This window comes from Bos javanicus, chromosome 19 (genome assembly GCF_032452875.1).
Source record: "Bos javanicus breed banteng chromosome 19, ARS-OSU_banteng_1.0, whole genome shotgun sequence".
Classification (NCBI taxonomy): Eukaryota; Metazoa; Chordata; class Mammalia; order Artiodactyla; family Bovidae; genus Bos; species Bos javanicus.
In genome coordinates this window covers 52561415-52666570 of record NC_083886.1, presented here as the reverse complement: position 1 = coordinate 52666570, position 105156 = coordinate 52561415, and the positions used below count along the sequence as shown (strand labels likewise).

At 54.6% G+C, this 105156-nt stretch overlaps 9 protein-coding genes and 1 pseudogene across 14 annotated transcripts in view; 6 read left to right on the top strand and 4 right to left on the bottom strand.

Annotated features, from left to right (window-relative positions):
• The first annotated feature begins 5298 nt into the window (after nucleotides 1-5298).
• Nucleotides 5299-10084, top strand: TSPAN10 (tetraspanin 10). Its single transcript, XM_061392573.1, has 3 exons — nucleotides 5299-5499; nucleotides 6644-7236; nucleotides 9116-10084. The coding sequence occupies exons 1-3, from the start codon at nucleotides 5464-5466 to the stop codon at nucleotides 9573-9575; spliced, it is 1089 nt and encodes a 362-aa protein (XP_061248557.1). The 5' UTR covers nucleotides 5299-5463; the 3' UTR covers nucleotides 9576-10084.
• A 680-nt stretch (nucleotides 10085-10764) lies between these two features.
• PDE6G (phosphodiesterase 6G) lies at nucleotides 10765-14150 on the bottom strand. The gene is made up of 4 exons (XM_061392582.1): nucleotides 13970-14150; nucleotides 12290-12533; nucleotides 11794-11834; nucleotides 10765-11355 (listed from the first exon to the last, which is right to left on the bottom strand). The coding sequence occupies exons 2-4, from the start codon at nucleotides 12433-12435 to the stop codon at nucleotides 11279-11281; spliced, it is 264 nt and encodes an 87-aa protein (XP_061248566.1). The 5' UTR covers nucleotides 12436-12533; nucleotides 13970-14150; the 3' UTR covers nucleotides 10765-11278.
• Nucleotides 14151-15631: 1481 nt separating this feature from the next.
• On the bottom strand, nucleotides 15632-17131 carry OXLD1 (oxidoreductase like domain containing 1). 2 transcript variants are annotated; one of them, XM_061392581.1, is made up of 2 exons: nucleotides 17044-17131; nucleotides 15632-16192 (listed from the first exon to the last, which is right to left on the bottom strand). In XM_061392581.1, exons 1-2 carry the CDS (start codon nucleotides 17056-17058, stop codon nucleotides 15791-15793), a joined length of 417 nt encoding a protein of 138 aa, XP_061248565.1. In that variant the 5' UTR covers nucleotides 17059-17131; the 3' UTR covers nucleotides 15632-15790. The 2 variants fall into 2 exon arrangements, with proteins under 2 accessions (XP_061248565.1, XP_061248563.1); XM_061392579.1 differs by having other exon boundaries at nucleotides 16999-17085.
• Nucleotides 17132-17243: 112 nt separating this feature from the next.
• On the top strand, nucleotides 17244-21891 carry CCDC137 (coiled-coil domain containing 137). The gene is made up of 6 exons (XM_061392574.1): nucleotides 17244-17380; nucleotides 17761-17894; nucleotides 19331-19553; nucleotides 20975-21057; nucleotides 21178-21257; nucleotides 21505-21891. Exons 1-6 carry the CDS (start codon nucleotides 17244-17246, stop codon nucleotides 21724-21726), a joined length of 879 nt encoding a protein of 292 aa, XP_061248558.1. The 3' UTR covers nucleotides 21727-21891.
• Nucleotides 21892-28071: 6180 nt separating this feature from the next.
• ARL16 (ADP ribosylation factor like GTPase 16) lies at nucleotides 28072-34258 on the bottom strand. Its single transcript, XM_061392578.1, has 5 exons — nucleotides 34015-34258; nucleotides 33788-33846; nucleotides 33223-33336; nucleotides 32529-32644; nucleotides 28072-32369 (listed from the first exon to the last, which is right to left on the bottom strand). The coding sequence occupies exons 1-5, from the start codon at nucleotides 34145-34147 to the stop codon at nucleotides 32198-32200; spliced, it is 594 nt and encodes a 197-aa protein (XP_061248562.1). The 5' UTR covers nucleotides 34148-34258; the 3' UTR covers nucleotides 28072-32197.
• Nucleotides 34259-34288: 30 nt separating this feature from the next.
• On the top strand, nucleotides 34289-47494 carry HGS (hepatocyte growth factor-regulated tyrosine kinase substrate). Of its 3 annotated transcripts, none has more exons than XM_061392570.1 (22): nucleotides 34289-34421; nucleotides 35942-36026; nucleotides 36355-36430; nucleotides 36806-36898; nucleotides 38472-38595; nucleotides 39695-39747; nucleotides 40152-40220; nucleotides 40861-40985; nucleotides 41937-42015; nucleotides 42082-42180; nucleotides 42267-42362; nucleotides 42974-43012; nucleotides 43090-43230; nucleotides 43325-43384; nucleotides 43856-44063; nucleotides 44467-44639; nucleotides 44716-44856; nucleotides 44939-45116; nucleotides 45782-45915; nucleotides 45991-46110; nucleotides 46290-46379; nucleotides 46807-47494. In XM_061392570.1, the coding sequence occupies exons 1-22, from the start codon at nucleotides 34385-34387 to the stop codon at nucleotides 46915-46917; spliced, it is 2331 nt and encodes a 776-aa protein (XP_061248554.1). In that variant the 5' UTR covers nucleotides 34289-34384; the 3' UTR covers nucleotides 46918-47494. The 3 variants fall into 3 exon arrangements, with proteins under 3 accessions (XP_061248554.1, XP_061248553.1, XP_061248555.1); XM_061392569.1 differs by having other exon boundaries at nucleotides 43853-44063; XM_061392571.1 differs by lacking the exons at nucleotides 34289-34421; nucleotides 35942-36026; nucleotides 36355-36430; nucleotides 36806-36898 and adding an exon at nucleotides 37512-37859 and having other exon boundaries at nucleotides 43853-44063.
• Nucleotides 47495-48792: 1298 nt separating this feature from the next.
• Nucleotides 48793-53297, top strand: MRPL12 (mitochondrial ribosomal protein L12). Its single transcript, XM_061392577.1, has 5 exons — nucleotides 48793-49064; nucleotides 49676-49862; nucleotides 50036-50119; nucleotides 52467-52601; nucleotides 52699-53297. The coding sequence occupies exons 1-5, from the start codon at nucleotides 48991-48993 to the stop codon at nucleotides 52813-52815; spliced, it is 597 nt and encodes a 198-aa protein (XP_061248561.1). The 5' UTR covers nucleotides 48793-48990; the 3' UTR covers nucleotides 52816-53297.
• Nucleotides 53298-55687: 2390 nt separating this feature from the next.
• SLC25A10 (solute carrier family 25 member 10) lies at nucleotides 55688-63277 on the top strand. 2 transcript variants are annotated; one of them, XM_061392575.1, is made up of 11 exons: nucleotides 55688-56461; nucleotides 58381-58500; nucleotides 59034-59148; nucleotides 59228-59276; nucleotides 59523-59564; nucleotides 60395-60438; nucleotides 60556-60626; nucleotides 60869-60961; nucleotides 61238-61315; nucleotides 61850-61906; nucleotides 61992-63277. In XM_061392575.1, exons 1-11 carry the CDS (start codon nucleotides 56369-56371, stop codon nucleotides 62091-62093), a joined length of 864 nt encoding a protein of 287 aa, XP_061248559.1. In that variant the 5' UTR covers nucleotides 55688-56368; the 3' UTR covers nucleotides 62094-63277. The 2 variants fall into 2 exon arrangements, with proteins under 2 accessions (XP_061248559.1, XP_061248560.1); XM_061392576.1 differs by lacking the exon at nucleotides 55688-56461 and adding an exon at nucleotides 57647-58287.
• A 15927-nt stretch (nucleotides 63278-79204) lies between these two features.
• Nucleotides 79205-80735, bottom strand: LOC133232753 (large ribosomal subunit protein uL1-like; annotated as a pseudogene).
• Nucleotides 80736-98071: 17336 nt separating this feature from the next.
• The window catches only part of GCGR (glucagon receptor), an 8531-nt gene continuing 1446 nt past the window's right edge, over nucleotides 98072-105156 (top strand). Inside the window, exons 1-10 of one of the 2 annotated variants that reach the window (XM_061392562.1) lie at nucleotides 98072-98228; nucleotides 102289-102477; nucleotides 102581-102683; nucleotides 103444-103551; nucleotides 103634-103755; nucleotides 103852-103958; nucleotides 104042-104198; nucleotides 104298-104457; nucleotides 104541-104601; nucleotides 104902-104971. In XM_061392562.1, coding sequence (XP_061248546.1) covers nucleotides 102418-102477; nucleotides 102581-102683; nucleotides 103444-103551; nucleotides 103634-103755; nucleotides 103852-103958; nucleotides 104042-104198; nucleotides 104298-104457; nucleotides 104541-104601; nucleotides 104902-104971 — 948 coding nt within the window. In that variant the 5' untranslated portion in view covers nucleotides 98072-98228; nucleotides 102289-102417. The remainder of the gene's footprint in view (nucleotides 98229-102288; nucleotides 102478-102580; nucleotides 102684-103443; nucleotides 103552-103633; nucleotides 103756-103851; nucleotides 103959-104041; nucleotides 104199-104297; nucleotides 104458-104540; nucleotides 104602-104901; nucleotides 104972-105156) is intronic. The other variant, XM_061392563.1, reaches the window with a different exon arrangement.

The following is a 105156-nucleotide window of genomic DNA, read 5'->3' as shown; positions in this document are numbered from 1 at the left end:
GACAAACGTTGACGGAAGAGTTGATAGGGTTGCTCCTATCAAGGGGGAAGGTGTGTAGTTTTTATCCTGCTGACACACATCCTGCTTTCTCACCCTGTCCTGCTCTTCTTGTACAGGACGGCCTCTTTTTTGCTTCTCATACAGTATGCTTCTCATACTGACTGTATCCCTCACCCAGAAGGACAAAACTGCGTCCTGGTGGTGACGTCTCCTGGTGTGGTCACGTCCAAGCATTGACAGACATGCTGTTCTCCTCTACACCGCTTGCCTTTTAATCTCCGTTGTGTGACTGTGAAGGTATTACATTAACGTTTTAAAGTTGTATTAGTAGTTATATTTCTGGGGCTGCCATGACAAAATACCACAGACTGAGTGGCTTAAACTTATTTTCTCACAGTTCTGGAGGCCGGAAGTCGGAGATCAGGCTTGGTGTCTTCTGCGGCCGCTCTCCTTGGCTTGCAGATGGCCGTCTTTGTCCTGTGTCTTCCCTCTGTGCAAGTGCATCCCTGGTGTCTCTCTGTGTCCCAGTTTCCTTTTCTTATAAGGACATTAGAGGACGGCCCGCCTTAATGGCCTGATTTTAAGTTAACTACCTCTTTAAAGGCCTTACCTTCAAAGTCTCATTCTAAGGCCCTGGGTTTGGACTTCAACATAGAAATTTGGAGGGGGACACAGTTCAGCCCATAAAAGTGGGAGTAACTACACTTTCATCCAAAGGCTACCCAATATCAGAACATGGCTGAGATGGAGCCAGAGAGGTGACAGCCATCTTCCTGAGATCCTGCTCTGAAGCCTGATGCAGCAACTGATGAGGCCGGACGTGTCCTCTTTGAGGAAGAGACGAGCCACAGTCTGGCTACACTGGGCCTGACCTCCAGCTCCCGTCCTATCCCTGACCTTCTGCCCGTAGCACAGCAGCCTGAGTGGTCCTTTTGTCAAATTGGATGCAACTTACTCAACAACCTTACTCCTCATCTCACTCAGAGAAAAATTTGAAGACAGTCATCCTTATTCAGACTTTCCAGGCTTGTTCCCACCTAAGGTACTACATGTGCCCGAAACGCTCTTCCTGCACGTCAGCCTGGCGTGTGCCGAGGGCACTGCCCAGACCCCCACTCAAGACCAAAGCTGCTGGCAGCACTGGCTGAGCTCCCCTTTTGGGACTTAGCTTACTCCAGATCACAGTCCCTTCCCCCAGGCAGCTCATGCCCAATAACAGCAATGGTTAGCAAGGCCCACCCCCATGTCTCAGTCTGGTACAATTCTGCAGGCCATCCCAGCTGCGAGGATCCCTGAGGCCTTTACTGGGATTGTCTGATTGCTCACCTTCTCCCTCCACCTGTGCCATGCTGCTTACATTGCAGGTCTGGATCCTGAGACACTCCCGGGTGACCTTCCTAAAGTCATCCTCACAGGGGCCTTGCCCCAAGAAAATCTATGGGGCTCATTCCCTCTCTTCCTTCAGCTTCTCAGTCCTCTTGTTCTTTTCTTTTCTTTTTTTAAAATTTTTAAAATATTTATTTATTTATTTGGCTGTACTGAGTCTTAGTTGCAGTACCAGGGATATTAGATCCTGGCATGCCAGGATCTTTAGTTGCAGCATGTAAACTCTTTACTTGTGACATGTGAAATCTAGTTCCCTGACCAGAGATCGGACCTGGGCCCCCTGCATTGGGAGCACAGAGTCTTAGCCTCTTGACCTCCAGGGAAGTCCCTCTTTTCTTTTTTTAAATTGAGATGACATTCACAGAACATACAGTTAACCATTCTAAAGGGGAAAACTCACTGTCTTTTAGTGCATTCCTGATGTTGAACAATCACCTTCTCTATCTAGTCCTAAAGCTTTCATCAACCCCTGAAGGAAACCTCACACTCATTCAGCCGTGGCTGCCGTTTCCCCCTTCCCCAACCACTGGCAACCACTAACCTACCTTCTGTCCCTATGGCTTTACCTATTCTACAAGTGGAATCACATAATATGTGGGCTTTTGTGTCTGACCTCTTTCACTGAGCATCATGCTTTCAAGGTTCATCCATATTGTAGCCTGTGTTAGAGCTTCTTTCTATTTTATGGCTGAGTATGGTAGGCTTCCTGGTGGCTCAGTGGTAAAGACTCTGCCTGCAGTGCAGGAGCTGCAGGAGATACTGGTTTGATCACTGTGTTGGGGAGATCTCCTGGAGGAGGGCTTGGCAACCCACTCCAGTATTCTTGCTGGAGAATCCTATGGACAGAGGAGCCTGGTGAGCTATAGTTCATAAGGTCACAAAGAGTCAGACATGACTGAAGCAACTAAACACATATGCACACATATTCCATGGCATGTATGGAGCACATTTTGTTTGTCCATTCTTCATCAATGGACGCCTGCGTTGTATCCATCTTTTGGCTGCTATGATCCTGTATATCTATGTATTTGTTTGAGTCCCTGTTTTCAATACTTTTGGGTGTATACCTAGGAACCAGAGCCTTACAGTGAGGCCTTCCTGATCACCTCATACAAGACATCACCACTATTTCCTTTCCTTGCTTCATGACACTTGTGACCATATAAAACAGCACATATTTGCTTGTTTCTCCACATACTGTCTGACTTCCCCTGTACTTGAATGTAAGCGCCTAATGATGGGGGATCGTCAACTTTCATCACTCTATACTGCAGGGCTCTGCACCAGTCCCTGACAGAGAATAAACTCTGTGTCAGTCATTTGTGCTCACAATACTGCTATGTAATGAACCCTCCCAAAATTCAGTGGCTTAACACTCAGCTGGCCCTCTGCCCGAGTTTAGGCTGGGCTCAAAGGAGTAGTCATTATGGGAGCAGCTAGTGAGGAACCTGAAGCAAAAACACAGATGGGAGCTTCCCTGGTGGCTCAGTGGTAAAGAATCCGCCTGCCAATGCAGGAGACATGGGTTTGATCTCTGGCCTGGGAAGATCCCCTATGCCGAGGAGCAACTAAGCCCGTGTGCCACAACTATTGAGCCTGTGCTCTGGAGCCTGAGAGCCACAACTACTGAGCCCACGTGCCACAACTTCTGTGCTCTAGAGCCTGGGAGCCACAGCTTCTGAAGCCCATGTGTCCTAGACCCCGTGCTCCTGTGCAACAAGAGAAAGTGAAAGTCGCTCAGTCCTGCCCGACTCTTTGTGACTCCATGGACTATACAATCCATGGAATTCTCCAAACCAGGATACTGGAGTGGGTAGCCTTTCCCTTCTCCAGGGGATCTTCCCAACCCAGGGATTGAACCCAGTTCTCCTGCATTGCAGGTGAATTCTTTACCAGCTGAGCCACCAGGGAAGCCCAAGAATACTAGAGTGGGTATTCTCCAAACCAGGATACTGGAGTGGGTAGCCTATCCCTTCTCCAGGAGATCTTCCTGATCCAGGAATCGAACCGGGGTCTCCTGCATTGCAGGTGGATTCTTTACCAACTGAGCCACCAGGGAAGCCTGTGCAACAAGAGAAGCCACTGCAAAGAGAAGCCTGCATACCACAACTAGACAGTAGCCCTTGCTTGCTGCAACTAGAGTAAAGCCCACACAGCAACAAACACCCAGAGCAACCAAGTATAAATAAAGTGTGTGTGTATATATATATATATATATATAAGGACAAGATAAAGCAAATAAAAAATAAAAAGTGCTCCCTGGGCCATACTAGTCTGGAATTGGACACCAGGAAGAGATTTCAGGGGATGGCATAGGTCAGGGACCATCAGTGCCAGGCTGATCAGGGCCCAGCAAGCAGCCCATGTGTCTGGATTGTGAAGTGGTAAGTGAGGAAGGAAAAGAGATGGGCTAAAACATCAAACAGAAGAAGCTGAGAAAAGGAGTGGGGAGGACGATGGAGACAGGACAGGGCACACAAACCCCCCAGAGACCACCCTTTCTCCTGCCATGCAAACGTGTTTGCAGAGGGGCTCCTGGCAGCCTCTGTTTTCCACGGTCTCAGGGCTCTAGCAGCCAATAGCAGCATCCACACACATCATAGTCTCATGCAGTCCATAAGCTGGACTCAGGAGGTGTGGAGGTTCATGCCCAGGGTCTTGCAGAGTTGGTGAGGGTAGGGTCCTGCTCTGAGCCAGTCTTCCCACTGCATCCAAGCAAGGCAGGCAGGGCGAGAAGGCAGATGATGCAGGCTCAGGGAGCCTGGAGCACACCTCTGTCTGTTCTCTGCTGCATGGTCAGGGTCCTTTCAAGCTCTAGGGCCCAATAGTGACCTTGACAAAGTCCTGCTGCTGAGAAACTCAGAGGGTGAGGGATCCCGGGTTCCTTAAAACCAAGAAGGATGTAATTTACCCAGTGACATGTGAAAATAAAAAGGCACTTCAAATATACATACATACATTTGTATACTAATGGGCTTCCCTGGTGACTCAAACGGTAAAAAATCTGCCTGGATGCAGGAGACTGGGCTTTAATCCCTGGGTCGGGAGGATCTCCTGGAGAAGGGAAAGGCTCTGCATTCCAGTAGTCTTGTCTGGAGAATTCCATGAACAAAGAAGCCTGCCGGGCTACAGTCCATGGGGCCACAAAGAGTCAGATACAACTGAAGCAACTAGGCACACACACAACACACGTAATTATATGTATATATTTATATATGTGGAGAAGGCAATGGCACCTCACTCCAGTCCTCTTGCCTGGGAAGGCCCATGGATGGAGGAGCCTGGTGGGCTGCAGTCCATGGGGTCGCAAAGAGTCGGACATGACTGAGCGACTTCACTTTCACTTGTCACTTTCATGCATTGGAGAAGGAGATGGCAACCCACTCCAGTGTTCTTGCCTGGAGAATCCCAGGGACGGGGTAGCCTCGTGGGCTGCCGTCTGTGGGGTCGCACAGAGTCAGACACGACTGAAGCGACTTAGCAGCAGCAGCAGCAGCATTTACATATGTATGTATATAATTATGTTGGTCAGTCGCTAAGTTGTGCCCGACCCTTTGCAACCCCATGAATTGCAGCACACCAGGCTTCCCTGTCCTTCACTATCTCCTGGAGTTTTCTCAAACTCATATTCATTATATATATATATATATAATTTCTTTCTTTCAGTGAATAAGTCAGAGGATAAACTGGCATTTAGCTGTGGGCTGGTCTCCCAGGCTATTACTGGGGCCCAGGATCTGATCCTCCAGCTGAGCTGAGGGGCAGCACTGAATCTGCCAGGCTGTCCACACCGGGACCCTCTGGCGATGACCACGAGGCCAGCCCCCTGACAGCTCCCACGTCATGCCTGCACAGAGCAAGGCCAAGAATCTGGGCTCAAGAAGAAGAATTCTCTGCATCTCAACAAGCAGAGGCTGTGTTAAGCCCTAAAATATGACTCCTCACATGATCTGGTCGTGACCACGGCATCCCGGTGGGGCTCACAGCTCACAGAGCAGCCAAGGCCACAGGCAACACCAGGCCTGGTGTCCCAGCCAGAGAAGCCAGCAGGGTTCAGTACACCTGTCCTGGGGAAGGATGGAGAAGGGGGAAAGGAGCCCCCTGCTGTCCCAGGTAAGCAATGACTGCCAGGGTTGGGGGTGTTCTCTCTCCGAACCCACCCAGAGCCCCAATGTGTACTGGGGAGGCAGGATGCCCTGCTGCCAAGATTGGGGTGGGGCTTTACTAATCAGGTGCCTTAACCACCCCCAGCACCCTGTTCCGACCCTGAAAGGTGACCCAGCGTTGCCCTTGTGTTTAACATGGTGTGGGGTGCATCCACACCCCAAGGATAGCACACACCCAGGGACCATCACCCATCGGGCCACCCCCACATTTTCCCTGCCCCCACCCACCTGTGACCCAGCCCCCATCGGCCTTCTCATCTCCCTGTTGCCCCCTGTCTAAGGCTGCCATCCACTCAGCCCCGAATGGCCCCTAGACAGGAGATCTGGCAGGTCTCCCTGTGGATCTGGGTGATGGGAGGGTGGGCTCTGGCTCGGTGCAGAAGGGGCTGAAGGCCAACGTCATCGGCAGCTTGTCCTTTTGCTCTTACTGACGTGAGGTCTGGGGGATGCTGATCAATAACCCTTCTTTCCTCTGCTCTGATGCGATCAGACAGGTGGGGAGTAAAGGGCTCATTTCTTCCTGGGAAACTGGGGACTCTGCCCAGGCCTGGGGTCTTAGCTTCCTCATTCTTCCCGTAACCAGACTTCAAGGGCCTGCTGCCCCTTCCCCTACAGAGAGGGGGCAGAAGCCCTCCCACACCTGCCTGCCAGTGGAGGGGTTGGGGAACAGGCAAAACTGAGGTGGAGACTGTCCGTCAAGGGACGAAGTTCCATCGATGAAACTGGCAGCTTCTCCCAACCTCATGATCAGTGATTCAGGCATCTGTTGGGGAACTGGGAGGAGGATGGGACCCCCAACCTTCAGCACCCCGTTATTCTTTACCTGGGTAAGGTCAGGGCCCCCAAACTTGGCTTAGTGTCCTCCTGGAGGGCAAGGTGGAGTCTTTGGGAGGCCCTGCATCCCACAGAGCCCTGGTCTCCTGGCCACACCCATGTCCCTGGGCTTCTAGGGTCTCTGAACGCCCCCTTCCACCTCCGCTGTCCAGCTTCCTCCCCCTGAAGGGTCTAACCCTGCTCCCAGCTGAGTGTCACAGGGTCTGAGTGAAGGGGGTCGCACCGGTGAGACCTCCCTGTTCCTTCTTCCTCTGCAGGAGGCTGGAGGTCAGGAATCACCCCTCGCCGGGAGCAGCCCCCTCACTTCCAGTCGCCCAGGACTAGCTCCCTGGGAGGACCCGGCCTGGAGGGCAGGCTTTGGGGGGTTCCTGGCCTGCTTGCTCCCCTCAGAAAGCAGCTGCCTCAAGTGCCTACTCTTCTTGTCCAACTTCCTCTTCTCCCTGCTCAGCCTGCTGGCCCTGGCCATTGGGCTCTGGGGCCTGGCTGTCAAGGGGTCTCTGGGGAGTAGTTGGGGGTCCCCCCTGCCCGCAGACCCCATGCTGGGACTGGTGCTGGGCGGGCTGGCGGTCAGCGTGGTGAGCCTGGCGGGCTGCCTGGGTGCCCTCTGCGAGAACACCTTTCTGCTGCGCTGCTTCTCCGGGGGTGTCCTTGCCTTCCTGGTGCTGGAGGCCGTGGTGGGGGCCCTGGTGGTGGCCCTCTGGGGTCAGTTACAGGATGGCCTGGAGCACGTCCTGCGCCTGGCCATCACCCACTACCAAGACAACCCAGACCTGTGCTTCCTCATCGACCAAGTCCAGCTGGGGCTGCAGTGCTGTGGGGCGGCCTCCTACCAGGACTGGCAGCGGAACCTGTGAGTCCTGGAGCCCATGAGGGAGGAGGGCTGGAGAGGGGGTGGGCCGCACTCATATGCCCATACTCACTTGTACACACACTCACCTGTACAGGCTCCTCACCCATATACTCACATGTGTGCACACGCTCATGCAGGCACATTTGCACATGTACATGCTCGGGCCCAGCCAGGGCCACGTGATCACGCAGGGATGTTAACAGAGAAACTCAGCTGGCAGACGTAGAAAATCATTTTTGGAGATTGTTGTTTTGTTTTTTTCCAGTAAGGACATCATACAAGACATCTCAGTGTCAATTGAAAATATCTTTTAGGTTAATCTAGCTTCCCTTAGAGAAGGAAATGGCAACCCACTCCAGTATTCTTGCCTGGAGAATCCCATGGATAGAGGAGCCTGGCAAGCTATAGTCCATGGGATCGCAAGAGTCGAACACGACTTAGTGACTAAACCACCACCAGCTTCCCTTGTGGCTCAGCTGGTAAAGAATCCGCCTGCAATGTGGAAGACCTGGGTTCAATCCCTGGGCTGGGAAGATCCCTTGGAGAAGACAAAGGCTACTTCAGTATTCTGGCCTGGAGATTTCCATGGACTGTGTAGTCCACGGGGTCGCAAAGAGTTGGACATGACTGAGCAATTTTCACTTTCACTTTAGGTTAATCCAGGACATCCCTCTAGACTATGACCCCACGGTTCTCCCTCTACCATGTGTGTATGTATGTGTACATGTGTGTGTGTTTAGAGTCACATGGAGACTCTTGAAAACCAGCCACTTGTACCCGAGACTCCCTGAGATGTGCTGAGCCCTTCCTTCCGATTACCAGGCACCCTACAAGCACTCGCAAGGCTTGTTCTCACTGGGTGGCCATGTGTGACTTTGGGTTGGTGGCAGCCCTTTCTGATGTTGTTATGTTCACCCAGCCTACCGGTTTCCAAGCCCCGGCCTTAGTGAAGCCCACTCTTCGAGGAGATGAGACTGTGCCTGTATGGGGCGGGGGGCAGTGAGGGATGAGCCTGCAGCTCACAGGGCCCTGGACGCTTTGACTAGATGCCTAATCAAAGCCAGGGGCACCTGAGGGCTGCCTGAAGCAGGTGATAAGAGCAACACTCCCCCCAGGCCCTGTGAGCTCCTCCCAAGCCTCCTGTCCCTTGTTGCTGTCCAGTGTGGCCCCTCACACCCCCACCACAACCCACTGATCCCTACATAAGCCTCTGCCAGTCCTCAACCCACCTTCTCCGGCTCCAACCCTGCTGCTCAGACCAACTCAGCAGCATCTGTGGGGCGAAGCCGTCTTCCTTCCAGCCCCCATCAAACGCTGGCCTCCCTCCAACTGTCGTGTGTGGTGTGTGCCTTCTAGCCAAGAAGCTTGTGCAGAGGCCTGCCTGGTGTGGGATGAGTTATAGAGAACTGGATATTGTGTGTGTGTGCACACGCGCATGCACAGGTGTGCATGTGTGTGCCTCTATACATGCATGCCAGTGTGGATTCATGCTGTATGTGTGTGTGCACTCATGCCTCTGTACTTGCATGCATACACGCGTGCATGCCTACGTGCCTATGCATGTGTGTGGCCATGGAAATTTGGAGGTGGGTAGGAGACATTCTGGGAAGCTCAGTGGTAAAGAATCTGCCTGCCAGTGCAGGAGACACGAGTTCAGTCCCTGGGTAGGGAAGATCCCCTGGAGAAAGAAATGGCTACCCACTCCAGTATTCTTGCCTGGAGAATCCCATGGACAGAGGAGCCTGGAGGACTACAGTCCATGGGATTGCAAAAAAGTCGAGCACAACTTTAGCGACTAAGCAACCGCAAAGAGACAGTTCACACTGGGGTCCCAGACCAGGGGACCTGCCCTCCAGACTGACACTGTATGCCCTTCCAGGTACTTTAACTGCAGCTCCCCTGGGGTCCAGGCCTGCAGCCTTCCTGCCTCCTGCTGCGTTGACCCCTGGGAAGGCGGAGCCTCTGTCAATGACCAGTGCGGCTTCGGGGCCCTGGGCCTGGACGAGGACGCGGCCCAGAGGGTGGTGCATCTGGAGGGCTGTGGCCCCCCGCTCCTCCAGTGGCTGCGCAGTAACATCCGGACTGTGGGCTGCTATGCCATCGTGGTGGTGCTGGTCCAGGGGGTGGAGCTCCTGCTGGCCATCCAGCTGGTGAGGGCCCTGACTGTCCACAAGGGGGCAGAAGGGAGTGGGGGCCTGTCCGGAGGAACCCCAGACCCAGTGTCCCACCCTCTGCTAAACTGGTCCTGGTCTGACCAGCTGGGGGGACAAAAGACCCCAAAAAGATGCGGTCTGGGGCCGCAGGCCTCCCCTCCCCTCCCAGGGCATATGTCAGAGTAACCTGCCTGGGTGCTTAGGGACACACGGCTTGAACCCTCAGGCCACCTCCACCTACTGACTTCCAGCTTCCTAGGGTTCCCTTTCCCTCACACTGCCTGCTTGCTTGCAAACGCTGCTGTTCCAAGTGTAAGCTGACCTTGACGATGGCCTGGCCAGCATCTGCCTCCCACGAAGGGTGCCAGGCAAAGCCACCTGGCCGGCAGGGAGAGCGGGGGGCGAGAACTGGATGAAATCCTGCTGCCAAGCCCCCAGCTCTGAATTTCACCTTGACTCTCACTTCCAATTTTCACCTCTGACCTCCGCTCCCAACTGCCTCCAAGTCCCACCTCCAAGCCCAGCCTTCGAAGCCCCATGTCTTCACCGTAGCCTGGCACCTGCACTCCTCTGGGGCCGTCTCCCCCTTTCCTGTCCGTTGAGGCTCAGGCCTCTCCCTCCAGAGTCTTTTTTTTTGGCACAGTGTAAGTTTTATTGCGATGTATCACTCATACAGTAAATTGCACCAACCTTAAGTGGGCAACGTGAGGCTTCTTACTCGCCTACACACCTGTGCACCCCCTACCACTCCCAGGTCTAGCTCCAGCTCCAGCAGAGTTCTTTGTCCCCTACCCAAGGTCACCCCCGTTGGACCCTTGTTACCTTCAGTTCGCATGGCTTTTTCTGACCTTCACATAGACAGGATCATGGGGCCCCCTTCTTGAGAGTCACTGTCCAGTCACTGCTGTATGAACAGAGCCCCACATCCGTGTGGACATGCACCTGGGCAGTTTCCAGAAGGTGACTGCTAGTAGGGACAGTTTTGTGCAGGTCTATGTGTATATATGACAACGTGCCCCGCTGTGGGGTCAGGAGTGGAGTTGCAGAGTTGCTGGTGGGCATCTGTCTGGCTTTAGTGGACACTAAGGGTGGGCAGGGGAGCCCAGTTTCCCTGCACCTGTCTCCTCACCTGTGGGGAGCAAACAGGCCTTCTCTCCCCTTGACCCAAGCTCCCGTCCCTGCAGTACATGAGGCTGCCCGCCTTGCCCCGATCCAGCCTTCAGGAGCCTTCTCAGCACCCAACGTGTTTCCTCCCCTCAGCCTGGCCGAGGCCCCCCCCCCCATCCCTGCCACCTGCGCCTGTGCCATCCACTCCTACTGAACAGACCCTATCCTCGGGCCCTGTCCCCACTGACAGCACACCCCAGACAAGTGGTGGGGAGCACGGCTAACTTTATTTGAAACAGGACAGCGAGCATGGGCCACGTTGGAAAGGACAAGCTTCCTACTGGTGTGACTGGTCCAGGGGGTTCTCATTGTCTGACGCCTGCAGGACTCCTGGCATCCACCTGCTGGCCCAACGGCTTCAACTGGGAAAGGCTAGTGAGGGGAGCCCGTTCTCACCCCCAGACAGTCAGGCCAGGAGGCGGGGTGTGGCAGACACCACTGGGAGGCCTGCCCTAGCTTTCCAGCCTGGGGAGGAGAGGGTCTGTGGACCAGTGTTTCTGGAAGTTAAGCAGAGCCTGGCTGCCCCGAGAGGGTGTCCTGAAGGGAACTGGTGGGCTCCTGGTAACTAGCATTCAGGAGGCTCCAGGCTGCCGCCCTGTGAGGGTCTCCAGACACAATCCAGACACTCTGGACCTCCCGGGGCACAGCTCTCCTCACAGGAATCTTGAGCAGGGGGTCAGGGTGGGCAGCGGAGTAGAGGGGCCGAGGGCGGGGGTCCAGGGCTAGATGATGCCGTACTGGGCCAGCTCGTGCAGCTCCAGGTGGTTGAAGGCCTCCCACGGGCAGATGACGGTGATGTCTGCAGGACAAGGGGGCAGCAGGTTGAGGGTCCCATGGCCCCCAGTGCCGCCACGCCCTCCGGGCCCTGTTGTCCACACCCCAGTGGTGAGAGTACAAGGTCCTTGAGCGTAGAGCCCTCCTCTCAGGACACACTACCTCTGGGGGGTATTGAATGGGTGCCTTGCCCAGGAAGAGAGTGGGTACAGCAGGCCTGGAGGAGGTGGGGTGCAAGGTGGGCCTTGCTGCTGGTGAGGGGGGGTTGGGGTGGGGACAGCAAGAGCTTTGTTCCTCCCAGCCCCTCCAAGCACCCACTGAGTAGGAACGACCCCACTCAGGTGGTGTCTGAAGCTTGCAGTCGGGAAAGGGAATGAATCACAGCTAGGGGGAGGTGCCCTCTGCCTGGGGTGGGGGGCTGGGCGAGCGGGGGGACCTAGGTGGACACTTGTGGTTGTCATACCTGTTCCCAGGCCTTCCATTCCAGGGATGTCATCACCAAACCTGCAAGGACAGAGCAGTCAGGGCCGGTGGCCAGGAAGAGGAGGGAGGGGGGCGTGTGTGGGCTTGAGTGCAGGTTCCTGGGAACGTGGTGTGTCTGAGTGTGTCCTAGGTGTGTACAGGTAGGGCTGCGTGTGTGGAGATGCACATCAGTAAGTGGGGTGCTGGTTGAGTGTCTGGGTGACAGTGTGGGTGGGTGTGCTTTCCAGACCTTTCAGCAATAACAGCTAAAAAGGACCCCCCTACCCGTCCCCAGGGAATGGGGACCCTGAGACAGGCCGGCTCAGGCCCCCGAGAACTGCCCCACCCACTTAAGAGGATGGGATCGCCTTCCACCAGAAAAGGGTGGCTGAGGCCCCACCCAGCCCCCCACCCGCAGTGCAGCCCCCCTCCCTCCTGTACAGCTGGTGGGCCCTCCACCCCCCTCTCAGAGCCACCCCTCCCACAGCTCTGCTTACCCTTGGACACCTTTCTTGGGGGGCTTGCTCTTGAACTGCCTGGTTTGCCGCTGCTTAAATTTCGGGGGCCCTTTCCTGGGAGTGACGGGTCCCCCCATCACCCTGGTGGCCGACCGGATCTCGGCCTTGGGTGGCTCCAGGTTCATGGCCAGGTTGGCAGAGATCCCGCAGCGACCTTCAGCTTCTGGACTCCCTCACGCTCTGGGCCCTCCTGCTTCCGACCCTCCTCGCAGGTCTCAACTCCCTGGAGTAGAGGAAATCCTGCAATATGAGACCCACTGGTCCCCAGTAGGACTTGGACGGCAGTCCCCTGCCCTGGGGAGCCTCTGCCAACTGCACCTGGGGCCCAAATGAGGACCAGGAACGGGGTGAGAGTGCTGGGTGGTCCCCAGGGGCACCCTCCTGATGGCTTCCTCCTTCTGCATTCCCCATCCCAATCTCTGGGGTGGAACACTCAGCCTCATTTATGGGGGCATGTTGGGCACCCAATGGTGCCTAAAAGTAGCCTGAGAAATGGGAGGGCAGGGGAGGGGCCTGTGTCACATTGAAACCCCCAACTGTGTAGCTGTGTAGCCTTGGTTCTAGCAGCATCTTCCCTCTGCTGGTAAACACAACCCCTCCACCCGCCACCACTCGCTAGGTGCCAGCAGCACCTGCTGGTGTCCTTAAACCCACTGCATGGAGTGGCCTCCCTTCCTCCTCTCCCCCAGAGCTTCCCCCTGGATGCCCTAAGCCCTGGTGACCTTGGCCAGGGGAAGCTCACCTTCCTTTAAGCCTATTAGCACCAGAGGGAGACTCTAATCTCTCAGGAAACACTGTGAGCCCAGAAGGTTCTGGGGCTAAGTACATGACACAGCCAGGAGCCGTAGCTACCCTGGCACTGGATGCCCCAGGCACCACCTCTTGTGGCCCCTTTTCTTGTCCCCCATTTGTGGGCTGCAATGCCTGACTTCTGTCTGTGGCCACTGCCTGCCGCCTGCTAGAGTTTAAGGGCTGAGACTAGTTGGGAGGCAAGGACAGCTGGTTCTATCAAGACCAGTGAGGAAGGCCTGGCCATGAGTACCAGGGCACCTAGGGTTGGATGGGCCCCGCTGTGGACCTCCCCTCCCTAAGTTTTGGCCTCTGTGCTGGCACCAGCATCAGCCTGAGAGGAACCGGGGATCAGGGGCTGGATCTACACTGGGGCCAAGGTGGACAGCAGCAGGTCTGGTGGCCCTGACGGCTCAAACCCCACAACACCCGCTCCTCACGGCCCAGGCGCTGTAGGCCCAGCCAGACCCTTTCGTCAGTCCCAGGCCATGGGCCTGGTGTGGGCAGTTCTGAGACCTGATGGAGCTCCAACTATCAGATGCTATCCCATGGAAACCACTGCCTGAGCTGCCCTGGCTCTAGCCTGGCCTGTGGCTTGTGCCCACTTAGGTTGGTTGAGGGTGTGTGGCCTGAGGTTCCGAGACCAGTGCTAGCCTGGGGGACAGCCTGCACCACCATCTGACACGGGGAGCAGAGGACGTGATAGGCTGGGCATCCTCTCTGAACAGGGCAGTGGCTGGCCTCCCAGAGACCCAGACCTCAGGACGGTGGTGAAAAGCCCACCAGCTCCCCACTCTCTAGGCAGATACCCACTAACACCCTTGGGTAAGTGGCCACCAGGAAAGGCAACCTGGGAAGGTTGCTACTCACCAGGTTCTGGGGCAGCAGGTCTCAGGGGACCGTGGGTGTGAGTGGCAGGCCTCCCTCAGCAGGGTGCCGGCTGGGCATTTATCCTGCAGCTGGGTAAGCTGATTAGGACTGTGCCTGACACCTCACTAATGAGATTGTGGGGCTGGGTAGCACTACCGAGGATTCCCCGAGATGGGGGAAGGGGCTCAGGTGCGGTCAAGGTAAGGACAAGCTGGGGACAGGGTCAGGACAAGCAAGGGATGTATGATCATGAACAACCAGCCTCTCCTGAAGCTGCTCGTTTTTAAAAAAATATTTATTTGCTACGCTGGGTCCTAGTTGTGGCATGCGAGATCTGTAGTTGCAGCATGGGAACTCTTAGTTGTGGCATGTGGGATCTAGTTCCCAGATCCGGGGTTGAACCCAGGCCCCCTGCATTGGAAGTACGGAGTTTTAACCCCTGGGCCACCAGGAAGTCCCTGAAGCTGCTCATTTTTGAAGCAAAGATGACACGGCACTGGCTGCCATCTCAGGCCTCTCTCCGCTTTCAGTCCTGACTGCCGAGGAACCCCTTTCTGGCCCCCAAAGCCAGGTAGCCTGGTCCTGATTCACTTTGGTGGGCTCGCCTCTTATCCCTCCTCTTGCTGTGTGTTCTAAGGAACTCCTTCCACCCAAGGGCCTTTGTACCTGCTATTCCCACCACGTGGTACATTTTCTACATCTCTCACCTTCCCCTAGCTTCCTCCTCCTGGGACTTCACAAAGATCAACCCCAGGTTCATATACACATAGAAAATCTTTCTTTTTTTTTTCATAAATATGTTTTATTGAGAAACATACAGTAACTTCTTCCTACATCTCTGAGATTAACTACCTCTATGTTGTAGACCCCTTCAGGGGCCTCAGGCCCACTAAGGTCTGTTGTGCTTTTGTCTCCCAGGAAATCTCTTCCTGGGCCGTTTTCAAATCTGTAGGACATGACTGAAGTAGATGCTCTCTGACATAAAGTGTAACAAACCTGTATTGCTACTATCATGTTTCTCTGAAAAAACCAAAGCTGATTCTGGATGACATCATTAGCTGGCCAAGACAGCTGGCACGACTGAGTGTATCCTCAGGCATTATTAGCACGGCAGCATGTCTTAGGGCTGTGTCGTTTCATTCTTTTGTCCACAGATCTGCCTTCGTGGAAAATGCTGGCTTTACATTGAAGGCCTCTACCTGGGAAGGCCTGTTTTATCAGCTCAACTCCTTCGTGAAGTTGGATGAAGTCGGATCACAACCCTAGCTTTTCTTTTAAATGAGGAGATAAAATAGGCATAAATTCGTTTAACCCTGTCCGTCCAGGCCACTGGTATCAGAGCTTGGAAGTCTGCAGTTGGATGGATGGGATGCTTCCCAGGCCATCTGTGGGCATCTGTGCCCACCAGTGCTTTGCTAATGGCCACCTCACAGGACCAGATGGTCCTCCCTCTGCCGCACCACTGACAGTGACCAGAGCTGACCTGTGAGTGAGACTTCTGGGATGCTGGGACATGGAAGGGGGCCCCTGGGGTCATTGTCACTTGAATAGTCAAGGAAACAGGTTTATTTTCACCTTCACAGATTGGTGAAGGCTGTAGGTGCCCTGTGGACATATGATAATATGACATAAGCCTACAGATGATGACACAAAAGCCTGCTGTCTAACCACCGCAGAGAACATATTTATTCTCAGGCAAAGTCAATAAACAGCTCTTCCTACTCCTGCCGACACCAGCCGCACGAACGGGCCGTGGATAAAGGTGGCGGTGCGGGATCCTGAGGAGGAGTATGTCGGGGTGAGGGTGTCTGGCCAGGTGGCTCAGCCTCCACTCCTAATGCGGAGCTGGATCTCCATCCGGAGGAAGGCCTTGAGGTTCTCATCAGTCACATGCTCCTCCAGGGCAGCCAGGGCCCGCTCCCCGCCGTCCTGATAGTGCTGCAGCAGCGCATCTGCGTATTCCACCCACACACAGTTGGGGCAGCCACTCATGCAGCAGTTGGTGGGTGGCTGGAGCTCAGGTGGTGGTGGGTACAGGGGTCCTGAAGGGCCCCCACCCTGTAGGGAGGACTTGGGCTGCCCGGTGCCCGCTGCACCTGCTTGGGACCCCACTTCCACATGGTTCTTTCCAAACTCTCTGTGGGCTTCACGGACTTGGATCCTGCGAAGAAGGCTGCCGCCTCCAGGAAGCTTTTGGCACCAGTCCCAGCTGGACAGTGGCCCCTAAGGATGCAGATAAGCACATGAGTCTCTAGGAAGCTGGTAAGGCCCAGCCTGCCTCCTGCTCTGGGCAAACTTTGGCTTCCTGTCACTGGCAGGGGACTCCATGTCTTTCTCAGCTTCCTTAATTCCTGCATGACCTTAGACAAGTTACTTCTTCTTTAGACTCAGTTTCCCGTTTGTAAAAGGGACCTGACGCTTGGGATGAGGATGACCCATAAGTTCATGAGAGAGGCTGGGTTCAAGGCCTGGCACTAGGCAGGCACTCCAGCAGATGGTGAGTGGAGAGACTGTACCTCCAGCTAAGATGCCTTTGCCTGGTGGTCAGGACTGTGGCGGGGGTGGAGGCTTGTGAGCTCCAGGCCAAACAGCCACCTCTCCCTCTCCAACCAGTACTCCCACATTTCCCTCCCGTGACCATCCTGACTAATCGCATCACCCCTTCATCCCTCTTCCTTCTGTCACAGGAGAAGCCCAAGTCATTCCCAAGGTCCAGGGCGCAGCCTTCTCCCCACCTGGAGCCCCCACCCAGGCCCCTTGCTCTGTCTCCAGGGCACTGAACACGGGCCCAAACTTTATTTCTCTAACTTCTCCAGCGAGGAGCATCAGCTCCTATTCACTGAGGTTTCCCCAAAGGCCTTGCACACAGCAGCTGTTCAACAGGTACTGGACGGGGGGAACGAGAGCAGAACCCGCCGGCACTACCCCGAGGTCTGATCAGCGGCCGGAAAAGCGGGGCTCCTCCGCCCCCATGGGGCCCAGCCTCCCGAACACATCCCGTCCCCGTCTCCGTCCCCGCTTGTACTTGCCCCGCCGAGGGTAGCGGCAACCACCGCCCGGCCTCCCCCAGTTACCCTTCTCAGCAGCATTGCCCGCGGCCTGGCTCACTGCGCACGCGCTGCAGGCGGCCGTGAAAGGCGGCCGTCCTGGCCAATCCCGACCCGTCAGGGAACTGTACAGCGCCGATGGGAGCAGGAAGCGGAAGTGGGGGGCGTAGGGCGGGACCGCGCGGGAGTGCGGAAATGGCTGTTCTTTGAACCCCGTGCTTGCAGAGATGGCTGGACTCCGGCGCGGAGCGGCGGCGGTGGCCCCGGCGGGAACGGCGGGGTTTGGGAGACCAGGGCGACCGCAGGGCCGGAGGCAGCAAGAGTTGGGGAAGCAGCGCGCGGCGCCACGGCCGGGACCGCGCAGGTGGGTACGGATCTCACCGCCCTGAAGACACCTCGGCGCCCCTCCGCATGCCGGGCACAGCTCGCTGCCGGGTCCGGGCGGTGGGCGTCCCGGAGGATCAGCTGGGTCGGCAGAGGCGTGACGGAGTCTCCGGTGTGGCCCATGTCACCTTCCGGGCGCCGTCTTGTCATCCTGGACGAAGTCAGGTCCTCCCACGCAGGGAAACCGGTCCAGGGACAGTCTCCGGGCGGGCTAGGACGAGGTCGTGCTCCCTTGACCGGCACGCCCGAAAGCGGCCCGGTTAGCCTGCGAAGTTTCTTTCTCCAGGCTGAGCTTCGGTTTCTCTGATTCTGTTTATGCTCCACTTGAGACCTGTCTCACCCCCGTGTTCTCCTTCACAGCAAAGAAAAGAAGAAAGTGAATTGCAAGCCCAAGAACCAGGATGAACAGGAAATTCCTTTCAGGCTGCGAGAGATTATGAGGAGCCGGCAAGAGATGAAAAATCCTATCAGTAACAAGAAGAGGAAGAAAGAGGGTAACTGCAGGCCTATGCTGGGTGGCCAAAAAGCCTTGTGTGTTTGAATCCACTTAATTTCACAAATAAAAAGAAATCTGCCAGGCTTGGGCAGTTCAGACGGTGCAGGAGCATGTGGAAGGCTGACTGAAGGCTGGTGTCACCAGGGTCAGAGCGGTGGGTGGCAGCAGGTGACAAGGTGGTTTCAGGTGAGGCTCCAAAAGGAGTCCCTGGGGCCTCATGGGTTAAGATGGAAGTGTTGATTTCCACCACTGCCCCCCAAGAGTAGTGGAGATACATCAGAGGGGACAGTCAGTTCAGATTTACTTGAAGAGAAAGGTTGCTATGTAAGGATTGAGGGAGTGAGAGGACACTGCAGGCCAGCCTTACTATGATGATGGTTCCTTGGACCAGAGTGCAGAAGTCATGGTGGAGAGAAGTGGATGGTTTCCAGAGGTTATGGAGGGAATTGATCAGACCCTCTGGGAAGTTCATTTCCACACACCCCCGCCCCACCCCTTTCCCCAAGGCCAGGTGGGGTGCCCACCTGTCAGCCTCTCCCTGAATGCTGGGGGAATTGGGTCCAGAGTGTTTGTGTTTCGTGTACATGTATAGGTGTATGTGTTCCTAAACATGACACTGACTTTGCAGCAATGCTGTTTTGTCATTTCTTTGTAAACCTTAGTCTTTTTATTGGGGGTTAGATGGCTGCCAAATCAATAGTGAAGTAAAGAATTGAGGAAGCAGAGGGGTAGAGGAGGTCACTGACCCAGATGGATGATGGCACATTCTGAACCATGCCCTATAGAGTCAGCACTTTTGGGGGGTTAAATTATTTTAAAAAACATAAACTTATGTATATGGTGAAATCAGTTCTGAAAGGTATGAGGTGAGGTGTCTTTGAATCCTGTTCCCTCCCCCTAAAAGAAACCACTATTCATCTTCTTTTTGCCTTCCCAGGGGAAATGTTAGGCCTATTTTAGTTATTCACATGTTAGTCATACGTATTTCACATTTCACATATTAGTAAAAGCTATACTTTCATTCTGTATATTGTTTGGTGTCCTGGGTTTTCCCTTCCAGTGGATTTTGTAGATCTTTCCATGCCCTTTCCCATAGCTCCACGAAGCTCTCCTCAGCAGTTGTGCAGTGACACGTTTGGATGAACATAAGGGGATTCATTCAGCTGGTCACCTAGTGACGGACACTTAAGGTCTCGTCACTTTTTTCAGCTGAGCTGCAGAGGACATCTTTGATGTGTGCCAGTGAGCTGTGGGGATGCCACCCAAGGGTGCCCCCAGCTGGCATCTTAGAGATTGTTTAGTTCCCATGTGAGTCTGCTCTTCCCTTTCTGCAGCCTGGGGAGGGGAGATGGACATGGTGACCAGCCCAGCACCACCCAGTCCACCCCCGCTGCCTTCATCACTCTCCCCTCTGAGGTCTCCCTTTGTCCTCAGCCCAGGCGGCCTTCAGTAAGACATTGGAGAAGGAAGCAAAGGGAGTGGAACCAGACATTGCCATACCCAAGTTCAAGCAGAGGAAGTGGGAGTCCGACAGGGCCTATGTCCGGCGTATGGAACAGGAGGCGCAGCATGTGCTGTTCCTCAGCAAGAACCAGGCCAACCGGCAGCCCGAGGTGCAGGCGGCTCCCAAGAAGGAGAAGTCAGAGCGGAAGAAAGCGTGAGTGGGAGCTGGAGGGGCTGGGAGGCAAGGCTGTGGGGTTCCTCGAATGTCTTCTACATTGACAGCATCTTGTTGCCAAGGGGCACCCTCCCCACCCCATGATTCAGAGCAAGCAGGACCTGGTGTCAGTCTCTGTTTTTCTCTGCACCTCAGCCTTTTGACCTAGGAGGCTCTGAACCCACAGAACTCTGAAAGCCTAGCGTTCAGAGTTTGTCTGTGCCTCTCTGTGGAAAGCATCAAGGGATCCAGGAGCCAAGCGAGGGCTAGCTGTCCCCTCCAGCCCAGTCATTGTAGGGAAGTAGAAAAAAGGTGAGACTCCTTCCCAGGAGTGCTTGCAAGCCACCAGGGGGACTGTTCCTGCCCCACAGAAGTTAGTTTCCAGGATTGACCTTTCCAGCCCCAAAAAGATTTGAGAGCCTGTAGCTGTGTCATTTGGACAAGTTCTGTGGCCTCTCAGACTCAGCTTCCTGGTGAAGATACTGGCACCAGGAGGAAGCCCACCACCAGCTGCCCATCCCTACTCTCAGCCCTAGAGGTCTAGGACACAAGCTATATGCTACCTTCTTGAGCCTGTGGGTGGGGGCTGGGGCAGTGGTTTTAGCAAACAAATGCTTTTTGAGATGTGTTTCTGCCTCTACTGAAACTTTCGTCGTGAACCAAGCCAGGCCTTCATCAGAAATTTCTCTGAAAGCAGGGACTGCCTGGGTAGCCCAGTGCTGCCACTGCGAGGGGCATGAGTTCCATCCCTGCTTGGGGGAACTGAGATCCTGCATGCCATGTGGCTTGGACTTAATTTAAAAAGAAAGAAAAAAATTTGCCTAAAGCTGTAAAAGTTTGATTGTTTTCAGCTTTGTGGAGTTTCTCCATGTCCACTTATAGTACACGTACTCCTCATATTAGCCAATGAAAATAACATCACACAAAACCTGTCCCAGGTACCAGTAAAAGCCACAGTGATCTCCAGCACTCATTGGACGCTGATTCCAGTAACAGTAAGGAGCCACGTCACACATGCTACTGTGCAGGGCCCTTGAGACCCAGCAGCACAGTTGACACTTGGGGCAGGTGATTCTCTGGGGTGGGGGCTGTTCCATGCCCCATAGGACAGTGAGTGGCATACCTGGCCTCCACCCATGAGGTGCCAAGAGCACCCCACACACACACACATTGTAACAGCCCAGGACATCTCTAGACATTGTCACATGGCTCCAGGGCTACTGATGCTGAGGACCCTTGACCTAGAGCTTTGGGAGGGTCTGCTGGGTTCAGGAGCGCTCTCTGTAGGTCGTGGGGTTTGGAGGCAGCCCCCTGGGGTCTGCCGTGGAGCATCCCCCGTGAGCAGGGGTGACCTCTGCCTCTTCCCGAGTCCAGTCAACCGAGGGTTTAGGAGTAAGAGCAGCACTGTGCTCTCTTCCCAGGTTCCAGAAGCGGCGACTGGACAAGGCCCGGCAGAGGAGGGAGGAGAAGGCAGCAGAGAGGCTAGAGCAGGAGCTGCTCCAAGGTAGCTTTTCCAGAAGCAGTTGTGTTGGGGTCAGTGGGTGGGCTAACAGTGGCTCTGGGTGCCAGGGCTGCAGGGCTTGTGTGGGCACCAGGCTTCAGCTGTGCTCCTCTGCCCCTGCAGACACGGTGAAGTTCGGTGAGGTCGTGCTGCAGCCCCCAGAGCTGACTGCCAAGCCCAGGATGAGTGTGAGTAGGGACCAGGTAAGCAGGAGTTCGGGGAGTTGCCCTTTTTGCTCCTTGATGCTGCTGGGTCCAGGGCATACAGGAGAGCACCATGTTCTCACGGACTGACTTTTGGACTTTTGAACTGACCTAGACCCTTCCTGGCGTGCTGCGATTCATGGGGTTGCAAAGAGTTGGACACAACTGAGCGACTGAACTGAGACCCTTCCTTAACCTCCCCTCCTTCCTGAACCTGTGCCTCAGCCTCCCTCTCTCTGTTCTTCAGCCTGGCAAGAAATCACTGATGCTGAAGAAGCTTTTAAGCCCCGGCAGTGTGTCCCAGCCTTTGACCACCTCGCTGGCCAGACAGAGGATCGTGGCGGAGGAGAGGGAGCGGGCCGTGAACGCCTACAGGGCGCTAAAGAGACTGCAGCAGCAGCGGCAGGAGACTCAGTCGCCACAGCCACCCCACCTCCCTCCCGGGAAGAAGCCAGAGATGCAGCTGTGATGACGAGGGACCAGAGCTGCTGCACCTCGGCTGGAGCTGGACAAGCAGATGGCCTACAGTTGAGCGTCCTTTCCTAGGACATATCCTGGGACTCAGGTGGGGGAGTGGGCTCCTGTGTTTTTTTCTCCCTAGAAACTGCTCTTTCAGGAGTGACCATCCACTGGACCCATGTCTCGCACAGAGCATCGTCTGTCTCCTGAGCCCCCATAGATGGAGCCACCATCTGGGTGAGATGCAGTCAGCGTCATTCCCTTAAGCCTAGCGTCACATGCAGCTTTGTTCTGAACACACAGGTCCAGGCTGAGACACAACCCAGGGCCACTTTAGGGAGGGCCAATCCCGTAATCCTGTCCCTAAATGCCAGTGAGTTGTAGATACTGCTGACTCGATAAGCGAGGCTCTACCGGATTCGACAGAGCCACATGGCTGGAGCCAAAGCCAGACAGCAGGCTGGTGTGGGGCAGGGGCGGGGGGTCAGCATCTAGGCCACCTAGACCACTGTCATCATGGTCCCCACAGGGCAGGCGGAGCCACCCCAGCTTATGTTGGGGTGCGAAGACTAAGCCACCCACACCGTGGATGGGGAGGCTGAGTCCTTATATCATTAGGGTCTCTGGGGAGGACACGGCAGGGCTCTCCAGCAGGTCAGGAGTGGCTAGACAGCAAGGACAGGGGCCCAGCTCAGGGCTCTCGCGATCAGAGCAGCCATGTGAGTTCCTGCTAAGGGCAGGGCCTGGCAAGGTCTGAACCTCCCACGGGCGCCAAAGGAGAGAGGACCTGGGTTTAATCCTCCTGCTCAGGTGTGGGATATAAATGAGAGCATGGGGATGTGGCTTACAGGCTGCTAGCAGTCGAACATGGAGGGACAGGGTCAGGGCGCTTATCGCCCTGTTGGAGGTTGACAGCTGCTGGGCTGCCTTGCTCTCTACAGCTCAGGCTCCTCTAGCCAGCAAAGGTGGCCTGGGCACCTCAGCCAGTGCTAGGCCTCAGCGCTTGCCAGGGTGGCCCGAGAGAATGAGTGTGGAGTGGTATGGGGTCTGTTTTGCTCTTCCCCAAGTTTGTATTTTATGCAGTGAAGTTTATTTTTGAATTAAAAGATTGAAGTTCTGGAAGCTGTACCTGGAATCAGGGTGTCACTCTCTGGGGTGTGTTTCTGCATGGTGGGTGGCCCCAGCCCTTGCATGGGGCGGCCAGGTGCTGGCTGGCTGCAGTAGCCAGGACTCAACCCCCATCACATGGCAGTTGGGGCGGGCAGCGCATCTCTCATTCAGTGCTGGCATCCTTCTTACAATTGGGTTCTGAGACAGGCAGGGCAGTGAGAGCAAGGGATGAGGTGGAGCCGCTAAGAAACACCGGTGTTTCCTGGACGCACTGTAAGTATGGATTGAACGTGGGAATGAGGAAACAGGTCATGGTGAAGGAAGTTTGCCCTTGGTCACATGAAATGTGGAAATTATATTTCCTTAGACCCTTGTTGGAGTGCCTCTAAAAACTGGTCAAGTCGCCTCAGCTGGCTTTACCATCAGAGATGTCACCAGGCCCAACCTAACCCATCAGTGATGGTGACCAGGCTGGGGTCATCCCTCTGAGATGGGCCCCCAAGCTGGGCATCACCCCTCAGGAATGGACCCAGATTCAGGTCACCTTTAGAGATAGAACCCAGGTAGGATCAGCCATCAGGACATCCAGCCTGCGTTAAGGGTGTTGACTCTTGGCATGAAATAAGATCTTTGGCGAAAATGAGTTTATTGGAATCAGAATTTCAATTCAGAACAAGCAAACTGTGTGGCAAGATGGAGAAGACAAAGGGAAGGTGAGCTTTTACTAGGTTTTAGGAGGAATTGATGCTTTTGAACTGAAGTGTCGGAGAAGACTCTTGAGTCCCTTGGACTGCAAGGAGGTCAAACCAGTCAATCATAGAGGAAATCAGTCCTGACTGTTCATTGGAAGGACTGATGCTGAAGCTGAAGCTCCAATACTTTGGCCACCTGATTTGAAGAACTGATTCATTTGGAAAAGACACTGATGCTGGGAAAGATTGAAGGCAGGAGAAGGGGACGATAGGGGAGGAGATGGTTGGATGGCCTCACCGACTCGATGGACATGAGTTTGAGGAAGCTCGGCAAGTTGGTGATGGACAGGGAAGCCTGACGTGCTGAAGTCTGTGGGGTCGCAGAGAGTCAGACACGACTGAGCGACTGAACTGAAGTGAGGAGGAAATTAGGAGGGATCTGGTTTTCCATTGGCTGCAGTGAGTAGCTTGTTTCTGAATCAGAGGAAATCTTTCTGCTGGGCCTGTGAGCTGTGGTGCTGAGGGATGCATGCATGAGAGAGCCTTCCCTTCAGAGCTTCCCGACTCCATTCTGATTGAGCTTTCCTTTGCTCATTTCCACATTTCCTCCTCCCTTTTAATCCGGTCTTTGCTTGAGAGCATCACTGATCAGTTTTAGTGGAATTGTATTTTGTCCCTCAATGCCAGGACCTTGCCTGGACATCGTGTCCCACATCAGAGAGAAAGTGCATAGTGATTGACACTGAGTGAGGCCACGTTTGAGTAACAAGGAAAGTAGAAGGAGAAACTCTCAGCCACTTTCCCTGTTAAAATCATATCTTGTAAAGAAAGTACAAGCATCAGTAGTCATCTCAAGGCACTGAGTCAACATCATTGTATTTAGTGTGCATTTCTGCAGGGGGTTGACCAGAAACATGTACGAAGTTTTAAAATAGGGAATTCCTGGTGGTTCAGTGGTTAGTACTTTGCACTTTCCCTGCCAAGAGCCCAAGTTCAATCCCTGGTTGGGGAACTAAGATCATGCAAGCTATGCAGCATGGGAAAAAAAAAAAAAAAACCAGAAACAAAAAACCAAAAGTATGCAAAGCAGAATGCAAAAGTAATACCTGACAACTAGCTTGTATGATGGTTCTAAACCATGACCCTAGACCTGAAGGTAGCTGAAAAATCAAAGGGCCAAGGAGAGTCAGGTGAAATTCGTGCTTGTTCCCTCATCTTGTGTAATTGAGTTTCTACTTCTCCAGAGGTGTTTATCCAAGTAGCAGTAGGTGTATTTGCTATTGGACAAATGCCTCCTTATTCACTAAGTACGAGATCAAAGTCTCTGTGGCTGTCTAAAGTTACTTTAGTGGATGAATCAAGTGCTCATTGTTGGGCCGCACAATTTCTGGTTATGTGCCCATTGGCACGTACTCTGACCTAAGGAGGTTTTGATGAGAACTGGCCAAATGACACAGACTTGTATAGACAGCACTTGACCAATAAAGTGGGTTCCTCCGTCGCTATGAAGTTCAAAAAGTGTTCCTTTCCAATGGTATCTGAGCCACCGAGGAGGCAGTGGCCTGGCTGGGTGGAAAAGCTTCAGTCCAATGAAAAAACATGCAAATCATTGTTGCTGTTTGGTCATTAAGTCATGTCCAACTCTTTGCAACCTCATGGGCTATAGCGCACCAGGCTCCTCTGTCTGTGGGATTTCCTGGGCAAGAATACTAGAATGGGTTGCCATTTCCTTCTCCAGAGGATCTTCCCCACCAAGGGATGGAACCTGCGTCTCCAGCATAGGCAGGGTCCTTTACCACTGAGTCACCAGGGAAGCCCTGCCAATACCAAGAATTATACCCATGAGATGGTGGGCAGCTCTGTGAAACCCACTTGCCAAACCTCAAATGGTCTGTCAGGCAATTTGGAGTGTCTGGGAGGGAGCCGCGTGGACACTTTTTCTGGATTGCATTTTCAGAATGTGACACCAACCCTGGATCCAATATCTTCCCACATAATGCTGCATAAGTGCCTGGCAGTGTCTGCTGAGAATTCATTCCTCGGGAAAGCAACACTGAAGCCTGCACACTGGTGTTCAGCTTCTTAAGGCCCAGCACTGTAGAGCGTGTCCACCTGCCCCTCACTTTATCACCACCAGTCTGGTGTAAGGGCACGATCTGTTCACTCCTGTTGGAAGAGCACTAAGTGTTGTGGGTTCAGTATCTTTTTTTCTTGATTTGCTGAGGTTTATTGGAGACCTCCACAATTGGGAATCGAGCTCTGAGGCAGGGACTGTTCAGTAGTACTGGGGTTGAGCACTGAGAATGTAGCTCCAGTATAGAAAATTCATTCCCAGTCTGGAGAGTTGTTTCTCTGAACCAATTAAGAGGGAGACTTGGAAAAACTGATTTCCTGGAGTCCCATCACTGAGAAGTGGGAGGACACTAGAAAGATGGATTGGGTGACTGAAGATGTCCAGAGCGCTTTGGTTTCTCGAAGTCTTTCTTTCAATGTCCTGGCTTCTTAAAATAATGATGAAGGCTGGGAGGACTTTGCTTAGGGGACTCTTAGCTGTTGAACTGAAATATTAAGGATTTTAATGTTTTTCTTTCTTAGTAGACTCATCTAGGGTGCAGGCTAATCGGTTTGCCAAGTTAACTATGTCTTCAGAGGACAGTTTCCCATTCTATTCTAGTTCTCTTAACCAAGAAAGTCCTGGTTTGGCCTGTTAATGAACAGAGTTGAAGGATAGGGAGACCAGCATTCATCTGAAAAACAATTTGGAATCGACTTGTGATGGTGTGATTTATGTATAATACACATTTAGTCTTCATCCTCATTTCTGGCACAGAGCTCCTAAAACCCTTGGAATTTTCTGATTAGAGCAACAAAGATGTCTCTTGTTAGGTGAATGAGTTGGGTTTTGGACCCCACCTAAACATCGGGGCTGGCTACCAAGAGAACCAACGTGATTAGAGGGTTAGAACTTCTCAGTGTCCATTACCTCCAACTGTCCAAACTCCAGGGAGGGGAGAGGGCCTGGAAGTTGAATTAATGATTCAATCAATTATAAAACACAAAGGGCAGAATTTAGCGAACTTTCAGGTTGGTAAACATGGCAACGTGGGGAGTGTTCACTGGAGGGCGCATGGGAACTCTGCCCTTTCCCCATACCTTGTTCTAGGGCTCTTTTTCATCTGGCTGAGTCATGTTCTTTTATAACCAGTGATCTGGTAAGTAAACTGTCTCTGAGTTCTGTGAGCCACTCTAGCATATTAGTTGAACCTGAGGAGGGCGGTCTTGGGAATCCGATTTATAGCCTAGCTGTCAGTCAAGAGCAGAGGTAGCAACCTGGGCTTGCAATTGGCTTCTGAGGGCAGTTGTTCAGTCTTGCACCTCATAAAAACAGAAGGCATATAACTGCCGTTCGGGACATGCTAAATGGAAACCAGTAAGGGTGGCTGAAAAAGACCCTGATGCTGGGAAAGATTGAAGGTGGGAGAAGGGGACGACAGTGGATGAGATGGTTGGATGGCATCACTGACTCAATGGACATGAGTTTGAGTAAACTCTGAGAGTTGGTGATGGACAGGGAGGCCTGGTGTGCTGCAGTCCATGGGGTCACAGAGTCGGACGTGACTGAGTGAACTGAAGGGTGGCTGAACCCAGTGTGGGGTAGAAGGTTGGGTGCCATGGTGGCCCTGTGTGGAGGGCAAGAGCCTGTGAGCACCCCCCTAGCGGCAGCTGCTGGGACTTTGGATGGGAGAACTTCTGCTCGAGGAGGGTTTACCACCTTGCCACCTGACAATAACTGAAGCTGCCCCAGTGACTGAAGGATATAAAATGATCTTAAGCTCCAATAGCTGTGATGTCTCGGACAATGTCAGAGAAACACTTCAATGCCGGTGGCAGCGCCCAGAAGGTTTCCATATAGACATGGAAGTGGAAATGGCTTACACCAGACCAAGCTGCCTGCAGAAAGCAAGGAGGTGCAGGAAGCCTTTTCATCCGGGCAGACCCTGGAACCATGAGGAGGTGCTGGACTCTACTTGGGAGTCACTTGGACAGTGCCCTACAAACTGCTCTCGACTGGCCAACAAAGAGCTGTTCACTTTGTAAATGGCAGTTCCAAGTTGAATAGACAGCATTTTGTTTGGAAAGCTTCTACGTAAAGACCAACAAATGGAGACTGATTGAAATAGGTTAAAAAGGACCAGCTTGTTGGGGCTAAATTACATGCATTTTTCCTAGCAGTGATGAAGCACTGAGCTGTAGAAGCCCCTATGTTTGAGTTTTTACTGACTGGGGTAGTGGCCAATGGCCTGGCCATAGGGTCAGGCAGGAGGGCAGTGGCCTCTTTAAGGATGTCCATTTGGGGCACAGTCCCATGGAAATCGATGATGACCATTTGAGGGGTGTGTTGAGTAGGACATGTCAGTGCCTATCAGAAGAACCCCTTTCCAGGTTTGGAAGGTGACTGGAACAAAGATACCCCATGTGCTCCCGTGAGATAACTACCTGGGTCCATGACATCTGTGGACATGGGCGCTGCAGCAACACTGAGATAGGCTGAATGTAGATAAACAGGCAGCCCTCGTTTTATTATGCTTCACAGATAACTTTTTTTTAACAAATTGAAGGTTTGTGGTAACTGTATCAAGCAAGTCTATAGGTGTCATTTTTCCAAAAGCATTTGCTCACTTCATGTCTGTCACATTTTGGCAATATTCACAGTATTTCACACTTACGGGCTGGGGAACTAAAATATTTGTGTGGCTGACTTTATTATACTTGCTTTATTGTGGTGGCCTAGAACTGGAATACTCAGCATCACAGAGGTGCCTGGAGACCTCTTGCACCCTCTGAGGTCCAAAATGCCAGTAACAATTGTCCTGTCTGCCAACATGAGACACTGAGACCATGGATCTTCATGTGCCAGGTGCACTGGTGGGCAGGCCCTGAGCACAGGGTCACGTCAGACTGGTGCCAGAAACCCAGGGCTACAAGGGGTTCTGACGTGAAGAGATGCCAACTCTGGACGGTGCTGTGCCGCCCTGGTGGTAGATGCAAATGCTCAGAATACTATGAAAGAATCACAACAGAGGATTTTGCACCAGTTTGGGTAGCTGACCATCACTTCATCAGACCAAGGAACTCACTGTGATGTCTACCGATGGGCAGATATTATTCTAGATGATTCTGTGAAGGTGTTTTTTAGATGAGATTAACATCAGTAGACTTTATGCATAAAGCAGATTACCTTCCATAATACAGGTGGACTTCAGTTAAGACCTTAATAACAGAAGAGACTGACCTCACCCGCACAAAGAAGGCTTTGCCAGCCCATGGCCTTCAGACTATAAACATCCCATCAACCTGCTTCACCAGCCCGCTGCCCAGTCCTGCCGATTGTGGACTTGCCAGCCTCCACAACGACATGAGCTCGTTCCTGAAAATAAATGTCATTCTCTCTTTCTCCTGGTCTCTCTGTTTGTATTAATAGATACACATAGGTGCTGGATCACAGCCCCCACCCCCAGCTATACCATCCAAAATATTTCCAGAGTATCCACTGGTGGCCAGACTGTCCCAGTTAAGAACCACTGTGTATATAAATCTTTTCTGTTTCTTGCTGCTAGTTTGTGGTCTGCTTCATCTATGTCTTATACATTTCTTGACAGTTTACTCCTGAATATTAAAAACTATCACTTTGTGAATGAAAGTCACGATTCATTAAATTGTCTAACTTTACTGATATTTAAAAAATATTTTATTTTACTCATTTTTAACAGGTGGGCAACTGAATTATCTTAAACATATTGTTATATACTTATATTTCATACGAGTATGATGTATACAAAAAATATTTGGGGATGGCACTAGTGTTCCAGGCCTGCTCTTAGCGTGGGGGCCAGGAGGAGGCAGTCTTTGCTATGGTCCTTGGCTGACACCTGGGGGACTCTTGCCCACTTGCCCACCCACCCTCCCAGCCAGTCTAGGAATAAGGACACCTGAGGGCAGCATCAGCACTTTTGAGAACTCAGTACTGACTTCAGGGAGCCCTGTGGCATCCTCAGGCTCTGGGGGTCCAGGGTCCATTGCGTCGACGAGCTCTGTAGGTGACTCTGGGAAAGCAGAGTGGGGAGAACACAGAATGGACGGGCTCCTCCGATGGCCAACCTTGGGAGGTGTGTTGGGGCCTAGTGGGACCGCAGCATTCAGAAGCTCACCCTGCAATCTGGGCGAGTGGGGAGTGTGCACAGGTGGCATAGTCTCCAGGGAGAACGACCAGCCCCTCACCAGATTCTCAGGTTCCAGACAGCAGAACAGCTCAGAACCTTGCTCCATCCCAGATGGGAAGATGGGTTCTGGGCAGCCAGCGTGCCTTCCTGGGTCACAGTCACAGAATGGTCCCCACCAGGGCTCCAAACTTCTGCCGCGCCCATGTTCAGGTGTTACAAACACTGCAAAGCACTCTCCTACGGCCTTAGACTGGGCTCCCTCCAAAAACCAGCTATTCTCTCCAGGTTTCGGGAAGGCTGTCTTTTAAGATTCTTCAGGATGGCTTGCCCAACCCCAGGGCCCCTTCACAGAGCGTGTTTACTCCATCTGAGAGCTGTTTCTCAGAACAACTGGGGAAACAGAAGCAGGCTGAGGATGTAGGTCAACTTGAAGCCCAGACCCCTCAGCCCACTCTCCTGGAGTGTGTACTGAGCCCCCTGCCTGGCCCCTCTGGGCCTGGACATCTGGCCCTGGGATCAGAGTGGGTGAGGCCAAAGCACAACCACAGGGGTGGCCCAGGCAGGCCAGTGTGAACTGTTCTGGCCCTAGGGAAACCTCAGGGTGTTGGGGCCCTGGGTCCCACAAGGCTAAAGGGGGCCATGCAGGCCTTCCAAAGGCCCTTGGAGCCCAGTGAGCTAGACCACCAGCTGAGACAGAGGAAGGTATTGTAGGAAACTCACAACCACACTCAGAAGCAGAGGATTTCTTACCAGACTGCAGCAGGTTTAATAGCAGCCCCAAAGGTATGCCCAAGTTGTAACCCCCAGAACCTACAAAGAGGACCTGATTTGGAAAAATAATCTTTGTACATGTGATTGTGGGTTTTGAGTTGAACTCAATCTGGATTAAGGTGGGCCCTTGTTTGTGCTCAGCTGCTCAGTTATGTCGACTCTTTGCGACCCCATGGGCTGTAGCCTGCCAGGCTCCTCTGTCCATAGACTTTTCCAGGCAACAATACTGGAGTGGGTTGCCATTTCCTACTCCAGGGGATTGTCCTGACCCAGGGATCAAACCTGTGTCTCTTGCAATTCCTGCATTGGCAGTCTGATTCTTTGTCACTGTCACGTCCTCATAAGAAGAAAAGATCATGTGAAGACAGAGGCAGAGAATGTCCCTGGTGGTACAGTGGGTAAGACTCTGCCTGCCTATGTGGGGAACATGGATTCAATCCCTGGTCTGGGAAGATGCCACGTGCCGTGGAGCAACCAAGCCTGAGTGCAACAACTACGCCCTAGAAGCCTGTACCCTAGACCCCGGGCTAGTCACTCAGTCGTGTCCAACTCTTTGGACCCGATGGACTGTAGCTCCCAGGCTCCTCTGTCCATGGAATTCTCCAGGCAAGAATACTGGAGTGGGTTGCCATTCCCTTCTCCAGGGGATCTTCCCAATTCAGGGATTGAACCCGAGTCTCCTGCATTACAGGCGATTCTTTACCGTCTAAGCCACGAGGGAAGCCCGCAACAAGAGAACCCACTGCAACAAGCCCATGCGCTACTCTTAGCCCCAGCTCTCTGCAACTAGAGAAAGCCCTCAAGCAGCAACAAAGACCCAGCACAACCAAAAAAATAAATAATAAAAACCAAAAAAAGACAAGAGTCAGGGATTCAAGTCCTGCAAGCCACAAGCCAAGGACACCATGCAGCAACCACAGCAAGGAATGGATTCTCCCTTGGAGTCTGCAAAAGGATCACCCCTGCTGATACCTCAATTTCAGACTTCTGGCTTCCAGTCCTATGACTGTTAAGTTTATGTTGCTACAAGCCACCATTTATGGTGGTTCATTACAGGGGCCCTAGGACACAAATGCACCAGCAATAGATGTAGGTGTTTCCTGCAAGCTCTCTTAGCTGAGAACACAGCAGGCCATGGGGGAACTGTGGCCTGAGGGCCTGGCCATGAGCTCACCAGCACCTCCCATACCCCATCAGAGCCTCTCTCTACCCTGGCCTACCTGTGGGATCCCTGACCACTGAGGCACCTCTGAGTAGTAAATGTTAACTGTTTCTAACCCAAAGCCTGGTTTTCCCTACCACACTGACTCATGTACCTGACGCTGTCTGTGGGGTATCCCACCGTTAGGGTACCAGAAACTTTACAGGTTTGAGCTTTTATCACAGTTGAGAGAGCAGATCTCCTGGGGAGAGGGGAACAATTCCCCTAAAACCATCCCAGGATGGTACGGGACACAAGCCACCTGGCAGGCCTGTCTTCCTCTCCCAACCCTGGAGCCAGAGGGCAGACATCAGGAGTTTCTGTAACCTGGGTGACTCAGTTTATCCATCACTGCAACTCAGCACAGAACCCCGTCTTCCAGGGCTTAGCCTGCTTTTATAAAAGCAACAGATGGCTGATGGCCAAGCAGTACCGCCTCTGCCTTGTTGCCACAGAGCAGGCCGGCCATGCTTCTCCACCCTGCAGTCAACCATTGGTTCTGTGGGTGTCCTGGAGCCAGCGCAGCACGTCTGACAAGCCAGTGCCTTTCCAGGCACTGATTTCTAAGGTGGTGATATTCTGCTTGGCGCAAGCCATGAGGTCCGGGAGCCTGATTAACGACTTCATCTCTTCTATGGTCATGTAACAGGGCAGGTCGCTGGAGTGAAAGCAGCACACATCAGAGTGGGCTGCCAGAAGCCCACCCTAGCCATCACTGGGCCCTCCCACCCCCCAGTGGGCCACCTTCCTGGTTACCCTCTACAGGAGCTCCGCCCGGGGGCACACCTGCACTCCCGCTCACCTCACAGACACGTACATTTTATTGAAGAGAATCAGAACTGATGCTTTTGCGAGTTCTTCTGCCGACAGGAGACCCAGGAGCTGCACACAGGATGCCGAGAGCTGGGTGGGGTTAGAGGCATCCACCATGAACTGGAAAGAAGTGAATGGAGATTAGGGCCCCCCTGGGATGAAATACCATCCTTGCCAAATCTCTATTCACATCACAAGCCTGGCTCAGGAAGAGCAAGGAAGGCTTCAGGAAAAGCAGAGGGGAGCGAGCTATGCAAGAATCACCAGTGTTATTTGTTTCCACCTACACGGAAGTCGCTCTACTCGTGTAGCCATTACTTTTAAAAGGAGGTGTCCCAGAATTTGGGGCATAGATCTTGCCAGGATGGGATGAACCAGGGCATACATAATTAAAACATAAAACACACAAACACACCCAGAACAATAAGACAGTGAGTGGATGACACAGTTATCTGCAGAGAAGAAATACTGTCTTCAGCAACCCTTCGGTGAGCTTTCACCTTTGCCTGGGAGCAGCAGCATTAGGGAGCAGCTGGAGTCCCAGAGGGAAGCAATTCTGGCCTGGGCCATGTTTCCTTGACTAGCATAGCTGCCTGGGAACCCAAATTCTATCTCACACAGAAAGTGAAACTGGGGACTAGACAACACTGAAATGGGGACTTTCTTCCCCAAAGGAAGGGCAAAAGACTAGGACCTACCAGGAGAGAATGACAGTTTCCATAGTAACTGGACCAGATGGGGCCCATGCAGCCCCCCAGCTCCCGGATGGTGATCTTTTTTTGAGCCACAATGTCCGTTAAATTGGTACCCACCTGTGGAAAAAACCGGGATGTAGAGACCACCACAAGCGCTTTCCCACTGGCAACTCCTGGAGAGCAATGTGCCCAGCCCTTTACACTGCGACCTAACCACTAACATAGGTCTTCTCAAGTGTTTAGGCTCTAAGGCAGAACCCACAAGGGAGGAGGTCTAAAGATGCTCCCCGGGGTGCAGGACCCACAGGGCTGGCTGTGACACCCACCAAAGGGATTCGCCCTGTGCGGGGAGAAGCAAACTCAATCTGACCAGTGGTGAGGGGCAGGCGGCTCCGGATGCCCTGCGACTCTGTCCCGGCGGAGCCAGGCTCCCCGCGGTGACACCCACCACCTCCGGAAAGGTGTCTTGAACACACCCACCAGTCAGACCCCTGCTTCCAATTAAAGGAACCCAAAGCTCTGCTAATCTCAAGGGGACCCACTTCTCCTAAACCTGCAGGACGCCTACCGTGGGCCGCGTCGGGGGCGGATCGCCCAGGTCGCCCTTCCCATCCCGGGAACTCAACTGTGCCAGGAAGTCAAGGACTCTGAGTGGGGCCAAGGAGGGCTCGCCGGCCGGACCCCGCCCCCAGCCCGAGCGCCCCCGACGCACCCCGCCCCGCTCGCCACCAGCGCCCCTCGGATCCCCACGCCCCTCCGGACCCCCTCCACCCCCCGCCCGGCACGGAAGGATAGTCTGCAGGCGTTTCACCAACAGCGACTTCCCCACGCCCGTGGCCCCCAGGAGGAGACACATCCCGCTTCCCGCTCCACTCGACAGCCTTAGCTCCGAGAGCCACGCAAGGCCCATCCTCAGCTCCGCTCTCATCAGATAGACTCCGCCGCCGGGCAGCTCATTGGCTCCCGACTCTAGCCGTCTCAGTAGGCGCGGTCTAATCGGCGCCCAGCGTCTGGGGCGAGCGGAAAGACCCGCCTCCCCACGGCTCGCGGGCTGGCCGGCGACGTGCGCGTGCGCGCGTCTGAGAGGCAGGCGGAAGCGGAAGTCGGGGGCGCGCCGGCCAGCAGTGGGGATCGCCGCGGCGTCTGGTTGGGGTCCCGGGTCGCCATGGGGCGTGGCAGTGGCACCTTCGAGCGTCTCCTAGGTAACGCTGCCCCCGCTCCCCGGTGGGAAAGACCCCCGCCCCCAGTGCTCCCGGGCGACCGCCGCGCGACTCGGGCCCGGGGCGGGCGCGCAGACGACGTAAGGCCCGGCTGTCCTGGGCGCAGGGCCTGGCGCCGACCGATTGGGTGAAGGTCCGCGCAGGAGACCGGCCAGGAGCTTGGGGAAGTTAACTACCAGCGTCTGGCCAAGCGGGCCTCACGTCCTGAGTCAGGAGAATGGATGACTCAGTGAAATAGTAAAGTCTCAGTAGACCCTCTCTCCCCGCCAAAAACCTAGGTTGCCTGGAATTTGGGGATTCTGACACATACGTGGGCCCCAAGGGTGGAGCCAGCAGTGTCTTCCCTGGGACCTGCCAGCTCTTCGGAGCGCTGCTTCCCCAGGGATCCAGACCCGCGCCGTATGTCCCCACTGGGCTCCGGGAAGAAGCGCCGGGGCTAAGAAGGCGTTTCCTCTGTTGGGGTGGATAGTTGATCTTTCTGAACCTCCTGGAAGTCACAGGTTTTAGGAAGGAAAATCAATGTTTATGGACAAGCTCACTCTCCTTCAGGAAACTGTTCTGTGTTTTGGACAGGCGCTCTGGGTGGTCGAATGGTCAGCCTGAACCTGGCCTCCTTTTTCCTCACATGCGATTTCGGAGGGACCTCAGATGAGGTTCATTGAATTATCTGGGCTGAGAAACTCAGCTCGTGAGATGGTTCAGCCCTTCAGTGATCAATCCAGGAGTCATTGTCAGATCCTTTTTGATCTTCTGCACGACTCCAGGGACCATGGTCCTGACTGAACTGGGAGAGCAGCCCCTGAGCCACTCATCTGTGTGTCTGAGGCCACAGTGATGTAGACTAGAGGTGGTCGTTGGAGAATCCTCCTTGGCAGGTCAACCCTGTCTGCACTCCACAAAACACTTGAGGCAGAGGACCGGGGTCTCTGTCGTTGGAGAATCCTTCTTGGCAGATCAGCCCCGTCTGCATTCCACAGAACACTTGAGGCAGAGGACCAGGGTTTCTGCTGTATGTCTCTCCAGCAGTGCCACAGCTGAGAGCTAAACAAACAGGCTAAACTTCTGAAAACAAGGGACTATGAGGGATGAGACAGCAGAGCTTAGTGTTGAATTCTCGCTCCACCCCAGCAAGCTGTGTGATTTCAGGCCCAGTGACTTTACCTCTCTTCACTTCTCACCTAGTTTCTTTGTCCACAGAGAAGGTGGAAATATCCCCTAATTCTTCCTAATTCTTAAGGTTTGTTTGAGAGTTGAGTGAGTTCGCGTAAAGTGTTTGGAACAGCACTTGTGTGTAAAAAGCCCACACTGTCTTTCAGGAAGGACAGTGCTTTCCACCGTTATTGTCAGGTGTCAGGAGGATGGTCACGCAGTTTTCCGTTTGGTCCAGATGTCTAAAATAAAATGGGAAGGAGGCAGTTCCTCCTGCCTGTTGCTGAGCTGGGGATCCAGCTAGGGGATCACCCAGCAGGATGAGCCCCTGTAATGGTGCGTTTCTGCCTTAGACAAAGCGACCAGCCAGCTTCTTCTGGAGACTGACTGGGAGTCCATCCTCCAGATCTGTGACCTGATCCGCCAGGGGGACACGCAGTAAGTGCACCCTCGGGAGCAGGGGGTTGGCCGCACTGTGGACTGGGGTTGCTTTGTGCCCACTCATCTTCCAAGATCCTGCCCTGATGAAAACTGAGCATGTTAGGCCCCGATGGAGTACTGTGCAGTCTGTGTGCCATGGCTCTTGAGATCTCAGGACAGTTAAAGGACTTTTTCTGTACTGTTTGGGAGTGCATGGTTACCTGGACGTTTGCCTAGGGGGTCTCAAGGACCAGATGGCCAATGGGCTTTTCCTCAGTCTTAGAAGCTGTTTTCTTCTTCTTTTTTTTTTTCTGTTTGCTTTTACCAATGCCTTTTTTTCTGTCAGGGCAAAATATGCAGTGAGTTCCATCAAGAAGAAAGTTAACGATAAGAATCCCCACGTGGCCTTGTACGCTCTAGAGGTAATCAGACCCTGTACTCCAGTCAGCCCTGGTCGGGGTGGCAGCGATGGGCGCACTGCCAACAGTGGAGGCACCAGGGACAGAGGGCTGGGCTGGGCTGGGAGCAGTGCTTCTGCTCTTCCACCTGAGGCTGACACGTGTAGCCCCTGAGGTTGACTCCAGTGTCTGTCCTTGGTGATAAAACATGGAGTTAAAAGGAGCAGGTGTAGCCCTGGCTGCTGCTTGCCTTGGAGACTGCTCCGTGGGCTTTCCTATCCAGCTGGGTGGTCTGAGGGCCGTGTTGAGGCCCACCTTGTGGGGAAGGTGGACCTGTCCAGGACGGGGAGTTCCTGCCCTGACCTGCAGCTTAAGTCTTCCCCTCGCTGGGATCTGTAGGTCATGGAGTCTGTGGTGAAGAATTGCGGCCAGACAGTCCATGATGAGGTGGCAAACAAGCAGACCATGGAGGAGCTGAAGGATCTGCTGAAGGTGGGTGCTCTTCAGGGAGCAAAGAGGCCTGTGTGGGGGAGCACCACCCCAGGGGCTTCTTGGGGCTTTGCTGGCACCTGTGTCAGAAATAGTGCCGAGGGCTGGAGGGCAAGTGTTTGTGATCCCTGCCTGGAGAGATCAGGCCTTCCCAGAAGCTAGGCAGGGCTGCATCTGGGAGTGCGGAGAAGACCCCACTCCTGCAAGGTGAGGAAAACTTCCTGGGGGGCAGGAGCTGAGTCTGAAGGGTAGGGGATGCTCACTGAGTAGCAGAGAAGGTGGGGAGGAACAGTGTGCGTGTGGCCATGGCAGAGCATGTGAGTGGAGACCTGGGGTCCCCAAAAGACTTGCATAGAGCAGGGAGGCACGTGAGTTTGATGTGTTTGTGGAGGCAGAGCTGGGGAACGCAACAGAGAAGGGATGCCAGAACCCGCCCCCCACCCCACCCGCCAAGGCAGAGGAGGAAAAAGTCCTCCAGGGCCTCAAGGGGTCATCCGGGCAGGGCAGGTTTGCTGCCCACCTGTAGGGATTGTGATGTGGGCAGTGACACCAGGAGGTTGTATGATGTAGAGTGGGGGTGGTGCAGCCATTCTTGGAGGTGAAGGGCGTCCCGTAGAGCTGAGGCCGCCCTAGGTGGCAACCTAGGAGCACAGCTCTGGCACCAACTCCACCACCACTGACCTGGGCCTGTTGGGTGCCTGTGGGCCTCGCAGCCTGGAGCCCATCTGAGGCTGAGCTGACAGCAGGACTTTTTCAAAGCCCTGACTGGAGGCCTGGCCAGCCCCTCCTCTGTCCTGGATGACAGAGGAAGAATTAGAACCTGTCCTCCTTGTATGGGCATGATCGTGTCCTGTTCACATGGCACGGGGTCTGAGTCCTTGGAGGGCCGGGGCTACCTGGAGAGGGGTCCACTGACTGGACCCAGGTTATAAAAAAGAGCAGGAACTCTGGCATGTGAGCTGTGGTGGGTGTCTCCTCGAAGCAACTTTCTTGACCCACTGTCCTGAGCATTGTGTGTGTATGTCATCGAGAGAGCTTTAGAAGTGGGATTGGTTGTGCTTTAATCTGCTGGAGGTGGTGGCCTTGTATGTAGGGAACTTTCTGGAGCCATTCATCCCACCTGTCTGGGCTGCCTGTGACTGGAAGGAGGCAGCTGGCTGACCGTGCGTCTGCACCCTCAGCCCAGGCTCGGTTGGCTCTGCCTGTTGCTGGCTGGCCTTAGCCAGCCCCACAGTGGGTCACAGGCTGAGGGGCTCCCTAGGTAGTCAGGGTCCTGTAGGGCACAGGGGTAAGGTGGGCAGAGACAGGTGGTGATGAGACAGTAGGGGTGGGAGAGCCTTCACTTGAGGGATTCCCCAGGTTCTCCCAGGCGTTTAGAGACCAGTGCAGGCCCTTAGTCGACAGACAGGGGGAATGGATTTGTCTTTGGGGATGGGGTTCCTGGAGGAGGCCTGGATCTGGGGAGTGGCTCCCTGCATGGCCCCGTCTCCAGCTGGGGTCTGCCAGTTGCTTCCTTGTTCTGAGATATCTCTTTGGCACCTCCATCTCCTCATCTTCCTTCTTCCCTTGTCTACAGAGGCAGGTGGAAGTAAACGTCCGGAACAAGATCCTGTATCTGATTCAGGCCTGGGCACACGCCTTCCGGAACGAGCCCAAGTACAAGGTGGTCCAGGACACGTACCAGATCATGAAGGTGGAAGGTGAGTCGGGGGTGGGGGCGAGAGGGTCCGGTCCTGGGCTTGGGACGCACCATCAGGAGTTGAGGGGCTGCCCTGCACCAGGTGGGCCCGAGGGAGGCTGTGCTGGGGGCGGCACTGTGCTCTGAGCACAGTGGACTTGGAGAGTCTTACGCGGGGCTGTGGCAGCTGAGGCAGGCTTCTTCAGGCCCAGTGCGTGTTCCTCCCTGTTGTTGTACCTGTGGAGAGATGTTGGGGTTCTGGCAAGGAGAGCGGTGGATTCAGGCCGTGTTTGGAAGATTTCCTGGTGCTCCCACCAGGTGTGGATGAGAGGGCAGGCTGGGTCCTCTCCCACCTCTGCCGCAGAGCTGGGCCAGGTCTTCTGACCCCAAGATGAGCCACGGAGTGGGAGCAAGGGCACTGCCTGTTGGTTGCAGGGTGAGCAGGACTGCTGACACTGTGTGATGAAGGACCCATCCAGGTCAATAAGCTGGTCTCAGACTCTCAATTCCTGAACTTCAGACATGAGAGAGAACATCCAGAGTTTATGGAGGGAATTTCCAGGCAGTCCACTGGTTAAGATTCTGGATTTTCACTGTCAGGGACCCAGATTTGATCTCTGGATGGGGAACTAAATCCCACAAGTCACACAGCATGGCCAAAAAAAAAAAAAACCCAACCAAAAACAAAGACTTATGGGATTTCAACGGGTCCATGGCTCAAAAAAAAAAAGCTCTGGTTTAAAAGCTCTGAGAATTGTGGTTGGCTGGAATGCAGGCCAGGAGCCAGATGGGAGGCCCAGGAAAGACCCGCGAGGCCTTGATGTGGTGGGAGCAAGGCTTGGCTCTGTGTGTGGTCCCTAGGACTCAGCGGCCGTGCGGAGCCACCCCAGCTGTGGGGCAGGCTGGCTGAGCTGCGCCCCTAGACGCCCTTGTGCAGTGTGAGGTCACTGTGCCTGCTGCCTCAGGCTCTGGGCCTCTTCTGTCTGCTCGGGGAGGAGCAGATGCCAAGGACTGGGATGTGATCGCTGGAGGCCTCAGGGCTGATGGGTAAGGACAGGTGAGGCTGGGGGCCTCACACACCAGGGCAGCATTCAGTGGTAACAGGGGCCTCCTTTTTCCAGGACACGTCTTCCCAGAGTTCAAGGAGAGCGATGCCATGTTTGCTGCGGAGAGAGTGAGTTCACAGGGTGCTGGGTCCAGGAGTTAGGCTGCTTGCAGGAGGCAGAAGGGAGACCCTGGGATCTGGGCTTGTTGGGAGCAGGAGAGCTGCTAATTGATCTCAACGTGAGAATGCCCTTTGAGTAGAATATGCAGCTTTGTCTGCAGGTTGAGAAAGGAACCTGGTTGAAGGTGCCTTAGGGCTGTGGTTCCCAGTTAAATACTTCCATGTCCCTGAAGCTGTGGGAAGTCTTGCAGTCAGGTCTTTAGAAAGAAAAGAGGACCATTTTGGAGGGAGGTCTTCCTCGAGTCACGTCTGCAGTGGGTTGGCCGCAGCCCCCTGCAGCCCCTGCACCCCTTGTGGAAAGCGGGGTGGCCAGGGAGGGCCAGGGCGTGTGACCTGACTCTGCCCGTCTCCAGGCCCCTGACTGGGTGGATGCCGAGGAGTGCCACCGGTGCCGGGTGCAGTTTGGGGTCATGACCCGCAAGGTGAGTGCGCCTGCCTCAGGGAGGGCCCCAGCTCCCCACCTGGCCAGGACAGACCCCAAGCCTCCCGCTGTTACCACAAGGCCACTGCGCGCACAGCAGGCCCTTTCACTCTGGACTGGGACCTGGCGGCGTGGGGAGTGAGGTCACCTGGAATCTGTGTCCAATGGTCAGTGCCCTCAGGCAAAGTTCAGGCAAGGCTGCACTCCTGGGGAACGCAAGCACCCCATGCCCAGGGGTTTGGGTCTGCATTGCCTCGGCCAGTAGCCCCCTCGCTGAGTCTCCTCAGCTGACTTGGCTTGTCTGGCTTGGACCTTCCCTCTGCTCACTGAAGCTGGGGCCTGGGACATCGGAGCAGACTCCTCAGACTCACTGTACAGCAAAACTCACTCATTAGGACAGCTTATGTGTTCTTGTGTGAACTTTTTTTGTCAGCGTGACTACTTTTCCTCAAAGTGGAGCCTATAACTGGGAGCTCGCAAGTGTGCCCTGTTCCCCAGGTCCTTTGTGGCCTCCCAAGCTCACCTTCTGCCCACCCCAGCCTGGGAGGCCCAGCCTGGCACTTCCTGCAGCGGGTGGTGCTGGGCAGAAGGTGGGAGTGAAGAGTGGCTGACCAGGCCTCCCTGACCACCCCGTGTCACAGCACCACTGCCGGGCGTGTGGCCAGATCTTCTGCGGCAAGTGCTCTTCCAAGTACTCCACCATCCCCAAGTTCGGCATTGAGAAGGAGGTGCGGGTGTGTGAGCCCTGCTTTGAGCAGCTCAACAAGTGAGTCCCTTGGGACACTGGAGCTAGGGTGGTGCCCGGCAGGGCCCCTAGGTCTGAGTCCTGCTGGCCAGTTGCTTGGGTTTGTTTATAAAGTGTTGGGAGAAGAGACACAGGAGTTGCCTGGAGACCCTCACCCCACGACAGTAAATTGCCTTTCTGCAGCCCCATTGACTCCATCTCTCTCTCTCTCTCACACACACACCACCCCCACCCTCCCAGGCTTGTGTGCCCACACACACCTTGTATCCTGAACCAGTCAAGAGTGAGCCGCGGGCACCCTGTCCCTCTCCCCTCAACTCCCATGTGTGCTTCCCAAGGGGAACTTTTCCCACGAGACTGCTGGTAGCAGTCGAGTGGGGCATTTGGCATCAGTGCAGTTAGTCCCTGTTCAGGGTTCCCAAGTCCCAGTAACGTCCCATGGTGGTTCGGTCCTGTTAGGACCCAGCCGCCTCCTCAGCTCTCTAACCTGGTGAGTTTGAGCCTCTTTTTCTTTTGTGACAAGGACATCGCTGAGGGGCCTAGGCTGTTTGAGGCACATCTCTGGGTTTGGGTCCAGGGTTTCCTTGTGGTGACAGTCAGGCTCAGTGTGGCTGGCCCAGGAGCCTGTTGTTGTCCATCTTCCCAGCATCAGGGATGGGATCTGATCTATTGGGGAAGTGGTATCTGTAGGCTGCTGCATTGGGAGGTGTTTTCTTTGGAAAGCCGCAGCGTGGCGGGTGTTGGAGCCCCATTTCCAGGAAAGGGGCTGTCTTTTAGGCCAGTGACTTGCCCAGGGCCCTGCAGCCCAGAGGTGACAACTGGTTCATGGGTCCAGCTTTTCTCTGGAGTGTGGTCTGCGGAACTTCTATCTTCCTTCCCTGAGGGTGTCAGAGGGGAGCCCCAGGCTGTTTGCAAGAACACATGGGGGTGGGATACAGCGCCTGGTGACACACGGCATCCTGTCTCCTCCAGGAAAGCGGAGGGAAAAGCGGCCTCGACGACGGAGCTGCCCCCGGAGTACCTGACCAGCCCGCTGTCTCAGCAGTCGCAGGTACTGCCCGGGCCTCTGGGGGCACCTTGACCCTTGGCCCCGCTAACTCTGCCCTGTCATCCTCAGCTGCCCCCTAAAAGGGATGAGACAGCCCTGCAGGAAGAGGAGGAGCTGCAGCTGGCCCTGGCCCTGTCTCAGTCGGAGGCCGAGGAGAAGGAACGGATGGTGAGCGGGGGCAGCCTTGCTGAGTCTGGGGGTGCCCGGGAAAGTGCGGCGTGCACCTCGGACACCTCCTCCTGGTCATCCTGCAGAGGCAGAAGTCGGCCTATACCGCGTACCCCAAGGCGGAACCCACGCCCGTGGCCTCCTCAGCACCCCCCGCCAGCAGCCTGTATTCTTCGCCTGTGGTGAGCCTGCCCTTCAGCTCAGCCCCAGCGGCTTGGACCCCCTTCCTATGGGATGGGGGGGCAAGCGATTGTGCCTCAGCAGGGATGCTTGAGTCTCCTGGGCAGGGGCAGAGGCAGCCTGGTACCCACAGGTCTCGGCTCCCTGGTCAGGACCCCGGTGGAGCAGAGGACACTGCAAGGGCTGGAGGCCTCACTGTCGAGACCCCAGTGTCTTCCATACCCCCCAAGCGGGAGGAGCTGGGGACACCTTGGGTCAAAGTGCTCTGTTTTTCTAGCCTCCAGTGAGGCCGTCACAGGTCTGTTTGCTAGAGGTGGACCGAATTCTTTCTGTAAAAAGGAGGAAGGTGGCAGGTGGGGCAGAGGTTTAGAAAGTCATTTGCAAACCCTGCAGGGCACTGTGGGTGGAGCTGAGAGAAGCCCTGCCAGTTGCCCACCCAACCCTGTGGTCAGTGGGAGGGCTGGTGGGGCAGCACCCTGCATCCCATCTACAGTTACGGAGCCCCTTGGCGCTTGAACAGGCTTTGGCCAGTGTGCAGGGTCCACTCTCATGGCTATATCATCCAGGCCACTCCTCTGGCCTGTGGCCTCTCACATCCACCATGTCTCCCCAGAACTCGTCGGCGCCTCTGGCTGAGGACATCGATCCTGAGGTGAGGATACCCCAAGTGTGGTGCTTTCCCCTCGCTGCTTCCTGGCCCTTGGGAGTGACCCCCTCTTGCCTGTGCAGCTTGCGCGGTACCTGAACCGGAACTACTGGGAGAAGAAGCAGGAGGAGGCTCGGAAGAGCCCCACGCCGTCCGCGCCGGTGCCTCTGACAGAGCCCACGGCCCAGCCTGGGGAGGGACACGCAATCCCTGCCAACGTGGAGGTAAGGGGCCACTCTCAGGCTTCAGACTGTGGTCCCTTGGGAGAGGGACACCAGGATAGGCAGAAATGGAGTCTCACTGTCTGGTCTCTTCCAGACTTCCCTCCCAGAGACAGACCCTCAGGCCGTAACTGCAGCCGGAGCTGCCTTTAGTGAGGTAAGCCATGACTCCCTTCTCAGGCTGGGGGCAGACTTGGCCTCCCGGAGTGCAGAGCGCCAGGCTCACAGCGGCCCCCCAGAGGTGGGCTCTTGCCACTTACAGCTCTCCAGTGAACGCCTCTGGGTTGGCCGCAGGCTCTGCTCAGCGCCTTGCTGTCTACCCCGAACAGGCTGGAATATTCTGGGGCTCTGCACTTTGGTGCCCAGTGGAGTAAGAGGCCAGGGCCAGGACAGCTTCGTCTCGGCCACGCTGTGCCTGTGGGCAAAAGCCGAGCCTCCCTGGGCCTCCATTTCCTCCCTTGTGAACCGGGTGCTGGGGGCGCCTCTCGCAGACCCCCCAGGAGGACCCAGTCAGTCCTGCAGCAAGCTCAGAGCTCAGCACCTGGCTCAGCCGGACAGAGGGATCCTGTCCCCACTCGGGCTGGGGGTGTGGGAGGTGCTCAGGCAGACTCCTGTGCCCCGGCAGCAGTACCAGAATGGGGAGTCCGAGGAGAGCCACGCACAGTTCCTGAAGGCCCTCCAGAATGCCGTCACCACCTTCGTCAACCGCATGAAGAGCAACCACGTGCGGGGCCGCAGCATCACCAACGACTCGGCCGTGCTGTCCCTCTTCCAGTCCATCAACACCATGCACCCCCAGCTGCTGGAGCTGCTCAACCAGCTGGATGAGCGCAGGTGTACGTGCACCCTCCCAGGTGTCCCTCCAGGCCTCGGGGGCTCCCATCGGGCCTGCCACACCCGCTAGGGGCAGTGGGTACCTTCTGGGCCAGGCATTATTGCGCCTGGGGTGGTGTGGGCAGGGCTGCCACGAGGGACCTTGGGCTCTGCATGAGGGAGTCCCAGTGGCAGATGTCCCACTGAGCACAGTGAGCTGGCGGGAGTGTGTATGTGTACGTATGTGTTCCCACACATGTGCATGTGCGTCCACCTGCCCTGGAGCCCCTATGCCAGCTGCACCCTGTAGACAGGTGCTCAGCTGGGCCCTGCCATTTCCCAAGCCAGGCTGGGCAGCAGTGCCCACTGCTGGGCAGCTTGTGTTCCAGCCAATACCAAGGCCCCCAGCTTGCCCCCTCCCCACAGTGTACTACGAGGGACTGCAGGACAAGCTGGCACAGATCCGTGATGCCCGGGGGGCACTCAGCGCCCTGCGGGAGGAGCACCGGGAGAAGCTTCGCCGCGCAGCTGAGGAGGCTGAGCGCCAGCGCCAGATCCAGCTGGCCCAGAAGCTGGAGATCATGCGGCAGAAGAAGCAGGTGCGGCGGTGGCGGCCTGCCCAGCCGTAGGGTGTGGGGCCAGAGCCGGCCCTGACGCCTGCCTCGTGGTCCACAGGAGTACTTAGAGGTGCAGCGGCAGCTGGCCATCCAGCGCCTGCAGGAGCAGGAGAAGGAGCGGCAGATGCGCCTGGAGCAGCAGAAGCAGACCATCCAGATGCGGGCCCAGATGCCCGCTTTCTCCCTGCCCTACGCCCAGGCACGTGCCAACCACACACCCCGGTCCCTCGGGGCACCCTGGTGACGGACAAGGGCCCTGAAAGTGGTCTCTCTGTCTCCAGCTCCAGGCCATGCCTGCAGCAGGGGGCGTGCTGTACCAGCCTTCCGGCCCGGCGAGCTTCGCGGGCACCTTCAGCCCGGCCGGCTCGGTGGAGGGCTCGCCCATGCACACCATGTACATGAGTCAGCCGGCCCCGGCTGCCAGCGGCCCCTACCCCAGCATGCCAGCAGCCGCAGCAGGTAACAGAGTGGGGTGGGGCAGGAGGGTGGGGGGCCAACAGCCAAGACGAACCCCAGACCGCTACCCTTTCCTTCTTTTGTTGTGTTGGTGTGATCGCAAACTTACAGAACAGTCGGCAGAGCAGTACACAGTGTTTTTCAGATTCACACTCTCTCCCCACACTCAGCCACACTCACTCTTTTCTGACCCAATTTAGGGGGAGTGGCGGGTGTGACACCCTTCATTACTAGAGGCCTCTACGTTTGCTAGATCAGGATGCTCTGCAGGGCGTGGGCACGGGTGCCAGACAAGGAGCCCAGAGGCCCTGGTGTGACTGCATCTGCGGCTGGCTCGCGCTCACACAGCCCCAGGGCCTCACCTGTGCCAACAGGAAACCCGGGCCCTGTTTAGCTGTCCTCCCTCTTAGAACGTTCTGTGGGCTTCTCTGACACTGACTTCCCAAAGACCGCTGGCCTGTCGTCTTGCAGACCATTTGGGCTGTGACTGGTCTTCTGAGAGTGTGACATTCTGTGGGTCCTTTCCTGTTTTTGTTGATTTCACTTACTATTCTTTTGTGAGAATGTGAAACACAAACTTATTTCTGTAAGTCACAAGGAAAAGGGAAACTCAAGCCCCTGTCCCTTGCCCCATCCTCAGAGTTCTGAGCTCTCTCCTCTGTCTGCAGACCCCAGCATGGTGAGCGCTTACATGTACCCAGCAGGGGCGGCTGGTGCACAGGCAGCCGCACAGGGCCCCGCAGGGCCCACCACCAGCCCAGCCTACTCATCATACCAGCCTACTCCCACGCAGGGCTATCAGGTAGGTGGGGAGGCCGCCCCTTCCCTACAAGGGCCCTAGGCCCAACTGTCTCCCATCGCCCTCTCTCCTCCACAGACCGTGGCCTCCCAGGCCCCACAGAGCCTCCCAGCCATCTCCCAGCCCCCGCAGTCTGGTACGATGGGCTACATGGGGAGCCAGTCAGTGTCCATGGGCTACCAGCCTTATAGCATGCAGGTGAGAGGCTGTCGGGGGGCCTCAGATGGGAGGAGCAGGGCCTTTTGGGGTGGGAGCATGCTGGGCAGGCTCCATGCTCTGCTCACTGCCCCATGTCCCCTCCACTGCCTCTCTGCTGGTTGGCATTGATCTGGTTACAGAGCTGCTTTCTTAGCATGGGGCTGTTTCATTGTCCACAGAATCTCATGCCGACCCTCCCCGGCCAAGACGCGCCTCTGCCGCCCCCACAGCAACCCTATATCTCAGGGCAGCAGCCCGTGTACCAGCAGGTGAGCCTCTCCTGGGACCACCGTGGGTCATGACGGGACAGGCTTCACTGTGGACCCCATCTGCAGTGGGGCTGCCCTGGGAAGTGCGGCTGGCGTGGGCCAGGATTGCTGCTCTTCAGGCAGGACCTGAAGCAATAGCTGTTGGGTGTCAAAACCATATGTTTACTTAAAAGCCCGAGGCCCCATCTACTCAGCTCCAGAGACATGAATCCGGAATGCCTGGGGAGTGGGCTCTGCTGGGGACAGGAGGAGGACAGGGAATCTATGATGACTGGAGGAAGGGAAGGAGTCAGGAGCATGGGCTTGAGGGGCCTAAATACTGGGCCAGGCTGGTTTGTGGAGTGTTCTGGAGAGGAGCTGGTAGAGGATGGGGAGGCTGGGGCCTGAAGAGGGAAGTCAGACCACTGGCCTGTGTGTCCTCCCACAGATGGCGCCCTCCAGTGGCCCTCCTCAGCAGCAGCCCCCAGTGGCCCAGCAGCCCCCAGCACAGGGCCCGCCAGCACAGGGCAGTGAAGCCCAGCTCATCTCGTTTGACTGACCCCGGCTGGGAGCTCCCCATCGAGAGTAACACTACGGTTCTCCAAAACTGCCGCCTCCATCTCTAACTAGCGTGGTCCTCCTGCCTCGCGCTCTGCCCTCTGCGTGGGCGGGGTGGCCCTTCACTCCGGCCCTCCTCCGTCTTTGTCCTTGCCTGCCAGCTCCTGGTTCGCCCAGGCCCCATCCTTGTCTCTGGCTCCTTAAGTTCATGTCTGACTCCTTTCCCCAGGGCTGGGCCTCGGGGAGGAGGGTGGAAGGGAAGGACCTTCCCTGAGAGGAAGCCCCCAGCCTAGTTATGTCGGGTTCTGTGAGGGCTGGCCAGAGTGGGCTCTCTGCCCCGCACAGCTCATGCCCTCCCATCCCCACCCGGGAGACCTTGAGGCCATGGTCTGTGACTAGTGTGAGTGCTCCCCAGAGTTCTCCAGCATGGCCCCCCAGGCTGTCAGCAGGGATGCTCCTGGCCCTCACAGGAAGGGTGGGGCCTGTCTCCAGCTTCTCTGCTTCTGAGCTGCCATCTTATCCAGTGCCCTGAGTAGATGGAATGGAACAGCGATAATAAAAATGTCTTTCAACAAGTATCAGGGTGTCTGCTCAGAGGGAAAGTGCTGGGCAGCTGTTTCAGTTCTGGGTGGGTGTGTGGGTGCCTCCTCACAGGCCAGCTGCCCCTCGCCCCAGGCCTAGCTCCGCAGGAGTCTCAACTGGTGCACGCTACTTGGCCTTGAGATTGGTTGTCTTTCTCCCTGAGATTGAGCACCAAGGACCTGTGCCCTCTCCACCCAGCTGCCCTGACTCCTGGGAGAGGCGTGTGGGGCCTGGGCTCTAGTCTGAGTGCACTGTCAGAATTGTAGCCTAGAAGAAAATGTTCATGACAACATAGACTCACGGCATCTCACATCCAGGGTTCAGTACATTTCGTAAACTTAAGTGTGCAGACCTCTTGGGTGACTCCCCTTGTTAGCTCTTCTATGAAGCAATGCAGTAGTTTAATGGGCTCAGAGCTCAGGTCAAAAGCCCGCCCAGGATCACAGAGATGCTGGGCAAAAGGAAGCCCAGCCTTCTTCGACCTAAAGTCAGGATTGTTATCCCTGGGCTCTTAGAAAATCATCTATGGTATCTAGGACAGAAGGAGAGCGGTATGTCCTCTGCTGCATTTAAGGAGCAAAGGCCCTAGGACCCGAAGGGCTGGGGATACCCCATGTGTCAGATATTTGGGAGCTGAACTAAGAGGCAAGAGTGCAGAGGATTCGGGCAGCTGGAGACAGGAGTCCAGGCTTACAAATTCTCCCAAGGACCCCATCCTCGACCCCTTCGGGCTCAATCCCAACCCTTGGCAGACGCTGCAAGCAGAGTTTATAGCTCGCTGCGGGTCTGGTTCAGGCGGAGAGTGGTGGCTTCGCTACTGCGGCTGCCAGGACGAAGGACCAAATATGCTCCCGAGCTGGCCTGCAAGACATCCGTTTAGATACAGGAGACCGAGGAGAAAGTGGCCCAGAGGGCTGGGGCGCTCCCTCCCACCAGGTGACCACAGGCCACGGGCGGCTGGGCCCCCAGAACGGACTTTAGGAGGAAGGGCACTAGGGATGCCCGGGCGTGCCCTGCGGCAGCACAAACGTCATATGCCCGGACTCTGCTGCAGGTGTCACTGTGCCGTTCAACAGGGTCAGGTCCCTGCCCGTCGTCCCTAGTGTATCGAGGGCCCAGTCGGCTTCCCCGACTCGAACGAACCCTGGCGCCGGGTCTCAGCCTTCTCTCGGCTTCATTCGCCCCTCGGCGGAAAGGACCCAGGTCAGCCGCCGTCGGGCCCCCCGCCCCCTCAACGAAGCTCTGCGCCTGCGCCGCTCGTTGTCTTTTGCGTAATCTCGCGGAGCGAGAGGAGACAAGTCGAGTTGAGGCTAGAGCGTCCTTCTCCAGCTTGTGTGCGCGACTGTCCTGCAGGCTAGAACGTACTACCCAACTCTATGCTCGGTAGTCTTGGCGGCTAGAGTGTCCTCCCCAGCTCGTGTGTCCTGTGGCCCCGGCGGCTAGAGCGTCCCGCCTACTAGGATCCGCGTGTGACCTTCTCGCCTGTGGAGCGATGCTGCCGTCGGCCACAAGCCTCCTACGGGGGCCGTGTCTCGGGCTTCGAGCCGCTGCGCTTCGCCTCGTCAGGTACTGCGGACCGCTGAGGGCCGGGCAGGCTGGTAGGATGGGGCCCTTGGCCCGGCACTGAGGGTGCACGTTGGGGCGGCGCCCGCGGGCGGGGGGCTTCCCCCGACTCGGCGAGTCCCTACGTGGTTGGTAGGCACGGGGCCTCCACTTAACGATCCCCTAACCTCACGGGCCGCCGATAGTTCTGGAGTGGCCCCGGATGACCTTGGACCGGTCCGTGCTTTCCTCCGGGCCTCAGTTTCCCCTGCAGCACGGTGACGTGGTAGGACTCCCATGAGTTGATCTGGCGTTCTACAGCCAGGGACCGCAGGTTCTGAAAGTTTGCGCGGCAAAATGCATTCAGGTAATTGCTTTACATCCATGGACTGGTAGAGTTCATCCAAACCGGAAACGTCGTCGGTAGCATGTCTGCAAACAGTTATGTGGGTTTCCAAGGCCCTTTGAAGAATATATAAAATGGCCGGGAAATCCCTTTTGTTATCCACGCGGTCCCTGGAGTCTGAGAACCTGGGTTAGGACGAAGGAGCTAGATCTGAGCTCATGGCACCTACCTGCCTGGCCCATGTCACCTGCCTGTGCTAGGCTGACAACTCTGTTCTAATGGGGTTCAGGCAACAGGTACCTCACGTCTGCACTGTGCGGCTTATGAGATGCAGCAGCCATCGAAGGGGGGAGGCCCTCACTGGTGCCCCCCTGGATAACGCCCCCAAGGAGTACCCCCCCAAGATCCAGCAGCTGGTCCAGGACATTGCCAGCCTCACGCTGCTGGAGATCTCCGACCTCAACGAGCTCCTGAAGGTATCAGTGCTCAGGCTGGGCAGGGAGCTCTGGGGCCCCTTGCTGGGATATTTGGGAGTTTGGTAAATTATCCAAAGTGTGCTCCATAAATGCAAGGACCTTGCCAGGCGTGTTCCTGAGCATGTCTGGGTGTGACAACCAGCTCCTGAAACTACCCTTCTTTGTCCCTGCAGAAAACACTGAAGATCCAAGATGTCGGGTTGATGCCAATGGGTGGCATGGTGCCTGGGGCTGCCCCTGCCCCAACAGCCCCGGAGGTGAGCTCAGGCCGGGGCATAAAGCGGTGTTTCTCTGGTGTCCAGCTGATATTTTGCCTCACCTCACATGGCCAGGTTTCCCTCCTCATCCTTCATCTTGTTCCTGCATCAACCAGGCACAGCCTGCAGGCCTGTGCGCTTTCTGGCTGTGGGCACCCCTGCAGCCTCACTGGCATCTCCTCCCTGCCAAGACTGTGCAGGTTCCTGCCCATATGAAGACCATGTTTGTGGTGAAAGGTAACAGCCAAAGGCGAGGAAACAAGAAAAAAAGAATTTGTATCAAACAGAAAGGGAAAAGAGGAAGGAAGAAGCTCTTAAGGGAGGGAAAGGGTTACAGTTTCAAGAAAGGCTGCAGGGAAGGTGACTCTGAGGAAACACTTGAGCTAAGGATGAGAGTGAGGCAGAGGGATGGCAGGGCCTTGGAAATCTCGGACTTACCCACAAGGAGAAATAACATAATTACTGATATATGCATCTCCCAGCGTCAGAAATCATAAAGGTTTTGCCACATTTGCTTCACCTGTTCTTTGAAGCTTGAGACAGATTTCTGATGTCTTCTGCCTCGTGTGTCCCACCATCCATCTCTGAAAGCACCAGTGTTTCCTCACGTTACCAGGAGCTGTCTCAAGTGCAATTAGCAGGGTTTCCTACCCCAGCCTCTCCAAGTTTTGCTAATAGTTCCAGACTTTTTAAAATAGTTTTTTATTTATTAGTCTTAGTTGCGGCATGCAGGATCTTCTTTTCTGTTGTAGAGGCAGGAGGGCTTCGTTGCCCCAAGCCATGCGGGATCTTAGTTCCCTGACCAGGAATCAAACCCTTGTCCTCTGCATTGGAAGGCATATTCTTTAACCGCTGGACCACCAGGGAAGTTCCATTTCCAGACCCTTTTTTTTTTTTTTTAATTTAGTTTTGCTTTTGGTCGCACAGGGTCTTCGTTACTGCTTGCAGGCTTTCTCTAGTTGTGGAGAGCGAGGGCTCGTCTAGTTGTGGCGCACTGGCCTCTCGTTGCGGTCACTTCTCTCGTTGGTGGAGCATAGGCTCTAGACCGCGGGCTCAGTAGTTGTGGCGCATGGGCATAGTTATTCCAAAGCATGTGGAATCTTCCCTGACCAGGGATCAAACCCTGTGCCCTGCATTGGCAGGCGGATTTTTATCCACTGTAGCACCAGGAACGTCCCAGACTTTAAAACAGTCAGTTTGCTGCTGCTGCTGCTGCTAAATCGCTTCAGTCGTGTCCGACTCTGTGCGACCCCAGAGACGGCAGCCCACCAGGCTCCCCCGTCCCTGGGATTCTCCAGGCAAGAACACTGGAGTGGGTTGCCATTTCCTTCTCCAATGCATGAAAGTGAAAAGTGAAAGTGAAGTCGCTCAGTTGTGTCCGACTCTTCGCGACCCCATGGACTGCAGCCCACCAGGCTCCTCCATCCATGGGATTTTCCAGGCAAGAGCACTGGAGTGGGGTGTCATTGCCTTCTCTGAAAACAGTCAGTTTACTCAAATAAAAAAATGAGGTCTCTGTGTTGCATTTGGTTGTTGGGTTTCTCAAGCCTCTTAAATCTGGGTGGCTGCCCTCAGCCCCCTTTCCCCAGCCAGCACCTACTGAGGAAACCAGGTCAGGGGTCCTGTGGAGCGTCTCACATCCCACATGTGTCTGATAGTGCCACCAGCCTTGTCCACACTCGTCCTCACACCATGAACTGGAAGGTGACTATACAGGCTAAACACCTGGGGCAAGGAGAGAGAGAATTACTGTGTAACTTGTCTAAACTGGAGCGCTTTTAAGAATAAAGGGGGTGCTGTTAATAATTAGGCAGCAGACCCACAGTAGAACTGCCCCAGGCTGTGGGCCCATGTAGTCCCTGCTCTAGAGGTGCTGTGGCCTTCACCGCTGGAGCTCGGTCGTGCCCAGTTGTCCCATTATCAGTCACCTGGTGGAGCTGAAGCTGGTTGTACATTTGTCATCAGTATGTAACCTTGGGCTTGCACTGCTTTTCTGGAGTGTTATTTTATCTGCAGAGCGCTTATGGTGTCATTTTTCCTTGTCTCAAAAGTTACAATTTTTAAAGGACAAGGAAACGAGAGCGCTGGGTGGTGGGGGCAGAAGGTGGTTTTAGAGCAGCATCTGGAGAGATGGGTTGGATTGGAATGGATTAGCCAAGGAGAGCACCCAGTTTGGCAGCCTGAGCCCGCTTGGCTCACTCTGGCCTCCTGGCAAAATCGTAGGCTTTGTCAGGCAGCCTGCCTGGGTCTTGCCTTTGGGTTACAGGACAGGGTGGCCTGGGAATGAATCTGCTTGCTTCACCCCATCCTTTCTCACCTTGCTCACCTTGCTCCCTCCCTCCCCCAGGCAGCAGCAGAAGACGTCCCCAAACAAAAAGAACGGACACATTTCACTGTCCGCCTGACAGAGGCAAAGCCCGTGGACAAGGTGAAGCTGATCAAGGAGATCAAGAACTATGTCCAGGGCATCAACCTCGTCCAGGTGAGGTTCCGTGTACCGCACAGCCCTCTCCCGCCGTCACTGACAGCTCTCTGGCTGGCCCAAGCCCAGGTTGGGTTCTGACTTTACTCTCTGGCAGGCAAAGAAGCTGGTGGAATCCCTGCCTCAGGAAATCAAAGCCAACGTGGCCAAGGCCGAGGCTGAGAAGATCAAGGCGGCCCTGGAGGCAGTGGGCGGCACCGTGGTTCTGGAGTAGCTGCCCAGAAGACTGTGGACAGGGTTCCCGGGCCCTGAGTGGGGCTCTGCCTGCTTTGCGCCCAGCACCCAGGCTCAGTGGATAGAGCAGCCTTGGAGCAGAACTGGGCTGCACCACGAGGCCAACTCAGTTCTGGGACAACCGGATGGACCTGCTGAGATGGGGAGGGAGGGGCAGCCACTGACTCTGCAGCCCCAGGGAGAAGGACTCTAGAACCTACCAGGAGTGTACACGCCCCGCCGTGGCCGCTGGGAAAAATGCATTGTGCAGGCCCTGTGTGTGGAGTCGTGTGTGTCGGTTGGGCACCACGTGCAGCGGGCTGTCCTCTGAGATCCCAACGCATGCCTGTCCTGCTTGTGGGGGTGGCAACTCCTGCGTGGCTGGCACTAAATCTTCACCTGGGAGCTATGGGGGTGCCTTTGGAACTCCTTGTCTTTAAGTATTGGTGGTCTTTAACAACAAATACAGACCTGGGCAGGTGAGAGTGAGGTCTGTACCATAGATGGGGCACAGAAGGCAGGAGGGTGTGCTTTGCAAGCCTATAGCAGTTGGGGATCTGTCAGCTGCTCCCTTAGAGGGGCTCAAGGAGCTTTGTCATAGAGCCAGGGGTTTGGTAAGAAGAGGTGACCTGGTGCCAGAGTGACGTTTACAGGTGGCAGTGACCACCCAAGCTTGCAGGCTCTGCCTAGTGCTCTCTTTTTTCCAAGGACCCTTGGCTTCCTTCTGGGAAAGCGCCGTCACTGGCCCATGACAGGAGGCCCCTGGGGCTGAGGGCAGGCAGCTGCAGGGCTTTTTGAGTATCTACTCTGGGGAGGCCTACAGTTCTGTGACTCGTGGGGACCCACCCCATCTGGCCTGGGTCTTCAGGTCCCACCTGGAGTTCCCTCCCTTGGTTTGTGGGACCAGAAGGGGACACTCGGTCTGGGAGTGCTACCCTCTGGGTGAGATGGCTCAGGATAGGCCCAGGAGCTGCCAGGCTCCCAGATGGACGTGCCTAGCAACCCCCACACCACCTAGGGGTCCTCCACAAGGACATGCTTCCAGCTGGCTGTCATTGCAGGAAGAATCCCAGGAGAGGGGAGGCGGCCCCCTGACTGGAGAGCCCCACTAGCCAAGCCTGGGGCCCGTGAAGTTAACGATTGGCCGGCACCAGATCTCTGGGTGTGCCTTCACTTAGCAGAGGGGACAGCTGGCTACCTGGGGCTAAGTGTGGGCTGCTGATCTGCTGCCTTTTCCTAGGGGCAGGGAGTGGTCCAGGCTCAGGGACACCCCTCACCCCAGGCCTGTGTGGTCACACCCCACCTCCTGGCCTGTGGGTGACCTTTAAAGGCCGCTTATCCTCTGAGCGCCTTCATCTTTTTCCAGGGCAGCTAGGGTGATGACATGGGCTCCCTTCACCCCACCCGCCAAGGAGGGGTCACTTTGTTCATGGTAGTACTGCTAAAGGTGTCTACCTGCGGGACCATCAAGCCCAACTCCTCCCGCATTGCTTACGACAGACAGGATGCTGCCATGGTGCCCCCACCTGACCGAAAAGCCCTGTCTGAAGCCGCTGAAGATCCTTGGCCTCCCCTTCCCAGGCAGCCCCCTGGCCCAGGCCTCTCGACCCTTCCAGCACCCCCTGACCTGCTCCAGCCTGTGGTAGCTCTAAGGTGTCTCAGACCTGGAAATAGGTTGGGTGTGCCACTGGGGATCACCCTGGATCCCTGAAGCCCACTTAGCCCTTAGGCCTGGTGTTGGGAGGTGGGTCTGCTGGGCATCCCGAGTTGCCCTGCTGGCACCCACAGAATTTAGAAGATCCCTTCAGAGCCTTGTAGGAGTTGGCCTTCGTGCAGACTCATGAGATGATCACAGAGGACACAGCAGTGGGAGAACCAGAGCTGGCCATGTGCTCACCCCATAGACACCCCCCACCTCCTCCTCCCTGCCAATTCCAGGGACCCTGACATATGCCAGGCCACCCACATGGCTGCATCCTCCCTGTCCGGAAACTAAGAGAAAATGTAAATACTGTAGCACAGACACCAGATCCCAAAACAGGCCTGGCCTGGCAGCCTGGCCAAGCCGTTGCCCAAAGTCCCCATCCCTTCGGATTTATGCACAAGTGTTTGGGATCCTTTTGAAAATTTGGGATCTTTTTGAGTTCCTTTGCAAAATCCAGCTTTTTCTAAAAAGGGTGCCCCTTTCTTGGGGCATTTCTGTTTTTCCCAGGATTTCTCCCATACTTCCAACTGCCTTTTCAGCACATCTCTACCACTGGCCCCATCCCAGGCTCCTTGGCAATATTGGGCTGGAAATCTCTGTAGCCAGCTGTTCACCCTCCCAACTGATGACCAAGCGCAGAGGCCTCCTGTTGTTCTAGCAGGCATTTTCCCTAGTTTCCAGGAGGCCGCGTTAGGTAAATAGCAGGGTTTGCTCTGGCAACTTTTGCCTCCGACAGAGAATCCCTGTGTGCTTAGGCTGGGCTGGACTTGTTATTCCTGGTGCCTGGTGGGTCCAGGGGCCAAGATTTGCTTCCCTGGTGCCCCTCACCCTTCTCCCTTGGGGTGGGGGCTGCAGTGGCTAAGCTGGGACAGCAGGACCTTTACTAGTCCCCATTACATGGGGCCTTTACTAGTGCAGGGGTCTCTGGCTCTGCCTCCCCTGAGATCCATGGGGCCCCGTCCAAAAGCGGCCCTGGGGACCCAGATTTCTCTGCCCCGCAGGCGCGCCTTCTGGCCAGCAGCGCACCCGCGCTTCCAGTTTGCTGGGAGGACAGTTTGTTGACTACCGCCTCCCAGGAGCCTGAGCCCTCACGCCCAGAATCCCCATCCTGTTCCGCCTCAGAGTAGCTGCCTGGGGGCTGTCTGGTCAGAGCTAGCCTAAGGCTGGGGGTTCGGGAGGGATGGGCAGGCGGGGCGGTTAGTCTCCGAATTGCCTGTAATCCGCAGGTTGTAATCCGTGGAGGTTTTCCGCTGCCTGCGCCGCGTGGGTAGGAAGCCGGGTGCAAGTTCCGGGCCGCGGCAGGGGCAGGGCGCTTATGGGAGGAAGGCCTCTAGGAGGGGTGGGCTGGCCGAGCGCCCAGGCTACTCGGGCCGTGACCTTTGCAGACATGCCTTAGGCGCCGGGGCCGCCCCGCGGGCTGGCCGGCGCAGGATAAGGGAGGCCGCAGGTCCCTGAGAGGAACGAGGAAGGTCCACCTAGCAGGCTTCCTGCGGTCCGGCCAGTGGGGGGGTCCCACTGAGCGGCCTCCACTGGGGCGGCTCGCTGGAGCCCACCGCTTTAGCCTACCGAGCCACGGCCGCTTTAAGGCTCGGGACCCACCCTCGGACTTGGGGGCGGGGTCTGCGAAACCCCGCCCGTTAGCTCCCGCCCCCGGGCCGCGCGGGTGCATTGGTTGTCGGCGGCGAGGGCGTCCGGCGAACCTTTGAACGCGCGGCGGGCGGCTACGAGGACCGGGCCGGGGTGGGGGCTGGAGCGGGGCCGGGCCAGCGTCTGGGTTTCACAGGCCGGGTCGGGCCCGGTACCTGCGCTCCTTGGCAGCGGCGGCGGCGGCGGCGGCGGCGCCCGGGCCATGGCGGATGAGGCGCGCGTGTCGCGCTGGTACTTCGGTGGGCTGGCGTCATGCGGGGCCGCCTGCTGCACGCACCCGCTGGACCTGCTCAAGGTGAGCACGGCTGTGGGGAGGGCCTCGGGCCGGGCTGTCGCCCCTGCCCGGAGGCTCTGCGTGGAACGGGCGGCAGAGATGCCCCTTGGCCCCCGCTCTGCTACCTGTGTGACCTTGGGCTGGTCTCCCTCCCAGCTCTCCTGAGGGTAGTTCTCAGTGAGCGCAGCTGTCGGCACCCCGGCAGGACCACGCGCTCCCTCTGCCTAGTGGGTGCCCACCAAACACACTGGTAGACGGAGGAGGGATGTGGCCGGCACCCCTGCTTTGGGCTGCTTCCTCCTGGGAGGTGGGTGAGCATCTGGAAGCCATGATCCCAGCCTGCGTGCAGGTCTTGCCCAATGAGGGTGATTGTTTCTTCCATCGAGAAGCGATCACACTCTTTCTACATTTTTTTTTCTTAAATGCCTATGGGGCAGAATAAGACAGAGTTTCCCTTGTCTCTGAGGCAGACCAGTTTTTTGCTCCTTTCTCACCACAAACAACAAAGAAAGGCCAGAAACTCAAAGCATATTTTGGCAAGTGGGCTCTGGGCCACAGTACCTGGGCTGTGGTCTTGGGGAGGCTGTTGGCAAGAGTGGTCACTTGGCCATCCCCTACCTTATTCCCACCAGAGCAGCCTGAAACCCATGCTGGCCCCCTTGGAAGGATTGGCACCTGTGTCTTGGGCTGATCCAACCATCCCTCAAGCTTCGGTCTGGCCACCAGGAAAGGCAGGATTAGTAGACATTGGGGGTGGGGCTGAAACTGGCAGCCCCTCCAGCATTTCAGAGACCTGGGAGAGTCCTCTGTGGCTCCTGGTAGCCGCCAGGGCCTGTGACGTGGCCTGGCCCAGCAGGGCCAGGTATTAAGGTGCTTTGGGTCTGTAGGAAGAGGAAACCTTTCTCCTGCACACTTTGTTTTACTTTCTGCCCGTGCAGGTCCCTGTGCCCTCCCCCACCTCCCCCATCACAGGCCCTGGAGGGTCAGACTGACTGTCTGCCCGGGAGGTAGAAACAGCTTTCAAGGACTCTTGGAGCCTTCCCTGGCCCCAGGCCAGTCTTTCCCTTGTTCAAGGCTCCTTTGGGCGTCACTGCCCCTTGCCCTACCCCCAGGTGTTATTTTGCTGCAGCACACTTAGCGTGGGGGTGGGAGTCTGGGAGGTGGCTGGCCACAGGAATGTGGCCGCTCTCTGGCCCAGGGAGCACATGGCCTTGGGCTGGGCTGCAGCAGGCAGTGTGGGCAGCCATAGAGGCCTCCAGCAGAGGAGGCCCTGGCCAGAGTTTTTAATCTCTCGGCATTGTCTTTGGAAAAAAAAGTATCTTAAAGCTCCTTGATCTCTGCCTTTGCCCCACATCTTGGCTGAACCCTCACAGTGGCTTGCCTGCAGGGGTGCTGCTGCGTGGCCACCCTGCCCCCAGACTCTAGGTTCCCAGCTCACAGCCAAGAGAGACTAAGGCAGCAGAGTCAGTAACTTGCCCCAGCGTGTCCAGTCAGGACGTGTAGAACCTGAGAGTGTGATGGAAGAAGGGACTCCGAAGTGCCCCTCCCCCTGGGTGCCCCACGGAACTCCACCCACCTCTCCTGAGTCTCCCCTGTTTCCTCAGGACATCTCTGAGTCCACTAATTCTGTCCCCCTTGGGAGGCTACCAAGTGGGGCTATGGAGTCTCCCAGTGTCCTCATCTAAAGGACGGGGCTGATGACTCCGCCCCAGGGCAGCTGGAATTGCACTCCCTTATTGGCTGGCGTTGTCTCCTGTGAGGTGATGGCGTGGAACAGAGCTTGGCGCCAGACGCCCCAGCTGGTGCCTTAGGAGGCCTCAGTTTCCTGTCTTTCAGTACAGGCGCTGGTAGCACTTGCAGCAAAGGGCTTCAGAGCAGAGCTGGCCGGGGCGGGCTCCAGGCAGGGTGCGGCTCTGAGCGGTGGGACCCCTCCCCCACAGGTGCACCTGCAGACGCAGCAGGAGGTGAAGCTGCGCATGACGGGCATGGCGCTGCAGGTGGTGCGCTCTGACGGCGTCCTGGCGCTCTACAACGGGCTGAGCGCCTCCCTGTGCAGACAGGTACCTCTGGGGGGCCCTATCTCCCAGGGTAGTGGGTGGGTGGAGGCTCATGGCCAGCGATCCCTTAGGTCTTGATCCCAGAGCCCACTCTCAGCCCACGGAGGCAGAGGGGTCGCTGGCCTCCCTCCTGCACACCATAGGTGCCCTTTGGGCCTGGAAGTTACTCTCTCATTCTCAAGACTGCTTACAAGGACAGAACTACAAGACCTGGGGGACCAGCAACCGCCCGGGGTGGGCGCAGGGTGTGGCTTCTGCCTTGCACAGAGTCGGGCCAGCTGAGACCTCCACCTACAGATGGGAAAACTGAGGCTTGCAGGGACGTGATAGGGGATGAGGAGGGGTGGGGCCTGGACTCAGTCAGCCCCAGGTGTTTTAAACGGCTCAGCTGCTTGCTGGCTGCGTGGCCTCTGGAAGGTTCCTGGGTGTCCCTGTGGCCCACATGGTGATGTCCTTGCACCGGAGGGCCAAGGATGTGGGGGTGCCCAGCGCCATCCTTCCTCCTGGACCCTCTGAGCTGGGCCCCTTCTCCCCAGATGACCTACTCCCTGACTCGGTTTGCCATCTATGAGACCGTGCGGGACCAGGTGACCAAGGGCAGTGAGGGCCCCCTGCCCTTCTACAAGAAGGTCTTGCTGGGCTCCATCAGCGGTGAGCAGCCGGGAGGGAGGGGGTGGTGCAGGTGAGGCAGGAGGCATTGCCAGTGGTCACGTGTTTGCTGTTGTGCCAGGTTGCATCGGCGGCTTTGTGGGGACCCCTGCGGACATGGTCAACGTCAGGTCAGTGCGGCCCTGAGGCCAGGGTCTTGCTGTCCCCCAGCGGGGCCAGGTTGGCTCACTAGGGTCTCAGTGTGTTTAGCCTAAAACGTGCCACTCAGATCTTGGGGTCCGGGGCGCAGGAGGGTGGTGCTGAGCCTGTGGTGGGGCAGCCATGGGTGGGGCCGGCTGCTCACTCCCGCTAGGGCCTATGGGGTGTCTCTGAGTCCCCTAAAACCCTGTCCCCTTGAACTCTCTGCTTGTTTTCAGGATGCAGAATGACATGAAGCTGCCCCAGAATCAGCGCCGAAAGTGAGTCGCATGGTGTGCCCAGGGGTTTGGGGGCCAGGGCTGAGAAGACCCCTGAGCAGCTCTGAGGGACCCAGTGGGGACTCCTATGGGCCACCACACCTGTGGGGTCACGTGGAGCAATGGGGTGGCTGGTGGATGTTGGAAGCATACATCGTGAGGGGGCTTCCAGCATCTCTGGGTCCTACCACTGTGGAGGACCCAGGGTTGGAGCCGGACTGGGAGGTGGGCAGGGCTGGTCACTCTTTGCTCCCTCTTGCACCTGCACATCTTTCACGGAGGGTAAGTTAGAAGCTTATGCGGTCTTCAAAAGGGTTTGGGAGCTGGGAGGTGGTTTCTGTGATAAAAACATCATATTGTGTGAGATCTGAGACACCGTGGGTTCTGAGACCCTGTTTATGGACAGACACTGTAGTTAAACCCTGGGCGCCAGCATCAGCCAATTCAGGGAGAAGTGTGGCCCCAGGCGATCCCATTGTCCGCTCTCTGGCCGGAGCATAGGCCGTGGGGAGGACAGACTGAGTAGGTTGGGAAGGGGACCTGGCAGGGCGTCCCATCCTCCCGCCCTTGGTAACAGCCTACAGACATGACCAGCCTCGGAGCTGGCAGGCCCCCCGGCGAGGGGGTTTTCCTGTGGAACCCGGGGGATCTTTAGGCCCTGAGGTCCCCTGAGCAGTGAGACCACTCTGAGCTCTCAGAAAAGGCTGATGTCCTCTGGCCCTGTGATGCTTTGGGTTCCTCCTGGCCTGTGATGGGGGCATGGCTCTTCGCGGGGAGGACCTTCCCGTGGGAGCCTGTGGTCAGGGAGAGCCTCACTCTCTGTCGCTCGGCAGCTATGCCCACGCCCTGGACGGCCTGTACCGTGTGGCCCGAGAAGGTAAGACAGGAGGTGGAGGCCTGGGACAGCCTCCAGGCGCGACCCAGTAGCGGGCCTTGGGGGACACTAGGGGGGTGCTTCGGGCTGGGCACCCAACCTCTCCTCTTCCCCCAACAGAGGGTCTGAAGAAGCTGTTCTCAGGTGCAACCATGGCGTCCAGTCGAGGGATGTTGGTCACCGTGGGCCAGGTAGGATTTTGGCTTGGGGTGGCACTCTCAGGTAGCATCCGGGGCTCAGGGGCCCGGAAGGCAGCGGGCATTAACACACGTGGGGCTCAGGCAGGTCTGGGCCTCGTCTGTCCACCCCCGTATGACGTCTGTAGATGACCCACAAAGCAGGTACTTGGTCAGTCCAGTTGGTGTCGTTGCGGGCCCCATTTGCTTTCCCCTGAGCTGTTCCTCGTGTCCTGACCATCCCCATTTCCTAACAGCTGTCCTGCTATGATCAAGCCAAGCAGCTGGTCCTCAGCACGGGCTACTTGTCTGACAGCATCTTCACTCACTTTATCGCCAGCTTCATTGCGGTGAGTAGTGGGGGGGTCCCTGACCAGCCTTGGCAGTTGGGGGCGCCGGGGCGGAACAAGGGCTCAGAATGGTGGGAGGCTTTGGTGAGGGTGGTGGCTGCCCCTCTCGGGCTCTGCATTAGTGAGAGGAGCCCACGGATCCCCAGAGCCCAGGCTAGGACTGTTCGTGTTGTCCCCATGGCCCTGGGGACACCTCCTGGGGGTCCAGACAGGCCTGCGGAGGGGTGGTAAGGGGTGCCCTCCTGGCTGACCCATTGGTGACAACTTGCCCTCCAGGGTGGATGTGCCACATTCCTGTGCCAGCCCCTGGATGTACTGAAGACCCGGCTGATGAATGCCAAGGGCGAGTATCAGGTGAGTGGGCTTCCCACCCTGCTGCTGCCGGGTGAGCCGGTGTCCCTGGGCCGGGCTGCAGACAAAGCTGTGTCCCGCCCAGTTGCCCAGGCCGCCTGGGCCCCGAATGTATTTTTAAGTCAGGTTCTTTGACATGGTAACAGAGGCAGCCTGGTCTTAGCAGGGTGGCAGGTCCAGCGCCTGGGGCCAAGCACCTGTCTGGGGCTCCCTCCATTACCCATGGTATCTTCTGTGTCTGTGGCAGCCGCCCAAGAACCATGGGTGCCTGGCGGGTCAGCCTGGCCCTGGTGTGCTTTTAAATTCTAGTTCTGCCTGGCTAACGGGCGAGGGCAGCCCTTGACCTTTGTGCCCACCAGCCCTACTCCCCATGTTAACCTTTGAACGTTAGGGCCTGCTGCTCTGTACACTTACGCCCACTATCAGTGTGACCAGCTACTGGCACTGGTGGTGGGGAGGGGGGATAAGGTGGTCGGGGTTCCTGCCTTTCGAGAAGCAGTTTTCCATTTTATTTCATTATTTGGTGTTTTTTTGCAGGGTGTTCTGCACTGCGCCATGGAGACAGCAAAGCTGGGGCCGCTGGCCTTTTACAAGGTTTGGGGCCGGGGGAGTGCAGGGGGTGTAGGGGAGGGGCTCTCCCTCCAGGGCTGTCTTCATGCTCCCCTCCTTTCTCCCGCAGGGCCTCGTGCCTGCTGGTATCCGCCTCATGCCCCACACCGTGCTTACGTTCGTGTTTCTGGAACAGCTTCGCAAGCACTTTGGCATCAAAGTGCCGTCCTGATGTGGCGGTGGGAGCAGCTGGGTCACGCCCAGCCCCCTGCGCCAGTTTATTCCAGAGTGCCAGAGGGCTGGCAGCTGAGCACTGCCCTGAGCCCAGCCCCTGCCCACTGTGCTCCAGCCCCCTCCTGCCAGGCCCAGGACCCCCACCCCAGCCTGCCTGGCCAGCCCAGTGACCGTTGTCCCCTCCGAGCTGCTGGCTTCACCTCCACCTCCCGCTGCCACCACTGACTCTCCCTACGTGGTGTCCAGCAGCGCCCTGTGCACAGCAGTGACTCTCAGAGGGTGTAGGCCCCGGGTTGGGTGTTCTGTCCCCAGGTAGGCAGTTAACCCTGGAGTTGGGAGGGGTGGGCTGGCCAGACTTTTAGTCTGGGGTCTCCAGTCCCTGAAGTCTCTTCCTTTCACGAAGCCCAGGACCCCCAGCAGCTCCCACTGAGGACCCGGGTGGTGGAGTGGGGGGTGTGAACCCCCAGCACCACCCATCGAATGGTGTGTACACTTGCACTTTCATCCCAGCAGAGGGACCATAGCTTTCATGATGTTCTTTAAGACAGCTGCGCCCCACAGCTGCCAGGTCAGGGCAGAATGAGTACCCAGGAGGAAGGGCCTGCGTATGACCCTCAGGCACCCCACCCACCCCTCCTGGTCCAGCCCACCCCCACTGGCTTTAACAAGTGAAAGTGAAAGTTGCTCAGTCATGTCCAACTCTTTGCGACCCCACGGACTGTCCAGTCCATGGAATTCTCCAGGCCAGAATGCCGGAGTGGGTAACCGTTCCCTTCTCCAGGGGATCTTCCCAACCCAGGGATTGAACCAGGTCTTCTGCATTGCAGGCATATTCTTTACCAGCTGAGCCACCAGGGAAGCCCAGCTCTAAACAATTAGTTTCACCAAAACCTTTCAGCTCCAGGAGGCGGCTTCTGTCTTCGGGGCTGTGCAGCGACCCCTCCCGGCTCCCTGAGCAGGAGCGGCACGTCCACGGGGGCTGACCGCACAGCGGTCACCTGCAAGGTCTCCAGGAGCCGGTCAGCCAAAATGCCCAAAGCAGCCTGCAGATGAGGCTGGGGGCTGCATCTGTCGGCCTCCCCCAGTCACGTGGGCACCGTGCCACTACCCCGCACCCCAGCAAGTGGCCAGCAGTCCCACATTGCCCTGCAGGGATGTTAATAAAGGACGGTGAAGTGCTGAGTCTGGTTCTGCATCCAGGCCCCTAACTAGTCTGCCTCGCGGTCAGGGCCTATGAGATCCTCCTTTGCACCTTCCAAAGAGGGCTCTAGGGTTTATGGAGGGGCAGGGTCCAAAGCAGGGGAGAAGCCACAGCTCTGACTGGATACACTGGGATGGCCTGTGGGCAGAGGGCTGGGGGAAGAGCGGGGCATGGGGCTGGTTGAGGGACTCGTCAGTGTTGCGGTCCTGGATCCAGGTCACCGTGGACCCCCACCCAGGGCTGCCCCTTCCAGCAGGCACCTGCCACTACAAGCCCCCGAGACAGTCCTGTGGCGGGCAGGGGGTGGTGCTGCAGCCTGGTCTCCCTGGAGGTGCCCCTTGAGTCAGAGCCCTGGCCTCTTGGATGCTGGCCTATCCAGCAAACCCAGACTGGACTGCCAGACCCAGGTTCTGTGGGCTCCAGACCCTCAGGCTGGGGCAGGAGCTGGTGTAAACACCACCAGTGACCTTTTGCTGTTCCAGGACAGGTGGAAGCTACCCTGGGGCCCCTGCTGCCCAGTTGAGAAAGAACAGATGTGCCCCAGGCAGTTCAGACATCAGTGCCTCTGACCCCGTGCCATGAAGCAAGGAGACTTATGGAGCATTTCAAGCAGATAAAAAAATAAGTCATGGTTATGGTTGCATAGCTCTGTAACCCGAAAATTACTGAATTACAACAAAGCTGTTACTTAAACAACAAACCACCCACATGCCCACCCACCCGAGCCTCAGCAGTGAGTTTTCACCAGGCCTGTGTTCTCCAAGCCCTACAGACCCTTTCCCACCACTGGATTATTTGGAAGCAAATCCCAGATGTCCTGTCATTTATAGATAAATACTTAACAAGCCTCTGAAAATGGTCTTTTAAAAGTTCTAACATAACTGCAATAATAATTCATTGTACATAAAATGGCCCATGTTACCATCATCAAATTTCCTGGGTTACCACGTGCATGTCATTAAGTAGTTCGTTTTGTTTGAATCAAGTCCGGCTGAGATCTACTCACATCTCTATGGCGCATGTCCCCTCCTCGTCCTCTCCGCGAGATAAGCTGGGTCCTGCATCCAGTTGCTTCTCCCGTCCAATTTGGCCCCTTTGTGAATTTCCTAAAACTGGCAGAGAGACCTGGATTAGAGTCACATTTTTGGGTGACGGTGCTGGGTGTAGAGTGCAGTTTCTGCTGCAGTGTTTGAGCACGAAGCAGCCATGGGTCTGGAAGAACACGTGGCTGTGGGCCAGACTTCCTGAGCCCCAGGCAGGCAGGCAGGCATGGAGCACCCAGAGCCTCACAGAAAGCCCAGTCTGGTGCCCCGGCACCCAGGCTGGAGTCCCACTGAGGTGGTTGGAACCCAGAGCCCAGGAAGTAAAGCAGGAGGGGTGGGTGCACATGACTCTGGTCACGGAGCAGGCTGCCACTTCTCTCAGACCCCTGGCAAGTTGAAAACAGCAAATCTCAGAAATGTTGGCCACACAGGGCCACATTCTCTGCCCTTAAAGCTGCTTTGATTTGAAGCATTGGGATCCTCTTTACTTGCCTGCAAGAGTGCCCAGGCAGCCTGGGAAGATGGCATTTCACCAGCCTCCTCCCAGCCCAGCCAGCTTACATGGCGCTTCCTGGACCAGTGTCAGGGGACGAAGGGCCCCATGTGGTTTGGGGAGGGTACTGCAGGGCGGGGTGCAAAGGGTAGTGAAGGGTTGCAGTGTTTACTGGTGGGCCGCGGGGGAGGGCTTCAGGCACAGTACCTGCCCTCCTGCCCTGCAGGGGCCCAGCTTCCTGGATGGGGGCAAGAGGGGAAAAACGAGGCAGGCAGGGGGCAAGTCAGAGCTGAGGAGGCCCTTCCCCAGGGAGTTCTCCACCTGTGTTGGCTCAGAACCAGCCTGAGAAGGCGAGCAAAATAGAGGAGCAGCCCCACCTGTGGGTCACCTGATTCCGGGTAAGGAAGTGATGGATTTCACGCTGGCAGGGAAGCAAGCTCAGCATTTCATGATTCAATCTCCACCTTTCTTCCTTAAAGACAATAGTTCACAACAAGTTACACAACAGGAGTCCATTGTCAAGAAGTTTGAGCAAGGATGCCAAGACCAAGCAGCAGGGAAAGACGCCTTTTCAACAACGACACCCACACGAAGAGTGAGCGTGGGAGCGTGCCTGCCACACACAGGCAGACGTTCCTCAAAACGGACCACAGAGCTGGAGCTATAAAATGTGTAGATATGAACGAAGACCACGCAAAATGAGAACAAGCGGAGCTGTGTGCTCGGTCGGCTTGCTCTAGCGGGAGGCAGCCCCCTCACTTGCATGCTGGCCGAACCTCAAAGACAGGCAGAGGAGGGGGTGGCTTCATCACGAGACGGGGGCTCAGGTGCACCCCAAGTGGGAGCTGTGGGCTTGGGGAAGCTGTAGGGGGCCGACTGGAGGTGCTGCAACCCCTGTGGTTCGTTAGGGGAGCGTACTTGGCTTTCTCTGGTTGGTGCTGAGTTGGAAGTGGAGGCAGAAATTAGGGAAGCTGGCAGTTATTGGCCAAGTTTGGGCCTATTGCTACAGGGGCTTAGAAACACTTGGCCACGAAAAACTTGCACAGGAATCTTCAGAGCAGCATTTTACTCATTACAACAAAAAGGTGGAAACAACCCAAGTGGCCATCACCTGATGAGCAGATAAGTCAAATGTGGTCTATTTGTATAATGCAATACTATTTGGCCGTAAAACGGAGTGAAACACTGCCCTGCTACAACAGAGATGAAACCTGAAAACACGCTGAGTGGAAGAAGTCAGTCGCTAAAGACAACGTATTATGTGATTCTGGCTACAGTCCATGGGGTCACAGAGAGTCAGATGCCACTGAGCGAATATCACTTTCACTTTTTCATTTGTATGAAGGGTTTAGAACAGGCCGATCCAGAGACAGGAGGTATTGGGTTGGCAAAAAAGTTCATTCAGGTTTTCCTGCATGATCTTATGGGAAAACCAGAATGAACTTCCTGGCCAACCCAATAGATGAGTGGTTGCTAGGAGCTGGGGTGGGGTGGGGTGGGGAAATTAGGAGTGACTACAGATGGAGACAGATTTCTTTCTGGAGTTATGGAAATGTTTCAGATGTAGGAATATAGGATGATTGCACAATTCTATGAATAATACTAAAATTCATTGACTTGTACACTTTATCTTTTAAAATATTTATTTAGCTGCACTGGGTCTTAATTTTGGCACGTGGGATCTAGTTCCCTGAACAGAGATCGAACCTGCACACCCCTGCATTGGGAGCACGGAGTCTTAGCCACTGACCACCAAGGAAGTCCCCTGAATTGTACACTTTTAATGGAGGGATTGTATGGTATGTGGTGACTAAAATTTTCTCTCCTTGACTAAACTCTAGCCAGGCTTGTCTCAAAGCCTGCTTCTGCATCAGGCCTAGAAAGACTCGGTTTCTGACAGCTCAAACTGCATCCCTGGGGCAACCCCAGCCCCATTTAGAGCGCCCACCTGAGGCTGGACATCTCGGGCCTCTGTGAGAACCCAGAGGCTCATTCCGGACAAGTGCTGTTAAGCAACCAGATGGGGTCTCCCAGCCTCCTGCCTGCTTTATAACTGTCTGCTGCCTGACTCCACTGCCTGAGCTCTCAGCTGTCCCGATTCCCATATTCTCACTTTAAAATGCCAGTCACCTCCGCACAAGTTGAAATTGAGTTCAGTTCATGCTGGAATTGCCCCACTGGGAGTATAGTGCTGATTAGAACCTGTCCTTTGCACTTCGGCGTCTGGCTGTGTTGATCTCTGTGGTCTCTGGACTGTGTCTCAGTGAGGCTCTCTAGTGCTCCATCCAGCAGGCTCCATCCCTAGGTCAGGAAGATCCCCTGGAGGAGGGCATACATGGAAATGCCAGTCTCCCAGTATTCTTGCCTGAAGAATCCCATGGACAGAGGAGCCTGATGGGCTACAGTCCATGGGGTCGCAAAGAGTCAGACAACTGAAGTGACTTAGCATGCACGCACACAAGGAACATATTAAATGAGGAATGCCGTGTGGTGCCCATAGAGGCAGCAGCAGAGAGCCTCACTGATGTGATGGACGCTGGGGACTCTGGGGACAGGAGGGCATCTTTGTGATGTACACACTCCTAAGTACCTATCCTGCTCCAGCCCTGTTGATCCAGCCCTTGGTGGAATTCTGGATCCTGGAACGAGGCTGCTGGCATTGGGGGCAGCTGAAGATGAGGTGCAAATCTTGCAATCAGCCCAGAGGAGCACAGAGGGCCGGACGGGGCAGGTAGGAGTGGTGGCCTGGGAAGGGAGCTGACCTCCACCAGCTGACCCAGGGACAAGGCTGGGCTGTCCACGTCTCCCCTGCCTCACTCCCTTGTTACTGAAACTGGTCATTCTGCGTGTTTATAAATAGTTGTTTCAAGTAACCCATGCACCACAATACAAATTCGCACACCCAGCAGGGTTTCCAGGGGATGGATTACTTCCTTCCCGCCAACCCCGGGCCCTGACCCCTTCCCAGAAGAACAACCACGGCCACTAGGTCTTGGGTATTTTCCCCAGTTTGCTTGAATTTAACAGAAAAAAAAAAAAAGAAAAACAGAAGTGAGGGGGAGGAAATGCCAGTCTTCAGAAAGTATTTATTTTCCACCAGAGATACTAGTTCCCCAAAGAGGATAGAAACACCAGAAAGTGGGGTCACGCGGTTTTGCTCCCTTCGTACTCCCCTCCTTGTGACACCACCCACTCCCCACCTCCTAATTGCTGACAAGCTGGAGGCACCGGAAGGCACCCAACACAGCACCCAGGGGCCCACTACCACCTCTGGGAGGCCAGTCTGAGCTCGGCTCCCACAGCTGCCCTCCCATCCCCAGGGGTCAGGCAGCAGCCTGGGGGGTGGAGGGGGGCGGTGTGTGTACAGCTTGTCCTCATGGCCACATTGCCGTCCTACTGGTGCTACAAGCCGGGACTCTGTCCTGAGAGCTCAGACCCATGCTCTGTGGCCAGCAGGACCCCTTCTCAGCTGAAGGGAGTGGGACCTGCCCTCTCCTTCCCCGCACCTGTGACCTGCACCTCTTACCCTCTCCCATCTTCCCCGCACCTGTGACCCTCGAGGATGCCTATCCTGTTGGGTCCCCTCCTCACAGCCACACTGTAAGGGGAAGAAGAACCTTGTATTCTATGACAAGTTAATCGCTAAAGGAATGTGGCCTATAAGCTCAAATTATATGCATTGGTCCAGCTCTGGGAACTCCACCTCCCAGGTAATGAGCATTAAGCTAAAGTACCTTTGCTTAGCTCACAAGAAATATCCTGACCAGGCCCACCTGAAATGACGGCAGGGAGAAAGAAATGAACACACCCCCTCCAGAGGCTGATGGGAACCGGGAAATGTTTGACTTTAACTCCCTTCCCATTTAATATAAAAGAAACCTGAATTCTAACTCAGGCAAGATGGCTCTTTGTGGGGAGGGGTGAATGAGCCTACCATCTTGGCGATTTGCTGGCTTTCCAAATAAAGTCATATTCCTTGCCCCAACAATTTGTCTCTTGATTATTGGCCTGTCAGGAGGCCAGTAGTACGAGCTTAGACTTGGTAACAACACGATAGTTTTACATCATCGAAGTCTAAACACTCAAGGCTGTGTCTTGTATATTGTCGTACAGAGGGTGTGCCTCCGTTCTGTTTGTAAAAGCTGAGCCCTGGTCTTGATTCTGCTCCAGGACACCCAGGTCCCCTCACCCTCCCTGGGGGCCTGGAGGGCCATCCAGTGTCCAGGACCGAGAGGGGCTGTCCTGGCCTGAGAGGGGCTGTCCTGGCCTCCTGGAGGAGGCTGTTGAAGGCCCTGCCCTCTCCCTGGCCTCTCTAGCAATCTTCTTGCTTGTCTGGACTGCCAGGGTTTCTTTTGTGGGTGGTCTTTCCCAGAAAGGCTGGGTAGGGTTGGAGGTCTGGGGTCTGCTCATCACTCTGGAGCCTGAACCACAGCTTAACTTCTGTAAGCTTCCAGATGCCATCTCCCCTGTAAACGCTGACCTGATTCCCCACCCTCTCTGGGTGACAGCCTCGTTTTGGGTTGAAGCCTAAATAGTTCTTTGGCCCTGAACGTCAGAAACAACCAGGATCTATTTGTCTCAGGGTCAGCTTGGCAAAGTTCCCGGAGCCAGGCGTGCCCTTGGTCTGTAATATCGGCTTCCCCACATCCCTGCTTGGCTTCTGCTGTGCCTTTAAGAACATTCTGCCTCAGCTTAGGGTCACCTCTGACCTCTTCTCTGCTCTGTCCGGTGCTTTTAGTCTGTGACCTGCTGCCACACCCCATGCCCTCCAGCCCTTTGTTCCCTCTGCCACCCCTCCTCCCCCATGGGTGTGTCCCCTCCTCTTTGAGAGCAGATGGTTAATTGGAGTGATTCCTCTAATTTTCTCTGATGCCTTTTGCCCCACTGGGTTAACTCTCCCCAGATTGGGTGTTTGGTGTGCCCCACCCAGGCTGCAGACTTTCTTCTTTCCTTTCTTTTTCTGCACCACCCCTCACCTTTCTTTCTTGTTTCCGGCACCCTGTTTGAAGGTCAGTCTGTCCCTTGTCTGGACCCTGCCTTATTTCTGGGCCCCCTGCTCTGATATAGTTCAGTCCCTGGGCTCCTGGGTGGCTGACCTCCCTCCATCCTGGCCCAGGGCCTCCCAGGGGACCTGCCACAAGACAGTGGAGCCAAGGGCAGAGCTACCTGGCTGCCCAGTCCCAGGCTGGTGCCCAGGGTGGGGCGATCCTGGGCAGCCTCGTGAAGCAGGGCTGTGGCCATGGACTCCCCCGCCCCAGAGGCTCAGGGCCTGCGACCAGACACCAACTGCCAGGAACAGAGGCCTCCTTGCCTTCCATGAATCAGTTCCTGCCGGCCAAGGTGTTCCAGCTGCTAGCCCTGGGCCTGCAGTGACACAGCCAAGACCAGGCTCCCATGAAGGACCCAAGGGAGGCCAGTAGCTGACCACGGGGCCTCCCAGTGGCCTCCGTGTGGCTTGGGCCTCTCACAGCACAGCTACTGGGTTCCAGAAGGACCTTCCCAAGAGCCAATGTTCCAGAAGGCCACTTGAGAGGTCTTAACAGTGTCACTGTCGTGTAATTCGTCCTAACGTGATGAACCGTGCACAATCGCAGCACACAATTTTAAAGTTTGTGCAGACAACAACCTTGAAACTGCCACCCCAGGCCAGATTGCAAACATTGCCCCCAAATCCTCCTCTGGCCCCTCTTTGCCCTCCCCATCCTCAAACAATCACTGACAGGTTGTAGATGTCTAGAGATTTATTTCATGGATTTCTTATGGACTTCTATATTCTATACTCCCATATAATGAAAACACATAACATGCTCTCTTTTTGTCAGATTTCCTTGCTCAGCATAAGAACTCTGAGATTCATATAAGTTGCTCAGGACATTTCACACCAGGGACCATGCCACTGCATGGATGAAGAGACCTCAATGTGCTTGTCCACTCACCCACTGATGGACAGTAGGGCTGTCTCCAGTTTTGGGATATTACAAATAAAGCAGCTATGAAAATTTTTGCAGTGTTTGTATGGACACATATGTACTTTCATTCCTCTTGGTAAAAATCACTAAGAAAGTGACAGTTTTCCACAGGGTTGTACCATTTTCACCACCAGTAGTAAAGGAATTTCAACTCCCTCCAGCGCTTGGTAGAGTCAGATTATTTTTTTAGCCCTTTTCATATTATGCAGTGGGATCTCATTGTAGTTCTAAATTGCATTTTCCTAATGACTAAATATGTAGACCATCTTTCATGGGCTTACTTATTTGTCATCTATGTATTTTCTTTGGTAAGGTGTCTTTTTCAACCACTTTGACCAATTTTTTTTTAATAATTAAATTGCTTTCTCATTATTGAGTTTTTAAAAACATAACCTCACCAAGCAATTTCAGTTTTCTTTGTGGGAAGATTTTAATTTTATTTTATTTAAGTCTCCACTACCCCCTCCCTTTTTTTTAGCCTCTTGGCATGGAGAATATTAGTTCCCTGATCAGGGATCATAGCCTCTCACCTCAGAAGTGAAAGCACAGAATCCTAACCACTGGACTGCTAAGGAATTCCCAAGGGAAGATTTTAAACTAACAGTTCCATTTTTAAAAGAGACATAGGGCTATTCAGGTTATCTTCTTATTTGGTGAGTTTGGCAATTTGTTTCTCAAGGCATTTGTCAAAGGTATTGACATAGAGTTGTTCATTATATTTCCTTAATATTCTTTTAATCACTAGAGTGATTACTAATCATTCATGTTTTCTAAGTTATGTATTTAAGGCTATAAAGTTTTCCCTCTGAGACTGAATTGGGCTCTATTGCACAAGCTTTACACCAATAGTGTTCTCTCATATTATACGAAATTTTTCATCTGCTCTTGTACTCAAAAGTTAGTTATCTGAAGACTCTCATTTTTAAAAATAAGACAAATCCATAATTATAGCTAGAGACATCACCACCCCTCTCTCAGTAGTTGATAGAAATCTAGATTTCTGATTTTCTAGAAATCTAGAAAGTCAGTTGGGATGTTAAAGGCTTCAATATTATCAGCCAACAGAATCTAACTGGCATTTATCGGACTTTCCACCCACAAGAGCAAGGCACAACATGCAGTTCTAATTGCCGTGTGATCATGGTCACAGCAGCCACCAGGAACCACCTGAATGTACCTTCTGCTGAAATGCCCGGGGAACATATTCCACAGTAGCCAGAAAACAAGCATCAATAGATTTAAAGGACTGAAATCATAGAAGTTGTGTCTCTGATCATGGTGGAATCAAACTAGAAGTCTTCAACAGAAAGATAACAAGAAAATCCAAACACTTGGAAAAAACACATGTCAAAATCATCAGCAGGTCAAAAGAGGACATCTCAAGGGAAGCTACAGAATAAGCTGAACTGAATAAAAATGAAAATACAACATATAAAAATGTGAAAAATGTCTGGTCAGCAACAAACACGGGGTTTAGAGGGAACTCATAGCATTAAATGCTTATATGAGAAAAAACTATATAAGAATAGATCTTTCAAATGAAAAAAAAAAATGTAAGCTTCCACCTTGCTAAGTCGCTTCAGTCGTGTCCGACTCTGTGTGACCCCATAGACAGCAGCCCACCAGGCTCCGCCGTCCCTGGGATTCTCCAGGCAAGAACACTGGAGTGGGTTGCCATTTCCTTCTCCAATGCACGAAAGTGAAAAGTGAAAGCGAAGTCGCTCAGTCATGTCCGACTCTTAGCGACCCCATGGACTGCAGCCCACCAGGCTCCTCCATCCATGGGATTTTCCAGGCAAGAGCACTGGAGTGGGGTGCCATTGCCTTCTTATGAAGTAGAAAAAGAAGAGCAAAAATAAATCGAAAGTAAAAAGAAGGAAATTCTAAAGGCAGAAACCAATTAAGTTGTAAATAGACAAAAAATAGAAAAAATCAATGAAACAGAATGTATTTCTTTGAAAAGATTAATCAAAATGGCAAACTCATAGCAAGACTGATAAAGGGGGACATCACTACAGACCTTGCAGACACGAAAAGGGAGGCAAGGGAATATTACAAACAACCGCAAAGCATAATGTGATGATTGAGATGAACTGGAACAAGTCCTGGAAAAAGTACAAACCACCACAACCTATCCAGTTTAGAATGGACCGTGGGAATAGCCCCATAACTATTATGGACAGTGACTCCATAATCTCCCAAAGGTTTGGGTCTCCCAAAGGAAGACCCAAACAGCCCAGGTGGTTTCATGGAGAATTCTACCAAACATTTAAAGAAAAAATTTACACAATCTCATCCATAAAACAAGAGGAGGAGATACTTCTCAATTTATTTCGTGAAGTTAGTATTGTCCAGATACCATAACCAAACAAAGACAATACAAAATAAGAAAACGGGAGACACACTTCTCTTATGATAGATGCAAAAACCTACAGCTAACATTATATACTTAATAGTGAAAGATTGAATACTTTCCCTGTAAATTAGAATGAGGCAAGGCTGTCCACTCTCACCATCCTTATGCAGTGTAGGATTGGATGGAGTTTCTAGCCAGTGGACAAAGGCAAGAAAATATAAGGCATTCATACATGAGAAGGAAGAAATAAAACTGCCCCTATTTCAGATCATATGACTCTCAATGTAGAAAATCCCAAGAAAACTACCAAAAAAAAAAAAAAAACAAAAAAAACCCCTCCTAGAATTAAATTTTCTTTTTGTGTAAAAAGAGAGTTTGGATTTTTGTAAAGAATGCCATATTCCTAGAAACTAAAACATGCATTCTCCTAAATAACAGCTTCTAAAGAGATAATCACAATGGAAACTGAAAATTTTTGAATTGCCCAACAATGGAAATATGACACGTAGTAAGTTGCAACACTGAATGGAAGCATATAGCCTTAAAAGCATTTATCACAAAACTGAAAGGGTTAAAAAAAGTATCTAAATATTCAATTTAAGCAATTACAAAAGAGCAGAGTAAATCCCAGGGAGCAGAAGCAAGTACCAAAGGTAAGAACAGAAAGGAAAGAAATGGAAATTGACTAACAAAAACTCAGAACTGGTACTTTAGGGGACTTTCTGTGGCCCAGTGGTTAAGACTCAGTGCTCCCAATGTAGGGAGTGCAAGTTCGATCCTTGGTTGGGGAACAAAGATCCCACTGGTCATGCAACATGGCCAAAAGTAAATGAATAAATTAATTAAAAAAACTGGTACTTTAAAAAGACGTGTCATGTCATCACACCACTAACATGTCCAACAAGAACAATGAGAAAAGACATGAATCTGCAATGAAAGAGAAAAACATATAAAAGAAATATTAGATATTGAAATTATTAGCGAATCCTACAAACAACTTGATACCAGTACATTTAAAAGGGAAAAAGAAAGGGGTAACATTCTAGGAAAACACAGAGAGATTGAAATACTGGGACCATGACTACTAGCAGGCTTCCCAGGTGGGGCAGTGGTAAAGAATCCGCCTGCCAATGAAGAGGAGGCAAGAGACGCAGGTTCAATCCCTGGGTGGGGAAGATCCCCAGAGGAACAAATGGCAACCAACCCACTCTCGTATTCTTGCCTGGGAAATTCCATGGACAGAGGAGCCTGGAAGGCCACAGTCTAGAGGGTCGCAAGGAGTCAGACACGACTGAGAATGCACACACACACACACACACACACACAGCCACTAGATATGCCAACAGAACTCAGCCAGCCCCAAACGGCCAGGACTTGGCCAATACCGGCCAGCTTCCCTAATTTCTGCCTCCACTTCCGGCTCAGGACCAACCAGAGAAAGTCAAGCACACTGCTGTAACCAACCAGATGGGTTGCAGCACCTCCAGTCGGCTGCCCACAGCTTCCCCAAGCCCATAGCCCCCTCTTGGAGTGCACCTGAGCTCCCCTTTCACGATGGAGCTGCCCCCTCCTCTGTCTGCCTTGAATCTCTCCAGCATGCAAGTGAGGGGGCTACTTCCCTATCAGAGCAAGGTGAGCACATAGCCTCTCTTGTTCTGATTTACATGGTCTTTGGTTACTGCCACAATGTTTGACCAAAACTCACACACAAGCACACCAGATATGGCTCATTTCACAGGTGAATTTTTACTGTGATCGTGGAGCAGAAAACTCCCTATCTTAACAATTTTAGAGACTTCCTGGCTGTCCAGTGGTTAAGACTCTCAACTTTGAGGGGGAATGAAGAGAGAGAATGGGTTTGACCTCAGATCGGGGAGGACCCCTCATGCTACATGGCACAGCCAAAAATAAGTTTAAAAAAAAATCAGGGAAGGCTAGCATGATCTCAACTCCAAAACGAAAGTTAAAAGACCAATCTAATTCCTGATGGTGAATGCAGAAAACCCAAAGAAACTTTTAATAAATTGAAGTCAACTATATAACAAAAAATGTTAGACCTCTGACCATGTTGGGTTTACAGTGGGTTTTCAATGTCAGGAAACTGATGTATGTACTTTCCATTACAGGTTAAAGGAAAACAAAATCCACGATCATCTTAACAGATGCAGAAGGAGGACTTGAAACAATTGAAAACTCATTTGTGATTTTTTAAAAATCGTCTAGCAACCTAGGAGTAGAAGAACAACTTGTTGATCTGATAAAGGGCATTGCCATAAAAAGATACAGTAAAATTAAAGACCACAAATTATGGGAGGAAAGACAGACATTTGATCATACAACAATTTTTGGAATTATGCATGACAAAACATTCTATAAAGAAATACATACAAACATGCACAAACAGATCAGAGAAAACATTTGCAAAGTATATGGTAAAAAGTTCCTAATATACTAATTGCTCTTACAAATCACTAAGAAAAAAATCCACCTGATAGAAAATGCGCTAAGATTGCAAAACTTTTCTGGGCCGTAGACCCTGCACTGGGCTTCCCCCATGGCTCAGCAGTAAAGAATCTGCTTACAATTCAAGAGACACAGGTTCGATCCCTGAGTTGGGAAGAGCCCCTGGAGGAGGGCACAGCAGTCCACTCAAGTATTCTTGCCTGGAGAATCCCCGTGGACAGAGGAGCTTGGTGGGCTCCATAAGGTCACAAAGAATTGGACACGATTGAAGTGACTGAGCACACACACATGCAGACCCTGCGTTAATCAGGAATCGTTTGATTACGTAGTACAGAAACCCAGTTCAAACGGATTTCTGCATGGGGGAATGTATTGACTCACCTGGACATAAGGCATGACTTAATCCGGATGTGTCATCCATCTCTCTTCCTGTTTCAGTCTGACTTTCCTCCACATGGCTTCATTCCTGGGCAGTCTCTTCTGAAATCCTGGCCACATTGTGCCAGCTCACCGTCTCCATGGAGAAAACGAGAGCAGACCTGGGTGACTTCTCATTGCCCCCACCTGAGCCATTTGCCTCTGTGAACCAACTTCAGCTGCCAAGGACAGACTGGCTGGCCAATATGGGTTTCTAACCTCCCCTAGACTAAGAGTGGGGAGAGAGACCCCAAAAGGAAACCAAAATACTCTTACCAGAAAAGAGCCGAGGGCTGCAGAAAGTTATGCAGGCAAAAGGGAGCTCAGCCCATCCCAATCCTATTTAGAAATTAAAACAGGTCTGGATGGCCTTTTGCTCAAAGAATTTCTTCTTCTACCGAATAATTTGAAACATCTATTGTGTGCTTTTCTTTTCCATGAAAAAAAAAAAAAATTGTATTAGGTTTTGTAATCCAGTACCACAATCTATTATGTACTTTAAAACATAGAGTACTTGCCCTTCTGGTGCCTCCAGACGTGGATTCTAATTAACTAATTGCATAAACGCCATGGAAGCAAAGTAGGAAAGGACTTCTGGGAGCCTGCCTGTGTTTCTGGGAGGAATTCTGGGAGGACAGAAGAAAAGCAGGAGGGAGGCAGGAGAGCTCCATGTGGAGAACCTGGTGCTTGCCAAACCCCTGCAGTGGGCGGGAGCCTGGGGGCTGAGTCCAGGATGGAAGCCAGCGGGTGGAGGGTGGAGGGCAGAAGGTGGGCCAGCAGGGCCTGGGCTATGAGGTCAGACACTGTCAGAGGGCCTTGATCAGGGCTGTGACTGGGTCAGGCGTGGGTATTGAAGGATTCTCAGGGCTGGCAGTTCATCAATTGAATATAGAGTTACCATGGTTGTCACTGTTTAGTTACTAAGAGTTGCTATGAAAGTATTAAGTCACTCAGGCGTGTTCAACTCTCTTGGACGCTATGGACTATAGCCCGCCAGGCTCCTCTGTCCATGGAATTCTCCAGGCAAAAATACTGGAGTGGGTAGCCATTCCCATCTTCCTGACCCAGGGATTGAACCCAAATCTCCCACATTGCAGGCCGATTCTTTACCAGCTGAGCCACCAGGGAAGCCCTATGAGTTATCATGTTACCTAGCAATTCCTCTTCTGGGTTTATTCCCAAGAGAAATGATAACATGTGTCCACATGAAAGGCTGTTAAATGGGTGATCACAGCCGCCTTATCACAGTCTCCAGAAGTCCATCTGTGTATGAAGCGATAAACAAATCGTGGTCCATCCATTCAATAGGTGGACCTATCCAGCTTTTAAAGGGAATGAAACCCTCACTCCTGTTAAAACACAGCTACACCCTGAAGACATTCAGTTCAATTCAGTTCAATCACTCAGTCGTGTCCGACCATTTGTGACCCCATGAATCACAGCACACCAGACCTCCCTGTCCATCACCAACTCCTAGAGTTCACTCAGACTCACATCCATCGAGTCGGTGATGCCATCCAGCCATCTCATATTCTGTCATCCCCTTCTCCTCCTGCCCTCAATCCCTCCCAGCATCAGGGTCTTTTCCAATGAGTCATCTCTTCACATGAGGTGGCCAAAGTACTGGAGTTTCAGCCTAAGCATCAGTTCTTTCAGTGAACACCCAGGAGGACTGATCTCCTTTAGGATGGACTGGTTGGATCTCCTTGCAGTCCAAGGGACTCTCAAGAGTCTTCTCCAACACCACAGTTCAAAAGCATCAATTCTTTGGCGCTCAGCTTTCTTCACAGTCCAACTCTCACATCCATACATGACCACTGGAAAAACCATAGCCTTGACTAGACGGACCTTTGTTGGCAAAGTGATCTCTCTGCTTTTGAATATGCTATCTAGGTTGGTCATAACTTTCCTTCCAAGGAGTAAGCGTCTTTTAATTTCATGGCTGCGAACACCATCTGCAGTGATTTTTGAGCCCCCCAAAATAAAGTCTGACACTGTTTCCACTGTTTTCCCATCTATTTGACATGAAGTGATGGGACCCGATGCCATGATCTTAGTTTTATGAATGTTGAGCTTTAAGCCAACTTTTTCACTCTCCTCTTTCACTTTCATCAAGAGGCTTTTTAGTTCCTCTTCACTTTCTGCCATTAGGGTGGTGTCATCTGCATATCTGAGGTTATTGATATTTCTCCTGGCAATCTTGATTCCAGCTTGTGCTTCTTCCAGCCCAGCATTTCTCATGATGTAGCTGCATATAAGTTAAATAAGCAGGGTGACAATATACAGCCTTGATGTACTCCTTTTCCTACTTGGAACCAGTCTGTTGTTCCATGTCCAGTTCTAACTGTTGCTTCCTGACCTGCGTATAGGTTTCTCAAGAGGCAGGTCAGGTGGTCTGGTATTCCCATCTCTTTCAGAATTTTCCACAGTTTATTGTGATCCACACAGTCAAGGGCTTTGGCAAACATTAAGCTCAGTGAAAAGAGTCAGACAAACTCATAGAAACAGAGAGTGTATTAGCACTTGCCTAGGGCTGGGAGAAGGCAATGGCACCCAACTTCAGTACTTTTACCTGGAAAATCCCATGGACAGAGGAGCCTGGTAGGCTGTAGTCCATGAGGTTGCTAGACTCGGACACGACTGAGCGACTTCACTTTCACTTTTCACTTTCATGCATTGGAGAAGGAAATGGCAACCCACTCCAGTGTTCTTGCCTGGAGAATCCCAGGGACGGGAAGCCTGGTGGGCTGCTGTCTATGGGGTCGCACAGAGTCGGACACGACTGAAGCGACGCAGCAGCAGCAGCAGCAGCAGGGCTGGGAGGGATGGAGGGCTGAGGGATGGGGGCTAGAAGCCAGGAGGTTTCCTTTTGAAGTGATGAAGTGTTCTAAAAATTAACTGTGGTGACAGCTGCATGGCTGTGAACACACTAAAAACCACTGAACTGTGCGCTTCAGATGAGTGAATTATATGGTATGTGAATTACGTCTCAACAAAGCTGTTAAAAGAAAACAGGGACTTCCCTGATGGTCCAATGGTTAAGACTCTGCCTTCCAATGCAGGGCGCACGGCTTCCACCCTTGGTCCAGGAAGATCCCACAGGCCACGAAGCAACTAAATCCATGAGCCCTAAAACCCACACGCCACAATGAAGAGAAGCTCCCACCTGCCGCAGCTAGAGACAGCCCGCGAGCAGCAACGAAGACCCAGTGCAGCCAAAAATAAAGAATGATTTACTAAAACTAAAAAAGGACAGTCCTCACAGGTGAGTTAAAAATGCAGAGAGAAGCTGGGTGGAGTGGGGGAGCCCCTGGAACAGATGCAGTCCACTGATGACTCGGGCCACAGCCTGGGGGGAGGAGGCCACGACTCTCACAGAAGCAGCATCTTCTCGCCCACAACGTGGCCCCGGGCAGAATGACAGGCAGAATCCGTGAGGCTGGGACAGAAGGAGCCCCCCTACTTTCTCATCCCTCCTGTCATCTGCCCGGTTGCTTTTGTTTTATCAGTCTGATGGGTTTAATTTTTATTGTGAGGTAGTTCAACCAATCTCAAGTATTTTCTGACATAAATTCAATGGAAGTTTCAATCTTGCCTCTTGTTTGTGTGTGTGGAGTATGGTTTATTAAGCTGTGCCTTAGTACAGGTTGCTGGGGCTTGCCCGTGGTGCTTTTAATGGACAAGGCCCTGATGTGCTGCCAACTTTCCTTGAGCAATGATACCAGGAAGTTGACAGCTAAGTGGATGTTGTACACAGCTCCTCGTCTGTCATCTTCACGTCGCCAACAGCCACTGCCAGACACAGCAGCTTCTGCATCTGGAACTTGATCGTGGACTTCACTTCATCAGCTTCGGCCACCATGTTCCCACTGTGGGTCAGCAAGGATGGGAACTTGCCAGCCTTGTTCAGGTCTGGGCCCAGGATTCGTGGGATCTGCTTAATCAGGGAGAGACGCTGAAGCCAGAAAGACATCATACTTCTTGGCCAGCTTCTTGACCAGTTTCTTGCTCTTGTTGAGTTTCTTCAGCACCTTGCTGTCCATGTGGGGGATAGCCAAGCCTTGGCCTTATCACACTGCTGCTGGTCCCCCAGGACACATACTTGGGGTGGGGAGTGGACACCACAAGCAGGGCATTAAGCCTGATAGTGCCTGGGAAGCATTTGCCCTTCTGAGGGTCATAGTTCTTCAGGCTGCCCTGAAGCTCCACCGTCTCCAAACACTTCCAGGGCTTGTGCTGTTCCTGGACAGGACTTCCTGCACTGCCTATAGAGGGTGTCTCAGGAGACTGCTGCTCATGGTTCCTTGAACCCTGAAAACCAGAAAAGAGTTGCCTTTTTTTTAAATTGGTGTATAATTGCTTTACCATGTTGTATTAGTTTCTGCTCTACAATGGACTGAATCAGCTATATGTATACATATATCCCCTCTCTCTTGGACCTCCCTTCCACTGCACCGCCCCCCCATCCCACCTCTCTAGGTCATCACAGAGCACCGAGCTGAGTTCCCCGGGCCATACAGAAGGTTCCCACTACATTTTACACATGGTGGTGTATTTATGGGGCTTCCCTGGTAGCTCAGATGGTAAAGAATCGCCTGCAATGCAGGAGACCCAGCTTCGAACCCTGGGTCGGGAAGATCCCCTGGAGAAGGGAAAGGCACCCACTCCAGATTCTTGCCTGGAGAATTCCATGGACATAGGAGCCTGGCAGGCTACAATCCATGGAGCTGCAAAGAGTTGGAAATGACTAAGCAACTGACACTTTTTCGCTTTCAGTGTATGTATATCAATCCCAATCTCCCAATTCATCCCACCATCCCCAGTTGTTGGACCCCATCTGTGTCCCAGCTAGAAAGTCAGCCCCTTGGGAGGAGGGCTGAGCTCTTTCTCTGGCTGAGTCCTTCCAGCCATGAGATCCGTCGGGATCTGGCTCAGCTGGGCTCCCAGTGGTCTGCTAAGTGAATGAATGAGTGAACAGATGAGTGAGTGGGTGAGGGAGAAAATAGATGGGAGAAGCAGCTGGGCCTGGGTGGGTCCATCCAGCAGGCCGGTTGCCAAACAGAAAGCTGTCCACTCCCCGAGTGGCCGCTGGGTGGCAGCCTGGTGACACTATGGCCAGGAGGGTTCAGAGCTGGAGGTATAGGGAGGCCCAATGACTGGGGGGACTGCTGCCTAGCAGGGGCTAACGGGGCTCCCCTTTGCCAGGCTGCCTTCCAAGATGAAAGGAGGGTGACCAAAGGAAAATTTGGCTGGAATGTTTTCCAGGAACAGCAGTGGTCTAGAAAGTATTAATACAAAACTCCAAAAGGTGAGGGTCTAGATCCCATCAAAGCCACCCGCCCAGGGTAAAACCCAGCGCCTTCAGAGAGAGGGCAGCGGCCTGGCCCAGGTGGGGAGGAGAACTCAGGTTTCGGAACAGGGGCTCCTCCAGACCCTCAGCCTTCCTGGAGCTCAGCCAGCCTTTGGGAGAGGGGATATGACCCAGGTCCACGACCGGACACTCCACCAGCATCACCAGTGCCCCGTGTGGGCTACTGGGCTGACGGGAGAGAGGATTCAGACACGAGAGCCTTACTCCTGGAGGAGGGGGCAGGCAGGAAGGATGGGGGAGGGCAAGCCACGAGGACTCACAGGGTACCGTGATCAAGCCCGGAAGGGCCAGCGGGTGACTGGGTGGAGAGTGCAGAGCCATTCTGTGTGGTCTGAAAGCTGGCTGGGAAAGATACAAGGGGGCAAGACCAGACCCTGTGGCCAGTCTGTCCCGTGGGGAGCATCTGTCTGTTCTGATTGTTGCTGCGGACAGTGGGCGTTCTGCAGCAGGGTCTCGATCCCAGCTGGCCTGGGGGCAGAGTGTGGAAAGAAGGCTCTGGCTGAGAACCCCAGGGACGGGGGAGCCTGGTGGGCTGCCGTCTATGGGGTCGCACAGAGTTGGACACGACTGAAGCGACTTAGCAGCAGCAGCAGCCTTTGGTGAATAATTTTGGGGGTGTGATGGTGGGGTTCCAGTGGAACAAGGGAGGGCTGGGAGGAGAGAGGGCTTCAGAGGAAACCCATTACTGTAGGCCCTGGGGGCACTGGACATGGGGTGCAGTGAAGGGGTGCTGAGAGGGGCTGGTCAAGTTTCCGGTGTGGTCTCCCGCGTCTTTGCATCCTCCCTTCATCCTCCAACCCCCCTCTTCTGCACTGTGGTCGACCAGCTCCTTCCTCACATAAGCTAACTGGGCCCAGCTTTATTTTCCAGACCCTAGGAGGGTGACCAGGAAGCCCAGGACCCCGGTGGGGCTCCCTCTCTTCCAGCAGCCAACACAGAGCTCCCAGTGAGGGGAACTGGAGGACTAGCCACCCTTGCCTGCACTGCCACGCACGGCCACTGCAGGGGCCACACCTGGCAGCAGGGGTCAGCTATCTGGGGACACTCTGCACCCTGGGCAGGGGGGCTCACCTCCCACCACAGGTCCCAGTGTCCAGGCTCAGCCCTGGACCCCATCATCCCTGGAGGTCTGGTCACTGTGGGCTCTACAGGTCACTCCTTCCAGAGGGTCCACCAGGCCCCGGTGAGGGTCAGGGTCAGGCTGGACCCTAAAGCATGTTGTTTTTCCATCCATTTATCCTTCCAGCCAGCTAGTTGAGTTTCCAACAACTCACAACCAGAAACATCTTTCCTGTTTCCCAATATTAGAGTTGGCGGCAGCAGCCGCGGAGACAGGGCCCCAGGGCAGGGGAACATGCCACCACTTCCCCTCTGATGAGGACGCAGGAAGCACGCTCCCTGGGTGGGTGCGTGCAGGACTCAGCGGAGGCTGAGGGAGGAGCTGGCCTGCTGGGCTGCTGCGCTCAGGGCCCCGCTTCATGGCTAGTGCTGGCAGCAGTCATGCCCCAGAATTAAACAAGGGTATGAATTTGCTGTACAGCTCAGGAAACTCAAACAGGGGCTCTGTATCAACCTAGAGCAGCAGGATGAGAAGGGAGATGGGAGGGAGGTTCAAAAGGGAGAGGATATATGTACACCTATGGCCGATTCATGTTGAGGTTTGACAGAAAATAACAACATTCTGTAAAGCAATTATCCTTCAATAAAATAATAAATAAATAAAATTTTTAAAAGATTCAAAAAAAAAAAGGTATGACATGTATAAGCCTCCCTGCATCTTAAGACTTAAAATTTTTTTCATTGTGGTAAAATACAATAAAATATAACAAGTAACATAAAGAGAAAGCCCACTTACAGCAACCGAGACCCAGCAGAGCCAAAAACTAAAATAAATAAATAATAAATATATATATTTTAAAATATGTATTTAAAAATATATATTTCATAGTGATGCTATGAACACGAACGTACACATATCTGTTCAAGCCCCATATTCAGTTCTTTTGGGAATACACCCAGGAGTGGACTTGCTGGATCACATGGTGATTCCATGTCTAACTTTTTAAGGAGTCTGTGTCTTAGGTCTTTAAGAGTCTGGACGCCCCCACCCAAAAGGGAGGCTTCATGGTTCCTTCATGTCTTGGTCTCAGGGTCAACACCCTCATCTGCAGCTCTGGAGATATCTGAGTGGTCTCCTCTGTCCTGGGTCGAGGCTCGGGTCTGGAGTGTCAGGGAAGGGTCACCCACCCTTGACCTTTCTAGGGGATAAAAATGAAGCAATGCCCTCATGGCTGCCCACCCCCACTCCCTGAGGGGGCTCCTCTAACTGCCCCAGGACCCTACCCTGTCATCCACGCCCTCATGAAGTCCTCTCTCCTGAGTGCAGACTCGACTTGCCTCTAATAGAAGGTGACAAAGTGACAGGATGTCCCTTGTGAGATAACATTAAAGACTGGCTGCCATCTTGCTCTGGCCCCGAGGAAGGAGCCACCGTGTCCAGCCAGCACCCAGCAAAGACCTAGGGACGTGACAGCCATGCCATGGGGGCCTGGGAGCTCCCTCCCAGGGCTTCCTTATTGTTCTCCATCAGCTGCAGGTCCTCTTGCAAATACATCCCCCAGCTCTACCCGTTTCCCCAGACTCTGTCGTCCTGTCTCCCACGAGCCATTCCAGCAGCCTCTTAGGACCCAGTCCAGGTGTCCTTGCCAGGATTTGGAAAATGCCCTTATCAGTACCTTCCCCCTCCCTAGGCAAGTTCCACCATTTGCTCCAGATCCTCAATATCCACTTCTCCTTCTCCTGGGTCCTGCTGGCACATGCCTGCCTGGCCACTGCTGCTGCTGCTGCTGCGTCGCTTCAGTCGTGTCCGACTCTGTGCGACCCCATAAACGGCAGCCAACCAGGCTTCCCCTCCCTGGGATTCTCCAGGCAAGAACACTGGAGTGGGTTGCCATTTCCTTCTCCAATGCATGAAAGTGAAAAGTGAAAGTGAAGTTGCTCAGTCGTGTCCGACTCTAGCAACCCCATGAACTGCAGCCTACCAGGCTCCTCCATCCATGGGATTTTCTAGGCAAAAGTACTGGAGTGGGGTGCCATTGCCTTCTCCATGCCTGGCCACAGCTCCCTGGAAAATGCTCCATCTCTGCCCATCATCAGGCCACACAAGACTCGCCCTTCGTGATGGTCAGGGGCTTGGAGGGGAGGCAGGCGGACCTGGTGAAGGACCCCTACCTGGTGACGCCTGTGTGGCCTGGGCAGCCGGAGGCTGGTCTCCTCCAGCCAGGCTTGTGGCCACTTCTGCTGCCAGCAGTTTCGGGAGGTCTGAGTTCCGGGCCTGAGGGTTTCCACTCTGACACCTGATCTGGGTTGCAGGGTCCACCCTCTGCTATGGGTCCTGACATTGGCCCAGGAGACGGTGAAGCACAAACGTCCTTTCCTTTGCGGCCCCACACCTCCCCAGAATCAAGTCTTTGACCCGACTACCTGCAAACCTGCCCTCTGGCTTTAGGGGCTGTGACTCTACGTACTGCATGATGGCTCTGTGAGTGTCTTGGGGCTGCCACAGCGGCTGGACAGACTGGGTGGCTTGAACTAGAGTTTTATCAACTTACAGTCTGCGGGACTTCCCTTGTGGTCCAGTGGCTAAGACTCTGAACTCCGAGTGCAGGGGGCGCGGGTTCAATCCCTGGTCCCCCATGTCACAACCAAGAGTTTGAGTGCCACACTGACGATCACACATGCTGCAATTAAGACCCAGTGCAGCCAAATACATATATATCACAATTCACAGTCTGGAGCCCGGATGCCCAAGACCAGAGTGTACAAGGCTGGCTCCTCCTAAGACCTCTCCTGGGCATGCGGCCCTGCATTCTCCCTGCGTCCTCACACGGGCGTCCCTCTGTGAGTGTCTGTGTTCTAATCTCCTCTTCTTATAAGGATACAGTCAGATTGGGTTAGTGTCCACTCTGAAGGCCTCATTTTACCTTAATTACCTCTGAAAAAGCCCCATCTCTAAACACAGTCTCATCCCAAGGTGCTGGGGGTTCATGCACGTTTTGTTGCTGTTGTTGTTCAGTCGCCCAGTCGTGTCAGACTCTTTTTGACCCCATGGACTGCAGCACGCCAGGCCTCCCTGTCCTTCCCGGAGTTTGCCCAAGTTCCTGTTCATTGTATCAATGATGCCGTCCAGCCATCTCATCCTCTGACGTCCTCTTCTTCTGCCCTCAATCTTTCCCAGCATCAGGGACTTTTCCAGTGGGTTGTCTGTTCTCATCAGATGACCAAACTACTGGAGCTTCAGCAACAGTCTTTCCACTGCAGTCCTTCCAGTGAATAAACAGGGTTGATTTCCCTTAAAATTGACTAGTTTGGTCTCCTTGCTGTCCAAAGGACTTTCAGGAGTCATCTCCAGCATTACAGTTCAAAGGCATTAATTCTTTGGTGTTCTGCCTTCTTTCCAATCCGGCTCTCACACCTGTACGTGATCACTGGGAAGACCAAAGCCTTGATTACATAGACCGTTGTCAGCAGAGTAATGTCTCTGCTTTTCAACACACTGTCTAGGTTTGTCATCGCTTCCCTGCCAAGAAGCAATCATCCTCTGGTTTCATGGCTGCAGTCACCGTCTGCAGGGATTCTGGAGCCCAAGAAGAGGAAATCTGTCACTACTTTCACCTTTTCTGCTTCTATTTGTCATGCAGTAATGGGGCTGGATGACATGACCTTAGTTTTTTTAGTATTTAGTTTTAAGTTGGCTCTTTCACTCTCCTCTTTCACCCTCATCAAGAGGCTCTTTAGTTCCTCTTCGCTTTCTGCCACTATACACATTTTGGGGGGATACAACTCAGCTGGAAACAGAGGGCTCTGGATCTCACTGCGACCCTGAACTGGCTGACCAGAGATTTCTTTGAGGCTTCAGGCCGCTCGATGTCCAACCCTTAAAACTTCTGTTCCCTCTCCAACATTTCTCTGATGCTGAAGACAAGGCTCAACCAGTGTGCCCCTGCCCACTCGTGGCTCAGGCCAGTCCACCCTAGGTGAGCAGCTGTCACGACCCCATCACCAGCCGCCTCGAGGAATGGGAATGGTGGATAAACCCCAGCTTTGTTGCTCCAGGGTTCCATCAATTCCCACCTCTCAGAGGTTGAGGCCATTACTCAGAGAAGGCATCAGATTTTTTCTGCAGAAGTCCGTGGCATAGAGGAGCCACTGCAGGTGAGCTCTGGGGTCAGCTGGGAGAATGGGTGACAGAAGACTGGGGAAGCTAGTTAAGGAAAACCAGCTGGGCCAGCCTGTGGACCAGTCTACACCACTGTGAGGAGACACAGCCCTGGAGGCAAAGGGGAACTATCGGAGGTTGTAAGAACATGGTGTGGTGGGAAGAAGTGAGGACAATCCATGAATGCTTACGCTTTGGGGCGAGCCTGACATAAGCAAAATTCCAAGTTTCATTCCCTACACTCTGGCCCCCAGCCCTGCAGGACCCCTCCCCATCTTTTCCAGCCTCCTTGTCACCCCCTTCTCCATTCCACTTGGCCTGGGCTCATTCTGCAGGAGCCCTTGGGTCCTGCTTCCTCCATTCCCACCTCACCTGTGTTCTGCATCCCGCCCTGATGGCCCAGATGGGGGCCTGGGCTTGTCTGCCCCCCTCACCCTGGGCAACTGGGTCAGGGGCCTCAGCCCTGGGGCCCCTTCCTGTTGCTCCCATTGCGCTAAGTGATTTGATTTGATTGAGCCATGCTGGATGCCACCTAATGTGACTTTGCTCAGCCTGACGACCTTGATGGTGGCTCAGGGCAAGAGTCAGCCAGCAAGACAGAGGCCAAGACCCAGAGGGCAGGGGTCACCTGGGGAAAGAACGACGGCCATGGAGGGAGGACACTGCACCCCTCAGTCAGCCCAGGTTGAAGACTCTGGACTGGCCACTTGGCTTCCAGAGCCTCAAGCTCCTCATCTGTAAAATGGGAGTGGGGATCCCAACCCTCTGAAGAGACTATTCTCTAGGTCCAGTGTCCCATTTGGTCAAGACAGAGGATTCTGGGCCTCCACTGCCCCCACCTCGACTGAGGTCCTCGGACAGGCTCAAGTTCTCCAGTTACTTTTTCTTAAAGAGGCCAGATCCCCAACACCACCCTCCAGGGAGAATTCAGAGAGGCTGTGTGGGAGATGTAGAAAACAAACTTGTCCCTACCAGGGGGAAAGGAGGAGGGAAGGATAAATTGGGAGATGGGCTTCCCTGGTGGCTCAGATGGTAAAGAATCTCCCTGCAATGCAGGAGACCCGGGTTCAATCCCTAGCTCAGGAAGATGTCATGGAGAAGGGAACGACAACCCACTCCAGCATTCTTGCCTGGAGAATCCCATGGACAGAGGAGCCTGGCAGGTTACAGTCCATGGGGTCACAAAGTTGGACACGACTGAGTGACTAACACTTACTTACTTGGACTGACTATTTACACACTGCTGCTGCTGCTGCTAAGTCGCTTCAGTCGTGTCCGACTCTGTGTGACCCCATAGACAGCAGCCCACCAGGCTTCCCCGTCCCTGGGATTCTCCAGGCAGGAACACTGGAGTGGGTTGCCATTCCCTTCTCCAGTGCATGAAAGTGAAAAGTGAAAGTGAAGTCGCTCAGTCGTGTCTGACTCTTCGCGACCCCATGGACTGCAGCCTACCAGGCTCCTCCGTCCATGGGATTTTCCAGGCAAGAGTACTGGAGTGGGGTGCCATTGCCTTCTCCGATTTACACACTACTATGTATAAAATACACAAAACCTACAGCGCAGCACAGAGAACTCTACTCAGTACTCTGTGAAGACCTATGTGTGTTCAGTCACTCAGTCATATCAGCCTCTTTATGACCCCATGGGTTATAGCCCACCAGGCTCCTCTGTCCACGGAATTTTCCAGACAAGATACTGGAGCAGGTTGCCATTTCCTTCTCCAGGAGATCTTCCCAACTTGCATCTCCTGACATCTTCTGCATTGGCAGGTGGATTCTTGACCACTAGCACCACCTGAGCAGCCCTGTAAAGATCTATATGGGAATAGAATCTGAAGGGAAAAAGTGGATATATGTGTAGGTATAACTGATTCATTTTTCTGTACAGCAGAAACTAGCTCCACATTGTAAATCAACATTACTCCAATTAAAAAAAATTTTCTTTTTAAAGAGGGCATGTGGGTGGGGATTGGCCCGGGACCCAACCTGCAAAGGACCCGGGTGAACACTAGGGGTAAGCTGACCCTCCCAGAAGATGGGCACTGAGTGGGGACAGGTCCTGGGTGCCCTAGAGGCTGTCTAGACTTGGGGGTGACTGTGGCTGGTTATGGTGAGCCTGGCTTCTCCCTGTTCCAGGCTCTGCCACACCTTTGAGCATATCCCCGCCCTCTGGAGGTGGGGTCTGGGTATGGTCCATGTGCACAGTGGCCACCCCAGCCTCAGTTTATCTGGAGGTCACAGATGGAGACTGGAGGTCAGTTCGGAGTGGGGTGGTCCCTGGCAGCAGGAGGGCAGCCATGGTGTCCAACAGGCAGAGGAGGCCTGTGTGGAGGGCAAGGAGAGGTAGCCTCCACCGGATTCATGGCTGTGTGAGTGGACAGGCTTGGAGGGGCGCTCAGGCCGGTGACCACCTGCTACCACGGCAGCGGGACCTGGGAAGACTGCTGAAGCCAGAGAGCGGCAGGGCCGGCAACGTCCACTTGTAGGAGTTTCTCTTGTAATCAAAATCAAGATTAGGGGAGGAGGAGCTGGCAGGTCAGAAAGGTAGGGGGATGAACAGCAGGGAGGAGGCTCGGAGAGGAGGGGCCTCAGCTCAGAACTGCCCCAGGAGGAAGGCTCCACTCTGTTCCAGACAGGTTTCGACCAACAGTGACCCAACACCTTTTTCCTTTACTGTAAGAAAATACTGGGAGTTCCCTGGTGGCCGCATAGTTAGGATTCTAGACTTTCACTGCTGTGGCTGGGGTTTAGCCCGTGGTCAGGGAACTGAGATTCTGAAAATGCAGAGTCCTAAGCACTGGACTGCTGGGGAATTCCAGCAAAAGAAAGTCTTAAATCCTGCTTTACCATCTGAGCTACTGCCGCTGCTGCTGCTAAGTCGCTTCAGTCGTGTCCGACTCTGTGTGACCCCATAGACGGCAGCCCATCAGGCTCCACCATCCCTGGGATTCTCCAGGCAAGAACACTGGAGTGGGTTGCCATTTCCTTCTCCAATGCATCAAAGTGAAAAGTGAAAGTGAAGTCGCTCAGTCTTGTCTGACTTAGCGACCCCACGGACTGCAGCCCACCAGGCTCCTCCGTCCATGGGATTTTCCAGGCAAGAGTACTGGAGTGGGGTGCCATTGCCTTCTCCTACAGGGAAACCCTAAATCCTGCTAGAGATACTAAAAAATCGGCACAATAATTTCAAACAGCAATGGGGCAATATCTAGGGAAATAGCACTATGTCTATTTTAAAAAGTGAATGTGTAGTTAAAAACCTTCCTACAAAAAAGACAGTCTGGACCCAGATGCTTCAGAAATGAATTCTATCACTGTCTAAGGAAGTAATGGGCTTCCTGGTGGCTCAGGGGTTAAAGTGTCTACCTGCGTCTGCCTGCCATGCAGGAGACCTGGGTTCGATTCCTGGCTTGGGAAGATCCCCTGGAGAAGGAAATGGCAACCCACTCCAGTATTCTTGCCTGGAGAATCCCATGGACAGAGGAGCCTGGTGGGCTGCGGTCCAAGGTGTTGCAAAGAGTCGGACACGACTGAGCGACTTCACTTCACTTCAAGGAAGTAATACTACCAATTCTATACAGACTTCCAGAAAACAGAAGAGGGAGGCATACTTAGCAGCTCATTTTATGAGGCCAGTATCATCTCGATACCAAAGCCAGACAATTTTCTTATTATAAGAAAATAAAATTACACACTAAAGTCCTTAACGAACACAGATGCAAAAGCTCTTCATAAAATGTCAGCAAATCTAACCCAGAAGTACATAAAAAGGAGAATATTTCATGACCAAATGAAATGCATCCCAGGAATGCAAGGTTGGTAAACGTTTGAAAATCAGTGTTATTCAGTACAACAATAGAGAAAAACAAATCTCACAAAAAACCAAAGACATCTGATAAAATTCAACATTCATTCATGATTTTAAAAAAATCTCTCAGCAAGCTAGGAATGAATGGAAACATTCTCAAATTGATAAAGGGCAACTCTGTAAAACCTATAAATAACATCATACTTACTGGTGGAAAACTGAATGCTTTTCTCCCAACAATTGGGAATAAAGCAGGGATATGAGCTCTGATCACTTTTGCTCAATGTTGTCCTATAGGTCACAGCCTGTACAATAAGTTACCAAAAAATAAATAACCAGGTACACAGATTGTAAAGGAAGAAAACATCCTTTCTTACAGACTGCATGGTCACCTCCATAGAAAAACCCAAGGAATCCACACACACAAGTAGAACGAATAAATGAGTTTAGCAAGGTCACAGGATACAAAATTAACAGGCAAAAACATCAGCTGCATTTCTATACAGTAGCAATAAGCAACTGGAAACAGAAATTTCACAAAATTACCCTTCACGATAGCATCAAAAATCATGAAATACTCTCCCTAACAACAACAACCAAAAATCTGTATGACCTGTGTACTGGAAATGATCAAACACTGCTGAGAGAAATGAAAGAAGACCTGAATAAATGAAGAGATGCATCTTGTTTGTGGCTGGGAAGATTCAATGTTAAGGTGTCTTTTCTCCCCAACTTAACGTATAGATTCAACTGAATCTCAATCAAAGTCTTAGTAGGCTTTTTTGGTAGCAATTGACAACCTGATTTTAATATTCAAATGAAAATGCAATGAACGTATAGTACAAAAACATCTTTGAAAGAGTTGAATAAAGCTGGAGAAGTCACAGTACCCAATTTCAAGACATGCTACAAAGCTACAGTAACCAAGAGAGCGCAGTCTTGACATAAAGATGGACATAGAGAACAACGAAAAGAAGAGAGCTCAGAAAGAGACCCACAGTGATGGTCAAGAGATTCTTTTACAAAGGTGCTGAGGCAACTCAGTGAGGAAAGACAGTCTTTTCAGTAAATGGAGCTGGAGCAACTGGGTGCATTTGCCAAACAAACAAACTCACGTTGTACCGCATGCCAGGACAGCTTACCATAAATCATAGATCAATGTGTAAGAGCTGAAACGACAAATCTTCAAGAGAAAACACGGGAGAAAGTCTTAGCCACCTTGGATTAGGCAAAGATGTCTCAGATGGGGCACAAAAAGCACAAGTCCTGAAACAAAAATATGATATTTGGATTTCATCAAAATTAAAAAACGTCTGCTCTCTGAAGAACAAATAAGAAAGTAGGAGAGCAAGTCATTGAACAGGAGAAAATATTTACAAGACATGCATCTGGTGAAGGACTTGCATTGGAACATATTGGAAGTGGAATGGTTAAAAAATCAGAATCGACAATTCAAAAACCCTGAAGAGGTTGAGGGCCTAGAAGGATTCGGGGCGATGGCAGCTCTCCCTAAAGGCCACTGGAGATGCAGGACAGTGAAGCCACTCAGGACAAGAGCTTGGAGGTTTCTTATAAAGTCAGACATGGGCCTGGGAACCACAATCCCACCCCGAGGTATTTCCTCCGGAGAAATGAAAACATGTGTCCACATAAAGATCTGCACACAACCGTTTAGAGGAGACGAATTCACAACGCCAAAATCTGAGAACAACTTGAGACTTCCATGGTGATTCAATAGTTAAGGCTCTGCGGTTCCAGTGCAAGGGGCGTGGGTTCGGTCCCAGGAAACTAAGATCCTTCATGCCATGTAGTTCAACCAACACACACACACACACACAAACTGGGAACGACCCAAATGTCCATGTCCACCAACTGGATGGATAACCAAAACCTCAGGCCATCCATCCAGTGGAACAGGACTCAGCAACAAACAGAAGTAACCACTATTACAGGCTGTACCACTGGTGGGTCTCAAAAACTTTGCCATATATGAGAAGCCAGACACAGAAGACTATATATCCCATTTATATGTATTCTTGGAAAGGCAGACCCATAGGCCCAGAAATCAGGTCAGTGATGGCCAGGGGCCTGGAGGGTGAGGATGGACTGCAGGGGGTCATGAAGGAATTTGAGGGCAACAAAAAAGTCCTATGTGCATTTTTATAGTACACTTTGGTAGCCCACCCTCAATGGTTTTTAAAAATGTATTTATTTTTGGCCACGCTGGGTCTTAATTGCAGCACTCGGGATCTTTGATCTTCATCGCAGCACGTTAGATCTTTACTTGTGGCATACATATGCTTAGCTGCAGCATGTGGGATCTAATTCCCTGATGAGGGATCAAACCTGGACTCTGCATCGGAGGACGGAGTCTTAGCCACTGGACCATCAGGGAAGTCCCTATTTTTAATATTTTAGACCAAAAATGGGAGAGTTGAGTTTTTCCTAGGTGTTTACATGTCTAGGGGGTTTAAGTAAAGAACTCCATTGTGATCCCCTCAAATAATAACTAACTACTCACTCCCCAACCCAGGTCAGCACGAATGCAGCCCAAAAGCATATTGCTGAGTAGAAAAACAGATATATCAGACCTGGTGTTTTAAGAACAGGCCATGGAACTGTAAATCAACAATACTTCAACAACAACAAGAAAAAAAAAACAACCCTGCCACAGATATCATTTCTATATTTGTGCAACAGCAGTATGGAAAACTAAGGGAGAAACACCCAGTTTGGAGCAGTGGGAATTTTAGGGGGAGGGGTAGGCAAGGCCTGGGAACATCCAGGACTTTAAGAAAATATGTACAGTAACCACATTCTTCACTCTATCTCCCCATCTGCCGTATTTTCTTTATCAGAACCTGACGTCACAGCAGGAACACGCAGATCTGCTGGGTTGTGTATTGTCCGCCTCCCTCTCCTAAGATGTCAGCTTCCCTCCGTCTCCCAGCATCCAAGACACAGTAGGTGCTCAATGGATAGTTTGGATCGGTCTTGATTTGCTCTGTACAGCATTATCCCAACTTCCCAGAACCCCAACCAGGGCCCTCGTGCCCCCTTCCCCCACCTCAATCCAGAGGCATCATGACCTTCTGCATTCGTACCTTAATTGTGGAAATTTTGCTGGTGTAGGGTCGGTGGGTGACCTGGGGCTATGATTACATTTCCTTCTTGATAGAGTTTCTTGGTGTTTCTAGACGGTGCTGGCCAACAGAAATATTTTTCATCACAACGGTGAACCAACGTGTCATTTCAAACATTTTGTAACCACATTTAAAAAGGAAAAGGAACTGGTGAAATGAAGGTTGCCCTGGTGGCCCAGTCGTAAAGAAACTGCCTGCCAATGCAGGAGACACGGGTTCGATCTCTGGGTTGGGAAGATCCTTTGGAGTGGGAAATGGTAACTCACTCCAGTATTCTTGCCTGGGAAATCCCATAGACAGAGGAGCCTGGCGGGCTACAGTCCATGGGGTCACAAAAGAGTTGGACACGACTTAGTGACTAAACAACAATACCTTTTATTTAACCCAATTTGTCAGGGAGAGGATTGCTTCAACATGTACCAGCACACACGATTCGTGACACTTTATGTTCTATTTTTATACTAAGCTTTCAAAATCCAGTGTCTTCTTGACTGGATGGTATCCCACTCCATGCTGGGTGGCTCAAGCTTGGAGCTTCTTAAGAAGAACTGCATGGGAAGTTAAGAGTCCTCTGGTGTCTGGAAATGTCCTTATTCTGCCCTTGCAACCTGTGGCATGACTTGGAAGATGGTGGTCCTGGTGCGAGGACGTGAGGTGAGAAATCCCGTCACTGGGAACGTGGCTCCCTCAGCTGCAGGCAACAGGTCTGATGCCACGCTGAGCAACGCCCATCTCCGGGAGACCTCTGTTCACACTCTAGAAACTTTCCGTATCTTCTCTTTATTCTGAGATGTTTGAAACTTCATGAGGTGGCAACATGGTTGAATTTTTTAATCCATTAGCTGGTTTGCTGTTTTTATTGTGCTGGGTAGTTGGCAGACTTTTCCACTACAAAAGTTCTAGGAAGAACTTTGTATTACTTCTTCACAATTGTCTTCCTCCTCCACTGGTCTTTGTTTGGAAACTCTGTCCCTCTGACCCTCCATATGGATCCTCCACCATCCCTTATCTTCTCTTTCCTAGTTTCTGTCTCTCTGATTTTTGTTCTTTCTTCTGTGAAATTTCCTCACTTCCTCTTTCAATCCTTCTACCAAATTTTTAAGTTTTCAGATATTATTTTCTACCTTACAAGGACTCTTTCTTGTTTTCTTCCTGTTTTGCGAAGTGCCCTCTCCTAGTCGCACGGGTGCCTTGTCTTTCCCTATCTGAGGAAGATCGTCTGAAGTTTTCTTTGGATCCCTGTATTAGCTCGTTTCCTCTGGTGTCCTCTTTTCTGTTGGTTCTCTGTCTCTCAAGCATGTCTGAGCGAGGCACCAGGATGCAGTTTGGGGCTCATTCCCTGGAGTGGTGGGGGGCATACCTGAAACAGCTTGGGACTGTTCCCTTTTTTGATTCCTATATCCTGCGAATGGTTGCGTAAAGTCTGACAGACCCACACAATGGAATACTAAGTGCCCATGTACCATGGTGTTGAGAGGACTTCTTATGAAGATGGGGAAATGCTTATGTTACCAGCTGTGCGGGGAAACCTTGACATAAAACTCTATCAAAAGCAATGAATTGAGGCACAGTAAAGAGATCTGAAAGGAGCCGCCCTGTGACATTAACAGCCGTCTCTCTGGGGGCACCATCTCTTTTCCCTCTGCCCCCTTTTCTGCAGCTCCCAAATCCAGGGTCCCTCTGCCCTGGATTTCTACCAAGAACCACCCCATCTGGCCATGAACCACTCCATCTGGCCACGAACCACCCTATCTGGCCATGAACCACCCCATGCGGCCACCTCTTTCCTGGCCGCTTATCATCATCTTCCCCCCAGAACTTGAGGCTGGGGTGTCTGCTTCATCGGCAGTACTAGCTCATACCACTCAGCCAAATGCCTAAACTGAACTCTGGGTGTGTCTCCAGAGCCCACAGAGCAGACAGACGGGACAGCACTCCCGAGGCTGCAGAGGGCAGCCCCCAGCGCCCCCGCCTGCCCTGGCACATGGGAGCCAGCACATCTCCAAGGCGCCAACGGGACCCTCAGGGACTCAGTGGTAGACAGGTCCCTTCCTCAGTCCCCAGATCTCCAACACCCCGTGGGAAGGCCCAGCCCCCTTCGTTCCCAGTTTCTGGTCTATTTATGTCTTATGAATTCAGTTATGTAAATAAGGGTGGCCCAGCCCAGGGAGGGGCCCTCACCCCCATCTGCTCCCTCTCCCTCTGCCTTCTGCTCCCCACTGTGACCACACATTTCAGGTATGCCCCCACCCCCATATCATACACTCTACATTTATGCTTTCTTATCTCTTCCTGCTAGAACCCAACGGGGGCCACCCAGAACCTCCCCGCAGACTGCCGGGCCTCCACCCAACCAAAACACAGTCAGGAAAATAAGGTCCAGAGGGCCTCTTTGAAGATCACACAGCAGGGATGACCTTCCCATCTCCTCAGGTTAATCCCACATCTAGGAAGAACCTCTAGATTCTCCCCTGAGCCTCACAGACACCCAGAGTGGTGCCAGTTACCCGGCTTACAGTGAGGCAGGAACCCAAGGTCACAAGCAAGATTCCACCTACTCAGATCAGTGTGGTCCCTATGGGTGCCCCACCCCAGAGAGGTGGGAGGAGAGCTGGAAGAGAGGTGCCAGAGGAGGGGAGAAGAGCGTGGAGGATGGTGGTCTTTGGGGACCCATCTCAGAAAGCTCCCTGCCCCCAGCAACTGCCCTCGGCACTTGCACAGTCAGCCCTATGTAAGCAGAGCTCGACTTTCTGACCTTTGCCTCTGACCTTTGCCTTTGGCCATTGCCTGAACCAAAACAGGCTGCTCTAGAGGCAGGGTTCCAGGTGGGCTGATAAGAATGGGGGTCTGGAGGGCACTCTCAGTAATACTCCTCCATCCTGAGCCTTCAGACAGCGTCAGGGCAGGTGTGTAGAGGTCAGGTTACCAAGCACCAACTACCTGTGGGCATGTCATGGGGTGCTGGGACCAGCTTCAGCTCTGCTCTGAGGGCTGGAGGGTGGGGGAGCCATGGGTAGAGGAGAACCACATGTTCCAATGTCCCCCCACCCCCAAACAGAAGTAGAATTTAGAGAAGGGCCCCAAGGATAAAGGACAGCATCTAAGAAAGAGCTGACCCAGTGGGTCAGGGAAGGCACCCAGGACAGCGGTTGACAGTGGATTCCAGAGAAACATGAGAGGGAGAACTAGGATTTGGTGATGGGCTGGAAACCTCAGGATCCCGGCCAGGTGTCCAGCTGGTGGGTGGGCCGAGAAAGTGCATCCAGGAAATGGCAGCGGGCCAGTGGAGAGGGGTCCTGATGTGGCGCTGGGCATCTAGCAGTGTGAACACCAGGAGACCCGGGTGGTACACAGGGAACTGTCCAAGGGAAAAAGGAGTGCAGAGAGGAGGTGATGGGAATGCCAGCCTGGAAACCATATCCATGGGAGAACATTCCATAGGAGGGCATGACCATCAGGGTCCCCGGATCCTGAAACGCCAGCAAAAATGAGGCCCTAAAGTATCCATATGGTTTGGTGGCCCTGAGGTCACTGGGGACTGACCGCTGGGGTGTGTGTAGGGTGCAGGTGAGGAAGTGAAAAGGGCCCTAAAGCAGCAGCTGAGACGCTGGCTGGCTGTAGACCGGAGGGGTCGTGGGAGAAGAGGACATAGTCAGGGGGGTGAATCTGGGATCTGGCGTTAGGAAGGAGGAAGTGTGGGAAGGAGGAGGTGTGGAAGGAGCAGAGCGTTGTCCTCTCCAAGTAGGAGAAGCGGTGGCCAGGGACTCTGGGCAGCCGGCTTGGTGTAGAGGGTGGGGTTGGGGGCTGTTGGATGAACTGCGCTGGAGGGGGCTTAAGGGAGAAGACTCAGGACACCGGGCTTAAAGAGGCATCCCAGGGGCCACTCTTCCCCGCCTGGCGTGGGCTCGGCCATTGGAGGGCCTTGGCCCCCGCTCCAATCCAGCTTGCTCTGGGCGCTGGAAGGGTCACCTAGGAGCCACGTTGAGGGCTAAGTGGAGCGTCAGTCCTCCCCGCAATCAGCACCCGGGAAAGAAGCGGCGAAGGCCCAGAACCCGGAGGAAGTGAGGGGAAGGGGCAGGGGGCAATAGCCCCCGTCTCTGGTCGCGCGCCTACCACGCATCACACCTGTCCGTCCACCGCTCCTTTCCCGGCTGGGAGCTGCAATCGGCCGGCCGGGGTTCCCCGGGCGGGGGTCTCCCCAGTGAGCTCTGGGTGGGGAGGTCTGCGGGGCGGTGTCCTCGGGGAGAGTCCTGCAGGATATGGGTCCGCGAGGCAGGTGCCGGCATCGGCGCGCAGGGAGGGGTCTGTCGGGCAGGGCTCCGGGGCGGCGAGTCGCTCGCCGCGGCCGCGGCAGGAGGGCGGAGGCGCGGGCAGGGGCTCGGAGCGGCAGGCGGGGACCCTCGGCCGCCGCTCCACCTGCGGGCCGCTGCTGCCCCCGCCCCCTCCCTCCCCCTCCGCCGCCGCCCAGCGTCGCCGCCGCCGGAAAGTTCGCGTGCGGCTGGCGCGGGGCGCGGGCGCGGGCGCGGAGCCGGCGCCGACCCTGATCAGGCAGCGCTGCGGGGGCGAGCGGCTGCGGGCCCGAGCGGCTGCGAGCCCCCGACCCGTGAGCGCGGAGGACGGCGGAGAGCGCGGAGAGGCCGGAGCGGCGCGCGGTGAGCACCTGGGACGGGCTCGAGGGCAAGTTCCCGGCCAGGGGCCGAAGGCTGGAGCGCGGGACTGGCTGGCGCGCACCCCTCTCGTGGGTGGGCGGTCTCGGGCCCCGGGTATTGCCCTCCTCATCCGTCGGACACCCTCTTCCCAACCCCAGGATGCGCCCTTCCAGCTCGGACGGGTCAACCTGGTTCCGAACTACCCGGAGGGCTGAGGGTCTCAGCGCTTCCTCGCTTCCTCCGTCCTCTCCTCCCCGAGGAGCGCGTCCCGGGGGGAAAAGAGTGGGGTGCCTGTGGCAGCCGGGAGCTCTGTCCTGCTGCCCCCTCCACTCCCGATTCCTCCCTCCAGCACCCCCTCTTCTCCCCTCCCCGAGCATACACAGAACCGCGGAGACACCCCCAGAGGCGTGGGGACGGGCGCTGGGCAGCCCTGCTTCACTCCAGCAGCGGCTGCTCCCCAAAGCTTCCCAGCAGTGTCTTGGTTACCCGGGTTTCCCCGGAGGGGCCGAGGGGCCACAGCATCCAGCCTGACACATTCATGTGCGGAGCCTACACTTATCACTCTGATCCACAGAGAGGACAGGGCATTGCCCAGTCTGCCCTTTCCTCACCGGCCAGCCCCCACTCACAGGCAGGGGCCACAGGGTTTCTGCCCCTACCAGGAACCCACTGACTCCTGATGTCTGGGCACCTGCATTCTCCGAGGACCCTTCGGGATGTTGTCCAGCCTTCTGTGCTGGGGGATGAGGGTTGGTGGGGCAGTAGCACCCTGGCCCACTTCCAGGCCCGCCCTGCCCCCACTGAGTGGGAGAGGACGCAGGAATCAGGCTTTGTCAACAACCTGTGGCCAGTGATCTGATCTCACCCTGGGGCCATGACCTTCTGCCACTTGCTCTGGTTTCACAAACACCCACCAAGCCCATTCTCATCAGAAGTTGGCAGGCCCCATTCAGAAGCTGGGGTGACCATGCTCACCTTTTGGAGCTCAACCATCCTGAGGGGGGGTGGTCTTTTCCCCAGTTCCAGGTCTGGGAGTCTGGGACATCCCCAAGGGAAACTGGGGAAACGGCTGAGCTTTGAGCCCCCAGGAGTTGTGCGTTCTGCCAAGCAGGGGGCAGAACACATGCCCCCCTCAGCCTGTGGAGTGCGGGAGTGGGAAACAGAGGAGGGGGTGAGGTGGGGCTGGGAGAAAGCTGGCCCTCCATGCCACCACATCAGTGTCTAATCCTGAGCTACCTGTGCTGGGCAGGTGCAGTCCAGGGCCAGAGAGAGAGCCAGGCCTCCAGGTCGGTGAAGGGAGAAGGCTTGGTCCCTTGCCGTTAGTCCCCCACCCCCCACTGGCTCCCGGGCCGTGCCAGGAGAGTAATAAGGTGGAAGACAGCAGCCCTGCCTGAGGCCTCAGCCAATGGGAGGCACGGAGGGGCACCTCTGCATCCAGGTGTCAGTCCTCATTCATTCAACAAATATTTATCCCTGGGCCTGGCAGGCTGCCTCTGGGGTTGCAGTGTCCCCCACGGTAGGGAGGGGGCCTGGACCTGATACTCTGTCCTCCTCTTCAAGTGGCAAAGCTCATTTACTCTTTGGTGATGCGGAGCCAAGGATTTTACAAGTAGGAAACCGAGGCTCTGAGAAGTTAAATTATTGATATTTGCCCTTGGTCCCAGGACCAGAACTGGGCCCCGCAATGTCCCCCTCTCCTGTGGGGTCAGCCTCACACCTGGGCACCCATGGCAGGGACCTCAGGACCTCAGCCTTGCACACAGCTGAAAGTCATCCCGTACCCAGCCCTCATGCAGAGAGGTGTCTAGAAATCTTGCCCGTACTCCCCCTGAAAGGCATGGGGGGCCTCATCCATTTCTGCTGCTTCTTGTGTTTCTATCAGAGTCTTAGTGAGAGCAGTCATCCTCCTCTTAAATTGGTGGCAGGGTGCTGATGCCCTGATCCCTAGGGCCCTGGGGCCCTGGGTGCCTTGAACCGGTTACCCAGCCTGGGATCTGTAGGTACTGAATTGTGTGGAAATCTTCAAGGATTCCCAGCCCCATGTGCCAGACCAGAGTAAAGGGTATGGAGAATTGCTCCCCCCTCCCCTGCCCTGGCTGGGGCCCCAGGGCAGCCCATCCTTCCCTCCCCTCTACCCTGGGGCTCTGCTTCTCTCTGCGGTTCCCAGACTGACTGACTCCTACCTGGAAGGCAGACTGGCCCAGCTGTTGCCCTGCCCACCTTGAGCTCTCCTAACAGCCCTAGGAAGTCAGCAAGGTGAACTTCCACTTTTCAGATGGGAAAGTCAAGGCACAGCTGGGCCACCCCCCACCCCCAAGCTGGGCTCTGAGGGGGCCGACATCTTGCTTTGGAGCTCCTCACTGGACAAGTCCCGCTGCTTCACCCTCCCCTCACCACCGGCTGCAGGGCCTCTGGGCAGGGACAGCTTATCGGGCAGTATCTTTTCTCCCCTTGTCCCCTGCTTGCTGTGCACCTTCCGCTCCACCCCAGCCATCCTTTGTCACTCTCTGCCTCCCCCGCCCCTCCAGCCTCTAGTTATCCAGGCTGCCTCTGTCTCCCTGGGCCGGCCCACCCGTCTCCCCTATCCCGCAGCAGGGCCTCACACGGCAGGCTCTGTGGCCTGGGTGGGCAAGGGCAGGGCAGCAGGCTCTTTGATAAGAATCAGAAGATAAGGCCCCTTGGGCTAGGGACACCTGAACCACCCTCGTCTTCCACCCACCTGGGGGGCTACTGCCTCGGAAAGCCCTCCGGTCCAGCTCCTCCAGAGCAGCCCTAAACCTTGGCTCCTCACCTAGACCAGGGCCTGCAGACCAGCGACTCCTGGGCCCTGCCTCACCAGGCCTGACCCACACCCTGGCCCAAGGGTGAGGAGCCCCACGGCAGTCTGTGTGGACCCACCACATGGCGTCCCATGAAGGGTGAGGAATGAATCACAGGAGAGTCCACGTGAACTGGCCCCCTGAGGGCCCATCTGGACTCCAATGGGAGGAGACTGAGATCCAGGGTTGTCTGGGAACCCTCCACCTTCGGTCGTAGCCTGCGCCCCTCCTCCCTACCTCCTCCCTGGCTTCTCCCAGGCACTGCCTTCCAGCCAGCCAGTTTCGTCCATCTGTCCATCCATTGGTGCACCACATGCTCACTCTGTGGCAGGGTACCTGGTGGGAGGGGCCCATCCACAGCCCTAGAGGGGCTCGTGTGAGGGAGCCCCTCCCTGTGCCCTTGTGGAATTCAGTAGAGCAGAAAACGGACTCTGGAAGCAGTGACACATGCCTGATGGGGCCGCTGATGCCTCAAGCATGGCTCTGGCCAGGACCAGGCACCTCGGGCCCCCCGACTACAGGAACCACGAGGGCGGCGGTTCTGCATCTGAGCCCCCGGCAGCCCAGCAGTGTTCATCTCAAAGGAACACGCTGCGGCTGCCTGCATGCTATGGCCCAGGAAACCCAGGAAGCCTGGCTTGAGTCTTAGGAGGGGCCCAAGGAAGCCCCTAGACACCCCAGTCCTGGGCAAGGGAGTATGCCTGTGCCAGGGACCACTTTGAACATATGCCTGGCACTCCTGACTCCTGGCAAGGCTGGAACCTGGCCCAGGGCCACCTCAATAACCACATCCCTGGGGACTAAGTGATGATGGATTGTCCCGGCACCCTACCCCGGCCTGCCAAACTGACTTTCCCAGGGCTAAGAATATTGGGAAGGATAGCAAGGGCCGAAGAAGGAGGTGGGCAGTTAGGGAGGCTGCTTCCCCCCCCGACGTCTTTGGTACCAGGCAGGACTGCGATCACTTAGCTAGCATGGAGGGGAGGGGCTCTGGGGCCGGCCCAGCCTCCAGACAGACAGTCACGGGCCGTGAGAAAGCAGCTCCCCTTGGGTGATGGCGCCAGCCCCCCAGGCACGGGGCCAGACCCCAACCCCCAAGTGGCAGAGTGACCACTTCTTGCATCACTTCCCTCCCAGCTCCCACTCCATCAGTAGGATTTGGAGACTCCGAGGGAGGGGTGGTTTTAGGGGAGCAGGACACCCTGTTGATCATGAGAGAAACCAGCTGTGCCTCTTCACGCCAGAGCCTGCCCCCCACTGCACAGACCCTGCTGCTCTGATACTCGCAACCCCAGAGGAGCGTGCACCTGTGAGGACCTCTTTGCCCCAGCTGTGCAACCCCAGCCAGATGTGGGGGGCAGCTGCCCAGAGGCATGCCCCCCATCCAGCCACACTACCCCCACCTCTTCCTGCTGCTGCTGCTGGCCTGCCAGGTGAGCACTGCCGGTCCCCCACCCAGCCCCTGACTCCCACCAGGCTGCCTGCTCCCTGTGCTGATGTCTGTCCCCTCTGTCCATTTGTACCCCCCCACCCCAGCCAGAGACCCCCTCTGCTCAGGTGATGGATTTCCTGTTTGAGAAGTGGAAGCTCTATGGTGACCAGTGTCTCCACAACCTGAGCCTGCTGCCCCTGCCGACTGGTGAGCCCTGCCTTTGGCCTGAGTCCAGTGCTCTCCTCATGGGAAAGCCCTGTGCCCCCAACCCCCACCCACCCATTTACAAGTGAGGAAACTGAGCCACAGAGGAGCTAGTGACTAGCCCAGGGCTACAGATCAGGGTGTCTAAGAAAGAGAAGAACTGCCCCAGAACTAGGGTGCTTCACCACCCTCCTCTGCTGTTGGGCACCAGCCCTCCACGCTTGAGGCCTGGACACAGTCTTCGCTCCCATGGAGCTCAAGGCCTAGCAGGCAATGTGTGGAGGAAGTGAACCGGGAGGGGCAGGCAGAGGGCATCGGGCCTGGTGATGCGCAGGGAGATGGGCCATTATTTGGAGTGCTCAGGCAGACCCAGCACCAGTGTTCTGGACAAGTTCTGAAGATCACTCGAGTGCAGAGAGAGAGAGAGACTAGGGCAGGAGGAGCGGCCTGGGAAGCCAAGCCATTGTCTGGGCGAGGAAGGGGGCTGGTGTTGGGCCCAGAAGGATGGCAACAGAATTGGGGTTCAGCCTCCAGGGACAGTAGTACTGCCAGAGGGGCACTAGGAAGAGGGGAGACCCCCAGGGTGAGAGGCGGGGCATCCAAGGGGAGGTGGCCAGGCACAGCTGGAGCTCAGGACCGGGCTGGACAGAGGCGTCCGGGACAGGCAGGATGGTCACTACGCACTGGAGGGAGCAGAGAGCATGCCGCAGGGGCCGTGGGGGCCAGGCCCTGCTGAGGAGCAACCCTGGCCCCGCCTCTGCAGAGCTGGTCTGTAACAGAACCTTTGACAAATATTCCTGCTGGCCGGACACCCCTCCCAACACCACGGCCAACATCTCCTGCCCCTGGTACCTGCCCTGGTACCACAAAGGTAACCACAGGAGGGATGTGGGGGGTTGACTGAGGGGGTCGAGTGTGGGGGCAGGGTGCTGACCAGAGCCTGCCCCTCCCAGTGCAGCACCGCCTCGTCTTCAAGAGGTGTGGGCCCGATGGGCAGTGGGTGCGTGGGCCTCGGGGGCAGCCATGGCGAGACGCCTCCCAGTGTCAGATGGATGACGAGGAGCTTGAAGTCCAGGTCAGTCCGCGGTGGGTGCCACGGGGTGGGGTTGGGGTTAGGTGGGGTCGGGCGAGGCGGCCTTCTCCAGCCCCGACTGGCCACTGCCGTTTGCAGAAGGAGGTGGCCAAGATGTACAGCAGTTTCCAGGTGATGTACACGGTGGGCTACTCCCTGTCCCTGGGGGCCCTGCTCCTGGCCCTCACCACCCTGTTGGGCCTCAGGTACACCCACTGACCCACACGGGGGTGGGGGTGGCGGGGCCACAGTGGGCAGGGGGACAGGGACTAACTCGCCGTGCCCACAGTAAGCTGCACTGCACCCGCAACTACATCCACATGAACCTGTTCGTGTCCTTCATGCTCAAGGCCAGCTCCGTGCTGGTCATCGACACGCTGCTCAAGACGCGCTACAGCCAGAGGATCGGGGACGACATCAGCGTGAGCGTCTGGCTGAGTGATGGGGTGAGTGCGGGGTGAGTGCCCGGGACCGGTTTCTTGGCTTCCAGGCCCCGGGGTGGTAGGCAGCTGGGAGACCTGTGCTCACACTGCCCCCGTGGCCAGGCAGTGGCCGGCTGCCGGGTGGCTGCGGTGTTCATGCAGTATGGCGTTGTGGCCAACTACTGCTGGCTGCTGGTGGAGGGCGTGTACCTGCACAGCCTGCTGAGCCTCGCTGCCATCCCCGAGAGGAGCTGCTTCCCCCTCTACCTGGGCATCGGCTGGGGTGAGTGGGCTGGTGTGCAGGGGTCAGGGGTGAGGGCAGGCAGCCCAGGGCCTTGGACCAGAGCTGTTCTTTTCCCCCCGCAGGTGCCCCCATGCTGTTCGTCATCCCCTGGGCCGTGGTGAAGTGTCTGTTCGAGAACATTCAGTGAGTATCAGCTGACTGGAGGGTGGGCTGGAGACGGGCTCACCTCTCCCGGCTGGGAGGTGAGCCCAGCCCTGTGGGGAATGGCCATGTGGCTTCAGAGTGTGAAAGCGGCTCGGGGGTCTCTGGCCAGCATCAGTAGGGGGTGGTGAGCAAACCTGGTGCCCCGGGGTGGAGGTCATGGGTAATTATCTCCCTTCTTTTCCTGAGGCACTAAGTAGATCCCACAGAATCTATGGGATGGCGGGGGTGGGAGGGGCGCGCTGGGAGGCTGCCAGGACACAAGCAGTCCCTGCCCTGTAGGTGCTGGACTAGCAATGACAACATGGCCTTCTGGTGGATTCTGCGCTTCCCTGTCTTCCTGGCCATCCTGGTGAGGAGACAGGGCACCTGCTGGCACCACAGGGAGGGCTGAGAGGCTGCTGGAGTTGCCCCCCCAGCCCCTCCTTCCTCCATCGGCCTGCAGCAGCCCAAGGAGACAGATGGCACCCTGCCGGGGTGGACAGGGAGGGAGACCTGGCACTCTGCCAGGACACTGGCTGGCGCCCTGTGTCTCGG

What these genes read in the sequence shown, in the direction of transcription:
- ARL16 (XM_061392578.1), bottom strand. Translation starts at nt 34,147, where the DNA reads ATGAGAGCGGAGCTGAGGATGGGCCTTGCGTGGCTCTCGGAGCTAAGG. An exon ending in CGCCCCCGACGCGGCCCACG is followed by an intron (nt 33,337 to 33,787) that starts GTAGGCGTCCTG and finishes TTTTTTCCACAG; the next exon opens with GTGGGTACCAATTTAACGGA. An exon ending in CTGATTCTCTTCAATAAAAT is followed by an intron (nt 32,370 to 32,528) that starts GTACGTGTCTGT and finishes CTTTCACTCCAG; the next exon opens with CGACCTGCCCTGTTACATGA.
- PDE6G (XM_061392582.1), bottom strand. Translation starts at nt 12,435, where the DNA reads ATGAACCTGGAGCCACCCAAGGCCGAGATCCGGTCGGCCACCAGGGTG. An exon ending in CCCAAGAAAGGTGTCCAAGG is followed by an intron (nt 11,835 to 12,289) that starts GTAAGCAGAGCT and finishes CTGTCCTTGCAG; the next exon opens with GTTTGGTGATGACATCCCTG. An exon ending in AATGGAAGGCCTGGGAACAG is followed by an intron (nt 11,356 to 11,793) that starts GTATGACAACCA and finishes CTTGTCCTGCAG; the next exon opens with ACATCACCGTCATCTGCCCG.
- SLC25A10 (XM_061392575.1), top strand. Translation starts at nt 56,369, where the DNA reads ATGGCGGATGAGGCGCGCGTGTCGCGCTGGTACTTCGGTGGGCTGGCG. An exon ending in GTACCGTGTGGCCCGAGAAG is followed by an intron (nt 60,439 to 60,555) that starts GTAAGACAGGAG and finishes TTCCCCCAACAG; the next exon opens with AGGGTCTGAAGAAGCTGTTC. An exon ending in TGTTGGTCACCGTGGGCCAG is followed by an intron (nt 60,627 to 60,868) that starts GTAGGATTTTGG and finishes ATTTCCTAACAG; the next exon opens with CTGTCCTGCTATGATCAAGC.
- MRPL12 (XM_061392577.1), top strand. Translation starts at nt 48,991, where the DNA reads ATGCTGCCGTCGGCCACAAGCCTCCTACGGGGGCCGTGTCTCGGGCTT. An exon ending in GCTGCGCTTCGCCTCGTCAG is followed by an intron (nt 49,065 to 49,675) that starts GTACTGCGGACC and finishes AATGGGGTTCAG; the next exon opens with GCAACAGGTACCTCACGTCT. An exon ending in CTGCCCCAACAGCCCCGGAG is followed by an intron (nt 50,120 to 52,466) that starts GTGAGCTCAGGC and finishes TCCCTCCCCCAG; the next exon opens with GCAGCAGCAGAAGACGTCCC.
- OXLD1 (XM_061392579.1), bottom strand. Translation starts at nt 17,058, where the DNA reads ATGCTGCTGAGAAGGGTAACTGGGGGAGGCCGGGCGGTGGTTGCCGCT. An exon ending in TTGCCGCTACCCTCGGCGGG is followed by an intron (nt 16,193 to 16,998) that starts GCAAGTACAAGC and finishes CTGCATCCTTAG; the next exon opens with GGGCCACTGTCCAGCTGGGA.
- TSPAN10 (XM_061392573.1), top strand. Translation starts at nt 5,464, where the DNA reads ATGGAGAAGGGGGAAAGGAGCCCCCTGCTGTCCCAG. An exon ending in GGAGCCCCCTGCTGTCCCAG is followed by an intron (nt 5,500 to 6,643) that starts GTAAGCAATGAC and finishes CTTCCTCTGCAG; the next exon opens with GAGGCTGGAGGTCAGGAATC. An exon ending in CAGGACTGGCAGCGGAACCT is followed by an intron (nt 7,237 to 9,115) that starts GTGAGTCCTGGA and finishes ATGCCCTTCCAG; the next exon opens with GTACTTTAACTGCAGCTCCC.
- HGS (XM_061392569.1), top strand. Translation starts at nt 34,385, where the DNA reads ATGGGGCGTGGCAGTGGCACCTTCGAGCGTCTCCTAG. An exon ending in CCATGTTTGCTGCGGAGAGA is followed by an intron (nt 39,748 to 40,151) that starts GTGAGTTCACAG and finishes GCCCGTCTCCAG; the next exon opens with GCCCCTGACTGGGTGGATGC. An exon ending in TGCTTTGAGCAGCTCAACAA is followed by an intron (nt 40,986 to 41,936) that starts GTGAGTCCCTTG and finishes TGTCTCCTCCAG; the next exon opens with GAAAGCGGAGGGAAAAGCGG.
- CCDC137 (XM_061392574.1), top strand. Translation starts at nt 17,244, where the DNA reads ATGGCTGGACTCCGGCGCGGAGCGGCGGCGGTGGCCCCGGCGGGAACG. An exon ending in CAAGAAGAGGAAGAAAGAGG is followed by an intron (nt 17,895 to 19,330) that starts GTAACTGCAGGC and finishes CTTTGTCCTCAG; the next exon opens with CCCAGGCGGCCTTCAGTAAG. An exon ending in AGAGCAGGAGCTGCTCCAAG is followed by an intron (nt 21,058 to 21,177) that starts GTAGCTTTTCCA and finishes CTGCCCCTGCAG; the next exon opens with ACACGGTGAAGTTCGGTGAG.